This window comes from Pipistrellus hanaki (genome assembly GCF_964339955.1).
Source record: "Pipistrellus hanaki genome assembly, chromosome: 5".
Taxonomy (NCBI): domain Eukaryota; kingdom Metazoa; phylum Chordata; class Mammalia; order Chiroptera; family Vespertilionidae; genus Pipistrellus; species Pipistrellus hanaki.
The window spans coordinates 4,357,519-4,499,097 of NC_140507.1; the positions used below are offsets into that span (position 1 = coordinate 4,357,519).

Below are 141,579 nucleotides of genomic sequence, written 5' to 3' on the forward strand. Positions count from 1 at the left end.
CAACTGTCTCCCAAGAGCCCCTGCACTGAGCTGGCCTTGGCGATGATCATTAAAGGGACAGACAGGACTGCCGCATGGAGCTGACGGGGCTGACAGGTAAATAAGAGGATAGCAGCGCAGGTGTGGAGAAATACCCATGGGAGAGAGAGATGACATTTCCACATTAGAGAGGCCTCTGAAGAGATGACCTTTAACGGAGGCCTAGATAGGGAGCAGCGGGCTGGGTGAGAGAGCAGCACCCCGGGGAGAGGAAGCAGACGCGCTGAGTGTTCTGGGACAGGAGAGGCCAGCGTGGCTGGAGGGCAGTATGCCTGCCTGGGCGAGGAGGGCAGCGGGAGGTCAAGAGGTCAGCAGAGGCCGGATCCCGGTGGGCCTGAGGGCTGTGGAGAGGACTAACCTGCCTTTTCTAAAGACCCATCCAGCTGGAGGTAGGGGACGGCTTCAGAGGGTAGCTTAGCCCGTGTGGGCTGCCATCACAGAATGTTCCAGACCGGCTGGCTTATAAACAAGAGATACTTATGTCCCACAGTTCTGGAGGCTAGGAATTCCAAGAAGAAGCAAGGGAGCCCTGTGGAGTCTCTCTCATAAGGGCACTAATCCCATCCAGGAGGTCTGCACCCTCATGACCTCGTCACCTCCCGGAGGCCCCCACCTCCTAACACCATCACATGAGGAGGTAGATTTTAACAGGAAACTTGGGACGATACCAACATTCCACCTATAGCAGAGGAGCACCTATGTATGGAGGGGAGCGAAGACAAACATTTAGAAGACAACAGTCCAGTCCTCAAGAGGGTTCTTGTTCCAGTGGGAAGGTCATGGGTCAGGCAGCCCAGTCCATCTGAGTTCAAATCCTGGCTTCACCACTTTCCTGTCTCATGACCGGGGGCAACTGCTCCAAGCTTTGCTTTTCTCACTTAAAAAATGGAGGGGGGGGGGGGTATCATGCATTGCAGATGTGTTGGGCAAATTAGACAGAGAAATAAATATGGAATGTCTGGTGCTGTACATGGTATGTGCTCAGAAGAAGTCATATTATAACACACACACACACACACACACACGCACACACATCTCTTTACAAAGCAGGAAGAAGACAGATGTATCCCCAGGTGATAAACATCCAGCAGAGATGGAGGCAGTACCGGAGGGACTGGCGTGGTGGCCTCGAATGCCGACCTAAAGCACAGGAGCCTCTGTGAGTGATGGGAGCCACTGAGCAGAGAAGCTTCATGAACAGAATGTCCTTTTCATTTATAATCCTCACCTGAGCATATTTTTTTCATTGACTTTTAGGGAGCGTGGGAGAGAGAGGGAAGGACAGAGAGAAACATGGATGTGAGAGAAACACATCCATTGGTTGCCTCCTGCATGAGCCCCAACCAGGACCCAGGCCGGGGCGGAGCCTGTAACCAAGGTACATGCCCTTGGCGGGAATCGAACCCGGACCCTTTGGTCCACAGACCAACCCTCTATCCACTGAGCCAAACCGGCTAGCGTGAACAGAGCTCCCTTTCAGGAGGAAGACACTGCTGACAGCCAGGAAAGGGGAGGAGCTAGAGGAGGAAAAGGGTGACCCCCTCCTTCCCACCTCTGAGATGCTGCCTCTCTCGCCCTCCTCCGGCCCCTGAGCTCCGCCTGCAGCCCGGGCCCTGGAGCCTCGCTGCGGGCCTGCTTGCTTCCAACCGTGATCTGTTTCCCAGGCCCCGGCGCCGGGCCACGGAGCATTTCCAGGTCTGGCCGTGCGGATGACGAGCCTCTCGCCAAGCCCGCCGACCAGACAGCGTCTTGGAGGGAAAGCGTCTCTTTCCCAGTCCCCTGCCTCCTTCCTTCGTCCTGGCCGGCGGCCTGCTTCCTGCTGGAGGCAGCGGGCGGGGAGCGGCGGGAAGGGGGCAGGCCTGGCATGCTGGGCTTGGCCATCGTCCTGCGGACTTGGGGTTTGGGAGCAGTGCAGCCGGCCACCGGGCAGACACCAGGAATCACAGAGACCAGGACCTAACGGACTCGGGGTGACGGATGCGGGGCCTCTCGGACAGGCAGCCTCCCTCCCCTCTAGACCTGCGGCGTGGGGGGCTGCGGCGCTGTGTCCGCTCCGGGACTGACTTCCGAGGGTCTGCCGCTCTCCGGCTCGCACAATGTGCTTCTGGAAGAATCTTTAAATTTAGAATAAAGCAGCAAAGGCAGAGACTGGCCTCCTTCTCTGCTGTCTTCTCCACACCCCCATCGCGGAGAAGGACACATTTATTCCCAGAAGCATTTGGACACAGGGAAGCTTGGTGTGACGAGATGGGGGGGAGGGGGGAGGGACGAGCCCACCAGTGAGGACTTAGGTCCGAGTGATGGAGATGCACAAGGGCTCATTCCACTCCCAGCATCCCACTGAGGCCTCTCCCTGCTGGTCTGTGCCACACGCCAGGGACCAGTAAGACCCACTCAAGCTCCAGGGAGCTCAGAGCCCGGCAGAGGAGCCAGCTCAAATGAAAAGCCAACTATGGCTGTGACGAGGCCCGGTGACAGCCAGCAGGGAGGAAGCACACCTGGGATGAGGGCTTCCTGGCGGGAGTGGCAATAAGCTGGGCTTTGACGGCTGAATAGGAGGTCGCCAGCAGGCAGCGCAGGGAAGTGAACAGCTATAGCAGGCACGTCGGTAGGGAAAGCACAGACGGTGTTTCCTTCTGGAGATCGCGAGTCGTTCCTAGCGGTGCGTGGAGGCAGCGATGGGAGAGGAGGCGGCACAGGCCAGCGAGGGCTCACATGGTCAGCACTCAGAGAGAGAGCTAGGGTTGAATTCGGCTTGGGATTTGAATGCCGTTAAAGAAAACATTTAACTATATCGGATTGACCAATAGCAGATAAAAAAAAAACACGTGCCCTGGCTGGGTGGCTCAGTTAATTGGAAGGTCGTCCCATAAGCCAGAAGGCTGCAGGTTCCATTCCCATCAGGGCACAGGGGTAGGTTTTGGGGAGGGCACATGTTGGAGGCAGATGATCAATATTTCTGTCTTCTCTCTCTCTCTCTCTCTCTCTCTCTCTCTCTCTTTAAAAATCAATAGATATGCCCTTGGGTGAGGATTTTTTTTAAACCAACAACAATAATAAAACATAAAAATGCATGTGGTTTCCCTGTATTATCTCACTTAGACCTCAGAACAAGCCCAAGCAGTCGGGGCTATTCTGACCCCATCTTCCCGATGGGGAGGGGGAGGTGCAGAGAGGTCAGTGACTTGGCCAAGGCACACACGTGGCAGGGGGCAGTTGCAGGGGCAGGAGGGGCAGGAAGGGCGGTTAATGTTTAACCGGTACAGGGTTTTCATTTGAGAAGATCCAGAAGGTTCCGGAGATGGACGGTGGTGATGGTTGCACAATGATGTGGATGGACTTCATGCCACTGAACTGTGCACTGAAAAAGTGCTAAAACAGTAACGTTTAAGTCATGTGTATTTTATTGCATTTTAAAAAGAAAGACAGCCCTAGCCAGTTTGGCTCAGTTAATAGAGAGTCGGCCTGCAGACTGAAGGATCCCAGGTTCTATTCCGGCCAAGGGCACATACCCGGGTTGCGGATTCGATCCCCAGTAGGGGGCGTGCAGGAGGCAGCAGATCCATGATTCTCTCTCATCATTGATGTTTCTATCTCTCTCTCCCTCTCCCTTCCTCTCTGAAATCAATAAAAATATTTTTTAAAAATAAAAAGAAAGACAAAGGAAGGGTCTGGAAATGCATCTTCACCGACAGCCAGTGGGGAGGGTAGTTGGACTTCCCTGCTGCAGGGAGGAGGCGGGCACTCGGGGCCCGGATTGGCTGTGCTGCTCTGTGCGCCACTGGGGGCAGGTCTCCACTGGGGGCAGGTCTCCGCGGGGGGGCAGGTCTCCGCGGGGGGCAGGTCTCCGCTGGGGGCAGGTCTCCGCGGGGGGCAGGTCTCCGCTGGGGGCAGGTCTCCGCGGGGGGCAGGTCTCCGCTGGGGGCAGGTCTGGGAAAGCCGAGGAAGCTGGCTGATTCAGATTTCCTCCAGCGTCTGCCGTCTGCGGCCGGCCTTATTAGGAAGGCTGGGCTGGTGCAGAGAGAGGGTGAGGTAAAAGGCGCCGAGAAGCCAGGCTTTGTCACCCTGGACATTCCCAATCCTGGGCCTTACACTGCGCGTCCGGAGAACGTGCGGGACAGGAAGTCTGTCCGAGAGGGGCCTGGCGAGGGACAGCCCCCGCGCTCCCCCTGGCCACCAAGGGGGCATCCTTAAGAGGCTATTCACAAAGGTGCAGCAGGGCTGGGGCACCCAAAGGGACCGTGGAGCAGCCCAGCAGGACTGCCCCGCCCTCAGCGGGGAAGGTGGGTGAGGGAACCCCGAGGGCGCCAGCGTGGGGAAGAGCCGCTGGTAAGGAGGTCCCTGCAATAAGGGCGCTGGGAAACCAATACCCAGACCGCTCCCCTGCTGTGGGCCAGGCCCGGCGGGCAGCCAGAGAGCAGGGGCCCATCAGTGAACCGTGTGGCCAGCCGCGAATCAGGACGGGAGGTGGGGGAGGTGGGGGTGGGGTAACAGGTAGGCGTGCAGACAGACAGGAGCCAAGCAAGGGCCACGGGCGGGTGCAGAAGGTCACTGGGGCAGAAGCCCTGGGCACCTCGAAAAACACCTAGAGGGACTTCGCCCCAGGGGTAGCTGGGCCTGCGTGTGGGCCCCTGGCCTTTCCTCTCACCATAACATCCAGGGCCGAAAAGCCGCAAACCCAGACAGGCACTGCCAGGGCTGCCTCGGGACCACCTGCCCTGAGTGCTGACCCTGCCCCCTGCCCTGGCACCAGCCCAGCAGCAGAGACCCAGGCCCTGAAGGGCACCCCTGGAAAACTGCTAAACAGTCTATGACTGCTACAAAGGCGATGAAAACTCCCCCGTGGGACCCCCACCCTTAAAGCCACAGGACCCAGGACCCAGCAAGCCCTCCTTCCCGGGAGCCGGGCTCCCCATTTCCCTCCTGCTCTGCCTCCCCCAGGCCCATCCCCTGGACCCTCCTCACCTCTGAGCTCCGAGGGCCCTCCCTTTCCCTCCACAATGTGTTTCCTAAGCCCGTTTTTATTTCCTGCAAAACACTCCTTCTACCTCTGTGATTTCCCAAACAGATGTTCCTCTGATGGTGTGAGGCTGGGCCCTGAATTCTTTCCCGGCCAGAACCCAAGTGGCCCCGCCCTCCTGTCCGCCGTGGCCTGTACCCCCATTCGCCCCGCGCTCAGCTCCCCTCTCCTGGAACTCCGGGCCACGCGGGCTAAGGAGCCGCTGGGGGAGCGGGGAGCAGCCCAGCGCCCCGAATGCAGCTGATGAAACATTCTCCGTCGCTCCGGACTCCGGAGACCCCTCTCCCCGCCCGAGGTCCCGCCTCCGGACACTGGGCCCATAGCAACCTCTCCCCCCAGAGCTGTCCTGAGGACTCAGACATTTCCGAAAAGAGGGGGCGCCGCCGCTGGCCGAGGAGGTGCTCCCCACGCTGTGGATTGGCGGCTTTGCTAGCAAGCATCCACTGGCCCCTCATTCATTCATTCACACACACACACACTGCCCCTCATTCATTCACACACACACACACACTGCCCCTCATTCACTCATTCATTCACACACACACACTGCTCCTCATTCATTCATTCACACACACACACACTGCCCCTCATTCACTCATTCATTCATTCACACACACACACTGCCCCTCATTCACTCATTCATTCACACACACACACACACTGCCCCTCATTCATTCATTCACACACACACACACACTGCCCCTCATTCACTCATTCATTCACACACACACACTGCCCCTCATTCATTCATTCACACACACACACACTGCCCCTCATTCACTCATTCACACACACACACACACTGCCCCTCATTCATTCATTCACACACACACACACACTGCCCCTCATTCACTCATTCATTCACACACACACACACACACTGCCCCTCATTCATTCACACACACACACACTGCCCCTCATTCACTCATTCACACACACACACACACTGCCCCTCATTCATTCATTCACACACACACACACACTGCCCCTCATTCACTCATTCATTCACACACACACACACACACTGCCCCTCATTCATTCATTCATTCATTCACACACACTGCCCCTCATTCATTCATTCATTCATTCACACACACTGCCCCTCATTCATTCATTCATTCACACACACACACACACTGCCCCTCATTCATTCATTCACACACACACACACTGCCCCTCATTCATTCATTCATTCACACACACACACTGCCCCTCATTCATTCATTCATTCACACACACACACTGCCCCTCATTCACTCATTCATTCACACACACACACACACACACACACTGCCCCTCATTCATTCATTCATTCATTCACACACACTGCCCCTCATTCATTCATTCATTCACACACACACACACACTGCCCCTCATTCATTCATTCACACACACACACACTGCCCCTCATTCATTCATTCATTCACACACACACACTGCCCCTCATTCACTCATTCATTCACACACACACACACACACTGCCCCTCATTCATTCATTCATTCATTCACACACACTGCCCCTCATTCATTCATTCATTCACACACACACACACTGCCCCTCATTCATTCATTCATTCATTCACACACACACACACTGCCCCTCATTCACTCATTCATTCACACACACACACTGCCCCTCATTCATTCATTCACACACACACACACTGCCCCTCATTCACTCATTCATTCACACACACACACACACACACTGCCCCTCATTCATTCATTCACACACACACACACACTGCCCCTCATTCACTCATTCATTCACACACACACACTGCCCCTCATTCATTCATTCACACACACACACACTGCCCCTCATTCATTCATTCACACACACACACACTGCCCCTCATTCATTCATTCATTCATTCACACACACACTGCCCCTCATTCATTCACACACACACACACACACTGCCCCTCATTCACTCATTCATTCACACACACACACTGCCCCTCATTCATTCATTCACACACACACACACTGCCCCTCATTCACTCATTCATTCATTCACACACACACTGCCCCTAATTCATTCATTCACACACACACACACACTGCCCCTCATTCATTCATTCACACACACACACACACACTGCCCCTCATTCATTCATTCATTCACACACACACTGCCCCTCATTCATTCATTCATTAACACCTTCATACACACACACTGCCCCTCATTCATTCATTCATTCACACACACTGCCCCTCATTCATTCATTCATTCACACACACACTGCCCCTCATTCATTCATTCATTCATTAACACCTTCATACACACACACACTGCCCCCCATTCATTCATTCACACACACACACACACTGCCCCTCATTCATTCATTCACACACACACACACACTGCCCCTCATTCATTCATTCATTCATTCACACATACACACACTGCCCCTTGTTCATTCATTCACACACACACACTGCCCCTCATTCATTCATTCATTCACACACACACACTGCCCCTCATTCATTCATTCACACACACACACACACACTGCCCCTCATTCATTCATTCATTCATTCACACATACACACACTGCCCCTCGTTCATTCATTCATTCACACACACTGCCCCTCATTCATTCATTCATTCACACACACAGACTGCCCCTCATTCATTCATTAACACCTTCATACACACACACACTGCCCCTCATTCATTCATTCATTCATTCACACACACTGCCCCTCATTCATTCATTCATTCACACACACACACTGCCCCTCATTCATTCATTCACATACACACACTGCCCCTCATTCATTCATTCACACACACAAACTGCCCCTCATTCATTCATTCACACACACACACACACACACTGCCCCTCATTCATTCATTCACACACACACATTGCCCCTCATTCATTCATTCATTCACACACACTGCCCCTCATTCATTCACACACACACACACACACACACTGCCCCTCATTCATTCATTCACACACACACACACACTACCCCTCATTCATTCATTCACACACACACACACACACTGCCCCTCATTCATTCATTCATTCACACACACTGCCCCTCATTCATTCATTCATTCATTCACACACACACACTGCCCCTCATTCATTCATTCATTCACACCTTCATTCACACACACACACACACTGCCCCTCATTCCTTCATTCACACACACACACTGCCCCTCATTCATTCACACACACACACACTGCCCCTCATTCATTCATTCACACACACACACACACACTGCCCCTCATTCCTTCATTCACACACACACACTGCCCCTCATTCATTCATTCACACACACACACACACACACTGCCCCTCATTCCTTCATTCACACACACACACTGCCCCTCATTCATTCACACACACACACACTGCCCTTCATTCATTCATTCATTCACACACACACACACTGCCCCTCATTCATTCATTCATTCACACACACACACTGCCCCTCATTCATTCATTCATTCACACACACACTGCCCCTCATTCATTCATTCATTCACACACACACACACTGCCCCTCATTCCTTCATTCACACACACACACTGCCCCTCATTCATTCACACACACACACACTGCCCCTCATTCATTCATTCATTCACACACACACACACACTGCCCCTCATTCCTTCATTCACACACACACACTGCCCCTCATTCATTCATTCATTCATTCACACCTTCACACACACACACACCCCTTACCCTGCCTCGCACTACTGTTGCGGTTATTTTGTTTGCTTTGCTGGGTTTTCCTCTCCCGCCTCCCCTCGCAGACTGTAAGCCCGGAAGAAGCCCCCACCCCGCCGCCCCCGGGTCCCTGGGCTCGGGCTGGTTTGTCAGTGTCACACACTGTGCATCCCCCTGACTCCCATGCCCTCTCGCCGGCTCAGCCCGGTGGGGCAGCACCGCGGGCCCTTCATAGACGGAGGAGCGGGGCCAGCGGTGAGGCCCGGCCCGGGGCGCAGAGCCGGACTCTGCCCCGGCAGCCCGGCCGCTGCACCGGGCGCCGGGCCGGGGCCCCGGGAGCCAGGAGCCGGCTGAGCGCCGGGACCGGGCGTCCTCACGGCGGGGCCCTCCGGCCCCTCCCGGCCGCGGCGGGGCGGGGACAAAGGCCCGGAGGCCGCCAGAGCGGGCCCGGCCCTTTAAGCGGCGGGGGGCGGGCGGCGGGGGGCGGGCCGGGCCGGGCCGGGGGGCGGGCGCGGGGGGCGGGCCGGGCCGGGCCGGGAGGCGGGCGGCGGGGGGCGGGCCGGGCCGGGCCGGGGGGCGGGCGCGGGGGGCGGGCCGGGCCGGGCCGGGGGGCGGGCGGCGGGGGGCGGGCCGGGCCGGGCCGGGGGGCGGGCGCGGGGGGCGGGCCGGGCCGGCGGAGGCGGGCGGAGTCAGGGCGGCGGCGGGACTCGTGCTCGGCCCGGGCTCCGCTCGGCGCTCGGCCCCTGGCTCCCGGCCCCTGGCTCCCGGCTCCCGGCTCCCGGCTCCCGGCCCCCGGCCCCCGGCCCCCGGCCCCCGATCCGCGGCGGCGCCCCCGCCCCGGCCGGAGCAGCCATGCCGCCGCGGCGCAGCATCGTGGAGGTGAAGGTGCTGGACGTGCAGAAGCGGCGGGTGCCCAACAAGCATTATGTGAGTGCGCCGCCCGCCCTCCGAGCCCGGGCCCCCGGGAGCCCCCTCCCCTCCCCCTCTCCCCCCTCCCCCTCCCCCCTCACCCCTTCACCCCCCCACACCCCCCCCCCCCCCCGGCCGGGAGCGGTGCCCGGTCCCCCGCCGCCCGCCGCCGGGCCCTGCGCCTCCCTCCCCTCCCCCGCCTCTGCCTGTCCGCGTCCGCCTCCCCTCCTCCCTCCTGGCCCCGGTGCCGCTTCTCTCACCCTGTCCACCACCCCCGGCCCCCCTGCATCTCCCCCCACCCCCTCCACTACCCCCGCCCCCCTCCAACCCCCCGCCGCCCCCCTGCATCTCCCCCCACCCCCCTCCACTACCCCCGCCCCCCTCCAACCCCCCCCCCGCCCCCCTGCATCTCCCCCCACCCCCCTCCACTACCCCCGCCCCCCTCCAGCCCCCCCGCCCCACTGCATCTCCCCCCACCCCCCTCCACTACCCCCGCCCCCCTCCACCCCACCCCCACCCCCCTCCACCCCCTCCATCCCTCCGGCCCCTCTCCCCCGCCCCCTCCACCCCCTCCAAGCCCCCCGCCCCCTCCACCTCCCCCCCGCCCCCCATTACCCCCCCCTTCACCCCCTCCATCCCCCGCCCCCCCTCCACCTCCCCCCGCCCCCCCCTGCATCTCCCCCCGCCCCCCCTCCACTCAGTCCTGCCTGGCCCCAGCCGATGGAGGGACAGAGGGAGAGGCGCCGGCCTCGGGCCCTCCTGGTCCGCAGGCTCTCAGGGCCGCAGGGACCAGCCACAGGTACCCCTCCCCGCATCGCCAGGTCCCTCTGCGCCCTTTCGGGGGAGACAGCCTGTGAGATGCAGGGGGGAGGGGGTGTCTCTCAGAATGGGTCCCCAGAGCGCCTGCACCCTAAGAAAATTGAAAAAGAAAACAGCCCCCCCTCCCCCCCAGTAACTTCTGTGTTAAAGTGTACAAAGTTGCCTCCTGTGTCTCCCTCTGTGCAATGGGACTCTGGTTTAGGGCTGGCGAGGACTCGGGGGAATGGCCATTAGGCCCATTCTGCAGGTGGGAAGGCTGAGGCTCCGAGAGGCCGCAGGTTCTGGAAGGTGGCGCTGGATTCACGTCTTCCCCGCTGCTGGGAGGTGCCTGGGCAGACGGTGGCCCGCAGGGGGGAATGGCTTTCCCAGCAGCCTGGGGGCTGGGTCTGGGGGGCGGGGGTTCGAGGGGCCCTGGGACGGCCCAGAGGTTTGGGGTGGAGGGGTGGGGGGCTGTGGGAGGCTGCGGGAGGCTGCCCCCTGGAAAGCAGGGGCTGTGTGTCTGGTGGTGGGAAGGGGCCGTGGCAGCGGCTGCTGCGAAGTTCACCAGGAAGGAAAAAAGAGGGAGAGGGAGAGGGAGGGAAAAACCCAAACAAAGAGGAGGAGAACAATGAGTAGCAGAGGGCGTTGGCTGGCCAGCTCGGCTCCCTGGCCTCCATCGTGTGCTCCCGAGGCCGGTGCCTGCGCCGCGATCGGCGTGCCTGCGCCGGCCTGTGACGCCGAGAGGAGATCGCCGGCCCTCTGCGGGAAGGCCGTGCCCTGTCTGTGTTGTTATTGGCCGGCCGCTGCGGCCCAGCCCTCCGCCAGGCGGCGGGAAGCTATTTCCTGGGCCTGTGGCATCTCTAAATAGAGGAAAGTTCCTCCGGATCCCAGCACTGAGCCTGCGTCCCCCGCCCCTCTCTGTGGGTGACCCGTTTCAAGGGCTGCCAAGCCCGGGGTTTCTTGTTGGAGCCTGTTACGCGCATCACCCGCCTGGCTCTCTGCCAGGCGACAGACTTGCCAACATGGCAGCAGGCGGAGGTCGGAGATGCCCATGCCGCCCCCCACCGGACCCGGGAGCCGGCAGAACCAGGACAGAAACGGCCACCGAGCCCGGGCACCGGCGGCCACGTGCTCCCTCCGGCCCTTCCCCGTCACGTCATGTCAGACAGAGGCCCTGGAGCCCCTTTTACAGATGGGGAAACTGAGGCTCGGAGCGGTGAGGACCTGTGCCTGAGCTCACAGACAGATCCAGGTCTGCCGGGCCCCACGGGGGTATTCCACCGGGTGGCACCGCTGCCCAGACCCCGCACCCTCCGCGCTCCCCGAAAACGCCGGGAAGTCTGCCATCGGCTGTGACCACCCTGAGGCTTTCCGTCTCTGCTTAGTCAGAGCCCTTCCTGCCAGGTTTTTTTTTTTTTTTTTTTTTGAGGGTTCTGCAGCTTGGAGGCGTCTTTCTAAGCTTTCAACCACGGTTCAGGGGCCTCTCAGGACAAGCCTCTAACTGTTCACACGTGGGTCTGGGTTCAGTCTTGGCCTCGCAGCTTGCTAGCTGTGTGGCCTCCCAGAGCCTCAGTTTCCTCCCCTATCAGCTGGGTGTGTGTGTGTATGGGGGTGGGGGGGGTTTGAGGGTGCGCACTTCCTAGCGGGAGGGACCGTGTGACAGTCTGGCCCCGTGGTGTCCGTGTCACCCTGATTGGAAGCACGCTAAAGTCACATGGGGAGCCGGTTTCTCTGTGTGCGAACCGGGGTTAGTCACGCTGTGATTCAGGTGGCCTCCCTCCCTCTGTGCAGGCTCCGGGCTCCTCGGAAGACGGCTGAGCCGCAGTCTGAGTCGCCCCCAGGAGCCGGGCAGACGTAGTGCTGGACGGCAGGGGTGTGAACTCACCAGATCCTGCCCCCGCCCCCCCATCCCACCGCCCCAGGAGGAGTGGGTGCGGAGACAGCGGTGGGGCTGGGTCCGCACTTCCCTTCCGTTCGGGCGCTCCTGTCCGAGCCCGGCCTGCCGCCCGGAGAGCCTGTGGGCGGGCGCTGAGCGGCCCTGGGCTCGGCTGCCGCCTGCCTGTGACCTTGGGCTGGTGCACGTCCCTTCCTCGGCCCCGTCGCCTGTGATCTGTACATTGTACGCACGGCCACTCGCCTCGAGGGCAGAGTGTCTCAACCCCACACTGCTGCGTGCGGACCAGGTGGTGGTTTGCTGCGCGGCCGTCCTGTGCGCTGTGGGGTCAGAACCGACAGTCACCGGGACCGGGCTGCCTCACTGCCTGAGCCCATTCGGCAGAGACCGGGTGGGATCATTGTGAGCGTGTATTCCGATACGCCGACAGCGTGGGGAGCAGTGGGTCTCCCACAAACGCCTGCTCCGCCCCCCACCAGGAGCCAGCTGCTGAGACTGGGCAGAAGGACAAACACCTCTGTCCTGTGGGGCAGGGTGTGCCACGTGGGCAGTGTATAGGTGACGGGGGTTGGAGACCTGCCGTGGCGGGCAGGTATGCAAGGGCTGGGGGTCTGCACAGGGCTGGCGGCTCTGGTGTCTGCACCGGGGCTGTTCATCCGTCCACCCTAACAGGCAGCTCCCTGAGGGGGTGGGCTGCATGTCCAGGTGAGCCCCCAGGTCCCAGCCGGGCCAGAATGTGCCTTTTTCGCAGGAACAGAGCAGTCGCGGCGAACAGGGCCTGGTTAACGCTGCTCGCAGTTACAGGGGTCCCCAGGGCCCTGTTTCTGCCCCTCTCGGATGTGCAGTAGCATCTCTGGCTTCTGCCCACTAGATGGTAGGGCATCCCCCTCCCCAGCTGGGACAACCGGAAATGTGTCCAGGAGACATGCTCCCCGGGGTCCAAACCACACTCATCCCCCCCCCCTCCAGCCGCTGCATGAGAGCACACCGCTCAGCCAGGGAGCACTCCCGTCACCAAGACCCTCCGTCCCCTCCACCCTCCCCCACTTTGCTGCTGGTCCGGCCACCTCCTCTCATCCCTCCATCGCCTGGGCGGCGGGGACAGGTCACCGGTGCTGGAGACAATCCCCGGGGAGCTGCGCCTGGAGCGTGGGGCCGCCTCCTCCTGCTGCAGTGGCTTCTCTCCCATGATCGGGGTGGCCGCCATCCGTGCCCTGCCCCAGCCTCGTTCGCCCGTGGGCAGTGCCACGGGCCAGGCCCGAAGGCCGCAGGGGCCTCTGAGATCCCAGAGGTTGGGTAGCGTTACTCTTGGTGATAAAATCAATGATATTATTGGGGGGCAGGGGGGCTCCCCAGAGCTGCTGCCTTTCTCCGCCCGCACCTTTCCTGCCCAGAGCCAGGGCTCTGCCAGTGTGCCTCCCGCCCCCTCGCCATAGAGAACTCCTGGCTGGGTTACCTTCTGGCCTGAGGGGAGGGGAAGCGCCCCCTGTGGGTTTTGCGGGTGTATTTGATTGCCCCATTTCCGGCGCTGGAGTGGGGGAGCCAAGCCTTGGGGTTGGACGAGGCTTGGCCATCAGGGCCCCAGGTGCTGGCTTGCTCTGTCAGGAGTTCCTTAGGTCCGTGGTCGGCAAAGTGCGGCTCAAGAGCCACATGCAGCTCTTTGGCCCCTTGAATGTGGCTCTTCCACAAAATGCCACGGCCCGGGCGAGTCTATTTTGAAGAAGCGGCGTTTGCCGAAACCCGTTTGGCTCAGTGTATAGAGTGTCGGTCTGTGGACTGAAAGGTTCCGGGTTCGATTCCGGTCAAGGGCATGTACCTTGGTTGTAGGCACATCCACAGTAGGGTGTGTGCAAGAGGCAGCTAATCAATGTTTCTAACTTTCTGTCTCTCTCCCTTCCTCTCTGTAAAAAATCTATAAAATTAAAAATAAAAAAAGAAGTGGCGTTAGAAGAAGTTTAAGTTTAAAAAATCTGGCTCTCAATCATTATCCTGTTGATATGTGGCTCTGTGGACTGATGAGCCTGCCGACCGCTGGCCCAGATGTTAGGAAGAGCATGGTGGCCCCACCTGTGGGGCTCCTCTGTGGAGCTTCGGCCCAGCAACCAGGAGGTCACCGGTTCATTTCCGGGTCAGGGCATGTGCGGGCTCCATCCCCTGCGGGGGATCCTGCCAGAGGCAACCGATCAGTACTTCTCTCTCACTGATGTTTCTGTCTCTCTCCCTTCCCCTCTTTCTAAAAAATCAATAAAAACATATTTAATTGAAAAAGAAGAAGAAGAAGAAGAAGAATAGCATGATGGTTGTAGTTAGAGCAGCAATGTTTATAACAGCTGAGATTGAATCAGTTGTGGCCAGGCCCTGGATCAAGCTCTCTGTGTATTTAGTCATCACAACAGCCCTTTAGTTGTATTGATACACTATTTTATTTTATTTTTTTTAAATTTTAAATATATATATACACCCTGTTTCCCCGAAAATAAGACAGTGTCTTATATTAATTTTTGCTCCCAAAGATGCGCTAGGTCTTATTTTCAGGGGATGTCTTATTTTTCCATGAAGAAGAATACGGTACACATTTATTGTTAAATGAAAAAAAAGAAAATTTATTACCTGTATACGGTACGGTAGGACGGTAGTTGTCAACACAAACCAGACAAACTGAATCCTACAGTATCAAGAATTTACTCATTTATTCAATGACAATCATGTCATCATCTTCTGGAACATCATCCTAACAATCCAATTCCTGGATTTCCTGGTGAATTTCTTGTGAATCCATTTCTTTCAGAATCAGTGGACCAAATCTCTCACGTTTAGCCTATGGGGGCCTTATTTTTGGGGGATGCCTTATATTTCACTCAGAAGGAAACCTGTAAGTAGGTCTTATTTTCGGGGAAACACGCTAAAGGCCCGGTGCATGAAATTCATGCACGGATAGGGTCCCTAGGCCTGGCCTTTCAACAGCCAGCCCGGGCCTCCCTTCCCCAGCTGCTGGCTGCTGGCTGGGGCCTTCCTTCATTCCGCACCACCCCCTGGTGGTCAGTGCATGTCATAGCAAGCGATAGAACTCCCTGTCTTCCAGGACTGGTGTTGCTGGCCCTGGGGTTTGCGTGTTCGCCTCATTCCCATCGCCAGGAACAGGATCCGTGGGTGCCTTGGCTGTGTTCTTGCCAACTCTCTTGAATTGTGGGACTTTTCAGTGTTTGCCCGTCTGGGGGGTGCAGAAGAGGACCTCGGGGTGGTGGTTGCTTTTCACGCCTCTATCGGCCATTGGAGTGTTCTCTCTTTTGCCCCCTGTTTGGGGATATTGGGTTATTTGTGTTCTCTTAAGACTTAATGTGTGCAGTGAATTTATACATTTGGGGCCCTGCTCCTTCAGGGCCTTACATGTTACATCAGCATTCCCACTTTGCCCACTGTGACTGGAGGCTCAGAGAGGTGGACAACATATGGCCTATTGGCTAAAATTTATTTAAAATAATAGTGAATGAATAACAAAAAATAACCTGTTAATTTAATTAAGAGCAAATCTTGGTTAAAAGCACTTTGAAGTGAACAGGGTGTTAATTTTCACACATGACACGCCAGACCGGGAACGGTGTCCGTTAAATTCAAAGTCCGTTACACCGGGGCCCGCAACATCCAGGGCTTCCTGTGACTCCAGTTCCACGGGGCCGATGTGAGGGTGAGGCAGGCCTCGCGTGTGGGAAGGCCGGTAACTGTGCTGTTGTAAGGCAGTGAGTGTGATTGCACGCTGAGGGAGTGTGCGAGCACAGTACGGTCTGGTTAAGGGGGTAACCGTGGGCACGCCCATCGGTGGAGAAAGAGGGATGAAGGATGCTCCTGCGTCCTGTCGCCGCCGCTAGAGTGCCATCGGACGGCTCCCGGCTCCCGGCTCCCGGCTCCCGGCACGGGAAGAGGCAGAGTAAGCGCCGGCTGCAGAGCGCAGACAGGCCGCGTCCCGCCGGTGACACGCTCAGGGTGGGAATCTGCCTCCGTGAGCACGGAAATAGAGAAAATAAGTCACTTCTGTTTTTGCTTGTCTGTGCTTTTCTGTTTTCCAAACGTTCTGGGAAGACACATTCCTGTTTTTAGTAAAAATAAAAATAAGAAAACCGCGGGCTCCTCTGAAAAAAGCAGCCGTGTCAGCCGTGGGGCCCAGCCCGGGCCACATCCTGTCCCCAGGCCTCCCTGAAGCCGGGCTTGTCCGGCTCCTCCAGCGCCCGTCCCCCCAGGCCCGCCGCCCGGGCCTCCCCCGCGCCCTCTGCCTGCGGCTTCCCCATCTCTGAGCCCCGGGAGCGGAAAGAAATGAGTTTAAAATACCCCGAGGGAAGAAGGGCTGAGCAGATGCTTTTCCAGCGCAAACACCCCCTGCTCAGCAGGCCCCAGCCCTCGTCTCACAGCCCCTGCAGCTCAATAGATAGCTCGGGAAAGAATTGCTTGTCTGAGTTAAATACCCTTCAACGCCAAGGTCAGAGGGCACCGGAAAGGTCGTCCAGGTTAGGGCTGTGTCCCACCCCCCACATCCCCGGGCATTCCATACATCCTCCTGGCCCCCACCCGGGGGTGCAGGGCTTGGCCAGCAGCACGCCCTGCCCACAGTTCGGGGAGCACAGTGGTCATCGCACTTCGCGTCCGAGACAGGCCGATCCTGGTGCCATGGTGCCCACTCTGTCCTCGGAGAAGACGCTGTGGTCTGAGGCGTTGCTTTGCGTGACTCAGTTTCTCCTTCCCCTGGGCTGGGGGCAGCGGGGGGGGGCAGCTGAGGGTCCCTGCAGCTCCGGGAGGGACCTTCCTGTCCGCCTGGTGGGTGCGGGCTGAGCCCCGGGCACCCGCCTGGCCGAGGGAAGGAAGACGGGCTTGTCAGGATGGTGTGTGGCCGGAGGGTTCGAGCCCGGCTCCCGCCCCAGAGACCAGGTTCTGTTCTGGCTCCGTCCTCCTCTCGCTGCTGGCGCTGAGCCTGCTCCTCCGGGAAGCGGGGGCCTTGGTGGGACAGTGAATGAGCTTTTGTGCAGCGTGCCGGAGGGTGGGCGGGCAAGGCTCCGGGGACCCTGCAGTGGGGTCAGCCAGAGCCCGGGTGGCGCTGGCACCCCTGGCCCCCATCGTGGCATGGGAACGGGCCTCGGTGGTGGCCTCAGGAGGCGCAGTGTTTCCGTGGCCAGCCAGCGGGCAGGGCCGTGTGGCCCCTCCCCCGGAGGCCGCCCCTGCCCGGAGCCCGCAGGCCATGGATCCTCGCCCGGCCTCCAAACGCCGGGTGTTCTCTCCCCGTCCCCGCGGGCCCACATGCAAGCCCGCGGGCGGGGGGCCCAGGCCCGGGCCCTCTCCGGGGAGTGAGGGGAGAGGGGCTGGAGGTGCGTGTGCTGGGCGTGTGGGCAGTGCTGCCGCCTGCCTCCGCCACAGGTCCTCGGCCACCGGGGCTCCGGGCTGCCAGGCTCACCGAAGGGAAATGCAGGAGCCCCGTTACCTCTGAATTTTGTGTAAGCACGCGGTATTGGGGACGTACGCCGAAACACGGAGTCATTGATAGTCCACGTCGCAGGAGGGAGGGACAGTCCTCGCGGGAGATCCGGGGCCCTGATGGGAAGGGCGTGGAGCCTGGGCAGGTGGGAAAAAAATAAATGCCTGCAGCATGGGTACCATTACTAGCCCATTCCACAGATGTGGAGACTGAGGCTTAGAAAGGGGAAGTACTCTGCACAGCATCACCCTTGGCTCTGCTTGCTGCCAGTCGTTGACTATAAATAGGGTGCAATCAGCCCACCCCAAACCTCGAAGGGAAGCACTGCCTTAAAGCACGTAAGGATGATAGTTTCTCTTCTGCTTCGTTAAGCAGAATTGCACGCACCCCCCGCCGGCTGCTCTGGCAGAGAAAGCCGGGAACCCGGCGGTGGCGTCACCGTTTCCTGCTCCCCGGCCAAGGTGTGAATCAGCAGCCCGTGGCTGCCGGCCGCCCTGGGCCGCTGCCCGTCGCACAGATGTGGGGTTCTTGTCCTCGGCCAGGCCTGGCCCTCCGCCAGCGAGGCTGGATGACCGGGAAGCCTTTGTCCTCACAGGGGTCACCATCTGGGACGTGTCACCTGGAGCCTAAGGCGGTGACAGGGCCTAGCGGGCCGTGGGGCCGGGGCAGGGGTCTGAGCCCTGGGACAGCTGTGCTCGGAGCTGGGCTCCACAGGAGACGGCGGGACTGGGAACGGGGACCCTGACTGGTAACGGGCTTCCTGATACCGGTAGAATCCAGAGGGTCCTGGGACTGGAGGGGGAAGGATAGATGTAGTCTGACCTCCATCATTCACGTAGCGCTGCCTTCGTTATAAATGAAGGCAACGCCCGCGGTGATACTGGTGAGACCTGTGACTTTGTCACCGATAGAAACTCACCGATATTTTCACGTCGTTTTATGGTGTTTTTGTAAATCCCAGTGGATCGTTTATACTCATCACTACTTCAGAATTGTGATGTTCCTCAACCAACTGCCAGGTTTTGTTACTTGTTCCAGTGGTAACTGTGTACATATTTTTAAAATGTGTTTCTATTGATTCTTAGGAGGAAGAGGGAGGGAGGGAGAGAGAGAGAGGGAGAGAGAGAGAGAGAGAGAGAGATCGATGTGCAAGAGAAATATCCGTGGGCTGCCTCTTTCCCATATGCACCCTCTCTGGGGTTGAACCCACAGTCTGACCGGGAATTGAACCAGCAACGTTTTGGTGGATGGGGCAATGCCCAGCCAACGGAAGCCACACCGACCAGAGTGGTGTACACATATTTATAATTTCATTTTTTGAAACATTTTTATTATAATCCAGCGTCATTAGCTCCTCAAAACCCCATGAGGTTCGTTTTGCTCGTTTTAAATGGTTCTGAGGGAGGGTCCGTGGGTCTCGCCGGATGCTGGAAGGGTGTGCGGCAGAGAAGACAGAGGAGACAGCTGGGCAGAAGCTCAGAACTGGGGCCTGGGAGCCGGGCGGCAGGGTGTGGCCTGGCTGCCCGTTACCGGCTGAGTGTGGGGCCTGATGAAGGGACTTCACCTTCTCGGAGGCTCTGTTTTCTGGTCTGTAAAACGGGGTAAAGCATAGAACCTGCTGGGAGTGACTTTGCAGTTAGGGCTTAGAGCAGTGCCTGGTGCATCAAAGTGCTGGGTGAGTGTTACTTATTAGTACCGCCTTTACCATCATCCGCAGCTTTACACAACTAACGATGTGTCCTGGGCTGTCCCCGCCATGCCGCAGCCCGGGCTGGTTTCTGGCTGTCCCATGCTGGCTGTGTGGCCGTGGTGAGCCAGCCCCCCTTTCTGCCTCTCCAGATCCCGTGACATAACCTCCGTGAAGTCCTTAGTGTATTTCCCAATCAGCCCTATCGATGTGGCCCATCTTGATTCTTTTAAAAATATATATGTATATTTATTGTTGAGAGTATTACCTAGGTCCTCTTTTCCCCCTCCTTAACCGCTCTGGATCCTGTTTCATGCCTGGGGCGGCTTTGCCCCTGCCGCCTGTCTGCCTTGCACACAGTGGGTGCTCTTGTTGGCTGCCCAGTTCTCTCTAGGCTAAGGTGACCAGATCGTCCCGCTTTTGGCGGGACAGTCCCGATTTTCAACAATTTTTCCGCGTCCCGTGGTGTTTTAAAGAAGTCCCGATTTTTTTAAAACACCGCGGGACACAGGAAAAATTGTTGAAAATCGGGACTGTCCCGCCAAAAGCGGGAAGATCTGGACTGCTAACATAGGCGAGACCCCGACTTGAAATCTCCCAGCTGCTTCCTGTGCCGCCCAAGGGCTCCTGGGAGGGAGGGAGGGAGAGAGGGAGGGAGGGAGGGAGGGAGGGAGGGAGGGAGGGAGGCCGGCCTGGAGGCCTGGCAGCCTCGGAGGTCTCCCAGCCCTGAGCGCCTGCCCTGGAGGCTTTCCTAGAAAGCCAGCCTGCAGGTTGGTGTCGGCCGAGCCTGGGCTCCAGCTGCCAGCGCCTCTGGCTGCCATCGGAAAGTTCCCGCGCCGCTCCGGCCAGATGTGTGCGAGGACGGGCGCTGGCAGCCGGGTCCCGGCGGGGCTGTGCACCCGACCGGTCCCGTGCGGAGGGGAACGGACGGGCTCGGCCGGCCGGCCCTGGGAGTGGCTCCCGCCGCCCGCCCTCTGCCTGAGACCTGGCAGGGAAGGGGCCGGGGCGGGCAGCACTGGGTGGGTGGGTACACAGGCGGGGGCAGTCCTGACTCTGCCTGTTAACACGGCTTATCTCGAAAGATTGGCGTGGGCCCAGGGGAGACAGACGCCGTCCGAGCCTCTAGTGCCCCACCTGGGAACCGGGGTTACCAGCGACGCCACTGCCCGCTGCCCGGAGTCGGACAGCGTGCCCCTCACCTGGTGTGCGCTCGCTCACGTCATCCCCAGCCGGCCCGGGAGCACAGGCCCTGTTCGTCCTGCCCATCGCACAGATGGGAAAGTGGAGGCTTGGGGCCGTGACGGGGCCCGCACAGTCACACGGGCCCTTCAAGCTACAGAGCCGAGGGGCCCAGCTGCTCAGAAGCGAGTGCTCGGCCTCTTCTTTCTCCTGAATGACACGAGAGGATGAGCAGCGTTTAAAGGGTTATTGACACGTGTTCAGGAACATCCCCTTTTTTGGTTTATTGTGGCAGGTGGGTTTGGGGAACCACCAGCACAGCCAGGATGCAGGACGGTCCCGTCGCCCCCAAAGAATGCCCCGAGAACCCCGGGCCTCACACAGCAGCCGTCCTCTTCTCCTCTGCCGGTTCAGAGCAGCCGTGGGGGGCCGGGGCCTTGTCGCCGGGGCCGGGGCCCCACCGGCATTCTCCCGTCACAAAGCGGGTCTGTGTCCAGTGCCCGGAGCAGCTGAGCTGTTCATTCAGCCGTCTCAGGAGCATGGTCACTCCGGGCGCCAGGAGACTGGCTGTGCGGCCTGTCTGGGCTTTCGGTCCATCTGCCTGTCTGTCCACCTGCCAGTGCGTCTTCCACCGGACAGTTCCGGAAGGCCCGGCGTCCCCGGGCCCTGGGAGGATCGTGGCAGGCTCCCAGGGGAGGGGGTGCCAGTCCCCCACACAGCGGCACGCAGAGGAACGCGCGCTGGGAGGAGCGGGGACAGGACTGACACCTGCGAGAGGAGTCGCTGAGCGGGCGGGAGGGAGGCGCTCCCGCCCGAGGCGTGGCGGCGTGTGCGGGGCCCAGCGTGTGCGGGGCCTGGCGTGGTGGCGTGTGCGGGGCCCGGCGTGTGCGGGGCCCGGCGTGGTGGTGTGTGCGGGGCCCGGCTTGGTGTGGTGGCGTGTGCGGGGCCCGGCGTGGTGTGGTGGCGTGTGCGGGGCCCGGCGTGGCGTGGTGGCGTGTGCGGGGCCCGGCGTGGCGTGGTGGCGTGTGCGGGGCCCGGCCTGGCGTGGTGGCGTGTGCGGGGCCCGGCCTGGCGTGGTGGCGTGTGCGGGGCCCGGCGTGGCGTGGTGGCGTGTGCGGGGCCCGGCGTGGCGTGGTGGCGTGTGCGGGGCCCGGCTTGGTGGCGTGTGCGGGGGCCCGGCGTGGTGGTGTGTGCGGGGCCCGGCGTGGTGTGGTGGCGTGTGCGGGGCCCGGTGTGGTGGCGTGTGCGGGGCCTGGCGTGGTGTGGTGGCGTGTGCGGGGCCCGGCGTGGCGTGGTGGTGTGTGCGGGGCCCGGCCTGGCGTGGTGGCGTGTGCTGGGGCCCGGTGTGGTGGTGTGTGCGGGGCCCGGCTTGGTGTGGTGGCGTGTGCGGGGCCCGGCGTGGTGTGGTGGCGTGTGCGGGGCCCGGCGTGGCGTGGTGGCGTGTGCGGGGCCCGGCCTGGCGTGGTGGCGTGTGCGGGGCCCGGCGTGGTGTGGTGGCGTGTGCGGGGCCCGGCGTGGCGTGGTGGCGTGTGCGGGGCCCGGCGTGGCGTGGTGGCGTGTGCGGGGCCCGGCTTGGTGGCGTGTGCGGGGGGCCCGGCGTGGTGGTGTGTGCGGGGCCCGGCGTGGTGTGGTGGCGTGTGCGGGGCCCGGTGTGGTGGCGTGTGCGGGGCCCGGCGTGGTGTGGTGGCGTGTGCGGGGCCCGGCGTGGCGTGGTGGTGTGTGCGGGGCCCGGCGTGGTGTGGTGGCGTGTGCGGGGCCTGGCGTGGCGTGGTGGTGTGTGCGGGGCTTGGCGTGGCGTGGTGGCGTGTGCTGGGCCCGGCGTGGCGTGGTGGCGTGTGCGGGGCCCGGCGTGGTGTGGTGGCGTGTGCGGGGCCCGGCGTGGTGTGGTGGTGTGTGCGGGGCCCGGCCTGGCGTGGTGGCGTGTGCAGGGCCCGGCGTGGTGTGGTGGTGTGTGCGGGGCCCGGTGTGGTGTGGTGGCGTGTGCGGGGCCCGGCGTGGTGTGGTGGCGTGTGCTGGGCCCGGCGTGGCGTGGTGGCGTGTGCGGGGCCCGGCGTGGTGTGGTGGCGTGTGCGGGGCCCGGCGTGGTGTGGTGGTGTGTGCTGGGCCCGGCGTGGCGTGGTGGCGTGTGCGGGGCCCGGCATGGTGTGGTGGCGTGTGCGGGGCCCGGCGTGGTGTGGTGGTGTGTGCGGGGCCCGGCCTGGCGTGGTGGCGTGTGCGGGGCCCGGCGTGGTGTGGTGGCGTGTGCGGGGCCCGGCGTGGCGTGGTGGTGTGTGCGGGGCCCGGTGTGGTGGCATGTGCGGGGCCCGGCCTGGCGTGGTGGCGTGTGCAGGGCCCGGCGTGGTGTGGTGGCGTGTGCGGGGCCCGGCGTGGCGTGGTGGTGTGTGCGGGGCCCGGTGTGGTGGCATGTGCGGGGCCCGGTGTGGTGTGGTAGCGTGTGCGGGGCCCGGCGTGGTGGCGTGTGCGGGGCCCAGCGTGGCGTGGTGGCGTGTGCGGGGCCCGGCGTGGCGTGGTGGTGTGTGCAGGGCCCGGCGTGGCGTGGTGGTGTGTGCGGGGCCCGGCGTGGCGTGGTGGTGTGTGCAGGGCCCGGCGTGGCGTGGTGGCGTGTCGGGGCCCGGTGTGGTGGTGTGTGCGGGGCCCGGCGTGGTGGTGTGTGCGGGGCCCGGCGTGGTGGTGTGTGCGGGGCCCGGTGGCGTGGGAGATCCTGGCCAGGCCGGGGCAGGAAGAGCCTGTGTGTCTTCCCTGACCGGGCAGAAAGCGCCAGAAGGGCAGGGTCTGTCTTCCTCATTCGCAGCCGTGTCCAGCCCTCGCTCGGCAGGGAGCGGCAGGCAGTGGGCACTCTGTCTGTTGGTGAATGAATGGAATGTCTCCATGGAGCACCGAGACACAATCCGATTTTCACTTTAGAGAAAGCGCTCCCCCTCCTCCTCCCCCCTGCCTCCCCTCCCCTCCCCCCTGCCGCCCCTCCCCTCCCCCCTGGCTCCCCTCTGCACCCAGGCAGGGTCTGCCCTCAGCTCCACCTTCTGCCTGCGCGTTCACCGCGCACCCCCCGGCGGGCGCCAAGACCACAGCCCGAACCACAGCATCTCTCCAGCCGCTCACCCCGCAAGCATTCGTGCTCGGGCCACGTGCCAAGCACTCACTTAATTGAAAAGATGGAGAGAGAAGAGAAAAGCTGGCAGCTGGCCACCCCGCGTGGCACTGGCGGAGGCGCCGGAGCTCAGCAGACGGGGGGCACCAGGGCCCGGCCTCGGGGAGCTGGGCAGAGGAGAGGGGATCCCAGAGGCTGAGGGGCTGGGATGGAGTCTGGAGTCAGCCGCCCCCCAGTTGCATGGCCTCAGGCCTGGCCTGGCCGCCCTCTCTGCCTGCGTCTCCTCCTCTGCAACCCGTGGAGGGCCCGCCAGCCGGCCGGCCTGCCACGGGGATGGCACCCGATCCCCGTAAAGCACCCAGCACAGCACCCGCGTGGCCGCACAGTCCCCGCTGACTCGGTCTCGGGTCCTCAGTCACCGGGGTCCCACCTCACTCCGGCACCCCGTGCTCCCCTCCTCGGCCTCCGAGGCGCCGTGGCTCTCAGCAGCGTTTCTCCGGGAATCTCTTTAAGAGAGAAACACGCGCCCTAACCGGTGTGGCTCAGTGGATAGAGCGTCAGTCTACAGACTGAAAGGTCCCGGGTTCGATTCCGGTCAAGGGCTTGTACCTTGGTTGCGGGCACATCCCCAGTTGGGAGTGTGCAAGAGGCAGCTGGTTGATGTTTCTCTCTCATCGATGTTTCTAGCTCTCTATCCCTCTCCCTTCCTGTCTGTAAAAAAATCAATAAAATGTGTTTTTAAAGAGAGAGCGAGATGAGCACGTGCTCTCCGGCACTTCCGGTGGCGGCGGCGGGAACTCACTAAGCAGGGGTGTTGTAATTCCGAACAGCGACTGGGAGCGCTGGCCCACGGGGGCCAGATGTGGGCAGACCTCTGGGGAGGCCGACAGACGGAACCACAGGGACCAGCACAGTTTTGTTTCCCGTCAGTGAAGCCGGCAGAGCCCATCCAACTGCCTGTGCTCTCACCTCCCTCTCTCCTCCTCCTCCTCCTCCTCCCTGCTCTTGTCCGTCCTCCCTGCCTCCCACCCCCCCAGGGTGCTCTTCCCCACCCCGCATGCGGCCAGGGAGGCAATCTGAAGCCCAGCCGGTCATTTGCAGCCGGCTGCCAGCATCTGCCCACCCAGCCAGCCCAGACCGATGGGGATGGGGATGGGGCGGGACCGCACCTTTGGATAAACTGGTTCTTTTTAAACTCCTGGGCGCCCTGGGCGTACTCCGGGAGCCTTCTCTGCGGGCAGTGGGTGCTGCCGGCTGTGGGCTGCCCGGGCTGTGGCGTGTGCGTGGCTTGGCCGTAGCGGAGGACAGCGTGAGTTGTCCTGGGCGAGGGTCTTGACCCTAACGGCAGAATGACCAGAATGACCACTCGACCAGTCACTATGAGGCACACTGACCGCTTCTCAGTCCTTTTCCGTGCTCTCGTCACCGCCACGTTGGTCTTGGCGTGTGTGTGCTTTCTGTCAGCCATTGCCCTGAGGTGCGGTCCGTTCCCAAGCCCAGGAGGGCCGGGCCGGGCCTCACGGAGAAACACGCGTGTTCGGTGAGCTTCATTCAGGCGTGCGCTGTGGCACCGCTGGCCACGAGGTTGCTGGTCCTGAATCCACATACGTTAAAGGAGGTGTCTTCCAACAGGTGCCTGACACTCCATCTCCCCTGGAACCGTGGTCGGCAAACCGTGGCTCGAGAGCCACAAGCGGTTCTTTGGCCCCTTTGCATGTGGCTCTTCCACAAACTACCACGGCCTGGGCGAGTCTATGTTGAAGATGTGGCGTTAGAAGAAGTTTAAGTTTAAAAAATGTAGCTCTCCGAAGAAATGTCCATCATTGTCCTGTTGATATTTGGCTCTGTGGGCTAATGAGTTTGCCGACCGCTGGCCTAAAAGCACAGGTCCAGTGTTCGCTAAGTCCGTGTTTGTCAGACTCTGTAGAACATAGCTGCACACGTGTATCTTGTTTGAGGTTGAGGGGACACTGATTCGCCTGTCCCTTTAACCTGCCACAGTGCCTGCACTGCAGGAGGATGAGCGGGCACCTCCGCTGGCCCCGGTCCAGCTGTGCCCACAGGGGCTACGGGGCAGGGGCACGGCGCCTGGGCAGCAAGGCCCCCAAGGTTCGAGGGAACCTTGGTCAGGTCACTGCACTCCTGGGCCTCCATCTGCTGCCAGGAAAACGTGGGGAGGGTTCGGCTGGCCTGTGGATCTGGGCTCAGCCCCACCCCGCAGCCCCTCGCCCCCAGTCCCTCTCCTGCAGGACTCAGAGGGGAAGGAAACCCAGACATCAGGGCCTTGGAAATCACACAGGCCCCGCGGCCGAGGTTGTGTAAGAAGGGGTTTTCAGCGGAGGCCGCAGACACCCTGTGGTCGGTGCTTCCTCATTCCCAGGGGAGGTCCCCCGCTCTGGGCGGAGGTGGGGTGGTGAGGAAGCGGGACAGTGGGCAGAGAGGACAGGCCGGGGGTGGGACGACGTGAGAGACTGCCCGGCTCCCTCCCCGCAGACCTCCGGCCTGCCTCCTCTCTGCGAGGGCCGGACCCGGCGTCTGGGTTTCTTCCTCGTGGATTCATTCAGAAAGCACAGATTTTTCCGCCGTGCTCAGCGCCGGGCGCACCGCGCTCGGTGAATAAGGCAGGCGTGGCCTCTGCTCTCACGAAACGTGGAGCCTCGCGGAAAGCAGACCCTCAGGCAGTTGCAGGAAAGGGTGCTTGTCCGTGTGATAGGGAAGTGGGTGCCCAGGAGACACGCAGCAACGTTGGAAGGGAGGGAGCAGTCCGGGAGGGCTTCCTGGAGGAAGCAGCATCTAAGCAGTGCCCTCTTCGTAGACTTGTGGGACGCCCCACATTCTGATTATTTCTTTCTGGCGCCATTTAGTCCATTCCTCTACCTCCTTTACTTCCAATCAGTTGGAACTTGAGTCAAGAGGCTTGAGATGCAGGTTAAACATTTGGTTGACAACATTTGCCAGAAGACTGTATGTCTCTGTCTCTGTGAACCTGGCCGGCCTCGGTGCTTCCTGTAAGTAGAATCACACCGTATTTTTGTCTCTTTGAGACGTGCCTGTTTCCCTTAGCGCGGTGCCCTCGGGGCGTAGCGTGTGTCAGCATCTCCTTCCTTCTTTGAGACGGAGTCATGTTCCCTTGCATGGATGTGCCACACTGTGCGTTCTCATCCCTCCATCCCTGGACACCAGTCTGTCCCACCCTTTGGCGTGAAGAAGCCTGCGTCCCATTTCCGCACACCGGGCCCCCGAGTGTCACCGTGGGTGGGGCTGTTATCTGAAAGCCGGGCCCCTGTGTTATACAGTGGCTTTGGCTACAAGTGACAGACACGGACTCCGATCGCAGGAAAGGGGAGGTGCCGGCTTGCGTTGTGACATGTCCAGGATGCTGAGCCGGGGCTCCCATGAGGCCCCAGGACTCGGCCCCTCTGTCCCTCTCACCCTGCTTGCTTCTTGGTGCAGGTGCCTCCCACACGGTAACCCCTGGGGGGCGTTCTCCTCCCGGCAGCTGCTGCCGTGGGGAAGGGGTCTCTGCCCTGATCGCGCCGTCCGAAGTCCCAGAATGGAGTCCCCTCGGCCCCCCCTGAGCCATCGCGTGGCCAGCTGCCGGCAGTGCTCTGGTCGGCCAGCCCAGGGACACGTCCCTACCCCCCTCTGGCAAGGGTGGGAAGAGGGAGAGGGTGGCCCCCAGGAAATGGGGGCTCTTAGCAGCACAAGGGGAAGGGGACCGGGTGAGCCGGAACAACGGCTGCAGGGCCCCACGGACGCGAGTCCCGGCGGTGAATCAGGGAGGTCACTGCCCCGTTTCAGAGAAAGGGGCAGCGCGTCCGGAGCACTCGGTGCCCTGTGAGCTCGCCCAGCGGTGGAACGGGCGTTGGCACCGGTGAGCATGCTCCTTGCCCAGCCCCCACACGCCCGGCAGAGCCAGAGCCCTGGTCCGGACAGTTCTCGTTAAAACAGTTAGGTCTGGGCCTCCGAGTGCCGACCGTGCACGCGTGCTCAGAGGCTGGCTCCGGGAAACCCGTTAGGCCCGTTCCGAATGTCGACCGTGCACGCGTGCTCAGAGGCTGGCTCCCGGAAACCCCTTAGGCCCGTGCAGAGCCCTGCGCGGTGCGTGCGGGACTTGAACTTTGCAAACAGGGATCAGGAATGAACGGTGTAAGCAGATTTCCCCGTTTATGAGTGTGTGCTTTTTATTGGTTTTAAGAAAAAATAAAAAACCTTTGATGACATTTTCTCTTTTTTTTTTCTCCTTGTTTTTTAATATGTGTTTTTTAAATCCTTACCCGAGGATATGTTTTCATTGATTTAAAGGAAAAAGAAAAGAGGTAGGAGAGAAGAGGAAGGGAGAGAGAGAGAGAGACACCCCCCCCCATGGGTTGCCTCTCATACATGCCCCAACCTAGGATTGAACCCACAACCTTTTCACTGTACAGGATGAATCCACATGGGCTTTGTTCTTGGCAGCAGGTCATCCAAACTTGGCCTAAACATCCCCTAGAGACGGCAGCCTTTGAAATGCTAGTCTCTGGGCTGCCCTCTGGAGAGCTGGGACTGAAGTCCAGGGCTGACCCCACTGGCTCTGCCGGGCCAAGCCCAGGCCACGTGCTCCCTCTTCCCCGGCTCCCCGTGGGTACGGACTCGCACCACCTCCGCATCTGAGCAACTATCCCCCCGGCGGGGGCGGGGCTCCCGGGGGAGAGACACGGTGCTCTGCCTGGGAGAAAAATTAATCCGTACCGGGCAAAAGACGACATACCACTGCACACACGTTATCTACCTCCACTCATGTGTGTCGTCTTTCCAGCTGACCCTCGGCTCGTGGAGGGCTAGGGCCCACTAACAACACGGAACCCCTCCTTTTCAAGCAGCATTTCTCTGTCTCCAAAGAGCTTTCACAGAGATACATGCTTTATAATGGCCAGAACGGCCCTATAACCACAGATAACTTGTGTGAGCCAGGGCGGGGTGATGGGTGCTGACCCCTTAGCCCGGGAGTGTCCGGGCCACCAGAGTCCCCAGCCAGGTGCCTCTGGCCTCCTGCCGCCACTTCGCTTTGGAATTCAATCGGAACCAACGTTTTAAAAATGACTCTGATAGCCAAAGCCGGCTTGGCTCAGTGGTAGAGCGTCGGTCTGCGGACTGAAAGGTCCCAGGTTCGATTCCAGTCAGGGGCATGTACATTGGTTGCAGGCACATCCCTGGTAGGGGGTGTGCAAGAGGTAGCTGGTCGATGTTTCTCTCTCATCGACATTTCTAGCTCTCTATCGCTTTCCCTTCCTCTCTGTAAAAAAATCAATAAAATATATATTTTTTTAAAAATGACTCTGATAGCCCTGCTGGCATGGCTCCGTGGTTGAATGTCGGCCTATGAACCAGAAGGTCTGGGTTCAATTCCCAGTCAGTCACATGCCTGGGTTGCAAGCTCGGTCCCCAGTCGGGGGCGTGCAGGAGGCAGCCCATCAATGATTCTCTTTCATCATTGATGTTTCTATGTTTCTCTCTCTCTCTCTCTCTCTCTCTCTCTCTCTCTCTCCCTTCCTCTCTCTCTAAAAATCAATAAAACATATATTTTAAAAAAGAAAAAAGAATGACTGACAAAAAGAGCCTGCCCCACGGCTCTCTGAATCGAGTGGGGAGCAAGACACCCTTGCGCTGCCGACAATAACAGCACCTCCTGCGCCAAGCAGAGTGCTGACGCCTTCCCACGCTCGGTCTCCCTGAACTCTGTGCACCACGCTCGGGTGGAGGTCCTTCTACCCATTTCCTTGAGGAGGAAGCTGAGGCTCAGAGAGAACGAGTAGCCTGTTCCAAGTCATACAGCCGGTCGGTGGCGGAGCTGAGATTCAAACCTGGGTCTTTCTCACTCTGAACCTCGTGCTCGGCCCCCGAGGTCCCCTTGGTGCTAACGCCTGTCTCCCTGCTCCCCTGCAGGTCTACATCATCCGGGTCACCTGGTCCAGCGGCTCCACCGAGGCCATCTACCGGCGCTACAGCAAGTTCTTCGACCTCCAGGTAAGGACGCGGGGCTCCGGGAGCTGCGGGCAGGAAGGACTTCCATCGGACTTCCTCCCCGTGTGGCCGTCAGAGCCCAGACCCTCGCCGCAGCGGGCGGACAGTGCTCCGTTTTCACCCCTAGAATTAAAAGCGCCGTCCGTGCGCCCGCTTCGGCGGCACACGCACTAAAACTAGCACAATATGGAGGAGGGGAGCATGGCTCCTGCACGGGGTGACATGCTCATGTGTGGACATTCCGCATTAAGGAGAGAAAAAGGATGCCCGTTGCTTTGGGGACATACTGCTTTGTGCTGTGATCGTCCATGTTTCCCAAATAAAGGAAAGGCTGCGTGTGGGCGGCTCCGGACCGAGCGTGACATTGGCGTGGCTTTGGCGTGCAGGTGTTGAGCTTGTGTTTTCGTCAAGGACTCAGGTGTGTCCGGCCACCTTTGGTGAATGAATGAATGAATGAATGAATGAACTCACAGTCCCATAGGGCACCCGGCCTCTGTGGACCGCTCAGTGTCAGCTCACCCCATGGGGTCAAAGAACTAAAAGAACTGCAGTCTCCGGGACCGTCGCTTTATCTTGATGTCACCAAGGCCAGCAACTCAAAGCAAGCGTGTCTGATCAGAAGTCACGGGGCCCAATATGACAAAATACAGTTCTTTATAAAAACACAGGCCTCAGGAACCTACTGGGCTTCCCGAACCAGCAAGCCCTCCCTGCTGTGTGGTGAGGGACCCGTGCTGAGCTGTCTCCCTTTCCTCTGTGCCTGTCAGGATGCTTCCGCTGCAGGAAACCCCACTCACATGGGCTTCAGTCAGTGGGGAGTTGGGGGCTGGTGTAACTGCATGTCCCCGGAGAAGAAACCGGGTGGGCTTCAGGCACCGCTTGATCCAGGCTTCTCCACTGTGCCCTTCCACCCAGCTCTTTCCTCTCATTCTGCATGTCTGCTTCCATCGCGTCGGCTTCATCCTCAGCTCCCACGTGGTTGCAAAATGCTCTGGGCGCACGATCAGCAGGAAAGAGGGAACGGTCACTTCCCAGAGTTCCGGGGAGCACGGGGTTGTGTCTCATAGGCTCAGCTGTAAGCCTGTCGAGACGGTGAAAGAATGTGATGGCCAGTGGGGTGGTCGGGTTCCTGCCTCCCCCACCCCCACCCCCGGAGTCAGGGGCGGGACTGAGCTGGAGAGAACAGCTGTGATGTGTGTGAAGTAGGTGTTGTGGGGCCGGCAGGAGAGAGCCTTGTCCTCCACACACCAGCCCGTCTCCTGGGCTCCCCGCTCTCTGAGCGTTGGCTGATGCTCACCACGGGCATTCGTGGTCGTATGGACCTGATCTGTTCCTGAAAATGGCCAGCGGAACAGCCGGTGCTCATTCTTTCCGAGGGGGAGCGGGGGTGGGGAAGTTCTCCCGGCCTGTTTCCGTAGCTGCCGGGGTCACGTGTGAGCTATTGAGTCACCCGGGGCCTCGCTGCTGAACGTGGAATGAACGTGGTGAGGTTCTGTGTTCACCGTGCAGCAACGCCGAACGGGATCACACACACGTTACACGTTTCTTCCGGTCCGCAGCGAGCATGCTCTGAATGTAGACAGACCCGTGTGTGCCGGAGGGCCGGATTCCGTCCACCGTGGGCTTGGCAGGAGCAGCCGGGCAGGGAAGGCAGAGGATGGCGGCGATGCCAGCGCCAGAAGCAGGAGGCACGTCCTGCGTGATGATGACCGAGACCCACACCCTCGCAGCCAGACCACGGTGTCTGCAGATCCGTTATGGCAGGCCTTCAGTTCAGAGAGGGAAAACTGAGTCCACATTTTGCAAGTTGCTGACCGGCTGCGCATGCCCTGAGGGTCTGTATTCGGCTTCCAGAGGCCTCTTGCCTGCGTGATGCTTCCAAGGAGGAACATGGGGCAGAGAACAGGGGCAGGCATGACGGCTCGCTCAGGGAACACTGACACCCACAGCGCAAGCATCCACTCGACCAGCTCAGACGGGAAGAGAGGGGGCTATTGATGGTGAGAGGCAGGTGTGCCCATGGAAACGGAGCAGGAAGTGCAGCCGCCCGCCGGGGCTCCGGACCGTCAGCGGGGTGACCCTGCGCAGGCCCGGCGGCTCCCCGGCTGCGGGTCACTGGCCGCAGGATCTGCCGTCGAGTCGAGCCTGCTTCCTCTCCCCAGCGACCTCTCCAGCCCAGCTTCCTCCCCTGCCTGTTGGCCCACATCCCCCAGACGGCACCTTCGCCCCCGAGGGGAGGTGTCCTTCCCTGTCGTCGATGCTCTGGGGTTTCCAGGTGCCGATTTTGGCTCCCGGTTGAGAATCTGATGTCAGAGACCTGGTCCGTCCCCCTGACCTGTGGGCTGCAGAGGGAGCGTGGGGTTGTGGGTGCTCAGGGCTGGATGAGTAGAGGGGACCCGAGGGGGGAGGCGGGCTGAAGAGGTGGGCTGTCGTCAGCTCCCTGTCCCAGGACAGCCCCGGCTTCGGACCCTGACACCAGGGTTAGACAGATGGCTCCAGAGCTCAGCTTAGTGCCTCTTTAGGTTTCAGCTCGGTGACGCCGCTGTATGTTTCCGAGCCTCAGTTTCCCCGTCTGCACACGGAGAACGAAAGCACTTTCCACGCGCACCGGGTATGACAGAGTCGTGCCTTGCTCTGTGAGCGTGTCAGCTGTCCTCTGCTGTCCCTCCGCTCCGCCGGGACTTCCTGGGGGGGCCCTGCCTGGGAAGGCCGGCCGGGGGCCAGGGTCGGGGCGCAGGCTCCCTGCCCCGAGGCTGGGCTCCCTCCGCTCTCCGGGGTGACTCAGTGCTCGGATTCCTACCAGGATTTAATTTAAAAGGGACGTTTTTCCGCCCGCTCAGCATGGTTGGTAATGATTGGGGGTTTGCTGTGGCCTAAGCAACGGCCTCAGACCGCCCTCCTGCAAGGAAGTCGTCAGACGACGGCGCTTCGGCCGCCTCTAAAGAGTCCCGATGGGCAGCTGGGCGGGAAGGCATGGGATTCCGGAGGGTCCCCTCCTGGCACCGCCGCCGCCCCCGCCGCCCAGGGCCGGCCGCTGGAAGGCGTTAGGGCCGGAGCCAGCTGTTCCCAGGCCCCGGCGAAGGCCAGCCCGTGTGGGGCTGCAACACCCTCGATGATTTCACGATCCCACCCTCCCCGCCCCTCCCTCCGGGCTGGCCTCGGGGTTTTTGTTTTTGTTTTCAGAAGAAACTTGGCTCTCATACACATCATCACTTTAAAAAAAAAAAAAAAAGCACGGGAGGGCCGAGCTTGCGGGAGGAACAGCTAAGCCCGTGGGATGTCATGGAAAAAGCCCGGAGACCTGGGGCCCAGCCCCCTGTGCTGTGTGGCCGTGGGCACGCCCCGCACCCCTCTGTGCCGGATGGCTCTGTCAGTGGCGTGGGGCGATGAAAGCAGGAACAGCTGGCTTTCCAGCACTCAGACAGCCAGTTCGGCATCCGGGAGCCGGGACTCACGTCATCCTCGTATCAAGCTCATCACCGCGTGCCGATGGAGAAACCCAGGCTGGGGGGTGGGGGTGGGGGGGGGGGGCGCTGGGTGTGCCCGGGTCACACCGCCATGGGCATCGGAGCTGGAATCGGAAGCTGGGCCGGCGACAGCACAGACCACAGTCCCAGCCGCTGTGCTGTCCAGGTCCCCGGCGGCTGCTTGCCCGGGTTCCTACGGAGTTAAAAGCAATGATGTGTGTGGGGAAGAGGCGAACCCACAGAGACAGGGCCGATTAGTGGTTGCCAGGCGCTGGGAGGAGGGGGGAAGAGAGAGGCGGATGGGCACAGGGCTTCGCTCTGGCTGGAGGAAAATGTGCTGGAATTAGTAGGCCGGATGGTTGCACAACCTTCTGACGGTCCCAAAACCCACTGGAGTTTATACTTTACAAGGGTGCACTTTCTGGTGTGAGAAGTGTGTCTGAATTTTTATTTATTTATTTACTTATTTTCAAAGGGATGATGTGTGTGAGAGCGGTCTCTGGGCTGTCGAGCCCTGAGCAAATGTCAGCTGCTGGGATTATCGGGAATTGGCAGGGTGTCGAGCGGGGAATGGTGCCAGGTCCATAGAGTGGGCAAGAGCTGGGCCTGGGTCCCCGTGCTGCCACTTTCTGGCCGGAGATCTTGTTGTAGTCAGGACTGTTTTGGTCGCAGATGACAGAATCCCGGTGGAGATGGGTTCTTCACAAAGAACGTGGCTGAGCTACATGTACCTGAGAGGCCAAGGGGAGTTGGCGTCAGGTCTGGCTGGATCTAGGGGCCGCCATCTGCTTTCCTCCACTTGATTGTCTTCATCTCCAGGCTCGTGGTGGCCACGGGCCCACGTGGTGTCCGTGAGTTCCGTTCAGCGCCTTCCGGGAAAAGAGAACCCCCACAGTTTCAGCAAAAGCCTCGTGGATCCATCCTGGGTCCGTGGGCAGCCGGTCAGGGCCATCCAGGCGCGAGCGGAATCAGCCTGCCGCCCATGTGTGTCACCAGCAGGAGTTCCCCGGAAGAAAGCAGAGAACTGCTTCCAGGAAGGGCGAGTGGCCTGTGGGGAACAGAGAACAGTGACTGTGCCCTCTGGTGGGGGCAGGGCATTCGGGCAGAGGGAACCGTCTACAGAGAGGCGGTCTGGGGTAAGGAAGGAGTGGGGCTCAGGCTCCTTTGTGGGCACAGAGACTTAACACCAAACACCAGTGAAAATGTCCCCTTTAAGACAGTGCACTTTCTATACACACACACACACACATATACATGTATCTATTTTATTGATTTTTTTATAGAGAGGAAGGGAGAAGGATAGAGAGTCTGAAACATCAATCAGCTGCCTCCTGCACACCCCCTACTGGGGCTGTGCCCACAACCAAGGTACATGCCCTTGACCGGAATCGAACTTGGGATCCTTCTATCCACTGAGCCAAATAGGTTTTGGCAACAGTTCACTTTCTGATGTGACTTCCTGACTCACTTGTCTTGGAGAATCTGGACCCTGGTCGGCCGCCGTCACTACTGGCTGGCATTGGCCATGCGTGCCATGCACATGAGGGTGTAGCCATAGAGCCCCGGGCCTGGAAGGGAAGCCTGGTGTCAGGGCCCAGCCGGCGGTCTTAGCAGCCATGGCCTTGGGCAGGCCTCTCTGCCGCTCCCTGTCTGCCCCCGCCTGGCTCCGTCAGCGTGTGGCGGCGGGCACCGGGATGATCAGGTGCCATGGCGCTGAGGGCAATGCCTGGCAGTAATGAGGGCTGGTTGAGGGATATCGTAAAGATCTGGAGGACCGGTTCCTGACAGCACAGGTGCCCGCTCTGCGTCCTCATGGGCAGGAAGCGGGCATCGTGCCCGCACCGCAGACGGGGGAGCGGACGCTCAGAGGGCAGTCCCACGCCCGGAGGGCAGCATGGCTGGGATCTAAGCCCACGGGGGGCCGAGTCGGAAGCTGCACCCCACTGCCCTCTTGGGGCCCAGTCCTGCCTCCAAATCGCTTTTCAAAGATAGGTTTGCTCCTGGAGTCCTGCCTGACGCTGCCCTTTGAAGGCCCAGCTGGCGCCTCCCTGTAAGACGCGGGCGGTCTGCCCCGCAGAGAGGGCTGTCCTGGGCCATACCCCGCCCCTTCAGGAAGGGGCCTCAGGTGTGCAGGGGTCTCCTGTGCTCTGTGCCAGGCGACCTTTGCCCTCTGAGCTTTCCCGCCAGCTCAGTGTGCTCCAGGCCCAGGGTCATGGCCGCCGCTGGAGCCAGGGCCTCCCTGGGGAAGCACAGATAAGCGTTTGCTGAGCCGGAGTGACTCCAGGGGCTCAGAAAGGGGCTCAGGCCGGGCTTGCTTCCCGGAGGAGGTGACATTTGAGCGGGGTCTGGACCTGAGTAAGGAAGTGGCCCTCAGACAGGGTGGGGAGGGCATCCAGGTGGACACCAGGTGTGCGACGGTGCAGGGCGTGCGGGAGCGGGACGGCAGCCAGGACCTGCAGAATCCCGACAGCAGGCGCAGAGCCAGCGGGTCGCTGCGCCTGGCAGGGGCCCCGGAGGAGCGCCAGCCCGTGTCCTGTAAGTGGAACACCGCGTGCTGTGGGGACCCAGAGAGAGAGATACTTCCTTTGGGAGGAGCCATTTCTGAGCTCAGCGATTCTTCCCCCTTTTTCATCTCCTGGCACACACAGGCTAATTCCTAAAATTCTGAGCACACCAAAAAATACATTTTTTGCCGATCTGACAAAAAAATGAGAGTAATTTTGAGACATTCATACCAGACGGCTATTGTTGTGTTGGCTATATACACAAACTCTTTATTTGTAAAATATATGTATTGTTTTCAGAGAGGAAAGGAGATGGAGAGAGATAGAAGTATAAACAATGAGAGAGAATTACTGATGGGCTGCCTCCTGCACACTCCCACTGGGGATCAAGCCTGCAACCTGGGCATGTGCCCTGACTGAGAATGGAACCGTGACCTCCTGGTTCAAAGGTTGATGCTCAACCACTGAGCCACATGGGCCGGGCTGTTGTAATTTTTTTATTATTATTAGACAGTGTAAGGGAAAAGAGGTCAGTGTCCCTGACTAAATAGTCAGGTTTTGCATGTTTTAAAAATTGTTGGGGCACATCTCTTGAATGTCCTAGACTCACCAATTCACAGAGCCTACCCCATGCTGCATAACAGTGTGAATGTACTTAGCATCGCTTAACGCCTAAGATGGTTGGGGTCATGAATTTTAGGTTTCATATACTTAGCAATAAAAAAATAAAAATAAAAAAAAAATAAAAAAAACACACAAACCACTCAAACTTGTTCCCAGATAACTTTCCGAAGAAGAAATTTATTCTGCGCAATATACAGGCGATGCATTATAGAATTGCACACCTGAAACCGATACCATTTTATTGACCAGAGTCACCCGAATACATTCAGTTTAAAAATGTAGATGTAGTATGGGCACAGCGCAAGGTGGATTTCTTCACCTAGGCCAGTGGTCGGCAAACTCATTAGCCAACAGAGCCAAATAGCAACAGTACAATGATTGAAATTTCTTTTTTGAGAGCCAAGTTTTTTAAACGTAAAACTTCTTCTAACACCACTTCTTCAAAGTAGACTCGCCCAGGCCGTGGTATTTTATGGAAGAGCTACACTCAAGGGGCCAAAGGGCCGCATGTGGCTCGGGAGCCGCAGTTTGCCGACCACAGACTTAGGACGTCCCAGAGAGCTCCCCCAGCGTTCACTGGCACAGCACCCTGCCAGCGGGCTGTGTGCCTCCCTCCACGGACGGGTCCGGCCACGGCCACGCTGGCCCGAGGAGGCGCCGGGAAGCTCGGGCTGCCTGGCCCGGGGTAGAGCATCTGTGGTCAGAGGCCGCAGCGTAACCCAGGCCTGCTGCCTCCTGTTAACAAGTCCCACTTCCGCCCTCCGGGCCCGCTCCTGTGGGGAAGCAAGTCGGGACAAGGCGTGAGAGCACTCGGGATGCTCCATGTTGGCAAACGTCGTCGTCAATAAAATGGAGAAGGGAAAGAGGATGGTGTCAGACAAATCCCGCAAACACTTCGGCAGAGACCACGTGCTCGCCCTGCTGCTCACCTGTGCACGGAACAGTAAGCTTGCCTCGTGTCAAGCCAGTTTTTCGTCTTCACGTGACTCCAACACTGTTCCAGGGAATGATGCTGGGGACAGAGAATGGCATTTAGATGAAGGGACTCGCACTGGCTGGATTCCCGCTGGGCTGTGGGACCTGAGGCGGTTCCCTGTCCCTCTCTGCTCCCCAGTCTCCCCTTTGGTGACGTGGGGCTCATACATGTATTTCGCAGGGTTCTTGTGAAGGCCGGGTAGAGCCCTGTGTAGGAGAAGGCTTGTTCACAGTCAGCTGCCCGTCACACGTCAGTAGGGGTTGCTCATTATTATTCAAGATGAGTAACACGAATGTCATTCATCAGGGGCACTCGGCAAGCATCTCCGAAAGCTGCCCCCCGACCCCAGTCTTGCTCCGTGGCATTCATCGCGTCAGTCGGTTTTCGTGAGCGCCCTCCAGGGGCTGGTGTGGAAAGCTGCCAGTTCACACCGGCAGCCGCCTTTCCCAGCCAGGCCCGCTGTGGCATCACCGGTCGCCCGATGACGTGGACCGAGCATTTCCCCATCACCACGCGGCACAGAGGAGGGGCCGACAGAAAGCCACAAATGAGCCGAAACCGGTGTGGCTCAATGGATAGAGCGTCAGCCTGCGGACTGAAGGGTCCCAGGTTCGATTCCCGGTTGGGGGGTTGTGCAGGAGGCAGCTGATTGATGTTTCTCTCACATTCATATTTCTAACTCTCTATCCCTCTCCCCTCGAAAAATCAATAAAATATATTTTTTTAAAAGAAAGCCACAAATGAAACCACAGCCGCAGCGGGCAGCACTCCATGGTACTGGCCAAGCTGAGCCAGAGCCCCTACCCAGGGGCGGCACATGCCAGTAGGGGGCGACAGGAGCACCAGCCGGGGTGAATAGTCCTGATTGTCTTCTTAGCGTCTCTGAGGTGGAGTGATGGCTGGGAAGGAGATGGTGCAGCCCCCGGCCCCGCCTCTTGCTGGCTCCAGGCTCACGGAACCTTTCTCCACTTCTCTGGGCTGAGGGTGCCTGGGTAGCCGTGCCCAGCGCGAAGGAGAGCTCTGAAGATTTAGTGCGAGAACGTGTCTGCAGAGCCTGGCCCACGCCTGGCACACACACACACGTTTCTCATGTGCTCCAGGCCCTCCCCCTCCCCCGGATGCCTGCACAGCAGCCGTGCCTACTCCTCCCAGCCCCCAGAGCCACACATCCTGCGGCCCGGAGCTTCCCCCTGGAGGCCGTCCTGGGCGCAGCCGGTCAGGCTGGGTTAGGATAGACGCTAGGACAAGCAGCCTCGCTGGGTGGTAAGGGTTTACTGTCCCTCAGAGGTGGTGAAGTCCTAACTCCGGGACCCGCACGGGCGGAGAAGCCGCGGTCCGGCGTGTGGCCCGTCACCGGGGCAGGAGGAGGCGGACCGTGTGAGCCACGCACCGTTCGAGGCTCTTCCGCCCCGAGGGACACGTCTCCGCTGCTCGCGTTCACTTGGCTCCGTCCCACTTCGAGGGGGCGGGACCTCACGCCTGCCAGGGGCTCCGGAGAAGGACCAGGTATCTGAGGGCCCCGCCCATGACCCCGCAGCCCGGCTCTAACCTCAGGCGCCCCCCCACGTGGGTGTCACCTCCCCGGGCCCCGCGCAGCAGGTCTCTGCGATGTTGTCGATCGGGCCCGATCTCTCCCGTTCAGTCCTTCCAGCGCCAGAGGCGTCTCTTGCCCTCGGAGAAGTTTCTGTTTTTGGACCTCGGTTCCTGCTCCTCCTCGGTCCCAGGGCGGCCCACGCCTTCCTCTCGCTGTGCTTCCGACGCCACCCCGTAATGGCCCGCTTCCTCTTTGGCCGCCTCTGTAATGGCTGTCGCCGGGCACTGAGCTGTCTGCAGAGCCGGCCTGGGAGCGCTGAGTGGGCTGGGGCGGTAGGGGGGTGTCACAATTGGGTCTCAGTGGTTTGGTCCTTATCACCACCCAGCAGGTCTTAGGAGACAGGATGGCCTGCCACCCGTGGACTGCGGTGGCCCCGGGGGGGTGGCCGCCGTGCAGGCCCTGTGGCTGGAGACCCCCTGGGAGGACCTGGAGTGGCCACGCCCGGCTCTGGGCCTTCACCGACCGGGCAGCTTCACGGAGACCCCGGTCCCATTGACACGGACTTGCCGTGCGTGTGGGCCTCTGGAGAGCTGCGCGGAGCGAGCGTGAGGGTGTCCGGTCACACGTGTCGGGTAATTCCTTCCCGTGTCAGAGGTGCGCGTGTCACATCTCTCGGTGTTTTTCTCCCCTGGCAGATGCAGATGTTGGACAAGTTTCCCATGGAGGGGGGACAGAAGGACCCCAAACAGCGGATCATCCCCTTCCTGCCAGGTAAGGGGGACTCATTGCTCCCGGATCTCTGGCTCGTCCTCCGTAGGGCCCTGTCCCAGGGACCAGACACTCCCCCTCTGGGAGCCTCAGTTTCTCCCGCCTCTAAAATGGGGGTGATTAAGCGCGTAATGTTTTATAATGAGCGGCATCTCCTATGGCTGCTCTGTCCTTTTTCTGTTGCTCCGTAACAAATTGCCACCCGGTTAGCAGCTTACAATGGCACCCATTAGTTATCTCCCAGCTCTTCTGGCCGGAAGTTCCAGAGGCCTCCACAGGGTCCTCTGACTTAGCGTCTTCCAAGGCAACGTCAAGGTCGTGGCTGGGCCAGCTCTCATCCGGAGGGTCTGGGGCAGAATGCAGCTCCTGCCGCTCTAATCCGGTTTGAGACGCCGGTTTCCTTGCTCGCGTCAGCCAGGCTGCCTGCATCCCCGCTCTGTGGCCCCTCCATCCGCAGGCCGGCATGAGGCACCGAGTCTCTCTTGGGCTTTAAATGTCTCCAGCTGCTCCCCTCCCCCCCCCCCCCCCCCCCCCGCAGAGGGACTCATGCGATTGTGTCGTACCCCCAGGATAATCTTGAAAAAAACCGTGTCCTGAAACAATCCCATCATAGTCATGGCTCAGGGGTCTGGGTGGGCCATCTTGGGGGGAGGGAGCGTTATAGAAATTCCACCTGCTTTCCTGCCACGGACTTTCCGAGGGCCGGGCCCCACCGCAGGCGCTGGGGAGGAGTTAGCGTAATAAAGGCGTTCATGTCCCTTCCTTCCTAAAAACATTCCTTCCCAAAGGAGTAGCATCAGGCCTCAGCTCAGAACGTAGGTTCTATTCCTAGCTGGTTAGGCTCAGTGGATAGAGTAGGGGTGTCGAACTCAATCAGAGAAAGGGCCAAAATCTAAAATCCAGCCTAAATCGCGGGCCGAATGGTTTACTGAACAGTCATAAACTGACAATGTCATAAACTGACAGCGGAGTGCAGTGATGACAGCGCGGTGCAGGCCACATTGCAAGGCCTGGCGGGCTGGATTTGGCCCGCGGGCCTTGTGTTTGACACATGTGGGATAGAGCATCGGCCTGCAGGCTGAAGGGTCTAGGGTTCGATTCCAGACAGAAGTACGTACCTCGGTTGCAGGCTCCTCCCAGGCTCGGGCCCTGGTTGGGGCACGTGCAGGAGGCAACCCATCGATGTGTCTCTCCACATCGATGTTTCCTTCTGTCTTTCCTTCTCTCTCCCACTCTCTCTAAAAGTCAGTGGACGTGTCCTCGGGTGAGGATTGACCAGGGGAAAGATCGTAGGCTATACCCGAGCCGGTGCGATGGTCTCAGTAGCCGCCGCAGACTGGATGTCTGCCCTGTGCCAGGCGCTGGGCGGAGGGCTTCCCGTTCATTACGGCCCTTCGTCCCCACGGCAGCCTGGCGGTGGGCACCACGTGCCCGTTTCTCAGCGGCACATGCCGAGGCTCCTCCCGGAGCTGTCTGGGTGGATGGCTTCAGCACGCGAGTTTCCGTTTCTTCCTTTGCACGCGGGAGATGACCGTGGCCCTGCAGGCGCAGAGTTGTCAGGAGGGTAGGTGAGCTCTGGCGCAGGCTGGCAGCAGTCAGGCAGACCGTCGTTTCTATGCACAGAGCCTCCGCAGACAGACACCACCCCAATCACACGTACTTGGGGCAGAAAGGACCCTTCCGACCTTCCTCATTTTGCAGAAGAGGGAGCAGGCCCCACAGCGGGGGAGACTCCCGGGTCACTCAGGCACCTAGATTCCCTCCCCCACGCCAGGGCCCCCCCTCCCCCACTCCAGGGTCCCCCCCCACTCCAGGGCCCCCCTCCCCCACGCCAGGGCCCCCCTCCCCCACGCCAGGGCCCCCCTCCCCCACTCCAGGGCCCCCCCTCCCCCACTCCAGGGACCCCCTCCCCCACTCCAGGGCCCCCTCCCCCACTCCAGGGGCCCCCCTCCCCCACTCCAGGGCCCCCCTCCCCCACTCCAGCCCCCCCCCACTCCAGGGCCCCCCTCCCCCACTCCAGGGCCCCCCTCCCCCACTCCAGGGCCCCCCTCCCCCACTCCAGGGTCCTGCCGTGGGCACAGGTGGGGCTCTCCCAGGTGCCGCACGGGGAGCGGGCTTGGAGACTGGGCCGAGGCGTTTGCCAGGCCCCGTCCGCTGGGAGGACCGTTTGCCTAAAACGGCGCGTGTTTTAGTTCTTCCACGGGGGGAGTGTGCAGTCACGCTGGAATTTCTCTCCCGTTGGAGAAAGCCCGGAGTGCAGCGGCGGCAGCCAGGAGCCCGGGTCCCCGCGGGGCTCGCCGTCCCGTCCATAAAACGGGACACGGCCCTGCCTCCCACGCTTCTCTCCGGACACACAGTCGGTTCCCAGTCAAGGCAGAGCCAGGGTCCCGTGACTTTCCTTCGGAGCTTCTCGGGATTTCATCTCTTGGAGGCGTTGCTTAAGTGCTCGGCCTGAACACTCACATGGGACTGGGCTCTCTCTGCATGTGGGTTTTTTTCTCGCCCTAGCCAGTGTGGCTCAGTGGGGAGAGCGTTGGCCCGTGGACTGAAGGATCCCAGGTCCATCCCAGTCGTGGGCACGAATCTTGGTTGCAGGCTCGATCCCCGGCCCCGGCCCCGGCCCCGGCCCGGCACATGCAGGAGGCAGCCAGTCGATGTGTCTCTCCACTGATGTTGCTTTCTCTCTGTCTCTCCTCCTCCCTTCCACTCCCTCTAAAAATCAACGGGAAAATATCCTCGGGTGAGGATTGACAACAACAACAAAATTAAATGTTAGGTTTTCCTCCAAAGCGGTGAGGTATAAGTCTTACTATCTGACGAAAGGCAAACCCAGCCAAAACCAGTGTGGCTCAGTGGATAGAGCGTCGGCCTGCGGACTGAAAGGTGCCAGGTTTGATTCCGATCGAGGGCGTGTACCTTGGTTGCAGGCACATCCCCAGTGGGGGGTGGGGGTGGGGGTGTGCAGGAGGCAGCTGATTGATGTTTCTAACTCTCTCCCTTCCTCTCTGTAAAAAAATATATTAAAAAACAAAGAAGAAGAAAAGAAAGGCGAACCAGCTCTGGAAAAACTTCCCAGGAAGGGAAAGAACTTGAGCCCACCCTCCCCCAGCCCCTGGAAGCTTTTCTGATTACGTAATTCTCTTCCACCCACGAATTCATGAAAACGCTGTTCTCGGGACTCGGCCCATTGTCCCTGCTCAGGGCACCCCTGCAGTTGGGAGAGGCCCCGCCGGGCCCCGGGCCGCCTCTGAGCTTCCCCTCGACGCCGAGGCCGAGGGCAGGGGCCTGGGGGAGAGGGTCCCCCTCCTAGGGTCCCTTCTCTGCCTGCCACGTCCCCAGAACAAAGCGAGTCCCGTGAGCACAGAGGCGGGGGGAGGGGAGCCGCCCGCCCAGGCCTCCTCCCCGGCCAGAGCCCGGCCAGCCAACTTGGCAGCGGCCGCCGCTTGAAAATTAAAAATTACAGTCTGGCCTCTTCCACTGCGGAAAACAAAGGGCTGTTCTCCGCCCCAGGAGGGCTGGCCCGCGGCGAGGGAGGGCTGCGGAGGGAGGGGGGCACGTTCCCTCTCTTCCCCGTGACTCAGCCCAGGAACGCTTTTCGTTGGATGCAGACCAGGGGTCCGGCCCCGCCAGCCTTTCCCCTGGAGGGACCGGCCACCCCGGGCGGCTGCTCACGGAACGCCAGCTCTGCTGCCCGTCCACGGCGGCCTAGCCAGCGGGTGGCAGGACTTAAGAAGCAGAGCTGGGGCCCTAGCCCGTGTGGCTCCATGGATAGCGCGCTGGCCTGCGGACTGAAGGGTCCCGGGTTCGATTCCAGTCGAGGGCATATGCCTAGATTGCAGGCTCCATCCCTGGCCCTGGTCAGGGCTCTTGCGGAGGGCAACCAATCTGGGCCTCTTCTCAGATCAGTGTTTCTCTCTCTGTGTCTCTCCCCCTCCCTGCCGTTCTCTTTAAAAATCAATGGGGAAATATCCTCAGGTGAGGACTATCAGAAAAACACACACACACACACAAGAGAACAGAGAAAAGAAACATAGCTGGGTGCAGAGTGTGATGCAGTATCACCTAAACGGTTTGAAAAAAAACAGAAGCCAAAACCGGTTTGGCTCAATGGATAGAGCGTTGGCCTTTGGACTGAAGGGTCCCAGGTTCGATTCCGGTCAAGGGCATGTACCTTGGTTGCAGGCACATCCCCAGTAGGGGGTGTGCAGGAGGCAGCTGATCGATGTTTCTCTCTCATCGATGTTTCTAACTCTCTATGCCTCTCCCTTCCTCTCTGTAAAAAGTCAATAAAATATATTTTAAAAAATAAATAAATAAACAGAGAAAATCACGACCCTCCACTGGGGGCTAAGCCCTGCGCTGGGTTGGATGGAGATTGTCTCCGTGGAGAGATGGGGCTGCCCGTGTCCCACGGCAGCACCGTGGACACTCGGCTCCCGTCCCCCTCGCTGGCCGCACACCTCACGTGCGCCCAGAGCCCCTGTCCCACGGCTGCTGCCCAGGGAGGAGAGGGAGGCCATTGTCATTGTGTCACACGCCCTCCCTGGACCCTGGCGGAGCCTACGCCTCCGTCCTCAGCTGTCAGCACACGGTGAGGACACGGAATGGACAGAGGCCAGGGGGTCCCTGTCTGGGCCTGTCCACGCCTGGTGGGGAAGGAGGCGAGTAGATGGATAGCGTGGTGTGTGCCGTCAGCAATGACGGGAGCTGTCAGCCCAGTGAATAGGCCCTAGTTTCCCCCGGGGACGGTGGGCCAGGTTGGGTACTCCACGCAGAGGGAAGGGGCAGAATCGTGAGACAGCGTGGCGTGCTGGGCACATAGCTGAGAGCAGAGGGAAGGTGGAGGCGGCAGGAGGAGGAAGGGAGCGGGACTGTTGGGTCCGGGCTCAGCTGCGGTTCGCTGCACCGCCCAGGCAGCCTGGGGAGCCGGGCGTTGGACCGAGGACCTCAGACCCCTCCGGTCTACCCTCCTTCTCCACCGGGCGGGAGCGCCTTCCCTCCACGGTGTGTCCCTGCCTCCTTTCACTCATCAGAACCTTCCCCGGCCCCACCCTCCAGCCTTGGCACTAGAACTGTGAAGCCGGGCTTTGGGGGTCATTAGGCCCCGGGGGTCTCCAGCAGGGGGTAGAGATGGCAGCCAGGGATTGGGGTACCACTCAGGCCTACGGGAGGCACGCACATCACACCCCCGTGCTGCGAGCCGGTCGCCGCCCCCTGCCAACGCCCTGTGTGCTCTCCTCCTCTGCAGGCAAAATCCTCTTCCGGCGAAGCCACATCCGGGACGTGGCCGTCAAACGCCTGATACCCATCGATGAATACTGCAAGGTGAGCCTGAGAGCGGCCAGCGGCCCCTGCCTGCGTCTGCCCTTTTCCTTTCCTGCTGTAAGATGCTTGTTATGAAAATCTGTACAGTTGAAAGAAATTAGAAAAAAAAATCCTCCATAATCTTTCAACTCAGAGGCAACAAGGATGAAGGTTTGTGCATATTTTCTTTATTTTCTCTCCTGCACGTGTTTCTTTATGGTGTTGAGACCATCCCATTGGTGTTGTTTTTGTTGCTTTTTCTCTTTCCTTTAATACTTAATTCGAGGGACCCGGTGCATGAATTCATGCATGAGTGGGGTCCAGCCAGCCCGCCCCCATTGGGGCCAATCCAGCTGGGCCAGCCAAGGGGAGGGGCCCTACGCAATTGGCCGGCTAGCCCCGCCCCCTCGTCGAACTGCCGGTCAAGGGGACAATTTGCATATTAGCCTTTTATTATATAGGATAAGAATTTCCCGTGCAATTAAAAATCTTCTTGAGCCTACATTTAGTGGCTGCATAGTATCCCTCTGTGCATGAATGACCCAAAAGCTATTGAGCCAACCCCTGTTGTTGCATATGGCAGCTGAAGGTCCCAGGTTCAGTTCCAGTCAAGGGCACATGCCTGGGTCACAGGCTAGATCCCCAGAGGTGGGCGTGCAGGAGGCAGGCAGTCCGTGATTCTCCCTCGTCATTGATGTTTCTCTTTCTCTTTCCCTCTCCCTTCCTCTCTGAAATCAATAAAGATATATATAGTTTGTTTCTTTTTAAAGCTACAGTGATAAGACAGGGTGGTATTGTCAGAAGGAGAGGCATACAGGTCAGAGGGACAGAATTGAGAGTCTAAATTCTTATAGGCAACTGGTTTGCAGCAAAGGTGCCCCGAAATCCAATGGGAAAGAATAATGTTTTTAACAGTGTGGGTTAATATGATATCCAGATGCAAAAAAGCAGTACTTGGACCCTATCCTCACATCATGCAGGCAGCATCAACTCAAAGTGGGTCACAGAACTAACCATAACAGCTAAAACTATAAAACTTCTGGAAGGAGAAACCCTTCGTGACCTTAGTTTAGGCAAAGAGGTCTTAGAAGGGACTCCAAAAGACAAACATGGATAAACTTACACACTTCGGTACCTCCGTGCCAGGAAGCAAAGGAAAAGATGTGCCACAGGTTAAGAGAAAATGTTTATCAATCCTGTATCTGATAAGGTACTTACATTGAGACTACATAATGAACTCTTGCAACTCAGTAATAAAAGGACCACCCAGCTTACAAACGGACAAAAGATTTGAATAGAAGGAAGCTCTCCCATGGTGAATAAGCACTTGAAGAGGTGTTCAGCATCGTTAGTCATTAAGACAGCACAACATAAAACTGTAAGGAGATACCTGCACGGTCACTAGATGGGCCGTAATCGGCAGGACAGACAAGACCAAGAGGGACGGAGGCGCAGAAACCGGAGCCTTCATGCTGCTGGAACCGCGGTGGGAAGCCGTTTTGGAAAACAGCTTGGCGGTTTCTTCAAAAGGAAAATTTATCACACGGCCACTCCTAGGTGTATACTCAAGAGAATGAAAAACGTATCTCCACACGGAGACTCGGATGCAGATGTTCACAGCAGTGTTAATTCCTAACAACCCACAATCCAATCCGGATGCCCATCATGAGGTGACGAGGTAAAACGCAGGGAAGTACTGATAAGTGTTGCAATGTGGGTGAGTCTCAAAAAACATGGAAAGAGCCAGATGCAGAAGAGTGCACAGGGCATGACTTCATGTGTGTGAAATGTGCAGAGGAGGCAGAACGGGAGAGCCGAGAGCAGGCCAGCGGTTTCCAGGGCTGGGCGGTGGGTGTGGAGACCCGATGCGAATTAGGCTGGGGCAAGCTTTTGAGGTGATGGAAGGACCTAAAACTAGACTGTGGTGATGGCTGCTCCACTCTGTAATTTACTGAAGAGGGCTGGATTTAGTGTGCTTACGTCGGCTGGTTTTTATGGCGCATAAATTACACTTAAATGGGGGCTCAGCCCATCTGGTCTCCCAGATGACCTAATAAATTCATAATCCCTTACCAAAAAGAATTTTTAAATAAATGTAAAAATGTGAAGGGGGGGGCGTGAGAGGATCAAGCCCTTGATGGCTTGTCTGCTCTTTGCCAGACATGACCTCGTCCCCTCTCCCCAGAACCTTGACAGGAAGGTTTTACTCTTCCGTTGTGTAGAGGAGGGCATGAGGCCCAACAGAGCGACTCACCGTAGCAGTGTTGGCGGGTTTGGGTGAGGAATCGGGCCTTTTAGGCCTTAGCCCTCGCATACCATTCGCGGCCTCTCTAGAAAGTAAAAATTCAAGAGGCCGGAATATTTAAGCATGTGTTTCCCAGAGGCAGCTACGCTCCGGCTCCACTCTCCTTAGAAAGGGGCTGGGGGAGGGGGGGGGGGACAGGGACAGGCACCCAGGGGCAGACACCACTCCTGTCCCCCAGCCTCAGAGCCACGTTCCCAGCTTTTCTGCTTTGGACCTTGGGTCGCCTTGAGCAGCTGGGAGGCTCCAGCCAGTACCTTCCCCCGAAGCTGGTCTCTGAGCCCAGTGTGCACGCTCCTGCTTCTCCCCCAGCCTGATTCTGGCTCAGCCATGTCCCCCCGCCTGCCTGAGGCCGTGTTCTCTGGAGCTTTGTTCCCTGCAGCCACGTTCCCAGGACGCGGTGGAAGCAACCTAAACGTGGTTTATACGTGCACTCAAATATTGGCCGGTGCCTTCGTTTGTGGGAGCATCGTCCTGTACACCGAAAGGTCTCGGGTTCGATCCCCGGTCAGGGCACACACCCAGACTTCCCGTCCCAGGATCCCTGGTCGAGGCACCCATGGGAAGCAGCCGATCCAATCCATGTTAATCTCACATCAATGTTTCTCTCTCCCTCTCCCTCCTCCCTTCTTCTCTCTCTAAATTCAATGGGAACATATCCTTGGATGAGGATTAAGTAATAACAATAATTTTTTTAAAAAAGAGAAGGAAACCCCACCACCTGTGACAGCCTGGGTGCCCTTGAGGACATCGTGCTGAGTGAGATGAGCCCGTCACAGAGACGCAGACGCTGTGGGCTTCTGCCTGTCCGTGGTTTCTGGAAGAGTCGGATTCTTGGAATGAAGAAGTGGAATGGTGGGCGGGGGCTGAGGGAGGGGTCGGTGGGAGTTACTCGCCAACAGGCACAGCGTTTCCGTCAGCAGGGTGCAGAAGCTCAGAGATCCCCAGTACAACAGCCAGCAGCACCGCGCTGTGTGCTTAAAATGTGTGAACGGGGAAGATCCCATGCTAAGTGCTCTGGCCCCAGTAGAAGAAGATTTCAGCCATAAAGAGAGAAGTGCTGACTCTCCGGGGGGGCGCATTCTTTTTGAAGTGGAAGAGGACTGGAGAGCCCGGGGAAACCGCCGAGCCCAGGCCTCGTTACTTACCACAGCCATCCTGCTGACTCGAGAGTCCTCCCTGGAGGCCGCCACAGCTGTGCTTGCTGCAGTCCGGCCAGCCCGGGGGTGAATGGATGGGCACCGAGCGCCTGCACACGCTGGGACCCCACCGCCCCTTACCCGCCTGTGCTGTAGCTCAGTCCCCCGAGATGGGTTGGTTATTTCCGCTTTACAGAGGAGCACACTGAGGGTCAGCGAGGCGCGGGACTGGCCAGAGCCAGGACCAGGCGCTGGGTCTGTCCGACCTTTCCTATCCCCCTCGGCCAGTAGGACTTTATCTCCTCTCTGCCCTGCGTCGACCAGCCACCTCTGCCCGGGGCCAGCGTCCACCCAGGACAGAAGGTTTTTGTGGAACTGGTGGCTGGACATCGCTGACCAACCACAGGCGTCTGGCCTCTCCCAGAAGCAGGACTCCTTCCCTGCCCCGGCCATGCTGTCACTGTCGCCGCCTGTCCTTCCGCCACGGAGGGCGCACATCCCAGCGCTCGGTGCTGCCGTGCGTTAGTGACTGGGCTCCTTGCGTGGCTGGGGGTTTGGTTTGGCTTTGACTTCCCAGGAATTGCTCAAAACCGAGAGAGAACTTGGCGCTGGTGGGAGGTTTCCGTGGGGCTCGCCGCCCCGTTCGGAGCCTCCGCCTGTCTCAGCAGGGAGCACCCGGGAGGCCCCCCTGGGCACCTCAGGGCCCACCCAGCTGGCCCCACACAGGGCCGCGGGGCCACCTCTGGGCCTCTTCCCCGGTCTTTCGTCCAGTGGGTTCTTTCCACCCGGTATGGGTCTCCCCAGCGGCGTCTGGACATGCAGCGGGGGTGCGAGGAGCAGCCACATGCCCCTGCCCCTTGGGTTTGGGGTGGAAGTCCTGGGCATGACCCCCGAGCGCCCACTCCCCATCTCTGAAAGGGGCCAGCCCTCCGGGAGCTCAGGGGCAGCCCCGGCGACCGCAGAGCGGGGCCTCCGCGTGCTGAGCCGACGTGAAGGACGTGTTCCTGCCGTCCGGGCGCGGCCGTGCGGTTCTGCCCACGAGGCAGCCAGGACACGCCCAGGCCAGCGTGTAATCGGCGCCTTCGCCATGCGGCTCTGCCTGCAGGGGCTGCAGGATCTCAGAGGACAGACACCCCCACCCCTCGGGGCCCGGGACGCAGCTCAACCTGAGCGGAGCCGGAGCCCAGGCTGCTCTGAGCCAGAAAGGGGGGGAGGGGGGAAGGCAGCAGGAGGCAGTCGGAAGGGGGGCAGTTAGGAGGGGGCAGAGCTCTCTCCCTCGGGCTCTCTGCCTCTGGCCTGGGGCAGCTCGGAGCCTGGGGGTTTGCTGGAATAGCGATCACGCGAAGCTAATGCAAAATGGGACTGAGCCACCCCTACCGGGTCAGCAGCCCCCACCCCCGGGGAGAGTCGGCAGTGACCAGGGAAGGCGCCCCCCTAAAAGGTGAGGTGCGCTCAGCTCACAGGTTTTCCCACTCGAGGTCCGGGCCAGATCACACAGGGGCAGGAGGGGCTTAAATTCAGAGCCTGGCCCAAAGGTCATGTGGGGGTCAGCATCCCCTCAAAGTGCATGATACATCCATACAGTGGAATATTGTTCAGCCCTGAGAAGAGAGGAAATTCCTGAGGACAGGACGCTCTGTAAGAGGCTGGTCACCAGACTGAAATGGGCTGGTCACCAGGGGACAGACACCTGCCCCTGCCCCTGCCCCTGAGGGCTCCCAGACTGTGGGAGGGGACAGGCCAGGCTGAAGGACCCCACCCCCACCAGTGCATAAATTTTTATGCACCAGGCCTCTACTAATTAATAAATAGTAATAGAAAAAATGTAATAGAAAAAAAATAGTAATAGAAAAAATAATAATAATAGAAGAAGAATAAACTGTTTTTGCGTGGTCACAACTGTAAACCTACTTTGCCCCCACTCTGTACATCCACAGGGTGGGGGGTGGGTGGTTTGGGGGATCCCCATACCAGCAGCAGCAGCAGCAGCAAGGACCGTTAGAAATGCACGTTCTCACCGGAACCGGTTTGGCTCAGTGGTAGAGCGCTGGTCTGCGGACTGAAAGGTCCCAGGTTCAATTCCGGTCAGGGGCATGTACATTGATTGCGGGCACATCCCTGGTGGGGTGTGTGCAGGAGGCAGCTGGTCGATGTTTCTCTCTCATCAACCTTTCTAACTCTCTATCCCTCTCCCTTCCTCTCTGTAAAAAAATCAATAAAATGTATTTAAAAAAATTTATTTTAAATGCACGTTCTCAGGCCTAAATCTGGGGTGAAGCCCTCGCCATCTGTGCTTTAACCAGCACCCCCTCCCTCCCTGCTTCTGCTGCCTTCGCACTCACCCCGTCTCTTCTCCAGGCCCTGATCCAGCTGCCCCCCTACATCTCCCAGTGTGACGAGGTGCTGCAGTTCTTTGAGACGAGACCCGAGGACCTGAATCCCCCCAAAGAGTAAGTTGGTTTGTGGGCCCCCCCGTAGCGTGCCCAGCCAGCCCCAGGCGGAGCAGGAGGGAAGCAAAGGAAAAACCAACCGGTGCTGTGGTCTGGGCCCCCACTGGGCCACGCTTCACGCAGCTTCACGCAGCTTCACCCACGCCCGGTGGGTGAGACAGTCAGGGTTCACAGGGGAAGGACACTGGCTGCGGGCCCCGAGGCCCCTCCCCTCCCGCCCTTCCTGCCTCCATTGCTTCATCTGTGCAGCGAGATCACATCCCCCTTGCCCCATCCACCTCATGGGGTTATTGGCGGCCAAGTCCCTGGGGCTGGCTTAAATTTCATTCCCTGCCTGGAGACACTGTGAGAAGGAGAACCTCAGTTTTCTAACAGACTAACGTCAATACCCAACAGGTACTGACTCTGGCTCTCTCTCACCCCATTCTCTCCTTACAGGGAGCATGTTGGGAAAAAGAAATCTGGTAAGAATATTTTCCATTTTCTCCTATTCATCCCATGTTCAGCGAACCCCCACTGAGCACCTGTGATGTGTGTGCCAGGCCCTGGGCTCCACACCGGGGATGCGGCTGCATGGATGGATGGATGGATGAATTAATGGATGACGGATGGATGGATGGATGGATGAATGGATGATGGATGAATGGATGTTAGATGGATGGTTGGATACTTGGTTAATTGGTTGATACCACATCCTGTTTCCCCCAAAAAAATGATTAGTGGGTGTTCCATCTTTGGTGGATTTTTATTTATTTATTCTTACTGATTTTAGGAGAAGAAGAGAGAGAGAAACATTGATGTGAGAGAGAAATGTCTACTGGCTGTCTCCTGGATGCCCCTTACTGGGGATTGAACCTATAACCCAGGCATCAAACCAGGATCGAACCAGTGAACTCTTGGTGCATGGAACGATGCTCAATCAACTGAGCCACACCAGCCAGGTGGTTTCCTCTTATACAAAAAAATTACAGAGTGGGTGAGACCTATCTTTCCCAGAGAACAGTTTGGAGGGGTCTGTAGTGTGTAAACTGCCCCACATTTGTAGTGTGTTAACTGCTCCACATATGCAAAGGCCCAGCCCATGTTCTCAGAGTTCCCAGAATTCTAAGTTCTTTTGTTATCTGGGACTCCAGAAAGTTTGAGGAAGTTGATAAAAATGGGGGGAGGGGGCCTGGGAGAGGCCCTAGAAGTGAAAAAGGATGCCCCCTTCCATGGGCCTCGGTTTCCTCATCTGAAAAATGGGGACAATAACAGGATAAATCCACCTACAAGGATGATTGTATCACTAGAGGCACAACGCACGAAGTTCATGCAAGAGGAGGCCTTCCTTCTCCCAGCTTTGTCTGGGAGAATGTCCGGTCTAATTAGCATATCACACTTTTGTTATTATAGACAGTAACACATCTAAAGCACTCAGTCGGAGCAGTGCCCGGCGTGTTGTAGCTGATACGTGTTTGCTGCTGTCTCTTCTGCTGCTGTGAATGCAGAGTCCGGGGGTGGCCTTCAGAGCAGCGTCAGTAGCAGCTTCCACAGCTCTGGTCCCCCGGGCAGGCCCTGGCGCCATTCTGGCCAGGGAGCGTGGAGAGGAGTGCTCTCTTCGCCTCGAAGGCTGGCTGTGGCATGAACCCTGGCCCCGTCCCCAGCAGCCTGTTTACCGCTCCTGTCTGGTCTGACAGGCACTGGCCCCGCCGCGGCCTCTGCTCCGGCTGCAAATAGCCCCAGAGCCCGGGGTAATGACACGTTTCCCAGAAAAGAGCAGAGCGGCCGCTGTCGGCTGGTCACAGAGGTCCCGGCGTCCAGCGTGCAGGCCTTTCCTGGCAGGTGGGCGGGAGGCGGAGGAGGACCGCTCCGGCCTGCGGAAACAGAGTGTCCCGTCGGGCGGGCTGGGTGAGGGGACTGTCTGGGAGTCAGAGGAGCAGCTCTAATTTGTGGCAGCCGCTGTGGCACGCCCCCCTGCAATGATGGGGCCGGGTTTATTTATAGTCCCGCCGGTGGAAGAGCATCTTCCTTCCTTCAGACCAAGAGCCCACGCTGGACGTAGCCTTGCTTTTCAGCTGACCTTGGAGCTCGCCCTTGATGTTAGACCCAGCCTTCTTTTATATATATATATATATATATATATATATTAATTTCAGAGAAGAAGGGAGAGGGAGAGAAATAGAAACGTCAATGATGAGATAGAATCATTGATCGACTGCCTACCTGCACTTCCCCTACTGGGGATCGAGTCCGCAACCCGGGCCTTTGCCCTTGACTGGAATCAAACCCAGGACCCTTCAGTCCACAGGCCAAAGCTCTGTCCACTGAGACCCAGCCTTCTTGCTGGGATTTGAAAGGGACTTAAGATTGACAGCCAAGCCGGGACCGGTTTGGCTCAATGGATAGAGCGTCGGCTTGGGGACTGAAGGGTCCCGGGTTCGATTCCGGTCAAGGGCATGTACCTTGGTTGCGGGCACATCCCCAGTGGGCGGTGTGCAAGAGGCAGCTGATCGATGACTCTCTCTCATCGATGTTTCTAACTCTGTATCTCTCTCCCTTCCTCTCTGTACAAAATCAATAAAATATATTTAAAAAAAAAAAAAAAAAAAAAAGATTGACAGCCAAGCCCTGAGATTTCTGGGCCAGAACTGAGCTGGAGAAGGCTTATCTGTCTCCAGAATTTCCCAGGCCTGGCTGGCGTGGCTGGCTCCTGCAGACTTTGGCTAATGTGGTCTCCAGTTCCGCTCATCCTGCAGAAAAAAATCCTCCTCCAACATGTCACAGGAGCATCTAAGGAGCATCTTTCTTCCTGATTTTCCTACCCTCTTCTTATTTATCTTATTTTTATTTTTTTGGTTAATCCTCACCCAAGGATATTTTCCCATTGATTTTTAGAGCGAGTGGTAGGGAGGGGGAAAGACAGAGAGAGAGAAATATTGATATGAGAGAGACATATCCATTGGTTGTGTCCCAATGAGCCTGACCAGGGCTGGGGATCGAGCCTGCAGCTGAGGTACATGCCCTTGACCAGAATCGAACCCAGGATCCTTCAGTCCCTGGGCCAACACTATCTACTGTGCCAGACTGGCTGGAACTCTACCCTCTTCTTATTGAGGTATTCTCTCATTTACTGACGCGGAGCAAGACTGGCAGGGTTATGTGGTAGATCTGGAAAGAATATTCTGCTTTGCTATTTATTGCTCATTGTATTGGTTTGCTGGGGCCTCTTAGAGAGCAGACGCTTGCTCTCTCACAGAGGTGGAGGGTATGGTTGGGGTCTGGAGAGAGGCCTCTTTCTGGCGTGTAGCCTGCTGCCTTCTCGCCATGTCCTCACATGTAGAGATGGAGAGCACTCTCCCTGGCCTTCTTACAAGGGCACCAACCCCAGCATGAGGGTTTCATCCTCATGACCCCATTTAATCTAATTTTTTGGTTATCAAGAAATTAGGACCATCATTTAGTGGTTAGACCTTCAAGAGATGGCTTTGGGGGTGGAGCAGGGAGAAGAGTCCACTTCTATCCATAGCAGTTATTTTTAAATTTCAAAACATGTCATCTTGAATCAAAACATAGCCGGTGTGGCTCAGTGGTTGGGTGTCAACCTATGAACCAGGAGACCACGGTTCAATTCCCGATCAGGGTACATGCCTGGGTTGCAGGCTCGATCCCCAGTATGGGACGTGCAGGCGGCAGCCAATTGATGATTCTCTATCATTATTGATGTTTCTATCTCTCTCCTCCTCTCTGAAATCAACAAAAATGTATTTAAAAACAAAACAAAACATGGCCAACTAGAAAATTCTGGGGGTTAGGCACTTGCCTCTTGAGAATATTTTATAGCACTTCCTGGATGATGAAATCTCCCTTCCTCTGTGGGATCTCCTCCTTTCTGCTCGCCTTTTCCTTCTATGTCCACATTAATGTCTAGGTATTGCCCTTACTGTGCGTTGTAGAGCTTGGCTGCAGTATCACAGTCCACCAGCAGGTGTCTCTGCATAACACCTAAATGGCCGGGAGCCTAGTTTGAGAAGCTGGTATGTCAAACCCTGGTGTGCCTGGTTTTGATACTCTGAGCGCTGAGCACTGGGTGAAATGCAGGCAGCAGCTCTGGAAGAGCTGGTGTAGAAAAAGCAACCCCCCGCACCCTCCTCTGAACCACTCCATGGCAGGGAACGACTCTTGTTCACAGCGAGTCCCATAATCCCCTGATTTTGTCACTGCTTGTAGTTATCCCAGATCCCGTTGGCAGCCCGGTTAGGAGAGCTGGTGCAGAATGGAGAGTTTCTAGAAGTTTCCATTTGCCCTTTGTTCATTCACTTCACAAATGTCCATTGAATGTATCTGTGCTAAGTGCCGAGAGAACAAGACGACCATGGTTATGCATTCCACTAGAGGCCCAGTGCATGAAATTCGTGCACAGTGCGGTCCCTAGGCCTGGCCGGTGATTAAAGCGTGAGCGGATGGCATGGGAGGGCAGGTCCCAGCTGACCTCTGGGCCCTGGGCAGCTCCTGGGCCCCCACACGCCTCCCTCTGCCTGAGTCACGGTGCCCAAGTCCCCACACGGAGGTGCAGTGAGTGCGGCCAGATGCCATGGGCTGCCCAGCAATGCCACACAGAAGCTGGGCAGGCAGCACGCTCTCTCCTGGACAGCCTTTCAGACTGGCTCCTGTGCGAACCCACAGGGAGCCCGACTGGCCCCTGAGGTCCTGGCGGCTGCGGCCCAGCTCACCCAGAAGCCCTTTGGGGCCGCCAGCACCTCCACTGCCGCCTGCTGCCAGTGCCTCATCACCTACGCCCGCCATGTTCCACGCCGCCCCCTGGTGGTCAGCACTCGTCACAGTGAGCAGTCGAACACCTGGTGGAGGGGACAATTTGCATATTAGGCTTTTATTATGTAGGACGTTTATTAAGCACCTACTGTGTGCCTGACGGTACTCTAGGTCCCCTGGGAATGTGAAGGTGGGCGAGATCTCGTGGGACGTTTTCTCCCGCCCTGGAGGAAGGATAGCGGTGACCCTTCACCGGGCTAGCACGCCCTGCTCCGGTTTTCCACATGAAGAACCCGCAGTGGCCGGCTCTAACAGAGCGCTTTTGTGCTGCTCTGGACGCCCGGGGCGGAGTGCAGGGCGTGCTGGGAGCGACTTCACAGGCAGCTTCTGGTGGTCACCCGGCTTTGTAGCATGTGCCGGCTCCGCGGTATCAAGGCTCCCACCGCGGCCCATTGCAAGCGACCCACGGGACGCCAGCCGAGAGAGTCGGGGAGAGGAGCAGGAAACCGGCTCGGTGTGAGCCGCTGCTCTCCCCCCCCCTCCGCCACGGGAGTGCTGGGACAGACTGTGGGGTTCCTGGATGTTCCTGTTGTTTATGGAGACAAGAAGAGGGAATGTCTTGGATCAGAATGTGCAGGGCACGAGGGCCCCGTGGCCACAGATGTCACACGGCCCTCCCACCACGTCCAGCCTGCTGCTCCAGACGTGCGGTCCCCTGCTCTGGGGCCCGTCTGGACTCGTCTGACCTTTCACGTCACACGTGGTCTGCGGTCTCTTTCCGTTTATCAGATCATCTGAGACCTGACCCAGGGCTGCCCAGCTCACCGTCCACACTGGACACTGCGGCCTGAGAAGTGGCCTCTCCTAGGGCCCCTCCTCCCCTCTCCCCTCCACCCCTCACTCTGCCCTGGAACAAAGCTCTGGCCTATCAGCTCCGTGACCTCCATCTGGTCTCCTGCTTCTTTTGCTTTTCCTGTTTTTTTGTTTGTTTTGTTAATCCTCACTCAAGGATATTTTTCCATTGATTTTTAGAGAGAGTAGAAGGGAAGGTGAGAGACAGAGACACACGTCGATTGGTTGCCTCCCACACATAGCCCTGGTTAGGGCCGGGGATCAAACCTACAACCAAGGTAGGTACCCTTGACCGGAATTGAACCCAGGACCCTTCAGTCCATAGGCTGGTGCTCTAACCACTGAGCAATACTGGCAAGGGCTGGTCTGCTTTCTTCCTTGCCAGCCTCTAGCCCATTCTCCATGAGGCAGCCAGAGTGATCTTTTTAAAGATCAGAGTGTTTACCCTCTTCTTAAGTCCCTTTCTCAGTTCTTCTTTAAGGGGTTTAAAAAAAAAAAAAAGTGTTTGAAGTCCTTCCTTCTGGGCCTCAGCCACCCTGGCCTCCCTCCCGGCCCTGGAAGGCTCCAGGCCTCCCCCCCTCCCGGCCGGCCGGCCTGCCCCACTCTCCCCATTGTCCTCCTGGCTCCTGGCCTCGGGTCTCTGCTTTATGTCACTTCCCGGGGAGGTCTGCTGACCATCCCATTATCTTGTTTATTCTGTGTTTCCAGAAATGCATGTATCCAAAACGAGTACTATTTTCCTATATGCTTATGGATCCCATGCACTGAAAATGTGTCTCTCACCCCAACTAGACTAGGCTCAAGAATGCTCTGAGTCCTATCTGTTTCATCCACTGTAGCACCCCCAATCAGCACCTCATAGAGTGTCTCGAATCTCATTGGTGATCCCATGAATTAATAGATGAGTAAGTTTGGGTGGCTTAACTCACAACTTCATGGTTGGTGAATGTATGGGGAAATGAGTGATGGATGATAGATGGATACACGTTTGGTTGGATGGATGACGGATGGGTGAATCGTGGCTGATGCTGAATGGGTAGAGATGAATGAATGAACTTTCCCAGTAGGCTGTCTGCTTCTTCAGGGCAAGTACTATATCTTGCTCTGAGCCTCCCATCCCCGGCACAGGGCCTGCACAGGACGGGCACATGGTAAATTGTGGTGGTTGAGTGAGCAAATGAATGGAAGAATGAATGGCTGAGGCGACTCCTCTAACAGCTCCTCCCTCTGTGTGGAACGCTCTCCTGGCCTCCCCTCCTCCCGGCTCCTGCTCCTGTACACCGGCGGTGGCCAGCTGTGGCATCTGATGGGGTTTTACATCCACAGGGAGCGACCAGACTTCGGCGGACCCCATGGTGCTGGAGCAGTACGTGGTGGTGGCGGACTACCAGAAGCAGGAGAGCTCGGAGATCAGCCTCAGCGTGGGGCAGGTGGTGGACATCATCGAGAAGAACGAGTCAGGTGGGCACCCTGACCACCCCCTTCCCCGCCCACCCCCCTCCCCAGGCCCCTCGGTCAGGAACGCGGGGACGCGCAGAGGCTGTCGCCAGTCAGGCCGGCCCGTTTGACCCCTGTTGTGTCCCAGCGCTCAGCTCTCCTGCTTGGGTCAGATGTTACCCATGTGTTTTGAGGTTCACCTTTCACGAACACATTCCTCCTGGCTTCAGAGCACCTGGAGACACAGAATCTAGCGTTCCACTGAGAATTTGCCCTGGTGATTTCATGACAACGGGAGCCCCATCAGCTGGGGGCTCTGGTATGGACCGGGCACACCGCCTGTGTCCCCAGCGCCCCTGCCCTCCGCGGCGACCACGGGTCATGTGCCCTGGCCAGGTCCGGGACAGACGGGGTACGATCAAGACCCTTCGCCTGGGCCTTTGTCTGAAGTCTGGACTTCACACCAGTCCAGTGGCTGCTTCTCTCGCACCAGTTCTCTCATCTGTAAAGCAAAGGGGGAAATGAGATAGCATATGGAGAGTTGAGATCATATATGCTGGGCACACAGTAGGTACTTAAAAGAGTGAGCTTCCTTCCCTTTTGCCTTCCTTAGCCACAAAACAGCCATTGGCACAGCTAACGGCAAAGGGCGGAGAGCAGAGGCCGAGTGGATCCCCTCTAGGAAACAGTGAGCCAAGTCTGCTGGCTCTGTTGTGACTAAAATGTGACATTTTAGCGGGCCGGCCTCTGTGATACCCCGATGGCTCGTTAAAAGTCAAAAAAATGAGGGAAAGGCTCTGATTCCATTCCCGTTCGCGTGAGATCGGGATAGCCGACCGAAATTCTCAGTGACTCAGTCCGGCCATGGCTGCCCCGGCCTCACAGCCGAAGGGGCAAGACTCCCGGTGACTCGGTCTCTCTCCCTCAGTCTCCCGCAGGACCCGGGGCTGGGATTCCTGTCCTGTGCCAGCTGGCCACAGGCCACGTGGCTTTCCGATCCCCGGGAATGAGTTCATGCCGATCGTTGGTGTGGCGGGTGCTCCTGGGGACGGAGGAGGGCGCACCCGCTCCCCCGGGCCGCCTGCCGAGTGAAGTCAGAGCGAATGCGTGGCAGGAGGAGCGTGGGAGCCAGGATGGGTGGGAGACCAGCCTGGTGTGTCCACAGGGCAGCGGGGGGTGGGGAAGGCAGATAGTGAAATCTTCAAGTAAGAGTTATTACTTATTGCCAAAACCGGTTTGGCTCAGTGGATAGAGCGTCGGTCTATGGACTGAAGGGTCCCAGGTTCGATTCAAGGTCAAGGGCATGTACATTGGTTGCGGGCACATCCCCGGTAAGGGGTGTGCAAGAGGCAGCTGGTCGATGTTTCTCTCTCATCAACGTTTCTAGCTCTCTATCCCTCTCTCCTCCTCTCTGTAAAAAATCAATAAAATAAAAATATATATATGTATATTATATATATATATATATATATATTTATTTATTTTTTTTTAAAGAGTTATTACTTATCCAAGTACACACGGACACATTCCCCTGGAAGCATTCCTGATGAAGTGGAAGTCTGTTTTTCCCACCAGCTTCAGCCCCAGTCCCTTTCCCCACCCCAGATCGCCTTTCTATCATGTTGGTATGAATTCTTCTTGATCATTGTATGCACACAGCACACATGTATGTGTGTGTGCCTACGTGTGCACGTAAGGTCACGCCTTCGCGGTACTGCGTGTCTGGTTCTACACCGCCGCAGTAAATACCTCAAATGTTACAGTAAAGCGATCGCACAAACTGGTTTCCCACGCCCCAGGAAAGTCGTGTTTACACTACACTATAGCCGACAGATAACACGAGGGCTTAAAAACGCACATGCCTCAAGTCAGAAATAATCTGTTGCTTAAAAAAAATGCTAACCATCCCCTGAGCCTTCAGCCAGCAAGCGGCATTTTTGCTGGTGGGGTGTCTTCACCTTCAATTTGTAAAAAAATAAATGTGCTGTCTGCAAAGTGCAGTAAAGTGAAGCGCAAAGCAAGGTGTGCGTGTGTGTGTGTGTGTGTGTGTGTGTGTGTGTGTGTCTGTGTGAGTGTGTGAATGTGAGTGTGTGAGTGTGTGTGTTTGTGTGTGAGAGTGTGTGTGTCAGTGTGTGTGTGTGTGTCAGTGTGTGTGTGTCAGTGTGTGAGTGTGTGTGTGTGTGTGTGTGTGTGTGAGAGAGAGAGAGAGAGTGGTGCGTCTTCCGTAGCCACAGCGCCCCCTGCCTCTCTGCCTCCCTCTTCCATCGTTCCCAACCCTGGCGATGACGTGGGCCGCCAGCTAATCCAGGGTCATCTCCCTGTTGGAAGGTCGTCTGATTAGCAACCTCAATCCCGTCTGCCACCTTTCATGTGGTCACAGGCTCCAGGGACTCTGGGTTATCTCTGGTGGGTCATTATCCGCCCACCACAAGCTTTCTGAGACTTTTCTCTGAAGAGGGGGGGCCTGGGTCTGGGTGAGAGGCCTCTCAAGCAGGTACCCTGCAGCCGGCTTGACCTTGACATGGACGGATGCTCAGCCCGGTGCGTGACGAGGGCAGAGGCTTCGGCATCACACAGCCCGCTGCCCATCGCAGCCCTGCCGTCGCCGAGAGAACTGGGACAAGCCTGTCTGCCCCTCGGGGCCTCGGTTTCCTCCTCTGTGCAGTGAGGACGGTCACGTGAAGATGCTAAAAGATGGTGCAAGTACATGATTCGTACCGGGCGCACCTTAGTGAATGGCCCTCGCCGTTCAGGACGCCCTTGCCCTCCCTGGTCCCTCCGCAGCCGTCAGTGGGACGGCTAGCTGTGTCCCACCAATAGGAGGGGCCCGTGACGCACTCAGTGCCTGAACATGCCATCCTACTCCGACACCCAGACCTCACACCAGGCCTGCTAACACCGTCTGCGCTGTCTCCCCAGGTTGGTGGTTCGTCAGCACCGCCGAAGAGCAGGGCTGGGTGCCCGCCACCTGCCTCGAAGGGCAGGACGGCGGGCAGGACGAGTTCTCCCTGGAGCCGGAGGAAGGTAAGCGGGAGCCCCAGCCTCGCCCCTGCTGGGGAGCCCCGTGCTAGTCGTCACCGCGCGGGGGGGAAGGGGGGCGCCCCCAGAACCTTCTTCACGTCTGCCTCAGAGGAGGCTTGAAGCCGGGCATGGGGTCGGGGTTGGTGGCGGGCCTTTGGGAGCTGGGCCCTGACATCCCCGTGGAACCCCAGGAAGAACTCCGGAGGCCCCAGCCTGGTTGCTATCAAAGGGGTCACTTTTCCTCCCTGGAATGAATCTGGTGGCCAAGGTCCTGGGGCTGCTTCCGCTTGTTCACAGGCCGTCTGAAGCCATCTGCCAAGGGCTCTGCTTTCTCTGCTGGCAGAACAGCCCTGACTGAGCGTCAGTATAAAATCCTGAGCGTCAGGACTAGGGCTGACCCCCTTCACTCACCCCCGCACACGCTTCCATTTCCCCGAGAACTTTCCCCACGGGTGTCCGGAAGCGTGGCTCCTGCCGTGTCAGAAGCGCTGAGGCCCCCTGGCTCCCTTCCCCCCCCAAAAAAAACAAGAGGATGCGTGCGTCTTAGCCGGTAAACAGAGGGTGGGAGGGCCAGGCAGGCGGGAACTCGAACCTCGGCTGCCTACTTGCTGACCGAGTGGACCTGGGCCAGCGACGTAACCTCTGCCACCTTTTCCGAAAGTGGGCGTGACGTCTGTGCCATGAGGTTCTCCTTTTTATTATTCAGTGAGATCCACTTGCAAAGCCCTTGACACAGAACCTCCACCCGTAATTCAAAGCGAGGGCCGGGGATCACACAGCCGTGCCTGGCCTGAGCGCCCAGCGCGTGGGGCTTTGGGTGACCGCTTTTGAGAAAGCGCAAAGCCTCGTAATAGATACTTGTCAGAACCCAGGGTGAGAGGGAGCGGCATCTCTCTGTGCTCAGAGGTCAGCAGCAAGAATCACACGGGGCTTTGCGATTGGTTTCATAACGGCCCACGGCCTCAGAGGAAAATTCAGACATCTGTCGGCTTGCCCTGTTTGTGGACCCGAGAGGCAGTAGGGACCAGGCTAGGCTGGGAACACTACGGAACCAGCTCGGGGTAGAGGGCAGGGGGACCCCGCATGGAAACTCAGCTCCCCCAAACAGTTAGTGACCGCCACGCCGCACGCCTCTGCAAGGGGCTGGGCGTCACCCCCATTTCACAGGTGAGAAAACAGGCTCGGAGGGGTGGAAGGCCCACCTGGGGCCACACAGCTGAAAAGTGGAGGAGAGAGACCACTGCTTCCCGGGGTTTGTACCCTTTCTCCCCTCTGCCATAGGGCCTCTCAGAGGGCCTCGTTGTCATCATGCCAGGGCTAGACTTAATGTCTGCTGGGTGCCTCTTCGCTCAGCGTTAGGGGTAATGCTCGGGACCTTGGGCCTCGGGCGACCCCTGGGCTTGGCGTCGACTCAGAAATAAGTGCTCTTCGCCGGGAAGGCGCACTGGTGCCCTTGGTGCCCTTTCTGCTGGGAGTGCCTTCTTCTCACCTCTGCCTTCTGCCCTTCCCCCCGACATGCTGCCCGGCCAGGCTCCTGGAGGTACTGGTCTCTGCCCCGGCCCCTGGGCCGCCGCCGGACCCTGGGGGACTTGTATGCCATCAGCTGGCGGCCAGGTTGTCACCACGGAGTCTTCTTCCCGGTCGGGGCTGGGAGCAGGGCCCTCGCGTCTGCATGCGCCTCCTGCTCTGGGCAGCCTGTGCCTGCTGCATGTGAGAACGGGTCGTGTCTGTGCCGTGTGTGTGTGTGTGTGTGTGTGTGTGTGTGTGTGTTGGCATGTAGGTTTGGGAGGAGGGAGCCTGGGGTTAAGAAACGATGTCTGGGGGCTGAGCCGGTGGCCTGTTCCTTTCCGCGGGCACAGTTGAGGGCAAGGAAAAGAAACGCACGTCACACCGGCGTGAACAAAAAGGAAAGTGTATCGACTCATCGCTGAAAAGCCCAGGGTAGGGCTAGCTTCAGGCATGGCTGGGTCCAGGGGCTGAGCCTCACTCTCGCCACCTCTGCTCTGCTCTCTGCCTTGCTGGAACCACTGTCTCACGGCGAGCGTAGTTCCAAGCCCCTCCAGGGACACCCACTGCAGACGCTGCTTCTCCTTCAACACAAATCCCAGGAAGTTCCAGCTGCCCATGTGGGTCCCACACCATCCTGTATCCATCCTGGATCACGGTGGTTGGGGTTGGTGGTCGGAGGGATGCCAGGCCAGGGTCACACTCACCCCTCTCCCTCCAGGAGGTGGTGAGGTCAGCCTCGCCCACACCCTGTGGGTGGAGTTGGAAGGGTAGGTGGGCGCTAAGACGCGGTGCCATTCGGCGCCACCGTTCAGTCTGGAAGGTCTGCCTTAAGCTTTGTTAGGGCCCCCGAGGCTCTGGGTGCTAGAGAACCCCGTGTGTGACCCAGCTCACTCTGGGTGCTGGCCCCTGGAGTCCAGGGCCCGTAGGACTAACTGCACTGAGTCTGGGGCCCCACCGAGCAGGATGTCTGTGCACAGACAGGGTTGAGTTACCCCACCCCCACCCGCAGCTGCCTGGAGCAAGGGGAGCAGCTGACGCTGCTGTGCACAGGATATGTGCAACTCGAGTCAGCTCAGCCCCGCGGAGCAGGTCAGTGGGCCAGATCAATAAATAAATAAACACCCTGGGTGTCTCCCCTCCCTCTGCACCAGCTGGGCAGGCCCCAGTGTTTTCCCACAGGCAGAGTCAGCGCCCACATGCTAACCAGCCCACCAGCCCACAGCTGGCTCGCCGCTCCCCAGGGGCCGGGATGTAACCAAGACCGGAAAGCCCTCTCCCCCGGTTCCCCTGGCGCTCAGCTGTCGCCTGGCTCAGCAGCCCTGTCTGGCTCAGCAGCCGCAGCCCGCAGGGCTGGGGAGGAAGCTGTTCTGAGTGTGACAACAGCCACCCTTGCAGCAGAGGTGGGAGGGGCGAGCTGGAGGCAGCTCTCAGAGGAGGCCGGAGGCAGGTGGGGCCCCAGGAGGGAGCGGGAAGGGAGACCAGAGAGTGGGGTGGAAGGCGCCCCCGTCCTAGTAATGAAAATTGAAGCAGGCAGTCATTTTGCGAGATGCGTACGTCCATGGGTACAGATCTGATCATCACGACGCACACCTGAAGCTGATAGTGTTCGCTGCCGATTCTATCTTAATAAAAATATTCATTTAAAAAGTGAAATGGAACTTCAGGCGTGGTCGGTTCCAGAGGCTAAACGTCCTGGAAAATGAAGATCCGTTCCCAGGCTCGTGAAAATAAATGACCAGCTGTCTGCCTGGTGGCGACCTCGGCCTGAGATCAGGAGCTGCCAGAGCGGCTTGACCCCTGACCCTCCGCGGTGAGGACGGCGGAGGGGCGCAGGCGGTTTAGCCCCCTGTGACGTGAGCAGGTGGCTCCCGCCGGCCTCCAGGACCGTCTACTCACTCACCAGTTACTCGGTATTCCTCGTGTCAGACTCAGCGTTGCAGACAGAGGAATGAGCGAGACAGACACACGGATCACTGCCTCCAAGGGCATTCGTATACCAGCAGGGCAGACAGACCCAAAACACGAGGAAGCATAAGTTTATGGTGCGTTAGGACGGCGGAATTCCTTGTATTGGGGTGGGGAGGAGGGAGAGAAACAAACCTGGGTAAGAAGGAAGAGAATGCAGTGGGACTGAACATTGCATGAGGCAAGGTCATGGAAGGTGACCTTGAAGCACAGACTTGAAGATGGCGAGAGGAACGTGTGACGCTGAGGGATGGGGGCCTGGGCCCTGCGTCCTGTTGCTGCATGTGCAGGGTCGTGGGGGGGCTACGTGAGGGCCTGGGGGTGCACACAGTCACCTCTGGGGGAGATCTGTCCCTCTGATGGGCAAGGACCGCTCACGGATCACACCTTGACCATCAGCGTCCCGGGACCTTCGTGTCCTTGACTTACCCCATCGCCCCTTTGTCTCCGCAGAGGAGAAGTACTCAGTCATCTACCCGTACACGGCGCGCGACCAGGATGAGATGAACCTGGAGAGAGGGGCCGTGGTGGAGGTCATTCAGAAAAACCTGGAAGGCTGGTGGAAGATCAGGTACCCGCGGCGGCCGGCTGGGTGGGCTTCCGTCAGGTGGGCTCCGGCCGCACCGAGGTCCGGAAGCCGGGGCAGAGGGAGCGAGGTTTTGGCCTGAGCCCTGAGAGAGGGTGTTTCTCCTCCGCGCTGTCTGGCTTCCCTCCCGCCTCAGATCCTTCTCTAAAAACCCATCCTAAGCAAAAACCGTCTCCAAACACAACGAACCGCAGATGGCTATCACCCTGTTGAGCAAGACTGGCCTCCACCTCCAGATGTTCCTCTTCACAAGGAACTGGGGGCTGGGCCGCCGCGAGTGGGGCTTCCCACCGCAGCCCCGTCCTGCGGCCAGTGTGGCGCATAACCCCACACGGACAGAGCCCATCGTTTGCCCTCGTCTCTGAGTCTGGGGGCAGGGGTCCAGGGAGAGGGGAGAAGCATTTTAAACACTTCGTCCCAGCGCCTTCGCCGGTGTGGTCATGTCAGAACCCACGAGCAGGGAGAGCGGCCAGCTCGGGCTGGTCTGCCTGGTTCCTTCCCTGGGTTTAGCAAAGAGTCCTGGCAACCCCCTCCTAGCTCACCCTAGTAACCAGGCTGTGGCCACAGGAAATGTGGGCGAGAGAGGAAGCCTGGGGTCCCCGTGACCCAGCGTCTGCTGTGTGTGAGGCTGGACATGAGGGCTACTCACGGGGGGCTGAGTGTGTGGCACTCCATTCATTCATTCCACAGGCACACACCAAGCGCCGTTCTGGGCCAAGCGCCGAACGGGGCGTTGGGGAGTTGGCTGGGATAACCACGCTGCTTCTCACGGGCAGGCTCAGGGGCAGGGGCATCCATAGTCCCAGGCCAGGGTGGCCCACGGGGTGCTGGAGAGACACACGGAGAGCGGGGAGCACCAAACAGGGCTTCCTGAGGGAGGGAAACCCCAGAATTGGGGTCTGTGGAGGAGCATGACCGCGGTGCATAACATCTTGAGCGTATATGCCATCTTACCGCACGACACATCATCCTGAAACCTGGTGGCTCTGGAATTCAGGATGACATGTAGGTGGCTCCGGGTCCCTCCTGAGGCTGCAGCGTGATGCCAGCCAGGGCTGTGGCCATCTGAAGGTTCCACCAAAGCTAGACAGGATTTGAACCCGTGCCTCCCTCACCCAGAGCCCAGGCGCCTCTGCACACGCTGCCTCTCTGCTGGTGGCTGCGTGCCCTCAGGTGACCTGCCTCCCGCTGAGGCTGCGGGTGGTATGCAGCTGACATTTCCCAGCCCAGACAAGGCTGATCCCTGCGCAAAGGGCAGGTATTTTAGAATTGGCGGACACCAGACTACAGATTTCTATCTCCTTATAAATAAACGTGCTTTCAGTTATAAAGGACCTTTTTCCACTGAAACACGGTTCTACTTAGTTCGTTCAGTAACGTTGTTGTTAATCCTCACCCGAGTATATTTTTTCCTCCATTTTTTAGAGAGATTGGAAGGGGGAGGGAGAGACAGAGAGAAACACCCATGTGAGAGAGACGCGTCAATTGGTTGCCTCCTGCATGCACTCGGGCCAGGGCCATGGAACCTGCCTTCCAGGATCCTTGTTAGATGTCAGTGATACTTGCCCTTGACCGGAATCGAACCTGGGACCCTTCTGTCTGTGCACTGACACTCTGTCCACTGAGACAAACTGGCTAGGGCCTTACTTGTAATTTTTTTTACAGTAATTCTTTTTTTCTTTTTAGGCCACCAAAAATTTGGTTGTCTCCCAAAAAAATAAAATTGGGACAGAGAGGGAAGATTCCAGTAATTCTTAATAAGATACTTGGCCCTATCACCTATCATTGCTGATCAGTTAGGTGTGTCCATTCCCCCTAATTTCCACTGACCAGACCAGCGCGCGCAGGTAGATGTTTAACCATTGGCTCTCCAAGGGGAAAATGCCCTTGAGTTGTGTGCTAATGTCCATGGTATAAACTCTCCCACCACGGTCAATCTCACGCACCCTGCGTGATGTCTAATGTCCATGGTATAAACGCTCCCACCACGGTCAATCTCACACACCCTGCATGATGTCACTGAACATGGTTGTTCAGAAGAGACGGGCACAGGTGACCGTCACCAGCCGTGTGTGCGGCTCTAGAACGCCTGTGGTGCAGACCCACCCCACGGGTCATGCCATTAAACTGAGTTCCACGCAGAGAATTACGGGATTCTAAAGCCGTGGTCAGCAAACCGAGGCTCGAGAACCACTTGCGGCTCTTTGGCCCCTTGAGTGTGGCTCTTCCACAAAATACCACACGTACGGTGCGACTGAAACTTAGTGGCCCCGGGCACAAAAGTCGGTTTTTGGCTCCAGAGAGATGTCAATCGTGCTGTTGATATTTGGCTCTGCTGACTCATGAGTTTGTCGACCGCTGTTCTAAAGAGAACTCAGTGAGCTGGTCCGTCAGGGTCTCCGTCACTCCATGGTCCGGTGTCAGCCTGGTGACCAGGAACCAGCTGACCAGGAACCAGCCCCCACCTGATTCATCCCACATCCCCGTCGGAATGCAGGAATGCGTGTGTAACCAGCGGGAACAGAGCCTGCCCGCCCTTGCCCGGGGCTGGAGGAGCTGCCAGGGAAGAGGCAGCAGAGCATGGAGGTTAGGGGCCCAGCCCGGTGCCAGCCGCCTAGGGCTGAGAGCCCGTCGGCCACCTCCCGGCATCGGATGGATGAGATCCATCGGCCTCTCCAAAGCACAGAGCACGGGGCAGCAGGGGCCCTCCGGGTGCCCGTTACCGTTATCGTTATTGCTGTCCCTGCGGCGATGGCTGTGAGGGGACAGGCATGTTAGCGGAGGCCACGTCCCCGTGCCAAGCCCATCGGCAGTTTTCCCTTTTACGGATTCACCTCAGTGGCATTGAGGCCCTGCGCACACAGAGATGCAGCCAGCCTGGCCTGCCCAGAGCTCGCGTTCTCCCTGGGAGGCAGACCGAGGGCAGCTGTGTCACAGGCAGTGGAACCGTGGCCTGTGCAGGCCACTGGGCGCCGTGGAGGGAGGGCTTCACTCTCCGTGAGGCCCGGGGAAGGCTCGGAGAGGACCTGGTGTAAGCAGAGCTGAGAAGGAGAAGCAGGGAGGGGCGGGAGAAGGGGCTTTGCAGGCAGAGGGTCTCCAAGAATGGGGGACCTGGGTTGAAAGCGCGTTTGGGAGGCTGCAGGCCAAGCAGGGTGGGTGGGACACGGGGGCTGCCGTGAGAGCCGAGGCTGGGAGGCATGCAGAGACCACGTCGGACCGGCCTTGCATGCCGAGCTCTGAGGGCTGAGGCTTTGCCAGGAGGCGGCAGGCAGCGTGCCAGCCTCCGGCCCTGGGCCCTTGTAACCCTCGCTCCCGCCATCTGGGCCCGGAAATGTGATTCACAGCAGGCGTGTGGCTTCTCCCCGTGGGCCTGGCAGAACACCCTGACCAGCCTCCTCCTCCTCCTCCTCCTCCCAGGTACCAGGGCAAAGAGGGCTGGGCCCCAGCCTCGTACCTGAAGAAGAGCAGCGGGGAGCCCTTCTCCCTGAAGCCGGGCCCCGGCTCTCCCGCCCACACGGGCCTCCTGGACCTGGATGGGGTTTCCCGGCCGCTGAACGCGGCGGGCAGGGAGAGGGAGCCGCTCAGCAGCCAGAGGGACGGCCGCTTCGAAGGCCGCCCGCTGCCCGACGCCGACGCCAAGCAGAGTGAGTGACAGCCGCCGGGTCCGGAGGCTGGGGGGCTGGGGGGCGAGGCTCTAGGCTCGCTGCTTCTCGTGCACTGCCCCTCCTCCTGCAGATAAGAAAGTGGGGGCTCGGAAACCCCAGGTAGCTTGTTCCAGGTCATTCCGCCAACAAGGCGCAGAGCCCGAGTGGAGAAACACCGCTTCCCTACTCCAGATCCTGTTTTCTCACGGTCTTACCGCGATCGAGACCTCCTTTTTCTCCAGCCCCTACTGTGTGCCTGGGATCTTTTTCTTTTTCTTTTTTTTTTTAATATATATTTTATTGATTTTTTACAGAGAGGAAGGGAGAGGGATAGAGAGCTAGAAACAATGAGAGAGGAACATCAACCAGCTGCCTCCTGCACACCCCCCACTGGGGATGTGCCCACAACCAATGTACATGCCCTTGACCCAAATCGAACCCAGGACCTTTCAATCTGCAGGCCGATGCTCTATCCACTGAGCCAAACTGGTTTCGGCTGTGCCGGGATCTTACCATCATTCTCACGGACTCCACATAACCACCTCTGGGGGACTTCCTACTTTAATTTTTAAGTAATTCTTTAAATATATTCTTATTGATTTCAGAGAGAAGGAGGGAGAGGGGAGAGAAAGAGAAGCATGAGAGAATTATTGATTGGTTTCGTCTTGCATGCTCCCCCACCCCCACTGAGAATCGAGCCTGCAACCTGGGTCTGTGCCCTGACCGGGAATTGAACTGTGACCTCCTGGTTCATGGGTCAACAGACGCTCAACCACTGAGCCACACCGGCCGGGCACCAGCCGGGCACTAACTTTTATTTTTCAGATTTGAAAACAGAGAAATGAAGTGGTTTGTCCAAGGCCCCCCAGCTAGTCAACGGTGGGGCTGGGCCTTGAACCCAGGCCCACCTGGCTCTGCACCCGTGCTCTCTCCACAGGCCCATTTCTGATCTAGAGGAAGAAAAAGCTGACCCTTTTAAGTTAGGTTCACACCAACAACATTTCTTTATCCATCTTGCTCTCCGAAGCCCCCCCTTGTATCGTTTACCGCTTAATATCCCCAGCACGCCCGAGAGCAGGGCTCATTCCTGATGGCCACATCCCAAGGACTCCATCCGCACGCACGGGGCTCTGTCCGGGTGTCCAGAGCAGAAGCTAGTTGGAGGGGTGAAGTCACCTGTCCCTGCCTGGGCTGCTCCAGCTGTTTATAGAGGCTCCTTTAGTCCAAGAGCTTCTTGAGTTCCACATCCTCTGCCCCTGCTTGGAGAAAGCACTGTCAGCCATGGCAGGGGTCTGCCCAGCACCTGGTGTCTGTGATTCTGTTCTTTCGTGGCACAGGAGGGTCCCCATGAGCCTAGAGGAGCAAATGGAAACCGGGAACCTCGTGTTGCGATTGGTTCAGGTGCTTAAACAAAGACGCCCCCACCACCATCACCAGCATACACCCTGTAACGGTGGCTCGAATAATTTAGATGTTTGTTTCTTTTTTAAAAATATTTTTATTCTATTTTTTTTTTTGGGGGGGGGGGTTATTTCTTAAAAAGTTCAGATACATGTCACGGGCTGCTATAACAATTGCGTGCAGCCAAGAATCTTATCACACCGCACCTATTGTGTGGTGCCCTCATCCCTCTGGCCTAGGATGGTTCGCCACTAGTCCAGCCAGTGAAAAGGAGGCAGAGAGAAGCGGCAGGCTTGACTCAGAAGCTGCCTTATTCCCATTCTCTCACATTCTATTGACCAGAACTTAGTCCCATGGCAATACCTAGCTGCAAGAGAGCCTGGGAAATGTAGTCTTTATATAGTCAGCTAAGTGTCTGGCTAAACTGCTTGCTATTTATTGTAATAGAAGGCAGAGGGGAGATAGTTATTTAAGAGATGAGCAGTCATCTCCATAACCCAACTGCCAAACTATGCCTCTGCGTAGACCCGTGCTAAACCAGCTCTGGCAACGCTCGAGGTGCCTTTCTCAGAGCCTGCCTTTAGCCAGGAGCCTTGGACCATGGCAGAGTCACCCTCTTCCTGACCCTGAGGCCCAGAGAGAGGGCAACCCCACCTCCAGAGTAAAAATTCCTCAAGTCGTCAGCCCACGTTGGTTTGGTTCTGTTTACATGTTTGAAGTAGGTTTGCTCCAGCCCTAACCGGTTTGGCTAAGTGGTTAGAGCGTCGGCCTGTGGACTCAAGGGTCCCAGGTTCAATTCCCGTCAAGGGCATGTACCTTGGTTGCAGGCACATACCTAGTAGGGAGTGTAGGGAGGCAGCTGAACGATGTCTCTCTCTCATTGATGTTTCTAACTCTCTATCCCTCTCCCTTCCTCTCTGTAAAAAATTAATAACATATAAAGCCTCCACGTTTGCCCTTCCTCTAAAGCTTTCCAGCGTTCCAGCACACGCTGTGTCCTGAGCCCCTTCCGAATCCAGCTCTTCTCACGGGAAGGGTCACACGGCTCCTAACGGCTGTGCAGGCCATTATGCCCCATCTTGTGTAGGTCGGAACAGGCCTCCCTGGTGTCCCCCTCGGGAGTTTTATCTGCAGAATTCCGCACGTGTGTGACACACGCTCTCCTCTCCCTATAGGATCGCCCAAGATGAGGCAGAGACCCCCTCCTCGCCGGGATATGACCATAGTAAGTGGCCCCTGCTTCTGGGGCGTGAGTGTGTGTGACACCAGCCCCTCACACGTACCTCGCCCTTTCCCAAGATGCCTTCTTCCCGGGCACACCGCGGCCTCGAGAAGCAGGCTGGCAGGTGGCACGTGCCACTGACGGGTAGAAAGACAGGTTGCCCGTGGCTTTGTGGCAGGCCTCAGGGTGTGCCCTCTGCTTCCTGAGCCCACCTCCCTTTGTCTTATCCGACTCCTCAAACAGGGTCACTCAAGACCGAAACTGCGATGAGACACAAATATTGTTTGTGGTGCCATTCTGATATTTGACTTGCATACATTTTTTTAAATTCTTGGTGTATCTTTCTTACCAATACGTTCAAAAATGAGCCGCCTTTTTTTCAAGCCTGCCACTTAGTGAGCACCTGCTGGGTGCTCCACTCCATTCCCTTGTGGAGTGGTTGCAGTGGCCCCACCAGGCTGACCCTGATATTACCCCCATTCCACAGGAGAGGAGACTGAGGCTCCAGAGGGGGTGTGGTTTGTCCCCCGTCACACACAGAATCAGGAATAGATTCTCACCCAAGATGTTCTTTCCACCGCCCTCGCTGCCTCTGCAGTTCGGGGAATATTGTCTTGCCTCACATTTTCATGACTGTTGGCCAATGTTTCTTCTCTTCGCTCTGAGGCCAGAGGGCCAGTGACCCATCTAGGAGACTATGATCGGAGTGGTCCTCTTTGTTTGGTCCACGGGTCCACCAGCGCCTCCTCGAGGATGATCGTGTGCCCGAGTCCCTTAGCGCGAGCACACACACACACACACACACACACACACACACACACAGCATCTCTCCCTCAGTGCCATGGTAATGGGCTTCATGGGACTTAGCCCTGTGTTTCATCATTCCAGCCTCGGGGTCTCAACCTGCCCAAGCCCCCCATCCCACCCCAAGTGGAGGAGGAGTATTACACCATCGCCGAGTTCCAGACAACCATCCCCGATGGCATCAGCTTCCAGGCGGGCCTCAAGGTCGAGGTGAGCGAACCTGGTGTCCTCCCCGTGATTCTTTTTTTTTTTTCTTTCTAAGTTATTGTAGTGACATTGGTTCATAACATTATATAAACATTATATAAAGTTTTTGGCTTAACCAAGTCTCTCTCTTTTTTTTTTTTTTTTTCCTTATGGTAAATTCTGCATCCTCCGTTTTCCTCTTCTCTCATTTTGCTTCCCGGTTCGTTTCGGTGTCGCATTAGCCTTCAGAACTCACGAGTAGAACCATGTTGTGTTAGCAGTGGCGCGACCAGGCGCTCCTGCCTCCTCGCCTGGTCTACGTGTCTTCCTAACGTGTGTAATGATGATGATGTAGGCACCTCTCTGTGCCAGGTACGTTGCATACAAGTCTTCACAGGAGTTCCGAGAGGAGTCAGTATCTTCAGCCCATTTCACAGATGTACCCGAGACAAAGAGAGGCTAGGTACATTGCTTATGGTCCCATAGCTAGTTAAGTAGTGAAGCTGGGATTTGAACCTAGGTATCTTTGGTTTGAAGACCAGGCTCCTTTTCTTTCCTCCTCGCTCTTTTGATTTTGAATTTGCTTTTACTCGTAACAGTTCTGAGCTTCTCTCTAGTAAGTGAAAACTCCCACAAGTCATCATTAAGAACACAAATGTTTAGCGCTTTCACAACAGTACTTTGTACAGAGTGTGAGCTTGGCAAATCCTCACCAATGCATTGCATTTTGATTACTCTTAGTATGAACGATGGTTGAATTCACGGGTGCACCCACCATGGCTTGCATGCCCACAGTCGCCTTTAATTGTTACCATAGCTACCAAGTGTTGGAGGGATGCCAGTTGCCCTCAGGTGAAGGGCTCGCGTGTATCGGCGCCCTTTCTGGAGAGCGTCCAATGGGACTTAGGCAGATGCCTGTCACGTGCCCTGCTCTCTCGGTAATCCCTGCTGTAACTTAATAAGAGGCAACGTCTACCTTTCCGCACCAGCCACCTGCTGTGCGCGTTAGCTCTGTGGCCATCGTGAAAACCCACGGCGGGTGTCACTGTTCTTACCACTGTCCCTTTGGCGTGAAACCTCGGGAATGTGGTTTGTGCAGGGCCATGTGGGCAGTAAGTGGTGAAGCCAGAACCAGAACCCGGGACTGCAGGCCCTGGAGCCCAGCCTCTGCTTCCTCTCCGAGCTGGGCACAGCGTGCAGCAGCTGAACTGTGCCCGCCGCCCTCTTTGCCCGCATTTTATTACCCTGGCACAGCTCCTCCGCTTTCCGGGACAGGGCCAGAGAGCGGGAAAGCCTCAGGCTCTGGAGCCCACCTGAACTCCCACCTCAAGAGGCTCTCTTGACCCTCTGCAAGTCCTCAGCTCTCCTGAGGCTCAGTGCTGCATCTGTGAAATGGGATCATAACCCCCATGTCATGGGGCAGTTGTGAGCACAAGTCAGATGGCAGGCACAGAGCCTGCCAGAGAACCGGGTATTCATTGGCGTGGGCTGCCCTCACAGAAGACCAGTCTGGGTGGTCTAAACCGCCGGTCCGCGGACCCCTGGTGGTCCGTGAGGTCCGGAAATTGGCGACCGCTAGTTTAAACAACGGGTAACATAAGATCTTACATACGGAGGGGGAACCCACCCAGCCTTCCCCTCAGTGTGTGTCCCAGAGGGGGAAGGCGGTGAGATGACAGTGAGTTTCGCCTCCATCATCATCAGCTCCCCTGTGTGTACACGTGAGCGGAGTGAGGTGCCCACCTTTAAGGATACACATGTCTCATGCAGCATGGCCGTGAGCACCCGTCAGCCACTCCGTCTGTGCTCAGCCAAAGGAGCAGCGGCCAGGGCTGCTTTGGGCGGCCTATGCATTTCACCTTGAACTTTAGAATTGTTGCAGACACCACGGGAGGGCCCGTCCTGCATCCCAACCACCCAAGTTGACTTGCAGCTGCATCCAGGTCCCTGCAGCTGACGGCTTCCTACCTCCCAGATTACCTGAGGGCACCCCCCGGAGAGAGGGGAGCGAGCCCCTGGGGGACAGGACTGTGCGTCCCGGGGTAACTGCCTCCCCCCCCACCTCCCCGTGGGGAGGTCTGATTCTGCATGGTCTCTCGGAGGGTCCCAGGTGGATGAAGCCCAGTGGCCCAGGGCAAAACCTGCTCATAACAGGCCCTCACGCTCCCTCACCTGTGACCTCCTGAAGCCATCGCCCAAACTGCCTGCCTGTGCCCGTGTCCGTGTGTCAGGGACTGCTTCCGGGAGAATCCAGAGTTAGACCGGAGCCCGCTCACACGGCCGATGTTGCTGACACAGGATAGTCTCAGAGGCTGCTGTCCGCATAGACGTTGTCCGGGGACCTGCTGGGTGCCCATCCCCGTTTCCAGGACTCGGGTGCACGTGGGTCTCCGACACCCCCTGGTCCCTCGGCTCTGGAGCCACACCTACTAAGTGCTTTCCTCTTCCCCCCCGCCCAGGTGATCGAGAAGAACCTGAGTGGCTGGTGGTACATCCAGATCGAAGACAAGGAAGGATGGGCCCCGGCGACCTTCATCGACAAGTACAAGAAGACCAGCAGCGCCTCCAGGCCCAACTTCCTGGCGCCCTTGCCCAACGAGATGGCGCAGCTGCGGCTGGGGGAGGCGGCGATGGAGGGCAGCGCGGGCGGGGAGGCCGGCGGCCCCTCTCGGCCCCTGCCGGATGCCCCGCTCGGCGCCGTGGACTCCGGGGTGCCGAGGCCCAAAGACTGGAAGGGCGGGAAGGAGGGCCTGAGGAGGGCGCCCCCCGACGTGCCCTGCACGGGCTACGAGGAGATCGCTGACCTCGTCCCCGAGGAGAAGCCCAGCCTCCCTCCCCGGAAGGAGTCCATCATCAAGTCGGAAGGGGAGCTGCAGGAGCGCGAGCGGCAGCGGCTGGAGCAGCTGCGGGGCTCCTCGCCCAAGCCCCCCGGCGTGCTTCTGCCCATGGTTCCGGCCAAACACAGCCCCCCGGCCCGGGACGGCAAGAAGCCGGAGCCCAAGCCTGACAAGAGCAAGGTGTTCCAGCTGAGAAACGAGATGGGGCTGGAGTGCGGCCACAAAGTGCTGGCCAAGGAGGTGAAGAAGCCCAACCTCCGGCCCATCTCCAAACCCAAGGCCGACCCCCCGGAGGAGAAGCCGGACGCCGCCCCCCAGAACCCCTTCCTGAAGGCCAAGCCTCAGGTGAGGCCCAAGCCAGCCTCCTCCCCCCGGGTCGAGGCGCCTCCGGGCGAAGAGCAGCTGGACATCTGCAACCTCAGGAGCAAGCTGCGGCCCGCCAAGCCCCCCGAGAAGCCCCCGCCGGACGGGGACAGCGGCCCCCCGGCTGCTGGGGGCCAGGACGCGGGCCCCAGCCGCGGCTTCCTCCCCGGGGAGGGGCCCGGCCGCGCTCCGGACAGGACAGGCAAACAGGACGGGCTGGGCCCCAGGGAGGTCCCCTGCAGGCCCCCTCCGAAGCCGGCCAAGGCCGCGGACGCCGCGCCCAAGAGTGTGCCGGTGCCTCTCCGAGAGGCCCCCCAGGAGGCTCCCCAGCAGAGACCCGTGATCCCGCCCCGCAGACCGCCGCCCCCCAAGAAAGCCTCCGCCTCCCCCAGGCCCCTCCCGGAGCCCGCGGGGCCGCAGCAGCGCGAGGCCGGCGAAGGCAGGGCGCCCCCTGCCCCGGGCCGGGCCCTGCTGGTCCCTCCCAAAGCCAAGCCTTTCCTGGCCAACTCCTCGGGGGGCCCCGAAGACCCCCGAGGGAGAGGCGGGCCGGGCCCGCGGGGGGCGGGCAGGCTGATGGGGGAGAACAGGGAGAAGGCGGCGGCGGCCGCCCCCCTCCCCGGCGCCGACAGCCCGAGGGACCTGTACGTGGCCGTGGCCAGCTTCGAGGGGGACGAGGACGCCAGCAGCTTCCAGGAGGGGACGGTGTTCGAGGTGCGGGAGAGGAGCAGCAGCGGCTGGTGGTTCTGCCAGGTCCTCGGCGGGGCGCCCGCCTGGGAAGGCTGGATCCCCTCCAACTATCTCCGCAAGAAGCCCTAGCCCCCCGCCTCCCGGGGCGCAGGCCCCGAGCCCCCGCGGGCCCACCCACGTATTTAATTCGCCTCTTAATTTATCGTCCTCCGCGGCTTCGAGGCAGGCAGGCCCCGGGGGGCTGTGGTGTCTTCCCTCCCGTTGGTGGAGACGGCCCCCGAGGCACCGCGGCCGCGCCCTGGCTTTCTCTCCGCTCGTACCCCTGCCTTAAGGCCGGCGGCGTAGCCACCCCACTTCCCTGCCCGCCCGGCAGCGGGACATGGACCCCCCAGGCCTCCGGGACCCGAACCCGCCATGCGGAGAACCCGCGGAAGGATTCCCGGTGCGTGGACCCCGCGCAGCGAAGGGCAGACCCGGGCAGCCCGTCCGGCCCGTGGCAGCTCGCTCCACGTCGAAAAGGCCCGTGACTTTCTCACCCCGTTCCCCAAACGCCCGGTGCCAGGAAGGACTTCGCTCCGTAAAGGGGGCTCCGTGGCCGATCCCGGGGGGTGTCCTTCTGTCCGAGGCCTCCGGCCCCCGGGCCGCTCAGGTGTGACCGGATGCAGCTGCCCCCCGAGTGCGTGGGCCTGGGGGTCCGCGCGGGCCGCCGCCTCCCAGCTTCTGTCCCGGGAGCCTGGTCCGTCCTGCAGGGGCGGGTCCAGCCTGGAGCAGGTGCCAGCCTCCGGACAGTCCCCGCCCCCCCGGGGCACCCCGCGTCTGTCCACTCAGAGCGAGGATCTCCGCGTGTGTCTGAACGAGGAGGACCGTGAACAGCCGTGCTCCGTGCCGAGCGCCCCTCTGCCGAGTAGTGAGTTGGTGCCAAACGGTACTTGGCACTTCGCATTCGTGTCTAACCCTCACAGCATCCCTCTCTGGTGATATGATGACCATTTTACAGAGGAGGGAACTCGGGGGCTAGGAAGGAGAGGGAGAGCCCTGGGTGCCCGGGCCCTGCTCTTCGCTCCGGAGCGGGGGTCTCGGAGGGAGAGAGCATAGGGAGCAGATGGAGCCAGCCCGGAGGGGCCCTGGTGGCTCTGAGACCAGCCGCTGGTTCTCCGCCAGGCTGAGCATAGCAAGCAGGGGACGGGCCCGAGGGCCAGGCAGCGCCTCCTGTCCTGCTGCTGCTGCTGCCCACTCTTCTCTGGCTCTCCTAGTTCCTTCCCCTCCCTCCCCCGCCGACGCCCTCTGACTGCCTCACCGGGAGGAGCCCAGGCAGCCCTCCCACCCATGTTGATGGTGTGGTTCACGTGGAGTCACGGCCACATACGGGACTAGAACCAGGACCAGGGGTTTCCGGCTCCTGGCCCAGAGCTGCCTGTGGGCCGGGCTGCCTGGGGGTGAGAGGGCAGCCTCCTCCCACCCCCCTGCAGGAGAGGACGTGGCCCTGTCCTGCCCCAGAGGCTCCGAGTCGGTGTTCATTGGCTGCCAGGCCTCTGGGACCACAAAGCCGGCTTCCCTGGGGGTGCTCGCTGCCCACCTGCAGTGCCAAAGGGCCCCCCCCCCCCCCCCCCCCCCCCGGCTCTGGCTGTGTCTGCAGGAGGAGCCTCCTCAGACCCCAGACCCTCTCTCCCTTCAGCCCGCCTGTAAGTCCCATCCCCGCAAACCAGGGGGCGGGGCCCGAAGGTGCTCCCCGCTGCCCCCCCCCCCCCCCCCCCCCCCCCCCCCCCCCCGGCCCCTGGGGGCGGGGGGAGAAGGGAGGAGGCTGGAAGAGGGCCACCCCCTCTTCCCGGTTTCCACAGTGGGAGGAGGCCCCATAGCATGTCATCCTGAGTGTTTGATCCACTTCGGTTTACTCCCCTGTGATGAGGCTGTTACGCAGGGTTTGACTACATTTCAAGACAGAACTCTTAAGTTTTTGTTTTTTCCTGATTCACTTTCATGGACCTTTCCAGGCTCTGCCTGAGTTCCTAGCGCGCCAGGCGCGGGGCAGCCAGGCCGGGCACGGCCCCTGCCCGGCTGGAGGAGCTTCGCCCTCCGTTTGCTGACTCCACTGAAGGTGCTTGTCTTTGACCTCATACCCTCCTCCGGGGACCAGCCGGGCGGGCAGGGACGTGTTCTTTCTCTGGGCAGAATGATTTTCTGCAAGTGAGAGAACTTGCCTTTATTATTATTGTTGTTGTTGTTCTGATGGGAACTGAAGGTACTAAAGCCACATTCCTCTCACTCACTGCTCTTTCCTCAAGATGCACTTGGGTCCTGAGACCCCTCCCTCTGCATCTGGAAGGGGGGTCTTGGTGGCAGTGGCTCTCCCTCACTGACCTTGACTGTGGACTTACGTTCACACCCTCCAGGACTGTGGCCTCTCTTCTGTGAGCAATTGGCAGAGCCAACGCAGAACTTGCCTGGAGTTCCCGCCATGGGGATCGAGCCTCCACGCCAAGCTGCGGCAGGCCACCGGGGCTCAGACACACACACACACACACACACACACACACACACCCCTTAGCATGGTCCTCGAGACAGCCCTGGGAGGTGCGTGAGGTCAGCCCCGGTCTGCAGTGAGAAAATCCAGGTTCAGGGGGTGAGGTCACATTCCTGTCTCCATGCAAATAGCAGCAGTGACCACGCTGAGCCTGGGATCCAGGGTTTGTGTCCCACGCCCGGGACCTCTGCCCCTGGGAAGCGGGGACCCTCCTGTGGCTTTGAGTCTCTCCTCCACCTGCCCCATGATGACAGCCCAGCGCCCATCTGGGAGGCACAATGGCACCCCCTCCCCTGCTTGCTTCCTGCATTTCATCTCGCATCTTCGGGTAAAACTACAGCTCGGGGTGCCACCACATCTTTGGAAAATCCGAGTTTTAGAGTTACCACGAGATGAAACAGGCCTTTGCTGACATTTTTCCGCTTGAAACCTCTTTGCCGTTTGGTGGGGGTATGTCCTTGTCCCGGTAGAGGCATGGGGAGGGCCAGAACGGCTTCTACCCTCACCTCCTCCGGCTTCAGCCTTTGTGACCTGCCCCCCCCCCCCCCCCCCCCCGTGGTTTCTCAGGCTGCGTTCTCGGCCTTAAACATCCCTGAGCCCACGGGGGATTCATTCCTGGGAGGAAGAGGAGAGCAAAGGCCACATTACAGGGCAGGTGCGGCTCTCCCCGGGTCTGGAAGGCCTTAGGGATGGGCAGTCTCCGCCTGTACCAGATACCGGCACGGGGAGCTCCTGCCCTCACCTAGCGGAATGGGCATCAAGAAAAAGCAGGTCCGGGGCTCGGCCTTCATCCTTTCGTTGTGCCAGGTCTCCACCCATTGGGTCCACCTGCTCCTGGGAGGTCCTGCCCTTGTCTCGGGACTTGACAGTGGGTGCATCACAGCCTTAGCCATCCACGGGCCATCTGGTACCCCCTGGGTTATCCAGGTCCATCCTTCAGGGCTTTTGCTGCAAGCAGCCCATACCATGCCATAGACCAGTGGTCGGCAAACTCATTTGTCAACAGAGTGGCAAACCATGGCTCGCGAGCCACAGTTTGCCGACCACTACCATAGACCAAAGATGACCTAGTGTCAAGTGGTGGCCCGAACGAGTGGCCGTTGGATCATGCGGAGGCCTGAGGGTGCAGGGCGCCCTCCGCTGGCCTGGAGGAATTGCTCAGGAGGCGCCACCGCCCATGCAGACCACCTGCCGAGGACCCTTCCCACGGCCCCGACCATCCGGCTCTGTGGGGTGATGCCTGTTTCTGGCGCTGCCCTGCGGGTTACTGAGCCCCGCCTTGCGCTTCCACATTCCATCCTCCTCCCCATTTCTTCTGCCCTGACCTCCGGAGGAGGCCCCCCCCTAGTTCCGGCCAAGGACCAGGGGGCTCGATCTCTTTCCTGGAGGAAGCCAAACCCAGGGCCACAGCCAGCACTTTTGGGGTCTTGTATAGACTTGAGGTGCCCTGCCAGGCTTGTGAGAGCAATAAGCAATTCTGAGGCCACAGGGGCATCCCTACGGTACCCCTCTGTATGCCTGCCATGCCTCTGTGCCCATCTCACTGCTCATGGCACCCCCTCCACATCCGGGGGTGGTGAGGAGCAGTGGTCACCTCAGCCACAGCCACGTGTCCCGCATCGAGGAGCCGCCACGTTGGCAGGCCATCCCTGCGTCCCTCCAGGAGCGGCAGGCTCCGGCGTGTCCACTCCCAGGACGATGCTGGCGGTCCCTGGACACTCCACTCTCCTGTCCCCTCTCGGCAGATGGACACATTCTGGTGGCGCTTTTTGTTTCCTTTGAACACAAAGAAAATACGTGAGGATATATAATGTGAGGGGGGTGGTGGTGAACCATTAGCTGTAGCATGTATAGACTGTATACTTACCATTAGACTTTTTTCTTTCCCATTTTTTTAAATAAAATAAATAGTGCTTGACTGGTTTCAAGCTTCCTTGTGAAGATGCCGTGTCTGTGACTTATTGGGCTGCGAAGCGGGTGCACAGTTTCTGGCCTGCAGGTTTGAGGTCCAAGAATGGCAGCGGACGTGAGCGTTGCTGTGTGGGCATTGCCCGGAAACAGGGCTGACCTCTCTTTCTGGGCCCTGTGCACCTTGATTCTGCCAACAACGTTGTCAGGGAACCAAAGGGAAACTGTGTCTCCCACGTGGTAGCTCCGCCCACACTGGAGCACGTGGCATGGCCAGGGAGTCAAGCTCCCGCTGTTGCCTGGCAGGCAGGTGTGTTTGGGGCAGACTGGGGGATCTGCAGGGACTGCCCCAACCATCTGCTCCCTGGAGGTGGAGGGTATTGCCTGAGCTTTTATTATTATTATTATTATTATTATTTAATATATTATATTGATTATTTGACCACAGTAAAAAAACAAACAAAAAAAAAAACATGAAAGCAGCTTAGCAAGTCCATGTTCACATCAGCTCTACCTTGAATTCTCTCTGAGCCACAACCCTTAGCCAGTCCCTCCCCCTAATTCCAGCTGTAACTCTTCCCCACTCAGGGCAATCCAGCTTTAATACTAGTGTTCACAGCATCACAGGACCCTGTACTTCGAATGGACAGCTGCACATGAACTTGGAAGTCTACTTGCTATTGGCCTGACCCGGAGAAATCCGAATGGATTTCCCCATTGTCTGTTGGCTGCTGACTAGGCTCATGTCAGCTGATTCATTATAATAAAATAATTAAACAAAACTAAGAGTGTCTAAAGGATAAGCTAAAAAACTTATAATGAAAAGATCTAATTTTCCACTGTGCTTCAGTGGCCAGTCTTAAATGCATCCGCCTTGGGCCCACGGGCCCCGCTTTGTAAACCGCTGAACAAGGAACGGTGATGGGCGCTGGGTCAGACAGAGCTCGGTGTGAGTTCTGGCTCTCACACGCACGGCCTCTGTGAGGCTTCGAAGCCCCATCTGTAAGACGGGGGCCAGAAAGCCTTTCCCACGGAGCTGGGAGGAGGACTGGAAGTCATGTGGGCCTCACACGCGGAATTAATAGTCTCCAAACGCTCTCGCTGCCCGGTGCAGGCGTTGGCAAACTGCTTAAAGAGTCAGATAGTAAATATTTTGGGCTTTGGGAGCCAGGAGGCAAAACCAGAATGTTATGCAAGGACTTACATAACTGCTCAAAATGCAGCCATTTAGCCTGTAAAAACCATTCTTAGCTCTGTACGAAAACAGGCGGCTGGCGGGGTGAGGCCCTGGGGCGGCAGTTTCCCATCCCCCCTCCCCTCCCCCTGGCCCAGGGCAGCTTCATCTCCCATTTTATTACTTTCCTCTAAATGCAAGTTTTTCCACCGCGTGTTTATGGAACATCGGCCCCTCACATGATCATGGCACAGCATCGTGTGGCCAGATCCACTTGGCAATCACCGTGCGAGCATCTTCCAAGCCTCCTCCTCCGGGACCCGGGTCACACGCCGCGTGTGAAAGGCCCTGAGAAGCTGCCATCGCGAACCCGGTTACCCTGCGCCGATCCAGTGTTTCCAGATGGCATCTGACCACGGAGTTCTTTTTCTCCACCCAACGCAGAGGCGCATCCCACAGAACGTGCTGTGGGAAATGCCGTCGTAGATCCCAGAATTTCATCGTTATTCAGAGCGTCACGGAGGCCAGTTGAGTCCAGGCCCCATCGAGCGAGCATCTGAGGACTGTGACTTGGACGGTGTGTCTTAGGATCTTCCGCGGAGTAGTCCAGCCAACGCTCGGTCTTCCTTTGGCAGGAGCGGCGCTCTTCTCCCTGGGCGGGTCTCGGGATCGCGTGGAGGGCATCGGGAGGTCCCTCTGCGGAGGGTCAGGTGCCTGAGAGGGCACGCGGGCACCGTGGGAAGTAAGCAGCAGGCACTGGGTGTCCTTGGAGGAGACTGGAGAGCCAGGTCCTGTCCTTGCTGATGTGAACATGGACTTGCTAAGCTGCTTTCATGTTTGTTTGTTTGTTTGTTTGTTTACTGTGGTCAAATACACTGCTTCAGCATGGTCGGGTTTTGGGGAGGGGACTCTTGTGGGTTGCAGACTGCTTGCTTCTTTTTTAAAAAATATATTTTATTGATTTTTTACAAAGAAGAGAGAGGGATAGAGAGTTAGAAACATCGATGAGAGAGAATCATCAATCAGCTGCCTCCTGCACACCCCCAACTGGGGATGTGCTCGCAACTAAGGTACATGCCCTTGACCGGAATCGAACCTGGGACCTTTCTGTCCATAGGCTGACGCTCTATCCACTGAGCCACACCAGTTTCGGCAACTGCTCACTTCTTGTTGTATCTTCACGTGGTGGGAAGAGACCAAATTGGCTCTCTGGCCTCTTCTCAGAAGAGCACCATTCTCACCTATCAGGGCCCCACCCGCATGGCCTACTCATTCCTGAGGGCCTTGCCTTCACATATCACATCGGGGATTCGATTTCAACGTATGAATGTTGAAGGGACACAGACATTCAGCCCATAACATGTGGTAAGTCCAACTTGGTTCTCTTCTCATCAGCCCGTGATACTGCGAGTACCAGCCCGGGGCGCCGGTTCACGTGTTTATAGAACGCAGTGGTTGGTGGAGGTTGGCATTCATACGCCTATTCCTCTTTTTTAAAAAATATCACCAAAATGGAAATGCAGAGTGTAAATGTTCCCACAGAGACGTTTTATACCCGAGTTAAGAAACACTGTTTCTCTGTTTCATCATAACCCAACTCTGCACGGGGCCAGGCCCTGGGGCTGAGCAGACAGACATTCTCACTTGGAAAGTCTCTTTGCCACCAGCCTCTCCACTTCCCGTCAGCAGCCTGGGCGTGTGGAGGAGGGTGCACAGAAGCTCTGGGTTTGTTCTGGAAGGCACTCAGCAGTGCCGGGATCACCCGGTGACTCAGGTCCACGCCGGGGCTGGCTCCTGGGGGCAGCACACAGCAGCTGTGCGCTGAGAGATACCCAGAGCCGCTTCTAGAACTGCCTGTCTACCCCAACATTCGTTAGTGGGGGAGGGAGGCAATTGGGAGTCAAGATTGAAGCAAGTTGACCAACAAATTATTTGACACATGTTTATACTAAACAGGGATGCGTTGTGCAATAGAATATGAAGCTTGCCTGCACTTTTAAGAGAAAACTGCAGACTTTGAAGAAATGGTTTCACTGGGCAGTTCGGGGTCAGCCCCAGGCCCCAGGCTTCTGAGGGAACTTAAGAAGGTCAAGTTTGAGAAGCTACGTGACTCATCAGCAAGGAGCGCAGAGCCCTTTAGACCTTCCATGAAGGTCTTAATTTCGATCCAAACCAGATGCCCCATGGAGGGGGGAGGAGCTTAGAGTGGCCCCAGGAGACAGGACACTCCATGCCAGTGCTTACTGCTTCTCAAAGCAAATGCTTTTTTTTTTTTTTTTTTAATATATTTTATTGATTTTTTTTTTACCGAGAGGAAGGGAGAGGGATAGAAAGCTAGAAACATCGATGAGAGAGAAACATCGATCAGCTGCCTCCTGCACACCCGCTACCAGGGATGTGCCCACAACCAACATAACATGCCCTTGACTGAAATCAAACCTGGGACCTCTCAGTCCGCACACCGACGCTCTATCCACTGAGCCAAACCGGTTTGGGCTAGTTACCTCCGTTTAATTACCTTAAGAAAACAATGTGGGCCCAGCTGGCTTGGTTCAGTCGTTGAGTGTTGACCTGTGAACCAGGAGGTCACGGTTCGATTCTCCAGTCTCGGCCTTTTCCCCGGGTTGTGGGCTCCATTCCCCGGGTGGGGCATGCAGAAGGCAGCCGATCAATGATTCTCTCTCTGAATTGATGTTTCTATCTCTCTCTCCCTCTCCCTTCCTCTCTGAAATCAATTAAAAAAAAAAATTTTTTTTAAAAAGAAAACAACTTGTTAATTTTTCAGCTAAGGAGTACCAGTTTGGGGGTGAGGGGTGGGGGTAGAAAGGGAACACCTGAATGCCCACAGGTGCACCTCCAACATGTGGCCTCAGGACCTGGGACTCATGTAAGACCAAGTGACGTGCTGGTGCTACCTCGCCATGCCCTGCCTCTCCTCGCCCACTCACAGGCCCGAGTTGAGGGAAAAGGATAAGGGTTCCCACCTCTGTGCTTATCACTCATCATCGAAAGCTGGATAGTCCGGCAATAACTGGATAATCCATCATCGAAAGCTGGATAGTCCACGGCCCTTCTATGTGGGTTGAAAGACAGCTGCCCTATGGTAGGCTGGCAAGTGGCTTTGGTGGCAGGGAGAAGGGAGAGCTGGCATCCCCTCAGACTGCTTGCCCTCCTCCAGCCTGGAGGGGCAGTATGCTCCCTGCAGAGCCAAAGTCCGACCATCACCTCCAACAGCGGGTCCGTAACACCAGCAAAGAACACACACTCGCCGCTCACATCAGTTATGAGCGCAACGTGCCCTGGCTGAGGTGCCTGCACAGGCATCCCTGTGGCCCCCAGCAGACCCACGACAGATGGACTTCCAAGGGACAGAACTGTCTTGGCACAAGACGACTGAGTCTAGAGCCCGTATGGACATCCTGACACCATCTTCCTGCATGAGAGCCAGGAACGGCCAGTGGAATCATGGGGCTGCTCCGGCCAGGCGTGGTGCTGGGAGCGGAGGATGGAGGGAGATATGACTAAGAGAAGTATCATCTAGCCCAGTGGTTGGCAAACTCATTAGTCCACAGAGCCAGATATCAACAGGACAACGATTAACATTTCTTTGGAGAGCCACATTTTTTAAACTTAAACTTCTACTAATGCCACTTCTTCAAAATAGACTTGCCCAGGCCATGGTGTTTTGTGGAAGAGCCACACTCAAGGGGCCAAAGAGCTGCATGTGGCTTGAGAGCCGCAGTTTGCCGACCACGGGTCTAGCCACAAAGGCTGACCTACAAACAACTGCAGGAAACGGGAGAATCCTAAAAGAGCAGCTACACAAGATGTTGGGAGGGAAACTCGCCTCGGGGTGAGGATTAGGAAAAGCTTCCTGAAAGGCCCGAAATTGGGGACTCTCACGGTGAGGGCAGTGTTTCCTAAGCTCGAGCTGTTTGAGTAGCACCTCGCAAATGTTGCCATGTCCACATCCCACCTGTTTCAGCATTTACTTCATATTTTACTTTAAGTTGATTAACTCAGCCCAGCCAGGGTGGCTCAATGGTTGAGCATCCACCTATGAGCAAGGAGGTCACACATGTCTGGGTTGCAGGCTTGATCCCCAGAGTGGGACATGCAGGAGGCAGCTGATTAATGATTCTCTCTTATCATGGATGTTTCTATCTCTCTCTCCCTCTCCCTTCCTCTCTGAAGTCAATAAACATATTTAAAAATAAATAAATAAATTGACTAACTCACAAGTTAAATATAGTTCTTTGAAGGGAAGCATTCTATCATGACAATACATTGAAAAGCTGTATAGTTTTCCATTATTAGTGGGCAGCTCTGAAAGTAATGAGTGGAAGTGAAATGGTGGTCAGCAAGGTCCAGTTAGTTACCTATAGAAAGTTCTGACTTTGAGTTCTCTCTCTCTCTCTCTCTCTCTCTCTCTCTCTCTCTCTCTCTCTCTCTTAATAGAAGATTAGCATGTGTTAAGGACGTGTCAAAGACAAGCTAACACCAAACTGGGATTTTATAGTTCTAAAAGGAAAAGAATTGCATTACAAAAAAATGGCTCTAACTGTACGCTGTAATTTGATGTCATTTCATGTATGTGGAAATACCACCCAAATCGCCTTTCCCACGCTGGATTCATTTGAATGCTTTTGTTAGGTAGAGGGGGCACGAGACAATTGAAGCCAAGCACAGACTAGCCGTGGTGGGAGAATGTGAAAGGGTAATGACGGCACTCTGGGAGCTGGGAAGCAGCGCATTTTCATAACTGCAAATGAAATCTGAACAGGACCACCCCGTTTGATTACCCTTTTCAGGATCTAATAATGCTGTAATAATGCTAGAAATAATTTTGATTTTAATTAAAATTCTTTTGTTGGCAGTGATAACAGCATCAGGCATTAGACTGGTGGAGTCAGCCCGGACCTCCGTTCAGCAACCTCAGTACTTGAGTTCTGGCTAAGAAAGAATTCAGAGCCCAGACTCAAACTGTAAGAGCAGTTTATTTAGAAAGGCAAGAGACAGGCAGAGAGAAAGAGGGGGGTGAGAGGAGGAAAGGAGAAGAGAGGAGAGCAGAGAGAGAGAGAGAGTTTTTCTGGACTTAGAGCTGAAACAATTAGGGCCTAGATGTATTTGATTCTGGTTAGAACCTCATGTCCTGGGGGCTTAATGCTTAAGAGCTATGTTCTACTGGGTCCCCATGTTCACTTCCCCTTTAAGGGCGTATAACCTGCATGACTAGAAACATGGCAGGGGAGGACAGGTCAGGGAGGGTCTGAACCACATGACCGTCCATAGGAAAGGTCACATGACCAGGGATATGCTAGGGGAGGGAAGGTCACCCTGGAGGCAACGTTCCAGCCCAGTTTTGCCCATTGCCAGGGTTTTCCACGCTGGTGACCTTCCATACCTGGCCTGTCGTCCTTGCTACGCTCACGCTGTCTAACTGCCTACCACTCTTTGAGCCTCTTTTCACGACACTACTGAATTACAGTAAGACTGCTTACAGCCTTTGTGTGGAAGGAAACAAAAGCAAGAATTCTTTATAGAGAATGTTGCTATAACACCACATCGCACAGTAATCCTGTGTTTATGTGTCTGTCTTCCCACCAGGCTGGCACCCCTGTGGGCAAGGGATCTGTTCCTTTTCTGTCTCGTTGAGTATGTGGTAAAGATGGGGGTGGAGTGCATTATTATAGTGCTCAGTGTCAGCTGCCTGATGCGCCCACCCAGTTAGGGTAGCGGGAGTCGAAGAAAAAAAAAATCAAACAAATATTCCAGTGTAATGTGAGACAATGTAGTATGGTAATTAATTTGAGTTTAGACAGAACGAAATTCCCACCAATAGAGTGAGAAAAATAGCACCTGCCACGCAGGGCTGGTGTAAGGATTACATGAGCTGATAGGTGTGGAGCCATTAGCACAGTGCTGGCTCGTAGTAAACACTCCGTTGTTGGTAACTATTATTATTTTGTTGTTGTTATTGATATAATCACACACACAGATTATCATGGTTGTTTGTTTGTTTTTTTTAATATGTTTTTATTGCCCTGAAAGGTTTGGCTCAGTGGATGGAGTGTCGGCCTGTGGACTGAAGGGTCCCAGGTTCGATTCCGGTCAAGGGCATGTACCTTGGTTGCGGGCACATCCCCAGTAGGGGGTGTGCAGGAGGCAGCTGATCAATGTTTCTGGCTCTCTTTATCCCTCTCCATTCCTCTCTGTAAAAAAAAAAAAAAAAAATCAATAAAATATATATTATACATATATTATTGATTTCAGAGAAGAAGGGAGAGGGAGAGAGAGAAACATAAATGATGAGAACCAGTGATTGGCAGCCTCCTGCAAGTGCCCCTCCTGGGAATCGAACCCGCAACCTGGGCCTGTGCCCTGACCCGGAATCAATCAAGCCGTGATTGATTCTTAGGCCGAAGCTCAACCTCTGGGCCACGCCAGCCGGGCCCAGTCATCACGCTTGAGGGGAGTGGACATTGTGAGTTGCAGCGGCTGGTAACCCATTTCCCTTTCTTCCTTTTCCTCCGGGAACCCATTCTCCCTTCCTCTCCGTCCTGGTGAGTTGAAAGGCATGGGCTTCGCTCATTGGCTGCGGGCGATAGGCACATGATCCAGGCCTGGCCAATCAGCACAGCCCAGGCCGCTGGCTCCCATTGGCTCAGAGCCAGCCAATGAGGCGCCGCCTCGGGAGCCTTGCCGGACATTTTGGGGAAGCGGAGCTCTTGTCTGCCCCGAGGTGTTGCGGTCGGTCACCCCTGTGGGCGCAGTCCTCTCCGGGTGCAGTTTGGGGTGGGGAGGCGTTTCCGGGGACTCACCAAGCCGAGGCCCTCTCGCTCACGTACCTGCAGAGGGAGCCTGGCTCCGTCTTCCTGGCGTCGGAAGGTATGTTTGGTTTTTTGAAATCTTTATTGTTGGAAGTATTACATCACACCCCCTCCCCCCCTGGAGGACTGTTCATTTCAGCTGGGTGGGCCAGGAGTGAGGGGCCGGCGGTCCGCACTGCTTGCACCCTGGAGCTCTGGACTCCGGTGCCTGGCGGGTCCCCGCTGCACCCAGCCCTGCAGTCAGGCCTCCCCTGCGGGGCGTGAGCCTGCGCCCTCTCACCCGCCCACGGGTCCCCAGCGCATGCGCCACGCATGGTTCTACCGGCTCTTGGGAGACAACATGAAGTTACACCTGCTTCCTACCCCCGCAAGCAAGAGGAACTCAACTCAGACAGGCGTACAGGGATTCAAACGGAAATGCACTGATTTAGGGAACTGAAAATTTCCAGGGGGCAGATTCAGGCGTCGCTGGATCCAGCTCAGATGTTGCTCAGGACTTGGTTGTTTCCTCTTTCTCACCTCTATCTCCCTCCGTGTTGACTTCCCCTTGGGGCAGGCTCTCTCCTTTTGCAAAGTGGCCCCCATTTCCCCCCCCCCCCCCGGAGGGCTCTCAAAACTCCAAATTTACAACACCCCCCTCCAATTCATGTTCAGAAAAAAAAAAAAAAAACACAAAAAACAAGATACTTTCTTCTAAAAAAGGAAAGCCGAAATCGGTTTGGCTCAGTGGATAGAGCGTCGGCCTGAGGACTGAAAGGTCCCAGGTTCGATTCCGGTCAAGGGCATGTAACTTGGTTGCGGGCACATCCCCAGTGGGGGTGGTGCAAGAGGCAGCTGATCGATGATTCTCTCTCATCGATGTTTCTAACTCTCTATCCCTTTCTCTTCCTCTCTGTTAAAAAATCAATAAAATATATATATATTTTAAAATAATAATAAAAAGGGAAAGAAAGAGGGGGCCTGAATCTCACAGTGATTGGTCACATACACATCCTAAACCCTTCATGTGTTTGGAATTACACTGATTGGCTCAAGTCTGGCTATCAGGAGCACCTGGAATAGGAAGGGGATGGAGCGGGCTCCATTGGAACCATAGGGATTGAATCATGATGCACGCAGAGGGCTCAACCTATGTTGGTGCAGTTGGCTGTCTTTTTGCACCACAGCCTTAGGCGTGAAAAGAATGTACCTGTTTAGCATATTGCTCGGAGGAGAATGAGAAACATCTGAAGCAACCCTTGACTCAGCCCTCAGCCAGGAGTGAAGTCGAGTTGACCCCAGCTGTATCAGCTAGGCCAGCTGACCCAAAGACACAGGGGGAACCACCAATTATTTGGAAACTAGAAGCCCAGTGCATAAAAATTCATGCACTTGGAAAGGGGGGTCCCTCAGCCTGCCCTGCCCCCTCTCACAGTCCGGGAGCCCTCAGGGATGGGAGGTGACCCGGTGATCAGGGGAAGGCAAGGTCCCATCACAACTCTGCTGCTGCCACTGCTGGCAGCGCAAGCCTTGGCCCGGCTCTGTTACCTGAGCCTCAGGCAGCCCTGGGTGGCTGGGCAGCAGACATTTGAGGCTTGCCTGCACCTTGGGCTGGCCCTGGGAAGCTGGGGGGCTGAGAGGACTGGGGGACTCCAGAGGCAGGCACCTGACAGGGCTAAGGGGACTGAGTGCCGCCATCTTGTGGCTGCGGGTGCCGCCATCTTAGAGGGCATGGCAGTTAATTAGCATATTCCCTTCTTATTGGCTGTGGGCACCACCATCTTTGAGGGTGGGGCAGTCAAATGGCATATTCCCTCCTTATTACCATGTTTCCCTGAAAATAAGACATCCTCCGAAAATAAGACCTACTTACAGGTTTCCTTCTGAGTGAAATATAAGGCATCCCCTGAAAATAAGGCCCCCCCAGGCTAAACATGAGAGATTTGGTCCACTGATTCTGAAAGAAATGGAGTCACAAGAAATTCACCAGGAAATTCAGGAATTGGATTGTTAGGATGATGTTCCAGAAGATGACGACATGATTGTCATTGAATAAATGAGTAAATTCTTGATACTGTAGGATTCACAGTTTGTCTGGTTTGTGTTGACAACTACCGTACTACCATACTGTATACAGGTAATAAATCTCTTTCATAATCACAGAGCAATTTTTCACTGCAGGAAATTGGACATTGATAATTTTATCTACTCTACCACTCACATTCCAATTTTATCAATTGGTCCAATAATGTCCTTTATAGAATCATGTCTCTTTGGTCTCCTGTAATCTGGAGCAGTTTCTCAGCTGTTCTTCGGCTTTAATGACATTTATGTGCGTGTGTTTTTTTTTAATGTAGCCTCTCTCTTTATGATTGTATGTCCTCCATTTGTATTTGACTGGCATTTCCTCATGCTTCATTCCTCTCCAGTCAGAGTTCTACAGAAGAAGCGTTGTCATTCTCAAGGAATCCCATTTGGAGTCAAACAATGTCCGCTTGGTCGTTTGATCAAGGTATTGTGCACTTTTTCTTGTGTTATCACTGTTTTCTGCTCGCGATGTCTGTGGGGTGATAGTTTAAGATAATGCAAATATCCATTTGCGCTTCATCAGAATTCCTTCATATATTTCACATTCGTTGGGGATTTTTGCCTGAACCAACCTTTGCTAATGTATTAGATTAGGCTGCTATAACAGAATGTCATAGACTGCGTGGTTTAAACAGCAAACATTTATTTCTCATACTTCAGGAGGCTGGAAATCTGAGATCAGGGTGCCAGCATGGTCATGTTCTGGTAAAAAAAAAACAACAAAAAAAAACCTTCTCTCTTTGTATTCTTACTGGAGAGAGAGCGAGAGCGGGAGAGAGAGGGAGAGAGGGAGAGAAAGGACAGGCTCTCTTCCTCTTAAAAGGGCACTAATAAAGTCATGGTAGCTCCACTTCCATGACCCAATTACCTCCCAACAGCACCGCCTCCAAGTACTATCACATCAGGGTTTCAATATATGAATGGGGGGAGGGGCTTAAACATTCAGTCCGTAGCAACTACTATGGTTGACAAATGATGAGTTTCCCACTCTGGCACTTCCTTCAGATCCAAACCCACTCTTCATTGCCTGCTCTGTGAAAATGGACATGGGCCCTTTAAATATTGTGCCTTTGCCAGTTGGCACAATGTTTAGCTTTGACAGTAGAGGGCACCGGAGAGATGCTGCCCTAGGAATTCCCATTTACTGGCTCAGTAGGCTCCCACAGCATGGGCAGCTTCTCCAGGGCCAGGCTCCTGGGGCGTGTGCAGCCTGTCGGTTGCCCAGCTTCTGCAGCGCAGACAGCGTCTCTTCTGTAGCAGCTTCAGGATGCAGGGCTGCTCCAGCAGCAGGCTCCTGCAAGACACAAAAGCCCCTCAGGTAGTTTTATAGCATAAAGCGCTGGTGCAGTACCGCCTATGATATCTTCCCAGCACCCTACAGGATGGATTTCCAGCAATTTCATTGATGTCTCTCGCTACTGTTCACCAAAGAAGGGCCATGTCCTCTTTGAGGAGGTCTGACTCTTCACCCTAGAGCAGGCATGTCAAACTCAGACGCTAACACGAGCCGAATAAAAAGGTTTAGGTGTATGTGGGTCGCAAAAAAAACCAAAAACCTCTATTTTTATAGAAACGTAGGTTTGTACAATAGAGACGTGCTGATAAAGGGCTGACATAAATGAGTCATCATTAGCATAAAATAATAGAACATTTTAATAACAATATTTTTACTTGAACATTCACTTACCAGACACTGAATAACTGCACAAAATAATAACCGTAATGCAAATAAACCTATTATCCTTATTCTCTGAAAGCAAAATATTTCTTGTTGCACACACCAAGTCAGTACAAGACTAATGACGTGGCAACTGGCTGCTAAGATATTCGCTGCTAGTATTAGTGGAGAGAAATGGTGCACCTGTGCGTAAGGGAAATGAATGCAACGCGATTATAGTAGTCAGTCATTTGCGAACGCTGTAGTTCGTTATTAATAATTATGTATAACAGGATATTGTAAAAATTAAGTTACGACATTTTTATAAAAATGTTTCTTACACATCATTATATTGGCTGGGCCACAAAAATATTCGTTGTGGGCCGAATGTGGTCTGAGGGCCCCAAGTTTGATGTGCTTGACGGACCTCTCCCTAGTGTACCTTCTCAGCCCTGGGATGCTGCTTCTTAGTCAGCCACCGTCTATACTCAGAGTTCCTTTCCCTTCCATGAAATGGAAATATCAAAACTAAAGAAAGAACTTTAAAGAAAAACAACTATAGACAAACATTCGTCATAAATTTAGATGCAAAAATTCTGAACAAATTTTTGGCAAATTGAATGCAACAGTGTTTTAAAAAGGACAAACATGATCAAGTCAGATTTATCCAAGGAATTCAAGATTAGTTTAATATTTGAAAATCCATCAGTGTAATTCATCATAATAAAAAACTAAAATGAAAAGGCCATATCACCTTAGTATATGCACAATCAGTCATTTTTCAGAACACTTCATCTTACTGATGCAAAAAAGCATTGGCAAAATCCTAATCCATTCTTGATTTTTTAAAAAATATTTTTTTATTGATTTTTTACAGAGAAGAAGGGAGAGAGATAGCTAGAAACATCAATGAGAGAGAAACATCAATGAGCTGCCTCCTGCGCACCCCCTCCTAAGGATATGTCCACAACCAAGGTACATGCCCTTGACTGGAATTGAACCCGGGACCCTTCAGTCTGCAGACCCAACGCTCTGTCCACTGAGCCAAACCGGTTACGGCCCATCCTTGATTTTTTTTTTTTTTTTTTAACAACTCAATAAACTATAATAGGAAAGAGAGAAATTCCTCAGTCTAATAAAGAACATCTATAATGTCCTTTATTAGATATATTAGACGATAAAGAGACCTACATCTAACTCTTACAATAAAACAAAAAAAGAAAAGCCAGTTAAAAATGGGCAAAGGGACTTAAATAGACATTTCCCCAAAGAAGATATGCAAAAGACCAACAAGCACATGTAAAGAGGCTCAACCACATTAGTCACTAGGAAATGCAAATCAACACCACAGTGAAGTACCCCTGCATATTCAATAAGGTGGCCATAGTAGCAATAACTAACAATTCAGAAAATACCAAGTGTTTTCAAAAATACAGAGAGAGAGAAAAAAAAAAAGAAAATATGGAGAAATTGCAACCCTCAGACGTTGCTAATGGAAAGGTAAAGTGATATAGCTCCTGTGGAAAACAGTTTGGTGGCTTTTCCATAAATTAAACATCGAATTACCGTATGACCCATCATTTCTACTACCAAAAGCATTGGAAGCAGGTGTTCAAACAAAACAGCACTATACACAATAGTGAAAAGGTAGAAACCACCCAAATGCCCATCAACTGATGAATGGATAAAAAAATATATAGTCTAGTTACACAGTGGAATATTATTCAGCTATGAAAAGGATGAAGGACTGATAGATGCTGCAAAATGTTTGAACCTTGAAAACATTATGCTGTAAACATTATAACCAGTCACAAAGGATTCTGCTTAGACAAAATGTCCAGAATAGGCAAATCTGTAGAGACAAAAAATAGATTAGGGCTGGGCTGGGTGTTGGTAGGAAGTGGGGAGTGACTGCTAAAAGGTGTGGGATTTCTTTTTGGGGTGATGAAATGTTCTGAAAATGACAGATTGTGCATATACTAAAAACCATCAACGTATACACTTTATTTTTTTTTAAATATATTTCATTGATTTTTTTTACAGAGAGGAAGGGAGAGGGATAGAGAGTTAGAAACATCGATGAGAGAGAATGTACATGCCCTTGACCGGAATCAAACCCGGGACCCTTCAGTCTGCAGGCTGTGCTCTATCTATTGAGCCAAACCGTTTTCGATTGGTGTGAGATATATGGCACATAACTGATCCTATATAATAAAAGGCTAATATGCAAATAGACCAAACAGCAGAACAACCCAACATCCGGTTGCTATGATATGCGTTGACCACCAGGGAGCGCGCACATGGTGGGTGTCAGCAGCAGGTGGCAGAGCATGGAACATGGCGGGTGTCGGCCGTGGTGGGATGGTGGAGCAGGTGAGCAGGGGCGCCAGACCAAGGCAGGGCGTTGGTCACTGTCATCGGGTGGTTACTGAAAATTCTTTGCTCCCACGTGCCACGGTCCGCCCAGCGTTTCCACCTGCTGCCAGCCCCGATGGCCCCTCAGGGGGAGGAGGAGGTAGAGAAGCCCTCTGGGATGATTAGGGCTGGCAGCTGCTGCTTGCCCCCGCTGACGGCATGGAGCAATTGGGGCTGGTGCCGTCAGCAGTGCGAGTGGAGCCTGAGCAGTCAACGCATGGAAGTGGTGGCAGAGGGAGTAGAGCTGCTGGCAGACAGGACTGGATCTGTGATAGGAGGAGCCAGGCAGGGGCATGGAGGATGGACCCAGACCAGCCTCTGTGCCCACCACAGCCTCGCAGCCCACAGTGCCTTTTAAGGTGCACCAATTTGTGCACTGGGCCCCTAGTGTCTCAATAAAGATCTCATAAATAATAGAAAAGTGCACACACACCAAGAAGGCACTTTCTTGGAAGGTTCTAAGCGGATTAGGCCTCACCAGAAGTTTAGATAAGTGAAGTTCGACTTAAAGAGCCCTCACAGAGTTTGGATCAGTTATGGCCGGATTTCTCAGGAGAAATAGCATTACGGGAATTTAAGGTCATATAGCTAGTCCAGGATGGAAGACAGTCCGAGCTAGGAACTAGATGCCAGAGTTTGTGTCCCTGCTCTCAGCTAATGGCTGAGAACATCCATGACTGCGAATCTCAGTGAGATAGCTCCCTTTCCCTACGCCAACTCCACAGTGCTCATCAGAAAGCACTCATCACTTGGGTGCCACCATCTGTTCAATAGGCATCCCAGAAGTCTTGGTTTCAGCAATTTCTAGAGCAAAAATCAGGACAAAGCAATCCCTTTGAAGATATTCAGCATGCAGCTTCTCTCCTCCAGGGAAGTGATGTCTGCCCACAGGAACACTCGGCTGAGAATAAAATAGAAGGCTGTGTGACATAGTGCCCGCATGTCAGAGCAACCTGTGCACACTCAGAGAAACAGCCACATGTAAGCTCTGCTGAATGTTCATGACTATCCAGGGCAACACTAATTCATCAGGGTGGATTTCATATAGCAGACTTTTAAAAAATATATATTTTATTGATTTCAGAGAGGAAGGGAGAGGGAGAGAGAGAAACATCAACGATGAGAGAGAATCATTGATTGGCTGCCTCCTGCATGCCCCCCACTAGGGATCAAGCCAGCAACCCAGGTATGTGCCCTTGGCCGGAATCAAACCTGTGATCCTTCAGTCGCAGGCTGACGTTCTATCCATTGAGTCAAACCAGCCAGGGCTAGCAGATTTTTATCTCACAAGATATTTCTGTGCTTTAAGTATATGGGTTTGTTTGCTGAGCCTTCATTTTTATCTGATCATCAAATGAATAGAAGGACCAAAATCTCTGTCTGCCTTTTGGATTATTTCTGTGAGATAGATTCCCATGTATGAAATAATCCCAAGTCAAAGGGTGTGAGCATTTATAAAGGTTCTTGAACCTCATTGCCACATTGCTTTGCAAAAAGATGGAACCAATTTACACTCCCACCAGCAGTGTATGAAAATATATTTAAATGCAAATTCCAAACTGCGGAGAGGCTCCTCCTTGGGCATTTCACTTAAAATTTTGTTTATTGCTAAGCAAACAGTGACCTAGGGTGTTGAAAGAAGAAAGTCTGACATGAAAGTGGAGCAGGTAGTGAAAACGGCTCTCATGCAGGAATGAGCGTTAGAAAGGCCCGAGCGGGATAACAATTGTCAAGCAGCATCACAAGCTCAGTTCTGAGGGACCAGTAACCATTTGGCTTGGATTGGGGTAGCAGCCGCCAAGAATGTGGGGCGTGGTCCATGTACCAAATTCTAGTTGAGAAAAAGGAGTATATTTTATGTATTTACACTTTACGCTGTTCCACACACAATTTTTAAGATTCCGAAAGGCAGGAGAAAGGGGCATTGTGTATGAATAATCAATCTCGTGCAAATGAGAGGACGGCCCTGGAACCACTGTCAAGTCTTATCTGTCCCTGCGGCCCCGCCCGCCGGGTAAATCCCCAGTTCGGTTTGCAGCCGCAGTGACCGCCTCTGCTAATCCTGGGCACTGCGGTTTAGGGGGCACGAGGGCGGGGCAGGCGGGGAAAGCCCGGACTCGGGGTGCCAGTCCACCGAGTTCTACACAAACTCATGCGGTGCAGGCGCCTCAACCTTCGGCTGGGATCCCCCTCTGCCAGTTACAGCAGCCGCCCGGCCCCGGCCTGCGAGTCTTCCAGGACTTGTGGGCCCCCCGCCGGGGAGGGCTGGCTCCCGAGGGGGAGCCCGGACCTCACTTTCTCACTCTTCCTCCGTTCCTGCTCCCTCTCCCTCCTTCCTTTTCTTCTTGGCGTCTCCCCTCCCCCCCTTCTCTCCTCCCTCCTCCCCAGCCCCTGCGCCCAGGCCGACCCTCCCCTCCGCCTTCTCCTCGCTCGGAGCCCCTCTCCCTCCCCTCCCGCCCCGCCCCTCCTCCCCGCGCCGCTCGCGCCGCTCTCGGCCAATCAGCGCGCGGCGGCCGGGGCCCCGCCCCCGCGGTTCCGGGCGGGCCTGCGGAGCCGGGCCCGGGCAGAGGGCGGCGCCGCGGGGCGGGGGCGGATGGGGCCCGGCGGGCGGGGGCCGCGGGCGCGGGGCTCGCCGGGACGCCGGCGTCCGGGGCCGTGAGGAGAGGCGGCGGGCGCGGGGCCTGCCCGGCATGGGCCAGCCGCGGCCTGGCGGGGCCGAGCCGGCGGGGCGAGCGCGGGGCCGGGCCTGCGGGGCGGGCGGCCCTCCCGGGGGCTGAGGGAGAAGTGGGCGCGGAGGAAGGGGCCGAGCCTCGGCGGTGGGTGGAGCGGCGAGGGGGCGGGGGCTGGGCCGCGGTGCAGCGGAGCGGGCGCCTGTCCGGAGCGCGGCGGCGGCGCCGGAGGAGGCGGAGGCGGCCCTGACGAGCGCCCGGAGGTGGCGGCCGAGGCGCCGGGGCCCCATGGGCGGGTGTGTGGGCGCCCAGCACGACTCCTCGGGCAGCCTCAACGAGAACTCGGAGGGCACCGGAGGTAGGTGAGCGCCAGGGGGCAGCCTCGGCCCCCCATTGTTCCCGGCCCGGGCCCGGCCACCTGTCCCGGCCCCGCGAGCCCGCGGCCGGGGTCCCGCAACCCCTTTGTCATCCCTCCTCCTCGTCACTGCGCCCCGCTTCCGGCCGCCCAGGCCGCGGGGTCCCCCTTCCCCCCTCCCTCCCGCCCCTCCCCTCTCCTCCCGCCCCGCCCGCCCCGCAGAAAGTCCTCCGCCCGGGCACGCCGCCCGCCCTCCCGACCCCGCGCCGCGGCCGGGACGCTCGGCGCCGGAGCTGCCCCCCGGCCCGCACCGGCGGTGAATTATGCAGGAGCGGATGGCGGCGGGGCGGGGCGGGCCCACTGCCTCCCCCGGCCCGGCCCGCACCTTCCCCGCGGCTCAGCTTTCCGAGGCTCAGGTGACAGCCCGGCCCCTCCCGTTGGGCCATTTAAACCCGAGTCCTGAGCCCGGGGCGGCTCCGGGGCCGCGGGGCTCTTTCCCGGGGCGGGAGCGGGGAGCGGGCCGGGGGACGTGGCTGCCCGCTGCCCGGGGTGCGGGCCAGCTCGCCTTCGGGGTGGGCTAGTCAGATTCCGATCCGGCTGACGTCAGGGAAAGATGTAGGATAAAAGCACAAATGCACGGCGTCCGCCTTCCCGCAGGATCGGGTCCTTAAAAGTTTTCCTGCTCGGAACGCGCTCCTACTTCATTGTATCCCAAAGAGTTTGCCGAGGAGAGGTCTTTAATTCATTAATCCTGCCTTTCCTTACGTGACCTTTTACCGAATCCATGCCATAGCTGTGTGCAGGGTGGAGTTTTACTTACAGGGGAAACCTCTAGGGATAACGGAGGAGTCGGTGTCGGTTTGGGTGCAACCTTATATTACGTAGATGTCTCCCATGAGGGGCCCATATGTATAAGTTACTGAATGAAATCGTTTGGGGATAAAAGAGTTTACAACTTTTTCTTAGACTAAAAGTTGTTGCTTGCCCTATCCCTTAAGCTCCGTCTATGAACCAGGAGCACACCTAACTTTCCGCTAATGAATTTCCTGAACTGCATGATGCTTAGCCTCGCCACTTGATTAAAATCTCTGGGTGTCCTGTGTGATGGCTAAATCTTGGGCAAATAGTTGGAAAGGTCGGTGGAGTGTTTCTGAAAAAAATTGTCCAGGAAAACTTCTTTAGAGTGCATTTCAAGTCATACCAGACTTTTTTGGTGGCATATTAACAAAGATCGCAGCGACAACAAAGCAGGAAGATAAAAAGTGTATGATTTAAACCACAAAACAGCCTTGGGTTAAGATCAAATTGGGGGTCACAGTGATTCTTCTTGCCATTAAAGTGGTACTTGTTATAGGTGCTGTTTATTTTTAATTGTTTTACACTACGTTGAAATTCAAATAAACATTTTTTTCTTTTCTTGGTAATAAACTTGAGCCAATTTATTTCTTGTGATAGTGTGACTTAATGACCAGCCATGCATTTTGTGTGGGCTTTTAAGAGCATGAAGTCTTGGGTTTTGGCTATTTATCACCAGTGGTATCTAGTTAGATGGCTGTAGTATCAGTTTCTTTGAAAACTGAGTTCTCTGGACCTTAAGCAGTGCCATATTTTTCCAAATTAAAGTTTAGAAAAAAACTTTTGTTTTCTTCTGGAGAGAAGGCGTGGCCTTGGGGTGGAGAAAGGAGCTGTGAAGGATAAAGGATTATTTCTGGAATTTAATTATAGAAGCCTCTATTCTCCACTATTGTCCTGATAGTTAAGAGTTAATTGAGGTTTAAAGGAATTAGTTCAGGTGAGCGGTTCAGGTTAACAAATTAAATAGCTCTTGCTTAGTACAGTAAGCTTTTGGTGGGAAGGGAAAGACTTTTTCCTAAGAGTGTTGGCACAGATCCTTTGCATTTCAAACATTTAGTAGTGGTTAGTAGTTGTAATCTGGACATACGGGTTATGAAAATTTCCTTTATCAATGTGGAATAAAGTACAGACTTCTGATGCTTTTCATGACAGATTTAAGATTTTCATGACAGATATACATTCACAGTTGTGTATACCAAGAAAAATTTCCTTACTAGGTACAATACTTGTTTGAAGGAATTTGAGAAATTTTTGCAAAAAGACTAGAATGTGGAAATGACTTAATTCATGAAAGATTTGTGTTATCTGAAATCATTTCTAGCATCTCTTTGGCATACCTTGCTTAGAATTCAGTTTTTGAGTTTTAGCTACTTTGACCATCTTTTAATGCCTAATGTTAGTCAAGACAGATATATTTTAATAGGATTAAACAATTCTCTCCACGATTTCATGCTCCTAGGATTTTCTGTTGTTTTGACATTTTTAGATAGCATGTTCTGTATGGTTGTCTGCCTTATTATGATGACATTGTGATGTTTAGGACGTCTAGATTAGATTTTAGCTCATGGTATTTGCTAAGGAATTAAATCTCGTACGATTTTTGAAAATAAGAATTATAGGGTAGGGGAATAATAAAATGAAATTAATTGAAGACAGCCAGCTCGATCCTTTGTTCTCTTTAATGACCATAGTGATGTACAAAGATTACTTGCTGCGTGTGTCATTTTCCATACATTGTGATATTCCAAAAGGACTGGCCTTGATGGTCACAAGTTTCCAGGTTTACAGGAGGATAACAGAATAATGTACATTCATCGCTTCTTGGCCTTTTGGCTAAGATCAAGTGCAGAATAATGTACATTCACTTATTAGTTTATGAAATATATTCTTATTGATTTCATAGAGGAAGGGAGAGAGATGGAAACATCAATGATGAGAGAATCATAAGTAGGCTGTCTCCTGCATTCGCGCCTGCATCTCCTTCCCTCCCACCCATCCCCCCTCCCCTCTGGGGATCAAGCCTGCAACCTAGGCATGTGCCCTGACTGGGAATTGTGCCCCTCCTGGTTCATAGGTCGACACTGAGTCTGGTGCTAGTTTCATTTTTTTTAAAAATATATATTGATGTTTTGCAGAGAGGAAGAGGGATAGAGAGTTAGAAACATTGATGAGAGAGAAACATCTATCAGCTGCCTCCTGCACACCCCCCACTGGGGATGTGCCCGCAACCAAGGTACATGCCCTTGACCGGAATCGAACCTGGGACCTTTCAGTCCGCAGACTGACGCTCTATCCACTGAGCCAAACCGGTTTCGGCGCTAGTTTCATTTTTTAATGGTAGTAAAGACATATAAAATTTGCCATATTAAGCCCTTATCAGAAATACAATTTGCAAATATTTTCTCCCATTTTTGTAGGTTATCTTACTTTCTAAAATGAATTCCAATTTATTTTTCCTTTTGTTACCTGTGCTTCTAGCTTAGTTTTATATATGTTTAATCCTTTGTTTATTGGGAAAGAGTAACTCTGTAATCAATAATTCACAAATTTTTAACTAACATTCTTAACTATGAATAGAAAGTTATTTTATCTGGTAAAAAGGTTGATTAGCATTGAAATGGTTTTTAGAAAGTTGACAAAGCTACCTTCCATTGGACTAGTCCCACTCTCTTTTTAAATTTTACCTCCAAATTGGTACTCATATTTTCTGTTTTATATAAAGTATAATATATTTCATAACTAGTGGCCTAGTGCACGAATCTGGCACACTGAAAGGAAATTAATTGTGCCAATAGTTGTGCCAATAGTTGGTTTTCAAATACATTCTGCCAATGATGCCGGCTTCTTTCAGCTTCAGAATATTAACAAAAACAACAAAATTCACGATCGACAATGATAGATCGAAACACACATGCAATTGGCACCAGCGAGAGCTTTATATGTATCGCGCATGTACTACCCTGTTTCCCCAAAAATAACACAGTGTCTTATATTAATTTTTTCTCCCAAAGTTGCGCTAGGTCTTATTTTCAGGGGATGTCTTATCTTTCCATGTGCTAGGTCTTATTTTCGGGGAAACACGGTAGTTAATGTTTATTTTTAAATTGCCAGTGCTCGTCATATGTACCGGCTGGTCGGTCAGATGGATGATTGGTCACTTAGCCTTATATATATATATATATATATGAATGTCTATATTTTCCATTCTGTTTTATATTTTTAACACCAAGAGTTGAAACCTCTTCCACCCACTCCACCCCCAGTTAAGATTATATTGGAATTTATGTTAGAAGGGATTTCAGAGAGGAAAGGAGAGGGAGAGAGAGATAGAAACATCAATGATGAGAGAATCATAGGCTGCCTCCTGCACACCTCCTACTGGGCATGGAGCCTGCAACCTGAGCATGTTCCCTGACTAGGAATCAAACCATACCTCCTGGTTCAGGGGTTGGTGCTCAACCACTGAGCCACGCTGGCTGGCTGGAAAGGCATTCATTATTAAAGAAGATTCTTATTGTGGATATTAAATGTACTGTTTTTGTTTTTTGTTTTTAATTCTGATTTTATTTAGGAGTCAGTTGCTAGTGCTATATACTATGGACAGAAGCTTTAAGCTTTTAGAAATGTTAGGAGTCTTTATTCCTCTGATTTTTGATAACTTTAGTTTATATAACACCTCTCAAGCAGCAATTTTAATAGATTTTATTTTGAAATCCTATTCTCTTACTGTAAATGCAAAACTTTGGCAGCAAGTTTTGAGTGGTACTGTACTCAGGTGAGTCTCCTAATGAGAATGATTATTGAGTGTTAATCAATAAGGAACTTTTGGCATGATGTCAATGGTTGGTTATCTCTCATGTGGCTTTTGACCAAAACACATTCTTCTCTCGTTGCAAGAAAGCAGTGGGTTGGTTTTGGTAAGCAGCATGATCATGTTAATTGGGCATGGTGATCGGTTTGCCGATTTAGTGATTTTCTCATTTAGTGATTCTCTCATTACCGCAGACCACCTGAATGGTTTATCTTCATTTGGTGGACCACTGCACCTGATTCTCCCGTCGCCCCTCACCATCCTTACCCAGCTTTCTGCTTGTACTTATCGGGCAGTATTAGGCTACCAGTAAGCTCCTTATGATTCACTGGTAGTTCAAGGACCATAGGTTCAGACTTTACTAACGCGTATGTACTTAAAAATGCATGTGTGTTGGCCAAGAACAATCAGTATGTATTCATCTTGCATCAGCTACTTTGACTTGCAGTCAGCAAGAATCAAGTTTGTTTCTGAATATATTCCATCTGTATATTGAGCTGAGAGGTTAAATATTGCTGAGTATACATATTTTTGCATGTTTGAAATAGAACTTGTAGAAGTTTCCATTGTAGTTCTGTTTTCAGACATGAAATTCTGTTGAAGTTGGATATCAAAGAAAAAATATGTGTGAAAATTATTTAAAATAAATTTTACTTGTGTGGGGTCTTACTGATATATATTTGCTGAAGACTTCATTAGGAAATGAACTAGTGAGTTTGGGGCTTCTCTAAATTCTTACAAAAAACCCTACAGATAATTTTTGCATTGGTTCAGATAGTGCTATGTGAAAGAGTATCAAAGGGACAGAGTAACAAATAGTCCAGAACATTTAAGTTACAAATCTGCTTCATGATAAACTGTCATGTTCAATTGGGGCAGACATTTTATTTTTTAGGTGAAATAAGGTGGTTCCTCTGAAACTTTAAAAATAGCCAGCCTCCATTATGTCTGATTTCTGCACTGTGAAAGCAAATAATTTGTGATCTAATGGAGGAATCATACATTTAAATAATTAGGAAAAGTTTTAAGTCACTATGGCCATGCAAAAAGTAGTATTAGGAAGTTCAGGGAGTAGTAATGGAGCAGGGCCAGAAAACTTAAAGAGGTGGCATAGGAAGTTGGTCTTGAAAGAGGAGCAGCCAAAACCGGTTTGGCTCAGTGGATAGAGCGTCGGTCTGCGGACTGAAAAGTCCCTGGTTCGATTCCAGTCAAGGGCATCTACATTAAGTTGCGGGCACATCCCCGATGGGGGTGTGCAGGAGGCAGCTGGTCGATGTTTCTCTCTCATTGATGTTTCTAACTTTCTATCCCTCTCCTTCCTTTCTGTAAAAAAAAAAAAAAAAAAAAAAATCAATAATATATATATTAAATAAATTAAAAAAAAAAAAAGAGCAGATGTAGAAAAGGCAGAAGGGCATTCTGTATGCAGAGGAAATTACTTGTATAGAAATATGAAAACCAAACAAAACATGGCATTTGGGGGGACTGGCAAGTAGCTTGTGGAGTGGATAGGTGAAATGTGAAGTCAACCTTGGAAGGCATAGTTACAATAATTGGGCCAAGTTGTGAGACAATATTATCTATCCTAGTCTATATAATAAAAGCCTGATATGCTAAATGTCCGACCATTTGACTGGCCGTTATGACATGCACTGACCCCCAGGGGCCAGAAGCTCCGAACAATAGGTTAGCTTATTGATGGGGTTCAATTGATCAGGACTAGGCAAAATGGGCCAGACATGCCCTGGAGCTCTCCTGCAGTCCCTTCCCAGCCCCGATCATGCTCCAGTGCGAGGGACCCACTGGTGCGTGAATCTGTGCACCAGGCCTCTAGTATATACATAAAAGCTTTCTCTCTATATAAAAGCCTAAGTGACCATTCGACCATCTGACTGGTAGCTATGATACTCAGTGACCACCAGGGGCAGACACTCTGACTGGTAGCTATGATGTGCACTGACCACCAGGGGGCAGACGCTCACTATAGGGGCTGCCGAGCTGTGATGACTTGGCAGCTGTAGTGACTTGGCAGCTGCGATTCTCGGGTGACGTACCCAGAACAGGAGAGGAGGAAGCCCAATTCCGGGGTCCATCACCTGAGAACCACCCTCTTGCCATCTGGCACCCTTCAGGGGATGTCAGAGAGCAGGTTTCGGCCCACTGGTGCACAAATCTGTATACCTGGCCTCTAGTAAGTAATACTGGTTAAACGCTTTAAATTTTTGTTTTCTTTTTGAACATCTAACAGTTATACTAATTTCTATTCACTGCTACATTCTGAGGTTATTTTATATAGGTTTCTCATGTACTAGGTTGTCATAGTCTTTAATAGATCTTGTAATTTTGACATTTTAATGGATTGTCACATATTAAGCATAAAAATTGTTTTTGTTTTTGTTTTTAACGTGTACATAAATGTGTTTGCTCCAGATCTGTCTTTGTCTCTTGGGTCCTAGTTTTTTGGCATATGGAAAGAGTTTGGGTTAAGATTTTGCAGCTTGCCTGAATTTTAATCTCTATTGAGAAAAGGCCTGCATTAGCAGTGGTCCTTTGGACTCTGTTCCTTCCATTGTTGAAAAAAGAGAAAGGATTAGATCTTTTTTAAAAAAAATATATACATTTCTGTTTATTTTTATTTTTTTTTAGAGGTGGAGGTAGAGAAAGAGAGAGTGAAACATTGATGAGAGAGAGACATTGATTGGCTGCCGCCCAAAAGCCCTCTACTGAGGACCGAGCCCACAACCTGGGCATGTGCCTTGACCGGTGCACATGGTCACCAGTGACCTCTCAGTGCAAGGGAAGACACTCAACCAACCAAGCTACACCAGCCAGGGAAAAATAGATAATTTTCATCAAGGCTTTGTCTAATTCTTGTTTGACACATTTTAAAATAATTTTCAAGTATATTGAAAAGTTGAAAGACTAGTACAATAAACACTTGAATATCTGTCACCTAGATTGAACAAATGTGTGGGTACATACACATATACATTTGCTTAATTGAAAGTGAGCACAAACATCATGACACTTCAACCTGCATCTCTTAAAATTAGGGTTCTCCTACATAACCGCTGTCTCCTGCATAACAGCTAATACCATTATTGCTCTTAAGAAGATTAACTATTTCCTAATATCTAGTCCATAAGCAGAATCCCCCAATCATCCCAAAAGTGTTTTATAGCTTTTTTTTTTTCAAATTAAGATCTAATCAGCATTTAGACATTGCATCTGTTTGTCTCTTTAATCTTTTAAAATCTAAAACAACAACTCCCCCTTTCCTTCCCTATGATATTGACTCTTCCACCCCAACATTGATTTTATGAAGAGTCTTGTGGAATGTACCACACTGGATTTGTTTGATTGTTTCTCTGTGGGAACATTTAGTGTATTCCTCTTGCCTCTGTATTTTCTTTAAATTGGAAATCAGGTAGATCTAATTCTAATAGAATATGATTATTTCTAGGTTACAATGGTCCCAAAATCCAAACTTTATCCAGTTCTTTTCTGCTAACTTTCACACTAGGATAGCTTTCATTAGTGAATAAGCCTGAGCCTGAGAAATCATTTGGTCTGGCCCTGCCAACCATTAGGGATGAGTTAAATGTTTGACCAAATATAGCAGGCTAATTTTTAAGTTGATAATTTTGTATAGACCCTCAAATGATGTTATAAATATCCAAGTGGCCCTGGCAGAAAAAAGATTCTCTACCCCTGCTAAACTTTCATAGAACTATTCTTTGAGTACTTATTTCCCTTCTCCCATTCCCCCAACTGTCAGATGAGTTTCCTTTATTGAGGAATAATTGACAAATATAATTTATATTGAAGTGTACAGCATCATGATTTGATAATAGTTTTTCGGTCTTTTAAGGTTTACAAATATAATTAACTAGAGGCCCAGTGCACGAAATTCATGCATGGGACAGGGTACCTTCAGCCCAGTCTGCACCCTTTCCAGTCTGGGATCCCTCTCACAATACTGGACTACTGCCTCCTAATTGCTTACCTGCCTGCCTGCCTGGTTGCCCCTAACTCCCCCCAACCCGCCAAACTGGTCACCTCTTACTGCCCCCCTGCTGGCCTGGTCACCCCCAGCCTCCAGTTACCTCCCTCTGCTGGCCCAGTTGCCCCTCATGGCACCCCTCCCCCCCTTCCCGCTGGCCTGGTCACCCCACATAGCCTGCTATTCAGTCGTTTGGTCGTCCCTCACTAACCCTCCTGCTGGCCTAGTTGTAGAGGCAGCCATCTTGTGAGGGTGTGATGGTCAGTTTGTATATTAGCTCTTGATTATATAGGATGAACACATGAGAAGAACGATGATTGTGATAGGCTTTTTGTTGTAAATTTTTGTTTTTATAAAGTCTTCACATGCTTTTTTTGATTCTTATGAGGACTCTGATCTTAAAGAAGGCTGATATTAATATCCTTATTACAGAGAAGGAAACAGGCATAGAGAAGTTTTAATCTGGGTAAGGAATAAAAAGAGTAGTCCAAACTGTAAGCTCTGTCTCTGTTTTCTAATTCAGTATTCTCTCCACAGATGGTGAGGGATTTTGGTTGACTTCTTTCCTTGTAGCAGAAATGTGCCTGGGTGTTTCCCTTCATGGCAGTAAACACAGTTGAGCTGAAGTTAACTGAGTGTGGTTCTTAAGGATTCTTTGTGTTCATACTCCAAAGTGGAGATGGCAGCAATAAAAAATGAAGTGGGTAATTGTCTTCGATCTTAGTCAACAAATTATATTACATCTCACAAGATGGAAATTTGAACTGAGTTCTTAATTATCTAACTAGAGCAAATGGGGAAAAGTAATAACATTCATCTTCTGTGTCCCTTTACTCCGTTATCTCTTTCTTGTCATTGCCTCTGCTGCCTCTCCCAGACTGAATGTTTTCAGCTTAAAACTCAGTTTATTCAAGCCTGACTTGAATTTAATAGTTGAACATGTAGGGAAAAAAGTTTTCTTGAAGCACAAGAAAAGGAGGCTTTGTCTAATCTGGAGGAAGCTTAATAAAGTTATTCTAGGCCTGTGATCATAAACCACACTTAGTGGAATATTAGAAAAATCCATCTCTCTCGAATCATAAAGTGATGATTATCCTAAGGGGTGAGTTGAAGGAGGTTACATGGAAGTCCTCTCTGATTGGTGTAGCCAGCAGTTAAAGGATGGGACTAGAATTTGGAAGAGAAGGAGTGTCTGTACTTAGAATATCAACATATGGACATTTAGAAACACTTCCTGTTTTATAGTAGACTAGAGGGTATGCAGGAGGCAGCTGGTTGATGTTTCTCTCTCATCAGTGTTTCTGGCTCTCTATCCCTCTCCCTTCCTCTCTGTAAAAAATCAATAAAATATATTTTAAACTAAAAAAAAAAAAGATACCTCTCTCCTTTCCCATGAATCTAACCCAAGGGCAGTACAGTTTCTGGTAGTTTTTCTGTTGTGATGTTTGCAGCAAACATCACTTTCTCCAAAACTTGATAGGGAGATAGAGAATTTGATATTTAAGTCCCATTTCTGTTATCTGGATTTTGTGTCAAACAAATCAAATAAAATACTATTATGTTTTATGGTTCTATTGAACCTATTCTGATTCTTACCTGACTGCACTTGGAAACCCATTCAAGGAGAAGGACTTGGCAAATGAACAAAATTTTTAAGTAAAGCGTGTTTACCCACATTTTTTCCAGGCTCTTTGACAAATCTTAGAATTTCTCAAGCAATGGAGACTTTTCATATTGATAAGGGAGACCATTTTTCTCCAGGCCTCCACTGGGCCTGCTGATCTGCCCAGTCTTTCTGATCAGACCCCATTGATAGGCCCAGAGACGCAGACTGGCATAGAAACCAACCAATCACAACCAAATCTGGATCAACTGTGAGGAGCCAATGGCTGCCTAGGATGTGACTTGACGCTGACTGGCATAGAAACTGACCAATCAGATCCAAATTGGCCTGCAGAGGAGGGCAGTTGGGGGCAAGATCAGGCCAGCAGGGGAGAGCAGTTAGGGGCGATCAGGCAGGCAGGCAGGGGAGCTTCTAGGAGTCAGCAGTCCCAGATTGCAAGAGGGATGTCCAATTGGAGAGGGTGCAGACTGGGCTGAGGGAACAACCACCACCACCACCACCACCACCACCACCACCACCCCCCCCCCATCCCCCGCATGAATTTTGTGCACCAGGCCACTAGTATATAACTTTTTCCATACTAGGTTCCAAAATTCATGTTTTGTCTCATTTAGTATAAATTAGTGGTTCTCAAATGGGGGCAGCTTTGCCCTCCAGGGTATATTTGGTAATGTCTGAAGATGTTCAAACTTTTCCCTTTATATTTTATATTTTCTATAAACAAGAAGCTTTACAAGTTTAAATAGATCCAAGTTAAACCTTTTGGGGTTGAGATCAGGCTGGCAAGAAAGGACAGTTAGGGGCAATCAGGCAGTCAGGCAGGTGAGTGATTTGAAGCCAGCAATCCAAGATTTCAAGAGTGATGTCTGACCGCCTATTGGATTGGGCCTAAACTGATGGACATCTCCCAAGGGGTTCCTTATTGGAGAGGGTACAGGCTGGGCTGAAGGACCCTCTCCCCACCCCACCTGTTACCCCCCATGCACAAATTTTGTGCACTGGGCCCCTGCTGTAAGGATAAGAGGGGCCTGAATTTTTAATCTAGTTATAGGGTCATAGTCCTGGCACTTCTTGATTTTGAGCAAGTCTTTTATCCTTGATAGCTCTTACATTACTTCCTGTAAAATAGTAAAGGTGGCTTGTACCATCTAAGGTTTCCTCCACCTCTAAATCCTCAGACAGTAGAGATGCTATCCTATATAATAAAAGCCTAATATGCAAATTGGTTGAATGGCAGAACAACCGGTTGCTATGACTTGCACTGACCACCAGGAGGCAGATAGTCAACACAGGAGCTCCCACAGGCCCTAGGCTAGCCAAGGCAGGTGCCAGCAGCAGCCCCCCAATCGCCCCGCCGGTTGCTCCACAGATCAGCCCTGATCACCAGCCAAGCCTAGGGACCCTACCCATGCAAAAATTTCATGCACCGAGCCTCTAGTGGTTATGGTAATATCTGTTGGCATGTTAATGCTCTTATTTTAGGCATTTTAATCTCCATATCCTATTTTTATTTTGGCAGTTCGCTGCTTTAGATTAAGGGAATATATGTTTTAAGTATGTATATACAAATAGTGCATTCTGAATTTATGTAAGAATAAAATACTTTACAGAATCCTTTTAAGTTAGCACAATCTGCTATGGAATGGTTCTGTAGGATCTCTTCTTACCTCTTAAGGGTGACAGGAAAATTTCCCTTTTATTTTCATGATTTTAAGACTCGTTTTCTAAAGTGGGAGCATCATCTCAGTCCTAGTCTTTGCTGCTTTAAAGTCTTCGGAATTCTTTGAAACAACATGTTGTCTTTTGACGGTGATCTCTTTAAATATCCCTTTTCCTTTTAACTCCCTGTCGCCTGTTGTGTTAGGGAAAGTCTGCTGAAGCTATTTTGCCTTGAGGTGTCTCTTGATATTTACCTATATATGCATTATGATTTCTTGTTTCTTCATTTGAAGAATTCAATTATTAAATCAGGGTTTTTCAAAGCAGGGACAAAAGCAGGAAAATAACTGTGAACACATTTCACTTCGGAAATCATTACTTTTAATCAATAAAGTGTCAAAAATTAGTTTCTTGCAAAGTGCATTCAATTGTGGAGCAAAAATATTTAAGATTGTGTTGCTATTTAAATATGAGAAGCAAGCCTTTCTTGTTATTCCATGTTAAAGCTCTTTGTCACAGAGTGGGAAAGATAAGGGGTAGATGAATGTGATTTAAGAGGCTTCTGAGAAGATGAGTTTTTGGCAATGTGTCTTGATAAAAACGGGTATTTTTTTAGATGTCTTTTTAAAAAGTAGATTTCTGCCCTAGCTGGTTTGGCTCAATGGATAGAGTGTTGGCCTTGCGGGCTGAAGGGTCCCAGATTCGATTCTGGCCAAGGGCACATGCCTGGGTTGTGGGCTCGATCCTGAGTAAAGGGCGTGCAGAAGGCAGCCACACAATTATTCTATCTCATCATTGATGTTTTCTTTGCTCTCTCCCTCTCCCTTCCTCTCTAAAATCAATAGAATACATGTTTTTTTAGATTTCTGCGTTAGCCTGTTGCTCTGTGGTTAGTGTCAGCTCAAGTGACTTGAAGGGTATCGAGTTGGATTCCAGTCAAAGGCACATACCTACCTCAACTGCAGGCTCTATCACTAGCCCCTGATCAGGGCACATGCAGGAGGCAGCTGATGTATCTCTTTCACACAGATGTTTCTGTCTCTCCTCCTTTCCACTCCCTCAAAAAAAAAAAAAAAAAAAAAAAAATCAATGGAAAAAATATATTTGGATGAGATTAACAAAAAAAATTGTTTAATTTGTTTCTTTTTAAATAATTTTTATTGATTTCAGAGAGGAAAGGAGAGGGAGAGAAAAAGAAACAAAAATGATGACAGAATTATTGATCAGCTGCTTCCTGCATGTCCCCTACTGGGGATTCTGCAACCTGGGCATGTGCCCTTGATGGGAATTGAACCTGGGACCCTTCAGTCCGCAGGCCGACAGTCTGTCCAAATGAGCCAAACATTCTAGGGCCAGTCTTTTGTTTCTTACATGCATGCAGTAAAACTAAGTATGGTTGCTTGCCTGCAATTTAAAGGTTTAGAAACAAATATAATGAATAAGAGCTATTTTCTGTCTCTAACTTCATTATTAGAGCATAGTACTTACTCCTATTTATATGAGTAATATTGAACATCTGTTTTAGTGTCAGGAGTCAGTTGTGTAAAGCAGGTACATCTAAAAGTTTCAGAGCATAAAATATCTAAATGAGTATACATATTTTATAGCTGTTTTTGCATAATTAAAAATGGTATATTTGGGGCAAATAGAGCTACTTAGCTCCTTAGGCTGATTTCTGTGTCCAACTATTTGCAGAAGTGCAGGTTTGTGATAACAGCTAAAATCAAAACACAAGATTCTGTGAGCAAATTCTTAGAAAATTTACTCTGATAAATGCACAGGAAGTGCATGACAATCAGAACAATTCTTTTTAAGATTAGGAAGGTTTACTGAAATACTTGTAGCTTTATTATAATACCAATCATCATTATTAATGTGTTTTACAAATACTTATCAAGACCTCATAACAACATAAATAACATAATTAACAAATATTTGTTTCAATAGGAGCATAGTATTTTTTTAATATGTTTTTATTGATTCTAGAGTAGAGAGAGAGGAACATTGATGAAAACAGAACCACCATTTTGCTGTCTCCTCCACCCCCCCTACTGGGAATTGAACCTGTAACAAACTCTCAGTGCATGGCACAACACTGAACCAACTGAACCACACTGGTCAGGGTTCACGGGAGCAAAAGTTTAAATGCTTTTGCTAAATGTTGTTTTACTTTTTACAATTAGTTCATTTTTAAATATATATTATTGATTTTTATTTTTATTTTTACAGAGGAAGGAAGAGGGATAGAAAGTTAGAAACATTGATTAGCTGCCTCCTGCACACTCCTCACTGGGTATGTGCCCACAACCAAGGTACATGCCTTCCCCCCCCCGCCACCACCACCAGAATCGAACCTGGAACCCTAGAGTCCACAGGCCGATGTTCTGTCCACTGAGCCAAACTGGTTAGGGCCAGTTAGTTCATTTAACATAAGGAAAGTTAGGTAATAAACTATATTTAGTTTCTTTAACATGAAGCTTTTAGCCTCAGTGAAAATTCTGCACTGCTCATTGGTTTCTCTAAATGAGAATGAGAAACCAATGTTGCAGAGTTTTTAAATTATTTTAGTAATGGACATTCGATAGTCAGATATTTTGTACTACATATGTTTGCTATATAAGTAAAAATAATGAAGACCCAGACATAAAGGCAAGCTTACTTCATGTCACAAACTTATTTTTATTTACTTTTGTACAAAGTAATTACTTTGGGACTTTTGACAGCATATAGATTTGAAAATGGATGTGGAGTTATCATTATCCTTATACAGCATAATGTATCATGTATTCTTTTGATGGAACTTTGTTTTTATGGTTTTACAGATCCAGGAATGTGCAATAAAGCATTTTTATATTTATAAGGAAGGTGCTTTTACTTTTACAAAGTATTGTCTACCTTTATTATGAGACTAGAGGCCCGGTACATAAAATGCCTGCTCTCAGGGGGGTCCCTCAGCTCGGCCTGCACCTTCTCTCAATCTGGGAGCTCTTAGGGGATGTCCGACTGACTGGGGAGGGGTGGACAAGGAGGGGAGGAGCAGGCCTAAGCTCAGTCGGACATCCTTAGCGCTGCTGTGGAGGCGGGAGAGACTCCTGCCACGGCGCTGTGCTCACCAGCCAGCCGTGAGCCTGGCTTCTGGCTGAGTGGCACTCCCCTTGTGGGAGTGCACTGACCACCAGGAGGCAGCTTCTGCGTTGAGCGTCTGCCCCCTGGTGGTCAGTGTGCATCATATCAACAAGTCTTACTGCTGTTCAGTTGATTTGCATATTAGTCTTTTATTTATATAGGATAGGATAGTTTTTCTGTTGGGTTCCTCTGTTAGAGGGCCTCTTTCAAGTGTCTGTGGTTTAAGTACTGAGGTTGTGTAGGTTTTGCTGCTATTTTTGCCTTGTGATTCTCACAGTGACAGGCTTATATCAGGTTATCTGTCCAATAGATTTCATGCAGATGAGGCTAGACAGTTCTGTGGAACTACTCAGATAGACCTGAAACTTTATTAAAATACATATCTACCCATCACATCCTGTTTCCCACTTTCTACTCAGTAAACTAATGTTTGGTGTACTCTGTAAACTATTTCTGAGTCATCTAAAAATTAAAGTAGCAGAAAATAAAATTTATCTTTCATTTTACCTTCTTGGTGGGATCAGTAGGAGGTGGATTTTGATTATCTAATACATTTGAGACACTTTTTGGCGAATAATCCTCGACCTGCATTTATCTGTGTTTTTTGTAAGATGCAGTAAAAAGCCTTAGCAAATTGTATTTCTCACATTTGAATTAAACCTGCTACTAAATAATTTTCCTTCTCTGCTATGTACACTCTTTTAGAACTCAACTGGTTTGCATTTCACCAGGATAAGTTAGAAGGCCAAAAAGTACAGTGAGTCGAAGTATTGAGTGTTTTAAGAGAAAAACAGCTGGCCAGTAGCATGGTGTGCCGCTGTGAAGGTGAGAGGATGAGAACTCATGTGTGCTGCATGGAAATAAAGTGCTAGATGGGCTGAAGAGAGCATGGTTTAATTCAAGTGTGGAACTACATATGCCTGTGCCTTGCAGCATTAATTGGTCCTGTCTGGCATTACATTGGCCAGAAATATTAATTGGCCAGAAACAGTCTGGTATGGGATGTAGATTGGCCAGGCTGGAGTAATTTTGTTTTATTTCTGTAATGAATAGCCCAAATTTAATTTGGCCCTAGGCCAGTGAGGGAGTGGTTAATTTCATGGATTCCTTAGAACCATTTTGGCAGTAATTTCTTTTAAATTAGTGTTCTTCCTACAATTAAATATAGAACATTGAATTTTGACATACACCCTCTCCTTCCCACCTGCTCTGTCATTTATGTCCCACCCACTCTTAGCCAACACTCTAGTCTTTTTACCTATTCTCCCATCTATCAAACTGGTTCTTAGGTGTGGCACTGATGAGGGAAGATGGGTTCTGTACGTCAGTGTGAGGTCAGTGACTGTGGGCCAGGTAAGTAAGAGAGCAGAGAAGTGGCATGGGACTTGTCCTAGCACTTCTGCTCTGTAACATTCTCTAAGGAGCTGTGCTGCCACTTAGGGCAAAACAGGATGGACTCCTGTCCTCTCTTTTTCTTCTCCTGGATGGAAAGTGGAGTAGGGTTTTGTAGTTCTGTTCCTGTGGTTGGAGTGTCTCACCTGTTCCAATCCTAGTTCCTCCAAAGAGTGAAGCACTGGTTCTGCCCCCTTTTGTTACCCCCTTCTAAATTGGCTCCTGTGTGAATTTCAGAGCAGGGCACTCAACAGTTCCTTGAATGAAGTCCCAAGAGGGGTTTCCTCGTGCAGCTGGTAGTTTAGTTGTCCTTCTCTCACCACAAAGCAGTCTTTTCCCTCTGCCATTTCTCAGAAGTTCCTACTTACTGGCTTCGTAAGTCCAGGGGTTGTGAGATTCAAGCTACTGTTGCCATTTGGTTTTCCCTAGTATCTTACATCTTAAGGTATCTCTCTTTTGTGGCACCCTTTAACTCTTTTTATTTTAAAAATATATATTTTTATTGATTTCAGAGAGGAAGAGAGAGGGAGAGAGAGATAGAAACATCAGTGATGAGAGAGAATCATGTATTTGCTGCCTCCTGCACACTCCCTACTTGGGATCAAGCCCGCAACCCAGGCATATGTCCTTGACCGGAATCGAACCTGGGACACCCGCCCCCCCCCCCCCCCCCCCATTCCACAGGGCAACGTTTTATCTGCTAATCCAACCAGCTAAATAAACTCTTTTTAAATCCTGTCATTATTGTCCCTTGAAACACTTAATACTGTTTTTCTAGGTAATTTTTAAATCATCCTTTGGAAAAGGCATACCACGTAGAAAAGAACTCCGAACTTGTCACTGGAAGTTTTGGGTTGAGCCATCTAATGTCTCCATTTGCTCTTATAGTTCTAAATTAGGTTAGGGGAATTTTAGAATGCAAGAATTAGCTAGTAGGCAAACTTCTAACTATAATTTGATAAAAGAATCAAAGGGGAATGACCAGATAATTTTTAACACATACATCTTTTGTAAATTTTGGTTTTGATGTTAGCCTTTTATTCTCAGTTGCTTTAGGTCGCAACCAGCCTTTGAAAAAGGAGAAACCCAAATGGAAAAGCGATTACCCCATGACAGATGGACAGCTGCGCAGCAAAAGGGATGAATTTTGGGATACTGCACCAGCTTTTGAAGGCCGTAAAGAGATTTGGGATGCCTTGAAGGCTGCAGCGCATGCTTTTGAGAGCAATGATCATGAACTGGCACAAGCAATCATCGATGGTGCAAACATAACGTTACCACACGGTAGGTGGTCCTCAAGGACAACGGGACCCAGTGGGCTCCTGTCTAATAACAACAAACCAAACGGGAAGTGTTCATTTACCTGCAATGCATTATTCTACCTTTTTTTCCCTAAAGGGAGCATTTCTCTGTGCTTCTTTGTATATGTTTAACTAGAGATAGGTTTACTTGATATGCCTATATTCTAATTTGAAAATACTTTTAATCTCAAGAAATAGAACTGTTGTTCCCTTATTAACTTGTATTTTCTAGCTTTCATACAACCTAGTCCTCTATCAAGGTCCCACTTTCCTAGAGCTTCTACTTCACTGGTTTTCACCTGCACAAAAGTGGTAGTCTCAGATGTAGATCTCAGAAGTCATAGGGACTCTGTGGATGCTCCTTTAGTCATTATACCTTCTCATCAAAACTATTTTTAGCATATACTTAGAAGTGATCCTAAGGACAGTGTCTGTGATTGCAGCTCTGAGCATTATTAGAAACCTTTGCTTAGGAATGTGAAAGCCATTTTTTGTGGGGTTTTTTTTGTGTGTGTGTTTTTTAATACGTTTTTATTGATTTTTAGAGAGGGGAAGAGAGATGGTTAGAGAGAGAGAAATATTGGATAAGAGAGGAACATTATCTATCAGCTGCCTCCTGTACACATCCCTGCTGGAGATTGAGCCTGCAACACGGGCATGTACCTTGACCTGGAATTGAACTGGTGACCTCTTGGTTTCCGGGTTGATGCTCAACTGCTGAGCCACACCAATCAGACATGGAATGTGAAAGCTTTGAATATTTTCCAGACACACACATATACTGGACCTATGCACATCCCTTTGCTCGGTCTCCTTGATTAGATGCAAAAATGCTTATGCTATATAAGGTTTAGGTGTAGATTTTTATTTCTATATTTATAAATTTATTTTTCTCTTCAGTTTTTCAAGTTAATATTTTTCTTCTTTTTTTTTTTTTTTTTTTGGTTATTTAAAAAATGTTTTTATTGATTTTTTTTTAGTATATATACATGTCTTTAAATGGTATATTTATAAATACATACATACATAGGGTTATTACACAAATATATATATGCATAAGATATATATACACACAAAATTGTCTTTCTTTTTTTGGAATTGTCATTTTATTTATTTATTTATTTATTTATTTATTTATTTTAATTGTGTGAACTTTTATTTTTTTTTATTTATTTTTTTTTAACAAGTGATATTTTATTTTATTTATTTATTTTTTTAAATCAATCTTTATTGTTCATATTATTAAAAAGGTTCCTCATTTCTTCCCCCCTCCACCAGGTTCCCACCCCACCCTCTGCCTCCTCCCCATCCCCCATTGTCCTCATCCATAGGTGCACAGTTTATGTTCAGTCTCTTCCTCCCTCCCTTTCCCCGATAGTAAATCCCTTTTCAAATAGTAAATCTGTTACTTAGCATTTTCTCATATCAATAATACCTCCACATGCCCAATGATACACTTCACACAAAAGACATTTTCAAATAGGTCAACCAGCCTCATCCAGGCCCCACCCAAGGCACTCACAGATCAACACCCCAGCGCTATACTAACTCAACACATCCAGATCTAAGCCTTCATCACTTGATTCAGCAGACCCTCAAGTTCCCGCAAAAGTTTCCAGCCATGTCTGAGAGGCAGCCGTGGGCAGGTACAGGCGAGGAGCGAGCTGTTTCGGGCCTGGCTGCTCCGGGCCTGGCCTCTGTTGCTCTGGTTCGTTCCACAACCAGCTGCTCCGGGTCTGGTCACTGCCGCTCCCGACCTAGTTGCTCTGGACTTGGCTGTTGCTGCTACAGGCCTGGCCGCACCCGACCCGGCTGCTCTGGGCCCGGTTGCTCCGGTCCCGGCCGCTCCGGGCCTGGCCGCTCCCAGCCTGTCAGCCGCTGCTCCGGGCCTGGCCGCACCAGACCCGGCTGCTCCAGGCCTGGCCGCTCCCAGCCTGGCAGCTGTTGCTCCGGGCCTGGCCGCACCCAACCCAGCTGCTCCGGGCCTGGCCGCTCCCAGCCCGGCAGCTGCTGCTCCGGGCCTGGCCGCTCCCAGCCTGGCAGCCACTGCTCCGGGCCTGGCCGCACCAGACCCGGCTGCTCCGGGCCTGGCCGCTCCCAGCCTGGCAGCTGCTGCTCCGGGCCTGGCTGCATCCAGCCTGGCAGCCGCTGCTCCTGGCCTGGCCGCACCAGACCCGGCTGCTCCGGGCCTGGCCGCTCCCAGCCTGGCAGCCGCTGTTCCGGGCCTGGCCACACCAGACCCGGCTGCTCCGGGCCTGGCCGCTCCCAGCCTGGCAGCCGCTTCTCCGGGCCTGGCCACTCCCAGCCTGGCAGCCACTGCTCCGGGCCTGGCCACACCAGACCCGGCTGCTCCGGGCCTGGCCGCTCCCAGCCTGGCAGCCACTGCTCCTGGCCTGGCCGCACCAGACCCGGCTGCTCAGGGCCTGGCCGCTCCCAGCCTGGCAGATGCTGCTCCAGGCCTGGCCACTCCCAGCCTGGCAGCCGCTGCTCCTGGCCTGGCCGCACCAGACCCGGCTGCTCCGGGCCTGGCCGCTCCCAGCCTGGCAGCTGTTGCTCCGGGCCTGGCCACTCCCAGCCTGGCAGCCGCTGCTCCTGGCCTGGCCACACCAGACCCGGCTGCTCCGGGCCTGGCCGCTCCCAGCCTGGCAGTCGCTGCTCCGGGCCTGGCCGCACCAGACCCGGCTGCTCCGGGCCTGGCCGCTCCCAGCCTGGCAGCTGTTGCTCTGGGCCTGGCCGCTCCCAGCCTGGCAGCCGCTGCTCCAGGCCTGGCCACACCAGACCCGGTTGCTCCGGGCCTGGCTGCTCCCAGCCTGGCAGCCGCTGCTCCAGGCCTGGCCACACCAGACCCGGTTGCTCCGGGCCTGGCTGCTCCTAGCCTGGCAGCCGCTGCTCCAGGCCTGGCCACACCAGACCCGGCTGCTCCGGGCCTGGCCGCTCCCAGCCTGGCAGCCGCTGCTCCGGGCCTGGCCGCACCTGACCCGGCTGCTCCGAGCCTGGCCGCTCCCAGCCTGGATGCTCCGTGCTTGGCTACTGCTGTTCTGGGCCTGGCTGCTCCCAACCCGGCTGCTCTGGGCCCGGCTTCTCCGGGCCCAGCCACTCCGTGTCTGGGTGTTCCTGGACTGGCCACCCTGGGCTTGGCCGCCTCTGCCTCAGGCCTGGCTGCCACTGCCCCAGGTCTGGCTGCTCCAGTGCTGGCCGTTGATGCTCTTGTTCTGGCTGCTGCTGCTCTGGGGCCTGGCCACTGCTGCTCCGGGCCCAGCTGCCACTGCCTTGTGCCTGGCCACTCTAGGCCTGGTCGCCGCTGTTCCAACATTCTGTCCCTTTTTTCTCTTTTTTTTTTTTCCTTTTTAAAAAAAAACAAAAACGCATTTATGTTGCAATGTTGGCTGGTGCGTTGAGTTCTGACTTAGTCTTTGATTTTTCAAGATCTTCTTTGTATACTTTCTTAAGTAATTTTACTATCATTTGCTCTCACTTGATTTCTTCACATTGAGAACTTGTTTGGTTTCTTCCTCCTTGTCCTGGGAGCTCAGCAGGTTGGCCTGTGGCACCCCTTTGTTCTCCGCGGGCTCCCGCGCTGCTCCAGCCTGTTGCCGGGGTCGGCGCCGCCCAGGAAGCAGCCCCCGTCCTTGGCTCCGTTGCCCGCGCTCAGCAGTCGAAGGCTCAGGGGCACCCCCCCCCCCTGGGGGCCCCGTCGCCCGGCTCCTTGCTGGCGCCCGGCTGGCCGGTGTCCGGCAGGGGCTCCTGCTCCACGTCGCGTTCCTCCAGTCTGGAGCTTTCTTTCTCCCTCCTACTAGGGGAGTCCAGGATCAGAGTCAACAGACTGTCCTCTGCGCACAGAGTGCGCGACTCCGGGGGCTCGGCCTTTCGCCGCGCTCCCAGGACTCCACCTCACAGCTCCGTCTCCCCCTGCCCGAGCCTGGGTCCCCAGGGACTGGCCCAGACCTGGAGTTCGGGGCGGTCTGGACTGAGGCTCAGAGCCGCCGCCGGAGGCTTTGTTTCTTCCGGCTAGGGTAATCCAGCATCAGAGTCAACATTCAGTTCTATGCGCGCCATGTGCGCGCGACTCCGGGGGCCCCACCTTTCGCCGTCCCCCGGGATTGTCTCCCCCTGCCGGAGCCTGGGTCCCCAGGGTCTGGCCCATAACTTGGGGTTCAGCGCTGCCGGTTCGGGGGTTCAGCCCAGGCTGGGGGTTCTATTTCCTTCCTGCTAGGGAATGCCAGGCAGCACCCAGCCCTCTCCTCCTCTCCGGCTGCGACCTCTCCGCGCGCGCATGCGTGCGAGCACGCCGCATGTCTCCGTACCTTAGGCTTTTTTTCAGCTCCTCTGATTTTCCTTCTGGTTTTCTCCCTCCTTCCTATTGTAGAGTTTTCAGTCAGTCGACTACCTGTAGCTCTGGGCAATGTCCACTCTACATTTTAGTTGTATTCCCTTGAAATTGTTGTGAGCTGCTGCGGCTAGGTGTGTACCCGAGCAGCCATCTTGGATCCTCCTCAAGTTAATATTTTTCTAAGTTCCTTTAGCCATATATATATATTTTTCTAAGTTCCTTTAGCCATATATATATACACACATACACACACACACACACACACACACACACACACACACATATATATGTATATTCATATATATGCGCCCAATGCACTAAATTCATGCAAAAGTAGGCCTTCCTTCCCTGGCTGCCAGCACCAGTTCCCCTCTGACACCCAGGACCCAGGCTGCTTTTGCAGCCCCAGCTTCATCCAGAAGGTCATCTGGAAGGACGTCCAGTCTAGCATATTATGCTTTTATTAATATGCTAATTAGACCTGACAGCCAGCAACCTTCGGATGGAGCCGAGGCGGCGGGGGTCAGGCAGGCAGGCGAGCAGTTAGGAGCCAGTGGTCCCAGATTAGCAGAGGGATGTCCAACTGCCAGTTTATGCCTGATTCCTTTGGGCCTAAACTAGCAGTTGGACATCTCCCAAGGGGTCCTGAATTGCTAGAGGGTGCAGGCCAGGCTGAGGCCTTCCCCACCATACACCCCATGCACAGATTCAATGCATTGGACTTCTAGTAGATAATAAAGTCTAAGTGACCATCATGGTTGAACCGCACTGGTCACTGTGATGCTCACTGATCACCATAGGGCAGCACTCAACACAGAAGCTGCCCCCTGGTGGTCAGTGCGTTCCCACAGGGTGAGCACTGCTCAGCTAGAGCGAAGGAGCAGCAAGCAGGTAGGTGGTAAGGAGCAAGGGATCCTGGACTGCAGCCGAACATCCCCCGAGGGCTCCCGGACCAGAAGGCGGCACAGGTCAGGCTGAGGGACACCCCCCAATACCCCCTTCCAGTGCACCGGGCCTCTAATGTATATATATTCAGCTGTTGTAAGCAGTGTTTCCTATTTTTATTATACTTTCATTGTTCCTTTTTCATTATCTTCCTTTGTTTATATTTTCAGAAGTACAGGGCCTTTTAATCATCCGCTTTATGTCCTTTGACTCTTTTTAAAATAAAAGGTATTTAACTGTCTTTCCCAATTTTCTAAATTTCCATTAATTTTCTGAATGAACTCTGCTTCCAATAAACTTTTTGCCCTGACTGGTGTGGGTCAGTTGGTTGGGTCCCATGCGTCGAAACGTTGCTTGTCCAACTTCACAGATTATTTTTATTGATAATTTATGATCCTGGATATTTAATTTGGGGAGAGGATAACCATAAAATGAAATCATATTTGACTTTATGGTCTGGATTTTCCCCTCTTTAGTTTTACTTAAATGAGATGAGGCACGTGAAAATGCTTCACAAACATTTGATGAAACTGTAAAATGTTTGCAGCTGGCTACAAAGCAGGTTGGGTTTCTGGATTTAAGAAAATCCAAGGAGGCTAATCTCTAAGGAGAGGAAGCTGGGCGTTGCTATGTGATGTCATTACCCAGTGCCCATTTCAACCGTTTCCTGGCTGGGCAGTGGCTACATTTTGTGCCATGGGGTTTTGGCAGCATTGGTTACGATTTGGTGGGGTGTTGCTCCAGGGTGGTGGCGGGGCTTGTGTCCCACCTGGGGGAAGCCGAGTTTTGGTTTGTGAGTGCCAGGTCCATGGTGCCATTTATTTTTAAATGGTCTGTGTGTGTGACAGCAGTTCCTGCATTCAGCATCTGCCCCCTGGTGTTCAGTGCATGTCATGGCAGCTCCTGCATTAAGCATCTGCCCCCTGATGGTCAGCACACGTCATAGCTACCAGTTGGACAAATGGACACTTAGCCTTTTATATATATAGATTGTTACTGTAATGTGATGGTTACTAGTTACTAGTGTGGGGAACTGCTAGTGATCACAACCGTGCTTGGAGTATATCCATTTCTACGGTGTAATAGCAATATTCAGATTCATTAGTGAACAGCACAGGCTGAGTAATGTTGTTAAAAAAGAAGAAAGGGGACAAACATGTATGTTATGCATGGTGACTTAACTGCCCTCTTACTTTCTCACCCCAGCTCATCCTATCCTATCTAATAAAAGAGTAATATGCAAATTGATCATCACTCCAACACACAAGATGGCTGCCCCCATGTGGACATAAGATGGCTGTCACAAGATGGCCAGCAGGGGAGGGCAGTTGAGGGGGACCAGGTGTTGGTGTCCCTCGTTAGGGCATCATAATGCCAGGGTTCTTTTCCCAGCCTTACAAAGGGCTCAGCATTCTGGAGAAAGGGGCTGCACATAGATGATTAAGAAGGAGTCCAAAGACGAGATATTTTTGAAAGGCATTGGGGGTCAGAGGAGCTTCAGCTGAAGGAGCTAGAAGACCCTTCCTGGACCACGTACAGTGCTTTTATTCACACAGTTTATCCTAAGGCAAGGTGGAGATAACACACTTCAAAAGGTAAGTTATCAAAGGGAGAACACAGAAGCATTATCAGTTTGGGGAATAGTCTACAGCTGTTCAGATGTTTGACCAACAGGAGGCAATAAAATGCCCTGAGCTGTCTGGCAGCTAACAGTTGTCCTATTCAGTTTTGGAGAAAGTGCCATTTAGCCATTTCCAACAGGTAAATGACATATGTGGCTCACCCTTGTTGAGCCACCCAAGTCCCATCAACCTTTTGACAGGACTCTTGTAATTATTACATGTTGGAATTGGTTCTCGGCACCAGGTCTGCAGGGGAGGGCAGTTAGGGGGGGTGACCAGGCCTGCAGGGGAGGGCAGTTAGGGGCAATCAGGCTGGCAGGAGAGCAGTTAGGCATCAATCAGGCTGGCAAGGGAGTGGTTAGGGGATGATCAGGTTGGCAGCCAGAAGCTGTTAGGAGCAATTAGGAAGGCAGGCAGGTGAGCAGTTGGGAGCCAGCAGTCCTGGATTGTGAAAGGAGCAGCAATTGTGGGGTTCCAGATTAGAGAGGGTGCAGGCTGGGCTGAGGGACACACCCCACTCCCCTCATGCATGAGTTGTACAATGGGCCTCTAGTTTTATATAACGAGAAGACAGACCTGATCAAACCCATGGTGGGTTGGTGACTGTTGAGGTCTCATTTCTAATGCTTTGTATTTTCAGTCTGTTGATAGTGACCATAAAGATCAGCTTATTAACTCATTTGTTCATTGATAACCATTTCTCAGTGTTCCACTCCCCATATTTATTAGCTTGTATTTAAGTGTTTTGAGTATGGTAGATGTTTGTTACCCAAATTGAAAATCAGCTAACATTAATGTTTCAGTTTGCGTAAAGGACACATTATGAGTAACCTTACAATAAAACATTTATTAAGCATGCTTTCAAGCTTCCCCTAAGGAGAAGTCCTAATCATTATAAAGCAGTTCATGCTTTATTAAAAAATTAGTCATTAGTGCTTTCTTTTAAACCATAAATGTCTTTTTCCTTCTTCTGAGTGCTAAAATTTAATACCCCTTTTTTTCTCCCTTTTTAACCCATAGCTTCTCTATAACATTGACTAATTGGGGTTAATAAAACACCTCCATTATCCCTGTGGTAATTGTGCTGAGATTAATATATAAGCCATGAGCCAGTGGCATCTTGAGTTTGTGGTCTTCTTGTAAGGGCTCTGGCCAAGTACTTTGATTTAGAGAGTCTAGGCCAGTGGTTAACAAACTGCGACTCGAGAGCCATATGTGGCTCTTTGGCCCCTTGAGTGTGGCTCTTCTACAAAATACGTGCAGGCGCGCACGTACAGTGAGAATGATACTTCGTGGCCCATGAGCAGAAGTCTGTTTTCAGCTCTCCAAAGAAATTTCAATCATTGTACTGTTGATATTTGGCTCTGTTGATTAATGAGTTTGCCAACCACTGGTCTAGGCAATAAGAAAACCACTCTAGAATACTGCTGTGTTGCAGTGAATTAGGTTTAGATATCCTTTTTTTGCTTTTGCTTTTGCTTTTTTAAGGCAGTTGATTCTTTCTTGAAAAGATATCCCAGTGCAATTTGAATCTCCCCTTAATTTGGTCTTAAGCATTAGTGATGTTAGTAAATTTGAGTTGTGTGTGCTCTCTTTTCCTTTATTCTTTAATGAATGTGTGAATTAGGTATGAAAAGAGATGAGGGTAAGGAGCTAGAGCCCTGGTTGATGTAAAATAAGATAGACATTCAAATAATTGGTGATGGGACATTATTATTGATGGTCAGTTGACAGTGACTGACATTATTTTAATGTTCTTCCCTATAATGGCAGGAGATGCTAGAGCATTTGTTTAGATTAAACTCTTACATCTTCTTCCTGAAGGTTCACTTACAGAGTGCTACGATGAACTGGGAAACAGATACCAGCTTCCAGTCTATTGCCTGGCACCACCTATCAACATGATAGAGGAAAAGAGCGACATAGAGACTCTGGATATTCCTGAGCCACCTCCTAATTCTGGATATGAATGTCAGCTCCGTTTGCGCCTTTCCACTGGCAAAGACCTCAAGCTTGTAGTGCGCAGCACAGACACAGTGTACCACATGAAGAGGCGGCTCCACGCAGCCGAGGGAGTGGAGCCGAGCAGTCAGCGGTGGTTCTTTTCTGGCAGACCTCTCACCGACAAGATGAAGTTAGAAGAGCTGAAGATCCCAAAGGACTATGTTGTACAGGTTATAATGAGCCAACCTTTGCAAAGCCCAGCACCAGTTGAGAACTGATCTGGTCCTATTGGCTGGTCCCCAGGTCCCTCCCGCTCCTTTGTATTGTTGTTTCCTACTCCATGGCGTGAAATTTATTTTCACTGCTCTGAATTCCGTATAATGGATTTCGTTCTGAGGAATTACCAGTGAAAATTCCATCTGTGATGGAGACCAACAAAAATAATAAAACACAAAAGAGCTAGCATTTGAGACTCATGTAATTACAATTTCTAATTTGAGGGGCAGTTAGAAATAGATAACCATTTATTTTAAAACACTCAGCAATTATATAATGGCTGTATTTAAATGATTTGGACTGTACATAGAACATTGCATCAATGAACAGCACCAAGCACCTTGTGAATACAGAGTTTTTATAAAAATAAACTATAACTTCCAGAAATCATCAACAATGATAAAACTTGAGCTTCTTAGCATGGAAACTGGAAAGAGCAGTATTTGAGGTTCTCTTCTATTCTGATCTTAATTCTTTGCTTAATTAATATTTAGTCATTAAGGACTAGAGACTGGTAAATTGTGTCTCAGTATTGCTTTCCTCATCCCCATATGTTCAGCTTTTTATTACATTCACACTAAATTTTGGTGCCTTCCAGCACATTGGTGGCAGGCGCCCTCTGGAACACTAGGCAATAATTTAGTCAGTGCAATCAGATCTCCGACTTTCAACTGATACTCAGTTGAAGAGTCTCTTGTTCTCTTGCTACATAGGTATTTTTAAATGTATTTATAACCAAGTGGTTTTCATATCCAGGCTTAGAAGATCACCATTATATAATACCTTAAATTGTTCTCTCTCCTCTGCTTGGAACTTTTCAGAACTGTGTCCCCAAATACATGGATACTGGGCCAGGGAACTCAGGGAATCAGTACAGCTGTTCCCACTGTAGGATAATAGTCATTCTCTTTCTCCCCCAATTTGCAGGAAGGGTGTAAGGAAACCCATTCTTTGTGTGCCTGGGAGAATTGTGCCTATTTTCCAGTCTTTTAGAGAAAATTTCAACGTATAAATTACTAATATGAAAGATTCACTGATGTCACTTTAACATCAGCAGTGAGACCAAACGATGAAACGTTGCTCTATACTTTAGTGCTTTCCTGTTCACTGTTACCTTAGTTATGCTGGATGAGCATTTTCCTCTCTCCTCTCACCTAGCAGAGGCAAATTGAGAACCATCCGCAGACTCGATTATAGAGGACTGAAAAATCCAGTGAGATAACGTGATTCTTTTCTACTGTGACTGAATAAAGCTGCCAAGGATTGTATTGAACTTGGAGCCTTTTCAAGGCGGTTCCATTAGTGAGAGAAGGGGCTGCCACATGATCACTGAACCCCTGAGAATCCATGAGATGGGAAATTAGAGGAAGAAGGCACTTACGCTGTTTGCAGCAGGAAAACAGACCTCCACACCTATTTGGATGTGAAGCACATTATTCATTTCAGTGGCAAAATGAGACTGCTACTTAGTCTAAAGGTAATGTTCAAAATGGCATTAAACTTCCTATAGCCTGCTAGATCCTATATAATAAAAGCTTAATATGCTAAGCATCCAGTTGGCTGGTCAGCCATTCAACCAAAGCATAATATACTGATGATACGCTAAGGCCACTCAACTACTCGCTATAACATGCACTGACCACCAGGAGGCAGACAGTCAACCAGTCACTATGATGTGCATTTACCACCAGGGGGTAGACACTTTGGTAGGTTAGCTTGCTGCTGGGGTCCAGCTGATTGGGACTGAGCAAGACAGGCCGGACACGCCCTGAAGCTCTCCTGCATCCCTCCCCGGCCCAGATCATGCACTGGTGGGGTACTTTGACCTGGCCTGCACCCACTCCCAGTTGGGGACCCCTCGGGGATATTGGAGAGCTGGTTTCAGCCCGATCCTGCAGGCCAGGCTGAGGAACCCCACTGGTGAATAAATTTGTGCACCAGGCCTCTAGTATAATATTTATCATTGTGACGCCTATTTCTGAGAGCTTTAACTTCTACTTTTTTTAAATGAAATTGTTTGATTCATTGTGGCTACATTTAATTTGAGTTTGTTGATAATTGACTATAAATCCAACAGGATACAGCAGCATTAATTCCAAAGGAGTCTTTATATATGGAGTTGGAGGTATGTGAAGGCTTTCAGTACACTGCCCCATCATCAAATAGTTTCGTTCATTTGTTTGCCACATTGGATTAGCAACATCTCTCAAAGTCTGTCAATTGGGAAAAAAGTGTTCAAACCTACTTTTAAGTAAATTTGGTGATATTAATAGTCTATGGTTGGTGGAAGGTCTTTTTTGTTTGTAGAAGATTTAAGCTCTCAAAAGTTTATTTTAAAGGAACATATACTTTGAATAACAAATACTGGGCATGTTTAACTAACCTAGGTGAGAAAACTATGGTGCTGTTTAATTGTAAATATATTGATATAAGATTGGACCAATACTTGATGTGTACAATTTTAGTATGTAGGATTTTGTGCTTTTTTTAAAAAAAAAGTTCAAATTTTCTCGTCTTTGCCTTTTTTGTGTGTGTTTTTTTATTGTTACTTTCTACAATAAGGGTAATTTGCCTCATTCTAATAAAACCTCTAAAAAGCTTTTTCTCTTTTTTAAAACTTCAACTCAATAAATAACTTTATTATCATCAGACTTAGAATCTGCTGTGCCAAACCATATGTGGTCATTATAGGTATGCCTTATCTTCAGCATTGAAATCTTGGTCTAAAATAGATTGTTTTAAGAATCCGTGTTGTAAATCAAAACTTCTAATTCAGTTTTTCAGAAGCACTGTGCTCATTTCTTACCCATTTTTTTTTTTTAACAAATTGGCAGGTTTTGACAAATTTTTATGTAAAGCTAGTGGCACAAAGTCAATGTGGATTTGTGCACATTGAAAGGAAGTTAATTAGAACTATTTTAATATCGCTATTTGCCCTTTCTCTACAATAGAAGTGTCAGAGATAAAAGAAAATTAGTAAAATGTATATGAAAGTAATATATAAATTGATTTAATAAACAATGAAAGCAATAAAGATGACATAAAAACAAAAACATAAAAACACTGATAAAAACAATGATATATTGATTAAACTTATTCTAGTATCTCCCTGTATACCACATTAAGAGTAAAAACACTCAAGCCGAAACCGGTATGGCTCAGTGATAAAGCATTGGCCTGTGGACTGAGGGGTCCCGGATTCGATTCCGGTCAGGGCACATCCCCAGTTGGGAGTTGTGCAGGAGGCAGCTGATCGATGATTCTCATCGATGTTCCTCTCTGTCCCTCTTCCTCTCTGTAAGAAAATCAATAAAATATATTTTAAAATAAAAATAAAAACACTCAATACATTCTGTCCACACCGGCTTCTTTTGGCTTCAGTGGTACATTGTGCCAGTAGTTGGTCTGTCGGCTTGCTTTCAGCTTCAGAACGTCATCAAAAACGACCAAATTCACTATCAACAATGACAGACCAAACCACGAGCAATTAGTGCCAGCAAGAGCTCTCTATGTAATTGAAATTTCTTTTGAGAGCCAAAATTTTTAAACTTAACCTCCTAACGCCACTTCTTCAAAGTAGACTCGCCCAGGCTGTGGTATTTTGTGTAAGAGCCACACTCAAGGGGCCAAAGAGCCGCATGTGGCTCGCAGTTTGCCGACCACGGCTAGCACTGTGGTTCTCAAACTCGAGCATGCATTAGAATTACCTGGAAGGCTATTAAAACACAAATTGTTTGATTCTCCCCCCGACGCTCAAGTTAGTAGGTCTGAATGGGGCTCAATAATTTATATTTCTCTTAAGTTCCCAGTTGCTGCTGCTGGTGGTCTTATAGGTATGAGTATATTCATCCACCTTACATTGTTTTCTTCCATAAATGCATGTATGACTCTACACCTTTGATTTTTTTTTTTAATGGGGACTAGTAGGTTGTCCATACAAGTAGAGTTAGATTTGCTCCGTTCCTCTTACAGCTGCAATAGGGTTCCATTGTGGGGTACCACGGTGATTTCAGACACGTGGTTCTGGTGAGGTTGGCCGTTTCCAGTTGTTTGCCACTGTGAACTGTCTGCCATGAAAGTCCTTACCCACATGTTTGTGACTGACTGTACATCTTACTCCTGAAGAGGTTGAATTGCTAGATCAACGAGTGTATATAAACAGGAAGTAGATGCTGACTTGCCCCCAAATAGATTTGGCCAATTGAATACGATAGCAGTATGACTGCTCGTATTTCCTTGACTGATCTTTTGGTCTTTGACAATCTAAGTGAAAATCTATGTCTTCTAAGTTTTTAATTTGTGTCTTTTCCTTGGGTAAATAGCATTTTACTGTAAATTTTAAGGCCATTGGTATTTTTTTTTCTGGCGAATTCTCTTTATGCTTGCCCATTTCCTGGTTTGCAAGAACTCTTTATCTTTAAATTTGTAATTTTCTATCACATTGTTTTTTTATTTTTATGTAATTTATGTGCAAATATTAAGTTTTTCATGGTCAGATCTATTAGTCTTATGTCTTATGACTTCTGGGTTTTCATAACTTACCTACTCTGAGACTGAACAGTTTTATTCCCATGTATTTATTTATTTTATGGGGTTTTTTGGTGTGTTTATTTTCAGTTGATCTCTTTTTATTTTTATTTTTTAATTTATTTTTATTTTTTTTAATTTTTAAAATAAATTTTTATTGTTCATATTATTACAAATGTTCCTTTCCCCCCCTTCTCACCCCACCCTCTGTCCTTTCCCCACCCCCCATTGTCCTCATCCATAGGTGCACAATTTATGTTCAGTCTCTTCCCACATCTCCCTCTCCCCTTTTCCCCAAGAATCATCAGTTCACTCCCCTTCCATACCTCTGATTCTATTATATTCAACAGTTAATATTGTTCCTCAGATTTTTTTTTTTTAGTTTCCTTGGTTTTTAGATTCACTTGTTGATAGTTATGTATTTGTTGTTCATAATTTTTATCTTTATTTACTTTCTCTTCTGAAAGAACCCCCTTCAGCAATTCATATAATTCTGGTTTGGCGGTGGTGAACTCCTTTAGCTTTTTTTTATTAGTGAAGCTCTTTATCTGACCTTCGAATCTGAGTGATAGCTTTGCTGGATAGATTATCTTTGGCTGTAGGTTCTTACTATTCATCACCTTGAATATTTCTTGCCATTCCCGTCTGGCATGCATGGTTTCTGTTGAGAAATCAGCTGACAATCGTATAGGTGTTCCTTTATAGGTAACTACCTGCTTAGCTCTTGCTGCTTTTAATATTCTCTCTTTGTCTTTTGCTCTTGGAATCTTAATTATGATTTGTCTTGGTGTGGTCCTCTTTGGATTCCTTTTATTTGGAGTTCTGTGTGCTTCCTGGACTTGTAAGTCCAATTCTTTCACCAGGTGGGGGAAGTTTTCTGTCACTATTTTTTTCAGTATGTTTTCGATATCTTGCTCTCTTTCATCTTCTGGGACCCCCATAATTCTGATGTTGGATCGTTTGAAGTTGTCCCAGAGGTTTCTTACATCATCTTCAATTTTCTGGATTCTCTTGCCTTCTAGCTTCTGCAGAGGAGTGTCTTCTGGCTCTTTATGTTCCAAATCTTTGACTTGATTCTTGCGATCTTCTATTCTGTTTTTAGGACTCTGTAAAATATTTTTTATTTCAGACAATGTATTCTTTATTTCTTGTTGATCCCTTATCATTTCTTGTTGATCCCTTTTCATATCCTCATAGGTCTCATGTATTTTATCGGCCTTTTCTAGGAGACTCTTGAAAAACCTTATAAGTGTGGTTTTGAACTCTATATCCAGTCGCTTTTTGTCCTTCATTTCTTTCGTTTGTGATCTATTTGGTTTAGGCATCTTCGCAGGCAGCTTTCCTGATGGGGCGGGGTTTCAGGGTGGAGCCTACAGCCTTGGCTTCCGTCAGCCCCGCCCTATGCGACTCCTGAGACTCAGGGTCCTTCAGTACTTGTTGCAAGCGCCTCTGAGAGAAAGGTGCCCTCGATTTTCGCCTGCTGCCAAACTCTATGCTCTCCCCCAATGAGTCCGGTATTGGGGTTCAGTTCAGTTGGAAGTGGAGTTGGAGGTGGCGTTCAGAGCAGTCTGGAGCCCCTGTCTCCTTCCAGTCAGGGCAATCCCGCGGCACAGCCGGCCGGCCCTTCTCTGCGCGCACTGTGCGCGCCTCCGGGACCTTCTCTCGCGGTTCCCTGGAGTTCCGCCTTACAGCCCAGCTCCCTATGGGTGAGCCTGGGTCCCCAGGGTCTGGCCTAGAATTGGGGTTCAGAGCAGTTGGAGCTGGGCCCAGCACAATCGGAGCTTTTCTCTGCTTCCCGCTTGGGAACGCCAGCCAGGCACTCGGCCTCCCTCCTCTCCGGCTCCTCCTCTCCGCGCGCCGCGTGTCTCCGTACCTTAGGCTTTTACAGCTCCTCCGCGCTTCCTTCTGGTTTTCTCCTTGCTTCTTGTTGTAGGATTTCCAGTCAGTCGACTTCCCTGTAGTTCTGGGTAATGTCCATTTTGTATTTTAGTTGTATTTTATTGAAATTGTTGTGTGTGGCTGCGGCTAGTTGCCTACCCGAGCAGCCATCTTGGATTCTCTCCCCTTATTTTATGGTTTTATGCTGGTGCAAGGAAGGAAGTGGCAACCCAGGATTACTTTTTCCCCAGCTGTCTTCCCTGCTTTTCCTGACACTACTTACTGAATAATGTTCATCTCTTTTTCCCATTGACGTTAAAACAAATCAGTCTTTATGCCAATTATTAAGACTACTATTTCAGTAGTCTTGTTAATTAGCAAATTAGTAAAATTAGTAATAGGACACATTAGTAAATAACACTTGTGTCCACCTCCAACTCTCAGATGCTGTGGGTTAGTATTTTTACTTATGGGAAAAGAGGAAGGGAAGAACCTGGCTGTAGCCAATCTCCCGTGATTTCTGTCCCTGGCTCCATCCGAGCTGTTCACAGTGGTGACTGCCCAGCTCACGGCTGTCAGCATACTAGTTGATTTGGCCTTTTCTGGTCTTTGTTTTTGCATTAGCCACCAGATAATACGGGAGGACTGAGGACTAATAGGAGAGAAGTGATTTCACTTGGCTTAATTGGCTACCTCTAAAATGCTTTCTTTTTGTGGCTGGTCCTGGCTGGAACTGTAGTCACCTCCTCAGTCAGGCCTGCCATTCACCTGCCCTGCAACTCTGCCCCTGGCCACCCACTGCTCAGGTCCCTGAGCAAACTTTCTCTGCCGACCAAGGAATTCTAATGTAACTGTGACATAGTCATAATACTGTGTTACTACCATCCAACGCGTGTGAAGGTACTTGGTCTGATAAGCTCTATCCTTAAAAGCACAGTGAGTTGACTCAATGTGAAAATAATGAAACTTTTTTTAAGTATACCTACAAATACATTAAAAAAATTTTTTTAATTTTTTTTCATAGATTGATACTCCATGGTTGAGTGTTGCTGGCTCAATCCCCAGTGTGGGGTGTGCAGGAGGCAGCTATCTATGATTCTCTCTCATCATTGATGTTTCTATCTCTCCCTGCCCCTTCCTTTCTGAAATTAATAAAAATATCCTATATAATAAAAGCCTAATATGCTAAGTGTCTGGTCGTCCAGTCAAAGCATAATATGCTAATGATATGCTAAGGACACTCAACTACTCGCTTAGGGGGCAGACACACTGACCAGTAGATTAGCTTGCTCCTACGGTCTGGCCAATAGGGACTGAACAAGACTGTCCGGACACACCCCAGAGCCTTTCCTCAGTCCCTCCCTGGCTGGCCAACCTCCCACATCGTGCATCAATGGGGTCCCTCCACCTAGTCTGCACTCTCACAATCCAGGACCCCTTGGGGGATGTCAGAGAGCCAGTTTCGGCCAGACACTAGAATGACCAGTCGCTGTGACACACACTGACCACCAGGGGGCAGGTGCTCAACACAGGAGCTCTCCCCTGGTGGTCAGTGCACTCCCACAGGGGGAGCAGAGCTCAGCCAGAAGCCAGGCTCCCGGCAGGCCAGTGCAGCAGTGGGATGGGAGCCTCTCCTGCCTCTGAGGCAGCACTGAGGATGTCTGACTGCCAGCTTAGGCAAGTTCCCCACAGGGAGCGGGCCTCACCCGTCATTTAGCCATCCCCCAAGGGCTCCCGGACTGCGGGAGGGTGCAGGCTGGGCTGAGGGACCTCCTCCCCCGAGTGCAGGAATTTCATGTACCAGGCCTCTAGTGTTTTAAAAAAGAGAAACATCCACAATAAGCCTGCAACCTGGGCATGTGCCCCCACTGGGAATGGAGTTGTGACCTGGTTCAGCTGATATTCAACTACTGAGCCACACCAGCAGGGCTACCTGAGCAGATGTGATCTATTTGTTTAAGCACCTGACTCGGAGAGTAAATCAGATTCTAGGAAGAACACAACCCCAGGATCCTTAAAAGTCTCTTCCCTTGTGGTTGGAGGCACGTCACCACTCGCCATTTTGAAGTATTGCATCCAGGTAGTTTTGGCCTAAGGATTGGGAGACCCGACAGGGTCTGGAAGTGTTGGACCACGAGGGCCTAATACTGGGGAGGCACTGCCTGCTTTCAACTGCTTAGCCCCAGGAAGTGTGGGCAACTGTTTGGATCCACAGGGACCAAATGAACAGGCTGATGTGAAAAGCAGCAGCAGAACTGGGACATGTGGGTGGACAGAGAGAGTGGTTGCTTCACATGACATCCTTGTATCGTATGGGAGGTCCACAGTTTACCGTATTTTCCGGCGTATAAGACGACTTTTAAAACGAAAAAAGTCAACCGAAAATCAGGGGTCGTCCTATACGCCGAGTATATCCCGAAAAAACGTCTAGATATGCTACTAAACGAATTTTCCAACTCGATCCCACACCAATCACTGCAAGGCTGCTCAGACCGCCTCCTTAACTCAGCCAATCCAAGCAGGCTTTTTATGCATGCAAATTATACATGTTCTGTATCCGAAGCTACACTGTGTTCTAGTAAAAAGCCTGCTCAGATTGGCCAGAGTCAGAGAGGTGGTCTATTTAAAAAAGAACTGGTGTTGCCTCGGAAGTGGGGGGTAGTCTTATACAGCGAATATAGGCCTAAACCTATGTTTTAACTGTAAAATTAGGGGGTCGTCTTATACGCCGGAAAATACGGTATCAAAGTGATGAACTTACTGTCTAGAGGACACTCCTTTGGACCCTTCACATATCAAAGGGAATGTGGAGATATACTTGGGTGTTCACATTTATTTTTAAACATGCTTACAGTGATAATTCCTTATATTGTGTTTTCAGATGAATTTCTTTCAAGGAGTTCCTCTCTTGCCTCCCCACTAACGTTCTGCAGTGGATTCTGAGAGCAGAGACTTTTCCTCATTCTCATTCTCTTCTTTCTGCTTCTCCTGGTACTTGTCCATGGCGGAGATGGTAAACAGCTTAAATTCCTTGTAATTCAGGTGCTTTTGTTGGGAGGTAAAAAAGAAAAATTATTATATTTCAGGAAGGACTCGATACTTTGTTTCAGATGACAGCAGGATTATAAGCATTTCTCATTTAAAAACTTGGAAACTGCCGAAGCCAGTTTGGCTCAGTGGTAGAGCATCGGTCTGCGGACTGAAAGGTCCCAGGTTTGATTCCGGTCAAGGGCATGTACATTGGTTGCGGGCACATCCCCAGTAGGGGATGTGCAAGAGGCAGCTGGTCGATGTTTCTCATTGACATTTCTAGCTCTCTCTCTCTCTCCCTTCCTCTCTGTAAAAAAAATCAATAAAATATATTAAAAATAAATAAATAAAAACTTGGAAACTTAAAGAGGCTGGTAATTAGGACAAAATTATCTTCAGATTGTAGTCGAGGAGCCAGGGACAGAGCCTCTATTGTAGACTCTGAAGGAACCCAGAGTCACTTTCTTTTACTCCCAGGCCAGACGCTCCAGGCTGGCACCTGAGGTTCAGACGTGACCCACCTTCCTCAGCCTCCCCTCCCCCTGGCTTCCCCAACGTGGACTTCCTCCCTAAATAGGCAGAATTCACAGTCTTCACCCCAGTGGTCTCTTAGGATTTTGCTCCTGTGTTCTCATCACAGAATTTCTTCTTTCTACTCGCTCAGCTCTCTATGCCCTTCCCCAACACCAAACTCCTGCCATATCCTTTATAATAGAAGCCTAATATGCAAATAGACAAAATGGCAGAATGACGGGTTGCTATGACATGCACTGACCACCAGGGGGCAGATGCTCACCACAGGAGTTGCCCCCAGGCCGCAGACCCCAGGCCAGCCAAGACAGGTGCCAGCAGGGCCTCCCCCCCCACCCCCCCCCCCCCGCCCCCGCGCACACACACACATTCCCCCACTGGTCACCTCCTATAAAGGGAGGTGACCGGTGGCATGGTGATTGGGGGGCGGGGCCAGCAGGCAGGCAGTGCCAGGCTGACCAAGGTAGGTGCCAGCAGGGGGACCTGATCACCCCACCGGTTGCCCCACAGATCAGCCCTGATTGCCGGCCAGGCCTAGAGACCCTCCCCATGCACTAATTTCATACACCGGGCCTCTAGTTAATATATTATCCTTCTCTAAGCTGTAATTTTGTATCCATATTCTTGTATGGAGCAGTTATTCAGTCCTCCCTCTCCCATGGGCCTGTGAATCTCCAGTGTTTCTGATCCCAGTGCCATGGCATGCTGGAGCACGTTTTCTTTCTCTTATTTTTTAATTTTTATCTTCACCTGAGGATGTTTTTCCCATTGACTTTCAGAGAGAGGGAAAGACAGGGAGAAACACCAGTGTGAGAGACATACATTGACTGGTTGCCTCCTGCATGCACCCTGACCAGGAGCCTGCACCCTAGGTATGTGCCCTTGACTGGAATCAAACCCGGGACCTTTTGGCCCTCAGGCCCACGTTCTGTCGACGGAGCCAAACCGGCCAGGCCCGGAGCAGGTTCCTCGCCCCTCCTCACTGTCCGGGCAGCGGGACACTGTCCTCGCCTGAGGACAGGGGGCGCCAGGCCCCCTCGGGGCCCTGCACTCACGCAGTCCCCGGTGATGTCGAAGTCGCGGTAGAACTCCCGGAGGTCGTGCTTTTTGATGTTGAAGAGGAAGTCGTACTTTTGGAAGCTCTCCGCCCCGAGCCTCATCTCCCCGTCCAGGTCCAGCAGCTCGAACACCGGCCGCGAGTGGCGGAAGATGAACTGCTCTTCCAGGTGGTTCTGCGGGGAGAAAGGGGCCGCCCAGGAGCGGCGCTGCTGGGGCCGCTTCCCACACTGGCCAGGACGCCACCTCTGTCCCCTCGCCCAGTCCCCGGAGGGCCACAGGCCGAGGCGGAGCTGCAGGCCGGCTAAGGGCGGAGAGGCTGCTGCGGGCAGTGCTGCCTCGGCGGCATCTGTCCTCAGGGGAACCGAGCCGCCTGTCCGGATCATCCCGCTGGACAGACCCCTGGCCACCAGAACGCCTATCCTCACCTCGACCGAAAACAATGGAGGCACAGGGCCCTTTCCACACGGAGCCGGAGGGAAACACACGGCAGAAGTGGGTGCAGGCCCGGTGGGAACCCATGTCCGTCACCCCTCCCGCCAGGAGATCCTCGGAGAGGGGGGAGGTGGCGGGGGAGAGGCTGGGTGATGCTGGGAGGGTCTAGGTTACGGATGGGCCACGTGGGAGCCGGGAGTGGTTCTTGCCCACACTGTCTGCCTTCCCAGTTTGCAGGAAAGGGAAGGAGATGCTGGGTGCGCTCTGAATTCGGGGCCTCGTTCAGTGAGAGGCTGGGGCTGCCCCAGGGCCCGCCCACACTCACCTCGTGCGCCAGCACGATGCACACCAGCATGTAGAACTGGTCAAAGCCGATCTCGCCCACAGCCTCCCAGTCCAGCATGTTGAACACATTCATGATCTGTTTCCTGGTCCAGTTAGTCACATGATGAAGGAAGTGGTAGAACAGCACATCTGTGGGGGGAGGTGGGGGGGGAGGGCGGGCGACAAGGAGATGGATTATTCAGAAACAGCTCCAAAGGCTAACGCACTGGGAGCCGCCTGGATGGTACTGATGTTGGAAGCCAGTGACCTGGGAAAAGCAACGATTTTCTTTTTTTCAAAATGTTTTCTTATAAACATATATATTTTTTTATTGATTTCAGAGAGGGAGGGAGAGGGAGAGAGAGATGGAAACATCAGTGACGAGAGAAAATCACTGATCGGCTGCCTCCTGCACGCCCCCTAGTTGGGATCAAGCCCACAACCCCGGCAAGTGCCCTTGACTGAAATCGAACCCAGGACCCTTCAGTCTGCAGGCAGACGCTCTATCCACTGACCCAAACCAGCTACAGCTCAAAATCTTTTTTTTTTTTTTTTTTAAACCATTTATTGATTTCAGAGAGGAAGAGAAAGAAACACCAATGATTCTTTGAGAGAGAATCATTCACCGGCTGCCTCTTGCACGCCCCACACTGGGGATCGAGCCCGCAACCTGGGCATGTGCCCTGACCAGGAATTGAACTGTGACCTCCTGGCTCAGAGGTCAATGCTCAGCCACTGAGCCAGCCGGCAGGGCTAGCAATGATACTATTTTGTTTCTGGCTTTGCCACTGCTCCTCCCACGATTCCTTAAACCTTAATTGCCCTGAGCCTGAGAAAAGGCTGCATCGGAGGCTGGAGAGCGAGGGCGGAGAGGACGAGGTTCCTGACCCCGCTCCCACACTCCACGTGTGGACAGGCGTGTGGAGTAACCAGGCACATGCTCCCCGTACATGGAGGGAAGAGCTGATTCTCACTGGGGACCTCAGACACGTCCTTGGAGAAGCTGACATTTCACCTGGCCCTTTCACTCGTGGAGACAATTAAAACAAGAGAAATTTTTAAGAAATCATTCCTCTTTATATATATATTATTGATTTTTTAAAATATATTTTATTGATTTTTTACAGAGAGGAAGGGAGAGAGATAGAGAGCTAGAAACATCGATGAGAAAGAAACATCGACCAGCTGCCTCCTGCACACCCCTCACCGGGGATGTGCCTGCAACCAATGTACATGCCCCTGACCGGAATCGAACCCGGGACCTTTCAGTCTGCAGACCGACGCTCTACCACTGAGCCAAACCGGTTTCGGCTATATTATTGATTTTATTGATTTTTTTACATAGAGGAGGAGAGAGGGATAGAGAGTTAGAAACATCGATGAGAGAGAATCAGCTGCCTCTTGCACACTCCCTACTGGGGATGTGCCCGCAACCCAGGTACATGCCCTTGACAGGAATCAAACCTGGGACCTTTCAGTCCGCAGGCCGACGCTCTATCCACTGAGCCAGACTGGTTTTGGCACTCATTCCTCTTTTGTGCTGAGCCAGCATGGCCAAAGGTGAGCTGAGAGGGGCAGTGAAGGATCGAGGTCAGACAGACGAGAGAATGAAAGCTGGGTCCCGGTGGGACACTGCCTCTCTGATGGAGAGACAGTGACAGCGCCCACAGTGACAGCCTGTCTTTATCTCACAGCCAGACTCCATGATGGGGTAAAGGGAGGGCGTGGCCAAGCTGTTTACAACATCCTCGTGGGGTTCAATCCTGCTCAACTACATGCCCCTGAACTCTATCGAGCCCACGTCACTCAGGCACGTGGGGCCACGTGTTCGGACCATAGGCTCAAGCTTACAACCATACCCTTTGGCTGTCATTGTGCTGGGAGGCTCTGCCCTCCACGCTGGGACTTGCATGTGGCTTTGCCATGAGAGGACTGTGCCCTCTCATCAGTCCGAGGCTTGAACCTGTCCAAACACTGTGGCCGCTCTGCACACGCTTCTACAAAAGCGTCGCTGTGCCTCATGCTCCTACGGAAGCGAGTGCATTTGGCCACGTGGGGAGGGCTCAGCGCGAAGGCCCCCTCTCCCGGAAGGCGCCCCCTGTGGGGACAGTGGCGTCACCGCTCCCCCAGGAGCCTGGGAGAGGAGCTGTCCCTTCCAGCGCTGCCCCGATGGCGGTAACTCCTCCGTCTTGTGAAGCACAGACTCTGACGGGGAAACGGGCGCGGGATGGTGCCTCTCTGACCAGCTCCGGGTGATGTGCGGCCGCTGACACCGCAGGGGCCGCGCTGCGATCCCTGACGCCACAGCCTCGCCGGTCCCAGGGTGGAGCCAGCGCCTTGGTACATGAGTGAAGGGTATTCGGTCCTACAATCAGAGACGACCATCCTGTAATTTGAAGAACAGGGGAGGCTTGTGCTGAAATCCCGCTCACTAATCATCCGTCTCGGCCTCGAAGATGAAAGGAGCGAGCTGGGGACACGTTTATCCGGCGCTGGGCGGCCCTGCCGATCGCGGACACGCACCGCCCCGGTCAAGGAGGGAGACACGGGTCGCTGTCTACGTGCGGTTTCCCCGAGCCCGCTGGCCAAGAGGCTTCCTCCTGCAGAAGACGGGCTTCACTGCACACAGACCACCTCCACTGTGGGGTCCCAGTGCAAGCTCGCTACGGGCTCAGTGACCCAGCCACACGTCCTGGTTCGGGGGCTTCTGATGGTCTCATGATGATCCTTCCCAGGTATGAGCATGTGGGAACACACCATATATATATATTCCTATATAATAAAAGGCTAATATGAAAATAGAACAAATGGTAGAACAACTGAACAACCACTTGCTATGATGTGTGCTGACCACCAGGGGGCATGTGTGGAACATGGCAGGCATTGGCCATGATGGGGTGGTGGAGCAGGTGAGTGGGGGCACCAGACCAAGGCAGGGTGCCAGTCATTGTCATCAGGCCGAGCCTCTGGTGGTTACTGACAATTCTCTGCTCCCATGTGCCTCAGTCCTGCCCTGTGCTCGCACCTGCTGCCAGCATCTGCTGCCGGCCCCAGTCACTCAGTGCTATCAGCAGGTGAGCAGCGGCTGCCAGCCCCTGAGGGCTTCTCCACCTCCCCCTGCTCCTGAGGGGCAATCAGGGCAGCAGCTGCCACTCACACCAGCCCAAATTGCTCCTCACCATCAGTGGGTGGGAGGGGCAGCAGCAGGAACAGGGCAACCAGCAGACAGGGGATCAGGGGCCACGGTGGGAGGGTCTGTGCAGGGGAATGGCCCATAGTTCCTTTCAAGGTGCACAAATTCATGCACTGGGCCCCTAGTACATATACTGTATATATCTCCAGTGATGTTTGTGCAGTTGCTCCTTGAGAGATGTTTTGGTATGGATTTAGTAGCTACTTAACAAATACCGTTTTTCATTCTTTTTAAAATATATATATTTTTATTGATTTCAAAGAGAAAGGGAGAGAGAGAGAGAGAAACATCATTGATGAGAGAGAATCATTGATCAGCTGCCTATTACACACCCCCTACCAGGGACTGAGCCCACAACCTGGGCATGTGTCCTGACTGGAAATTGAATTGGTTCATGGGTTGATGCTCAACCACTGAGTGACACCGTCTGGGCAACAAATGCTGTTTTTACCGCAGCTGGCCCTGGTACTGGCCCTCTCAAGTCTCCAGGGCCCTAGGCACACCACCGGCTGGGAGGCAGTATCAGGGATGGGTCGCACACTTTCCGGTAAACTATCCAGTCCCCTGTGACCAGAAGACACGGCCTGCCCCTCAGGTATTGCATCATGAGGGAGGAGGGAGTTGCCAGGGAGACCAGACTCAGCAGGCATTCCCGTGAGACTAAGAGTGGGCTTTGGAGTCAGAACGCCACGGGTTTCAGCGCCGGGTTTTCTGTTTACAGCTCGGTGCCCTGAAGCTGCGTCATCGCGGACTGGGTTCTTGGGGAGAGTTGGTGACTTACCCTGTGAAAATCTATGCATGACGAGAGGCACGGAGGCAGGAAATGACGAGGAGATGAAGGTGTCCTTTAATTATATTTTAAAGATCGAATGAACTCTTAAAAATCTTTATGGAAGAAACCCCTTACTCACAAATGACCTTAGTCTCTCTCAGGTCACAGTGAATGGATAGGAAACCTTACTTACACTCAGTCCTCTAAAAACCGCTGAAGTCTTGTAACGAATCTCCTATTAGTTTGCGCACTCGCAGGCATGGTGAGGATTACCAGTACTGGTTGGTCACTCACAATTACCCAGAATTAGAAGGGACCCTGCGTATCGTTTATTGGACACAAACATCCCATTTGGCAGACGAGAAGTCTTGCTGAGGGGGGCCTGACCCCCAGGAATAGTTACAATGACAGTGACCCCGCGTCCTCCCCAGGTGCTGTGCATTTTCCGTACTTTCACCTGTTTAATTGTCCTCTCCCCCAACCACGACGCAGACTCCATTATTAGAATCCTTTTACAGACGAGGAAAGTGAGACCTAAACAGGGTGCTGAGCCCAGCTGCTGCAGGTTGAGCGTCGACCTATGTATGAGCCAGGAGGTCCTGGTTCCATCCCTGGTCAGGGCGCATGCCTGGATTGCAGGCTCGATCCCCCGGTAGGGGATGTGCAGGAGGCAGCTGATGGATGATTCTCTCTCATCATTGATGTTTTGTTTTTGTTTTTTTCTCTCTCTCCCTCTCCCTTCCTCTCTGAAATGGAAGAAAAAATAAATAATAAAGAAGGTGACAACACTCTCCAGATCTCCAAGGAGTGAGGGGCGGAGCCAGGATTTGAACCCAGAGCCTGCAGTGGTGTCCTCCTCACTGAGTTGCCACCAGGCTTCAGTGTAAGCTGGTGACTAGACACCAGGTCCTGACCCAGGAGCCGGCTATAGGGCACTGACCGTTGAGGGTGTGGCTGCGGTGCGCGTCCAGCAGGCGGAAGTACTCCACCAGGGCCCTGACGTTCCTCACGGACAGCAGGCAGTACAGCTTGTCCAGGTAGAGGCACCACAGGAACGACCCCGTCTTCAGCTTCAGGGAGGAGCTCCTCATGCCCATGGCTCGGCAACCGGGAGGGAGCGGAGAACGCGGCCTCGGAACTAGAATGTTGGCCCCCAAGAAACTCTGCCGGGAGAGGTCTTCCTGGCCCAAACAGAGTCGGAAACAGTCTAACCAGTCTAACCAGAGCATCGACCTCTGAGCC

General features: G+C 53.6%; 3 protein-coding genes across 4 annotated transcripts; 2 read left to right on the top strand and 1 right to left on the bottom strand.

The window, feature by feature from the left end:
- The first annotated feature begins 9,420 nt into the window (after positions 1-9,420).
- On the top strand, positions 9,421-80,569 carry SH3PXD2B (SH3 and PX domains 2B). Of its 2 annotated transcripts, XM_084886151.1 has the most exons (14): positions 9,421-9,687; positions 29,699-29,779; positions 39,577-39,652; positions 44,898-44,974; positions 50,753-50,844; positions 51,283-51,308; positions 57,772-57,906; positions 60,802-60,906; positions 62,434-62,517; positions 64,831-64,948; positions 68,381-68,607; positions 71,184-71,233; positions 72,119-72,244; positions 74,680-80,569. In XM_084886151.1, the coding sequence occupies exons 1-14, from the start codon at positions 9,613-9,615 to the stop codon at positions 76,234-76,236; spliced, it is 2,829 nt and encodes a 942-aa protein (XP_084742277.1). In that variant the 5' UTR covers positions 9,421-9,612; the 3' UTR covers positions 76,237-80,569. The 2 variants fall into 2 exon arrangements, with proteins under 2 accessions (XP_084742277.1, XP_084742278.1); XM_084886152.1 differs by lacking the exon at positions 62,434-62,517.
- Positions 80,570-97,320: 16,751 nt separating this feature from the next.
- On the top strand, positions 97,321-127,190 carry UBTD2 (ubiquitin domain containing 2). The gene is made up of 3 exons (XM_084886225.1): positions 97,321-97,706; positions 115,221-115,457; positions 124,196-127,190. The coding sequence occupies exons 1-3, from the start codon at positions 97,637-97,639 to the stop codon at positions 124,591-124,593; spliced, it is 705 nt and encodes a 234-aa protein (XP_084742351.1). The 5' UTR covers positions 97,321-97,636; the 3' UTR covers positions 124,594-127,190.
- Positions 127,191-133,915: 6,725 nt separating this feature from the next.
- Positions 133,916-141,434, bottom strand: EFCAB9 (EF-hand calcium binding domain 9; the record flags this gene model as incomplete). Its single annotated transcript, XM_084883884.1, has 4 exons — positions 133,916-134,041; positions 135,613-135,789; positions 136,374-136,522; positions 141,278-141,434. 4 exons carry the CDS (start codon positions 141,432-141,434, stop codon positions 133,916-133,918), a joined length of 609 nt encoding a protein of 202 aa, XP_084740010.1.
- Positions 141,435-141,579: the final 145 nt, after the last annotated feature.

Bases quoted from the DNA above. Each gene is read 5' to 3' on its own strand.
- SH3PXD2B (XM_084886151.1), top strand. From the start codon at position 9,613: ATGCCGCCGCGGCGCAGCATCGTGGAGGTGAAGGTGCTGGACGTGCAG. The intron at 64,949-68,380 runs GTACCCGCGGCG...TCCTCCTCCCAG, and splicing joins GAAGGCTGGTGGAAGATCAG to GTACCAGGGCAAAGAGGGCT. The intron at 72,245-74,679 runs GTGAGCGAACCT...CCCCCCGCCCAG, and splicing joins AGGCGGGCCTCAAGGTCGAG to GTGATCGAGAAGAACCTGAG.
- UBTD2 (XM_084886225.1), top strand. From the start codon at position 97,637: ATGGGCGGGTGTGTGGGCGCCCAGCACGACTCCTCGGGCAGCCTCAAC. The intron at 97,707-115,220 runs GTAGGTGAGCGC...TTTTATTCTCAG, and splicing joins GAACTCGGAGGGCACCGGAG to TTGCTTTAGGTCGCAACCAG. The intron at 115,458-124,195 runs GTAGGTGGTCCT...TTCTTCCTGAAG, and splicing joins AAACATAACGTTACCACACG to GTTCACTTACAGAGTGCTAC.